This window comes from Anguilla anguilla, chromosome 17 (genome assembly GCF_013347855.1).
Source record: "Anguilla anguilla isolate fAngAng1 chromosome 17, fAngAng1.pri, whole genome shotgun sequence".
Lineage (NCBI taxonomy): Eukaryota > Metazoa > Chordata > Actinopteri > Anguilliformes > Anguillidae > Anguilla > Anguilla anguilla.
The window spans coordinates 1442073-1586251 of record NC_049217.1 but is presented as its reverse complement, the minus strand read 5'-3'; the positions used below and the strand labels follow the sequence as shown (position 1 = coordinate 1586251).

At 44.3% G+C, this 144179-nt stretch overlaps 2 protein-coding genes across 6 annotated transcripts in view; both read right to left on the bottom strand.

Moving 5' to 3' along the window:
- Window positions 1-37194: 37194 nt before the first annotated feature.
- On the bottom strand, window positions 37195-123028 carry LOC118216882 (C-type mannose receptor 2-like). The gene is made up of 28 exons (XM_035398470.1): window positions 121104-123028; window positions 104387-104755; window positions 89931-90104; window positions 88832-88996; window positions 88088-88201; window positions 87861-88004; window positions 87301-87492; window positions 84535-84689; window positions 83196-83300; window positions 61346-61461; window positions 59541-59689; window positions 58437-58666; window positions 57438-57580; window positions 56995-57091; window positions 56624-56759; window positions 56029-56061; window positions 55394-55563; window positions 54652-54820; window positions 54030-54172; window positions 52983-53097; window positions 52488-52648; window positions 50094-50202; window positions 46694-46932; window positions 45397-45562; window positions 44056-44205; window positions 41930-42049; window positions 41360-41548; window positions 37195-39589 (listed from the first exon to the last, which is right to left on the bottom strand). Exons 1-28 carry the CDS (start codon window positions 121219-121221, stop codon window positions 39336-39338), a joined length of 4425 nt encoding a protein of 1474 aa, XP_035254361.1. The 5' UTR covers window positions 121222-123028; the 3' UTR covers window positions 37195-39335.
- An 11995-nt stretch (window positions 123029-135023) lies between these two features.
- Window positions 135024-144179, bottom strand: part of LOC118216803 (serine/threonine-protein kinase tousled-like 2) — a 40224-nt gene continuing 31068 nt past the window's right edge. For all 5 annotated transcript variants that reach the window (XM_035398309.1, XM_035398310.1, XM_035398307.1 and 2 more), the window contains exons 16-21: window positions 142986-143075; window positions 141989-142158; window positions 139537-139675; window positions 136840-136951; window positions 136539-136646; window positions 135024-136004 (exon numbers count right to left, since the gene is read on the bottom strand). In XM_035398309.1, coding sequence (XP_035254200.1) covers window positions 135831-136004; window positions 136539-136646; window positions 136840-136951; window positions 139537-139675; window positions 141989-142158; window positions 142986-143075 — 793 coding nt within the window. In that variant the 3' untranslated portion in view covers window positions 135024-135830. The remainder of the gene's footprint in view (window positions 136005-136538; window positions 136647-136839; window positions 136952-139536; window positions 139676-141988; window positions 142159-142985; window positions 143076-144179) is intronic.

Here is a 144179-nt window from a genome sequence, read left to right as displayed (position 1 = left end):
GTGAGAGTTGACTCCTCTGTGCAGTCGATGGTGAGAGTTGGCTCCTCTGTGCATTTGATGGTAAGAGTTGGCTCCTCTGTGCAGTCGATGGTAAGAGTTGGCTCCTCTGTGCAGTCGATGTTAACAGCTGGCTCCTCTGTGCAGTCGATGGTAAGAGCTGGCTCCTCTGTGCAGTCGATGTTAACAGCTGGCTTCTCTGTGCAGTCGATGGTAAGAGTTAGCTCCTCTGCGCAGTTGATAGTAAGAGTTGGCTCCTCTGTGCAGTCGATGGTGAGAGTTGACTCCTCTGTGCAATCGATGGTGAGAGTTGGCTCCTCTGTGCATTTGATGGTAAGAGTTGGCTCCTCTGTGCAGTTGACAGTAACAGCTGGCTCCTCTGTGCAGTCGATGATAACATATCAATATCCTTCTATAGCCATGTACTCTGTCATTACAATCTGTGTTCATTATTTAATGCCGTATGTTAGTGAATTTAATTAAACAAAGCTAGAGAAGTTTTCCAGGCTGCAGCCTTAGAGTTGAACGTTGCTTGATTAAAAGGCACGAAGCTCACAAAGTGGTTTTTGTTGACTTGGTGACACAGGTGTTGGCTCAGTTTAGTGGTTATTTTTGTGGCTGTAGTTTTGGGGTGTTTATCAGCTAACAAGCTGTCAAGTATCTGTCTGGCCCTGTTGGTGAACTTTGATGTGTTTGACGTATGTCGTCATGTTTTTGTGTGTGTTCCCCTAGCCATGTTAGATCATTTAGCAGTTTTTGTGTCTGATGACTGATGCACCTTCAGACAGACTATTTTCCTTCTTTAGAACACTGTTAGTTGCCTCGTTGCTTTGGAAACTCATTTTTGAAACTGCTTATTGTCAGACCTCTTTTATAGCTGACACATACTCCCATTTGACATTCAACTAAGCATGACTCACCCGTGTAGCTACTTTTGTAGCAGTGTTTTAGTTACTTTAGGTCCTTTTCATGGGGTGTTTCTGTTATTGTGTCCACTCCCTGTATGCATTCATTAATAAACAGTGCTAGAAGCAGCTTGTTGAGCTGGGTTGTCAGAGACAATTCATAGTTAAAAGTGATTTTGATAAAAAGGAAAAGTTTCAAGTAAGGCTATAATAATGGGAGTAATCATTCTAATAAATTACTCAAATTTAAGAGTATTTCTGGAAAGGCCCCATTCCCAATGGTACTGAGGTTCTACTGTAGTACTGGGCTGGTCTGCTATGGAGACAAACACAACCAGAGGAAGGGAGATACTCTGCAAATCTTACTCTGCACAGCTTGGTTACACTGATCCAGTCCATTGCTACCAAATATTAAACCGGCTGGGTTTAAAAACTCTCCCCCACAAAGCAAACCAAGAGGTATGGAGAAAATATTTTTTTTAATAAAACATTTGAACAGATTTCACCCTGAATGCAAGATGTTTGATCTTATGCACAAAAATCTGCGCATAAATTGAGATGTATAAAATTTGAAATGAACATAAAAACCATTTTTCCCCGTATGCATGCAAGCTGTTCCCTGGGGCTGTGCAGTGGTACTGCCAGCTCAGCACATTTTGTTCAGGCCTGAGAATGGGCTGCCAGTCCCCTCACATATGTGGGTGCACACACAGTGGCGACTGCGGAGCTGAAAATCAACTTCCCTTCACCTGATTATGGGTCTCAACCTGTTTTCAATCATTTTTCTTAAGATGATTAATTAACTCATTTAATTAAAGTGGAGAGTGAACACCAGAGTGGCAATGCTTTCATTAACAGCCTCAAGATAACGAGAGTAGAAAGACCACAGATAAGAGTTTTAAGAGTAGTCAAACTTCTTAAACACAGTGTTTCTGTTATTTGTACCCTTTCTGCTGTTGATGTTTCTCGGAGACATTTTCATCTGTAAAAATGGATTGAAAACAGTTATCTTGACCGCGAGTGGTAATGACGTGACCATTAGTAATTTGAAATAAAGTATACAGTACAAGCAAAAAAAAATATTTGCATGAATATTGTATTATTTTATGTAGAAAAATACAGGACAAAGAAATAAATGTTCAGGCTGATTAAATAATTTCCAACAGACACGTTAGACTTCTCATTTAGGTGTGAACTAATACATATCGGAAGGTGTGATCATTATTGCTTGTATAACTCAAATGCTAATTATTTCTTCATTTTTGTTTTCTTGTAATAAATTACATTAAATGACACTTATTGTTAAATTACATTTATTACAAATTTATGTTTATAATGCCAAAAAGAGAAATTGTTGGAAAATATTGCATTTATTGTGAAACTCTAAATTCAGTATAAATTCAGTGTTTTCATAACTTGTACCAGTACTGTATATAGCTAGCTAACCAGCTATAAAATTTAGATAGGAAACGGATAACATTAGGTAGCTACTTAAAGATATTCAAAGTATGATTAATTAAGTTCATCATGGAAGAACATGTATCCTTTATCCAGTTTTGCTCATTTGTCTTGGAGTGTTTTTCCATCTGAGTTTATCTGAAATATGAACTTTGGGTAGGTGTGCGAGACATCTGCTGAAAAGCACCACATTTCACACACCCCCTCTACAACACATTGCAATCACTATCCTTGGTGGGTTTACACTTCACTTGCACAACTTTGTTTTTAAAATGGTGGCAAGAGAAAGTCTGAATACTTATGTTCACTTTTACCATGATGCAAATTATATTTTTCATTAATTATTATACAAGTAGTGAACCCAATTTAAAGATGAACATCTTAAAGTGACATTTTCAAAATATATATAAATGTAGTATGAAAATATAATTTTCCTATATACAGTATGGACAATTGCAGAGTCATATGAAACAGCAGAGGTGTAATTTTCAGTCCTTACTGTCTTCAGGTATCCTCAAATAATTAAACAGCGGATTTAGTTATTCCACGTGATACTTTTTTTTCCTGATTTCACACATATTTCACACCAAATTATTACGATTATGAAAGTAGCAGCTCCAGCTGTGATACTAGAGTGTGCATTTGGTGCTTTGGTAGAAAAAGACCTAAGATGTGATGACATCAGAGATTTTTGGTTCACCAGATGGCTTTCTCACGAGAGGAACTGTGATTTATGCAGTGCACTCAGGTTCCCTTTGATGTAGAGGGTAAGTATCTCTGCAGAAAGTGAATCTAAGGACATGTCAGTGCACTGTCAGAGTTAAACACAAAACGTCATATTTTAACTGCATGTTTTGTTTTTGCATTCAAAAACCTCAGTGTTCATGCACTGCTGCTGTTGTGAATATGTACGTGTGGATCTGTATCAGTGAATGTGCATTTTGTGTGATTGTGTGTGACAGAGAGCGATGGAGAGAGGAACAGTGTGTGCTTGCTTTGTGTGGGGTCATCTGAGAGAGAGGGAGTGTACGTATGTGTGCGTGCATGCATGTCAGCATGCATGCGTGTGTGTGTGTGTGAGTGTTTATGTGTTACACAGTGTGTTGACACCCACAGACGTAACCTCTGATCTTTATTCGGTTGGAGACATGAGAGCCAGTCCTCTGTGCAGGTCCAGTCGGTACAGAGAATGTCACTTCCGCGTGAAAGACCAGGGCAATGGATGCGCAAGCTACTCACGGTTTCCACACGTGCTGAGAGGCTGACGTACCAGGCAATCTAAGATTCAACCCTGCTGCACCAGGGCCAGCTCGGCTACAGCCCTCTGCTGAAAGGGCCTCCCAGGGTGGGCTCCACACCTGTCCGCTCCCTCCATCTCCCTGCCAGGGTATAACAGAGTGGGCTCTCCCTGTCGGGGTATAACAGTGGACTCTCCCTGTAGGGGTATAACAGAGTGGACTCTTCCTGTCGGGGTATAACAGTGGACTCTCCCTGTCAGGGTATAACAGAGTGGACTCTCCCTGTAGGGGTATAACAGAGTGGACTCTCCCTGTCGGGGTATAACAGTGGACTCTCCCTGTCAGGGTATAACAGAGTGGACTCTCCCTTTCAGGGTATAACAGAGTGGACTCTCCCTTTCAGGGTATAACAGAGTGGACTCTCCCCGTAAGGGTATAACAGAGTGGACTCTCCCTGTCCGAGTATAACAGTGGACGCTCCCTTTCAGGGTATAACAGAGTGGACTCTCCCTGTCGGGGTATAACAGTGGACTCTCCCTTTCAGGGTATAACAGTGAACTCTCCCTTTCAGGGTATAACAGAGTGGACTCTCCCTTTCAGGGTATAACAGAGTGGACTCTCCCTGTCGGGGTATGACAGAGTGGACTCTCCGTTTCAGGGTATAACAGAGTGGACTCTCCCTGTCGGGGTATAGCAGAGTGGAATCTCCCTGTAAGGGTATAACAGTGGACTCTCCCTTTCAGGGTATAAGAGAGTGGACTCTCCCTGTCGGGGTATAACAGAGTGGATTCTCCCTTTCAGATGTATTTTTAAGCCTGTTTTTGATTGTGAGCTGGGAAAGAGTCATCCTGGGAACTCATTAAAACCCAGCTGGAAAGAGGCACACTGATCCCTGAAATGATCACAGGAAAGGTGTGTGTTTTCATGTGCTTCTCTGCTTACCTCTGAGGTATTTTGGGGTGGGTGAGAGTGGAGGGGGAAGAGTATTTTTCTTCTGTCTGGCTGTCCCTGAGAGGAGAATTCAGAGCCCAGGCAGTCCAGAGAGGTGGACCATCTGCATGGAAAAGCAGAGTAGAGCGCAGACTCTTTTTCTTCCGCTCGACAGGGAGGCTGTGTTATTAGCAGCCAGGGCTGAATAGCACACGATTTTGGCTTGCTGCACAGGGTCCAGCCAGCTTGACCACACGCCTCGTGATGGTTTCCCTTTCCCCCGCTGTCCCGGCAGGGTGCTGGAGTCCTGCCTGAGGGGAAGTCAGAATGGTGCTTTGAAACAGCTGGCTTTCATCAGTGACCACCCTTTTTCCCAGCATGCCTCCTACCTCCTACCCCCTCTCCTGGCTCGGTGGCGAACAGGCTGCTGTTACCTGGCCAACCCTCCTCTTTCATCTGCGTGGTTAATGATGAGACACTGGCCCTTGCTCAGGTCTTTATCCCCATGCTGCGTGATAGTGTAGCGTCCTCTTCATCCCTATGCTACGTGATAGGGTAACGTCCTCTTCATCCCTATGCTGCGTGATAGTGTAGCGTCCTCTTCATCCCTATGCTGCGTGATAGGGTAACGTCCTCTTCATCCCTATGCTACGTGATAGCATAGCGTCCTCTTTATCCCCATGCTGCGTGATAGTGTAGCGTCCTCTTCATCCCTATGCTACGTGATAGGGTAGCGTCCTCTTTATCCCTATGCTGCGTGATAGTGTAGCGTCCTCTTCATCCCTATGCTACGTGATAGGGTAGCGTCCTCTTCATCCCTATGCTGCGTGATAGGGTAGCGTCCTCTTCATCCCTATGCTGCATGATAGGGTAGCGTCCTCTTCATCCCTATGCTGCGTGATAGGGTAGCGTCCTCTTCATCCCTATGCTGCGTGATAGGGTAGCGTCCTCTTCATCCCTATGCTGCGTGATAGGGTAGCGTCCTCTTCATCCCTATGCTGCGTGATAGGGTAGCGTCCTCTTCATCCCTATGCTGCATGATAGGGTAGCGTCCTCTTCATCCCTATGCTACGTGATAGCATAGCGTCCTCTTTATCCCTATGCTGCGTGATAGTGTAGCGTCCTCTTCATCCCTATGCTACGTGATAGGGTAGCGTCCTCTTCATCCCTATGCTACGTGATAGCATAGCGTCCTCTTTATCCCTATGCTGCATGATAGGGTAGCGTCCTCTTCATCCCTATGCTACGTGATAGCATAGCGTCCTCTTCATCCCTATGCTGCGTGATAGTGTAGCGTCCTCTTCATCCCTATGCTACGTGATAGGGTAGCGTCCTCTTCATCCCTATGCTGCGTGATAGGGTAGCGTCCTCTTCATCCCTATGCTACGTGATAGTGTAGCGTCCTCTTCATCCCTATGCTACGTGATAGGGTAGCGTCCTCTTCATCCCTATGCTGCGTGATAGGGTAGCGTCCTCTTCATCCCTATGCTACGTGATAGCATAGCGTCCTCTTTATCCCTATGCTGCGTGATAGTGTAGCGTCCTCTTCATCCCTATGCTACGTGATAGGGTAGCGTCCTCTTCATCCCTATGCTGCGTGATAGGGTAGCGTCCTCTTCATCCCTATGCTACGTGATAGTGTAGCGTCCTCTTCATCCCTATGCTACGTGATAGGGTAGCGTCCTCTTCATCCCTATGCTGCGTGATAGGGTAGCGTCCTCTTCATCCCTATGCTACGTGATAGTGTAGCGTCCTCTTCATCCCTATGCTACGTGATAGGGTAGCGTCCTCTTCATCCCTATGCTACGTGATAGGGTAGCGTCCTCTTCATCCCTATGCTGCGTGATAGGGTAACGTCCTCTTCATCCCTATGCTACGTGATAGCATAGCGTCCTCTTCATCCCTATGCTACGTGATAGGGTAGTGTCCTCTTCATCCCTATGCTACGTGATAGCATAGCGTCCTCTTCATCCCTATGCTGCGTGATAGTGTAGCGTCCTCTTCATCCCTATGCTACGTGATAGTGTAGCGTCCTCTTCATCCCTATGCTGCGTGATAGCATAGCGTCCTCTTCATCCCTATGCTGCGTGATAGTGTAGCGTCCTCTTCATCCCTATGCTACGTGATAGGGTAACGTCCTCTTCATCCCTATGCTACGTGATAGGGTAACGTCCTCTTCATCCCTATGCTACGTGATAGGGTAGCATCCTCTTCATCCCTATGCTACGTGATAGGGTAGCGTCCTCTTCATCCCTATGCTACGTGATAGCATAGCGTCCTCTTCATCCCTATGCTGCGTGATAGGGTAGCGTCCTCTTCATCCCTATGCTACGTGATACTTTCCTATGGCGACTGTGTTAGCTGCCCAGGTGGCTCGTGGAGACAACCCACAGCCAGTCTGTTATAGAAAACCCAAGGAGGAATATGTTCGCTGCTTAGTAGATTAGCCCTTTGGCTCATATTATGGGTATTATGAGGCAGAAGGTTAAAATGCTGTCATAAACGTTTTAACAGTTTGGGCTTGAAATGAATAAAGCGTCTTCATTAGGAGAGTTAACTTCAGATGCGTTGGTAAGTTTAAAAACAGGGATATGTTGCTTTCATAATGGTCTTCACTCTAGTGTGTTTTTCTGCGCCTCTGCACCTTGAACTAATGCACTTGTTGTACGTCGCTCTGGATAAGAGCGTCTGCTAAATGCCTGTAATGTAATGTAATGGTCAGTCTTTCCATGTGGCCTTTGTTAGAAAATAAACTCTCCTCAATTCATCTCCTGTTGCCTTCAGTGTGAGAGGGAGAAGGGTGAAGAGAATATATAAATGATTGGAAGGAAACCACAAAAACCTGCAAACAATAGGTCTGGATTTAAACCAGCAGACACTCACAATCCCATTTCATCTACTGTACGACCAAGCCACATCTGTACACACTGGCAGGGTGCCGTTCACCTGGCCTGGATCACACCTTCCTCACCTGTGATAGGGCATGCATTTCTGCTACACGTAGCTCTCCACAGCCATATGAAACGTGACTAGATATGGGACTGCACTGTAGCACAATAGTTATGGAACTCAACCTCTGCAGAGGTTCAAGGTTAAATTCCCCGGTAGGGCACTGCCAGTTTTATCCTTAATAAATTTGCTTAATTGCTTAGGTCATACTGAGCAAAATATGCATCATGATCTCCTGTGGAGAAACAGGCACAAGTGATTTGTATCTGAGGCACGGTGCTCAGACAGACCGCATTGGATCTGGGTCTGCAGTACTGTGTATGATGGGGCTTGCCCGCGCCAAGCAGCTCACTCCTGCAGTGCCTGTGTGAGTCTTCAGCACAAGGCCAGGCCAAACAGCCAAATGGACTCCTGGATAGGGGGACTTACTTTGAGAGCGCACTGAATGTGAAGTAACTGCTGGTTACTGTGCCAAAGCTGTAAGACATGGAGGCTCCACCAGGTATGTGTAATCGCAGTTCCGTTCTCCAATTCGTTCAGTCAGGGTGAGGCTTTGTTTTTAGTCACGCTCATTTTATTTGGCGTGAGATTTGTTTGGGTGGTGTGAGATTTGTTTGGGTGGCGTGAGATTTGTTTGGGTGGCGTGAGATTTGTTTGGGCGGCGTGAGATTTGTTTGGGCGGCGTGAGATTTGTTTGGGTGGCGGGAGATTTGTTTGGGTGGCGGGAGATTTGTTTGGGTGGCGGGAGATTTGTTTGGGTGGCGTGAGATTTGTTTGGGTGGCGTGAGATTTGTTTGGGTAGCGTGAGATTTGTTTGGGTAGCGTGAGATAGAGCCTGAAAGCCTCAGACGAGAGCTGGCAACCCTTCCATTCAGGACTGGATTTATTTACATTGTGCATCGCGGTACACAGGAAGCAAGTGGCGTTTTCTCTGTGGGACAGGCTTATTTTAGCAGAGCCTCTTGCTTCACAGAGAATCCGTTCCCTTTCCGCGTTGCGTTATGGTGCCGTTTCCCTGGATACCATTCCAACATGATGGCAGGAGTTAAATGCAAAAACGGGTCAAAGTTCCATCTTTAGGTGTCTGTTCTTCAATGTCCGACCTTCTTCCAAATAGCCATTTATTTTCTGGAGTGATCTATGGCGGCCCTCAGATGAGTGCCTCAGACTGTTCCCAAGCCTAAAATCGAGGGGGGGGAACGCGACTCTGAACAGGACATGTGCTCTGCATCTGCCGGGGAGAAAGCTGGCACATTTCCATAAATTAACATCCCCTTTGTTTTTTCCCTCGTGTCCGTTTTGAGATCTATGCTAATGAGCTGCGTGTAATCTCTTCCTGGGCACGGACAATCCCGTCGTTCATCGTACAGGTGTTAGCGGCTTTAGCGCCTCCGCGCTCTGAGGCGGAGTGCGTGGCGAGCGAACAACAGGCCGATTCAGGAAGCGGGAACCGCGGGGGGGATCAAAGGGACCATCAAACGAGCGGAGCGAACAGAGGGAGGCTGTGGAGAGCGAAGGGGTCTGCTGTGAGAGCGTGTGCATGCGAGCTCAGGGCGACCGTCAACAGTCCTCTTCAGAAAGCAAAGCGGAGTGCTTTAGCGGGCGAGGAAGATCGCCTCATCGTGACTGCGCTTGTATTTCAATTAAGTGTGTATGCACTGAATGACGGCTTGATCTTGAATCATTAACAGGATATTCAAACCTGAGTTTTAAATGTCATTTATATGCTAGGATGAATGAAGGATGCAGCAAGGTGTAGAGTTATTGTTAGCTGTGTGGTACCTCTGAGGGTTATGGATGTATTCAGATAAACGTGCATTTTATCATAATCCCGATTAAACTGGACATTCACATGATTCCTTCCTGGGATTTTGTAACATTACATTTTTATTTTTAACATTACAAGTTCAGCTATTGCTGCCATTAGTTTTTTTGTCATTGGTAAAATGATTTATCAGTTAATTCTGACGCTATAGTTTTTATCAGTGGGTTTTACACTGGGAGGCTCCGCCCTCAGAACCTCAGCTGTGGGAACGGGAGGCTCCGCCCACAGAACCTCAGCTGTGGGAACGGGAGGCTCCGCCCTCAGAACCTCAGCTGTGGGAACAGGAGGCTCCGCCCTCAGAACCTCAGCTGTGGGAACGGGAGGCTCCGCCCTCAGGACCTCAGCTGTGGGAACGGGAGGCTCCGCCCCCAGAACCTCAGCTGTGGGAATGGGAGGCTCCGCCCTCAGAACCTCAGCTGTGGGAACGGGAGGCTCTGCCCTCAGAACCTCAGCTGTGGGAACGGGAGGCTCAGCCCCCAGAACTTCAGCTGTGGGAATGGGAGGCTGATAACCCTTCACTCCCAACATGCCCTACAGCACAGTACTCCAACCACCTTCCCACCCAAAGTGTATTCAAATACCCAGTCTGCACTTCACAACTTCAGTGTTCCTACTTCTCCATTTAAAGTTTCAGAACCCAGTCAGTTGGGTGCAGCCTGAGAAAGCTAACCCTATTTTTTTTTAAAGAAAAAGAAACGCATCTTATGTTGGATGCTGTAGAGGTGAAAAATTGTGCATGCAATAAGGCGAATTTACAATGGAACTACCCCACCACATACCTTTTACTTTCAAGCTTGTTTGAATTTGAAATGCAACTCCATGTCTGGATCCAGTGGATCCACAAATGATTTAAACTGTTGTTGTTGTCAAGCAACAAGATCAAAGCTGCCATATCAGGAAAATCAAAGCAGGCCTCAGCGTGAGCCTTGGTTCTGGTTAGTTAAGGAACCACAGTGGAAACCTGGGCTTTGTTCTGCATAACCAGTGGATATCATGCTTTCCATAAAGGGTAAATCAGGGCTACCAGTCCTGGTATACCTAACATCTAAAAAAAAGTGTTTAGACAATTTAAATTTACAGAGAGGAACCAACATGCTCTGCTGAAAGGAACTATGGCTTTATTGTACCATCAGTGTTTTGGAGGCTGGTCTGAATCAAGGCACTGATCTGAAGCATCCAAAGCCAGCAGCATCTAACCTGGCAAGACCTTAAAGCCAGTCCAATAATGACAGACCATGGTGTGCGGTTATTAAAACATCACCTCAACAGGAACAAGACTTCAATACAACTTCATCTTTATGAGTATTTGTGCATTGCCAGTCTAGTCATAAGAAAGGCTACCCACCAGGGAGAGGACAACTACCACAAAAATATACCTTCTTCACTAGAATGAATCACCTATCCCCTTTTGCCTTGCTTTTGGGGGTTTGACAAAAACCCCCAAAATCCCATGTGGCTTCCATGTTGAAAAAGCACAATCGCCTTGTTATATTCTAGGTTCTGACCCTTGACCCGACTGTCAACAGATTCCTTTAGGGCAAAATACATGGTAATTTACCAGACAATTTTCATACATTTTCCATTCCTTAGAAATTACATGCCACTTAGTCTTGAATTATACACCCCTAGATTTGGTTTCCTGCAGCCTGATTGGTCCTACCAATTTTCAGCCAGAGTTATGGACAATGTCAGAGTTTGAATCTCTGTCTCCACCTACAAGCGATCTGGGCCTGGCTTTTCTCTATTTTAATGAATACAGGGTGGTAGAGAGTTAGCTGAATGGCGCATGTTGACATCCCTATTTTGGGTTTTCTGGGGAATTTATCTAAATTGTTTCACACATTGATTCACAGTCAGGGAACACAATGTTAGCTGGAGCAAAGGATTGTCCTAATTTATTGAAACTTGTGCCTTGACCTCTGGGAAACGCATATTATATTACAATGGCAGATATGCGCACGGTGTATGCCAGTAATACAAAATATTCAAATAATTTTATAGGACATTCTGCTTAAACTGGCTGTGAAATAATATTAATGATAAAAAAAGAACATATTTATTGTTCTAAATAAGTTCTGCCTAAATCACAGAAATTATTTTCAAGTATGTCAGGTATAACTTTATTGGCAACATCTGCTGATGGCTTGGTTATTGAATCATAAAAAACATCATGGCAGTTGTTACAAATACATTCAAAGAATATTCTGAGTAAAAGTACTGAGATGTCTGATCTGTCTAAAATGACTAACAGTCAAAATGAACTTAACACAAATGGCCATCCACAAATCAAATTAAAAATGTATTAACTTGAATGACAGAAGTGAATGGAATCCTAAGGCTGTTTCTGTCGTGTTTCTTGTAACTTAGATAAAGATAAAGTTCAAGGATCATCCAGGCAGCCTATTTGAAAATGTACATGCTGGACATGTTCCACAAATTTACCTTTCTTAATTTCTAGGAGGACTCAGGGAAATAACTTTAAAAAAAAAACTGAAATAACCCTTAAAAGACTTACAGATAATTTCCTGGGTATATTCCTGTATGCTTATCGACTGGGTGAAATATGAAGGGCAGTCAGACCGGTAGAATCTCAGGTCTCACAGCTGTGAACGTGTGTGTCTGCGTAACCCCGGCCTATCTCACCCAGAGTAAGGAACCATAACAGGCATGACATTGCAGCATGATTTAATTAGGGGCACATCAGAGCCCCTGAACCCGCAGACGTTTCAAACGGGGGGAGAGCATCCGCCTCGCGTTAGCTCCGCGGCGCTCAAGTGCACAGTTCACCGCTGGCCGCCTCCTCTCAGGCACGTCTCAGCACAGTTCACCGCTCGCCGCCTCCTCTCAGGCACGTCTCAGCACAGTTCACCGCTCGCCGTCTCCTCTCAGGCACGTCTCAGCACAGTTCACCGCTCGCCGCCTCCTCTCAGGCACGTCTCATCTCCACAGGAGTGAGTAAAGCTCGATTCATTCTCATTTTTACACATTCAGGTTCTTTCATTTTGTCACCCGTCCCTTGCCCCTGGGCTGGTCAGGGGGTCAGGGGTCAGGGCAGGGAGCAGAAGCAGGGGGCACAGGCAGTGGAAGCAGCCTAAGAGAATATAATGCCGTCAGGACCTAATGTTTTTAATTTCTCATTTATCCACAAGTGACTATAGCACGTTACAGCCTGTTTAGTTCTTCTCCTTACAGTTTGTCCTTGGCTGTGACTTATGAACTTAAGTATTCTCTCTGAAGTGCTCTTGTCTTGATTAGTTGTGCAATGTATATTTTGGAAACCTCTGCAACTGTGGTGATCAGTAATGTGGACGTTGTTGAAAAAGATTAGTGTTCTCTGAGTGTGCAAATTGCAAAGGCACAGAATTTAAGAGCCCTTTAGGATATAGCTGAGAGTCAACAGGGCTGATGAGTCAAAAAGGGCCATAAAAACGCTTCTCCTGGTTGTTTCTTACTCAGTTTCGCATGTTAGAAGTGTTGGCCACTCCTCTGATACAGCGGCACAGTCTGAACTAGAGGGACTGTCTTTCTATTGGGGAGTGTCTATGATAACTGTGATTCTTGGCCACAGGTAGTAAAAGGTTTGTCAAACGGGGGAGGTAGCTAATGTACTACAAGTTACACGCATAACAACGCAAAGAAATAATCAATGAGCAGGGCTTGCTTAACTAGTTTAATTATAAGACTAGGACAGATGACTCTGTGTTTTGAATGTGCCACTGCAGAAATATCTAATAAAAAATTGTGGAGTACAGAGCCAAATGTCTTTTTCTCAAACATTATGGAGCTCATTCTATATATATACTGCTTGTCCAAAGCACATTTAGTTGCTTTTTTCAATGCTCTATATAACTAAAATTTGATTTGTATGGGGGGAGATGTGCTGTATGGGGGAAGATTGGTTGTATGGGGGGAGATGTATTGTATGGGGGGAGATGTGTTGTATGGGGGAGATATGTTGTATAGGGGGAGATGTATTGTATGGGGATAGATGTGTTGTATGGGGGGAGAGGTATTGTATGGGGGGATGTGCTGTATGGGGAAAGATGTGTTGTATGGGGGGAGATGTATTGTATGGGGGGATGTGCTGTATGGGGAGAGATGTGTTGTATGGGGGAGATGTATTGTATGGGGGGATGTGCTGTATGGGGAGAGAAGTGTTTTATGGGGGGAGATGTGCTGTATGGGGGAAGATTGGTTGTATGGGGGGAGTTGTATTGTATGGGGGGATGTGCTGTATGGGGTGATGTGCTGTATGGGGAGAGAAGTGTTTTATGGGGGGAGATGTGCTGTATGGGGGAAGATTGGTTGTATGGGGGGAGTTGTATTGTATGGGGGGATGTGCTGTATGGGGTGATGTGCTGTATGGGGAGAGATGTGTTGTATGGGGGGAGATGTATTGTATGGGGGGATGTGCTGTATGGGGAAAGATGTGTTGTATGGGGGGAGATATGTTGTATAGGGGGAGATGTATTGTATGGGGATAGATGTGTTGTATGGGGGGAGAGGTATTGTATGGGGGGATGTGCTGTATGGGGAAAGATGTGTTGTATGGGGGGAGATGTATTGTATGGGGGGATGTGCTGTATGGGGAGAGATGTGTTGTATGGGGGAGATGTATTGTATGGGGGGATGTGCTGTATGGGGAGAGAAGTGTTTTATGGGGGGAGATGTGCTGTATGGAGGAAGATTGGTTGTATGGGGGGAGTTGTATTGTATGGGGGGATGTGCTGTATGGGGTGATGTGCTGTATGGGGAGAGATGTGTTGTATGGGGGGAGATGTATTGTATGGGGTGATGTGCTGTATGGGGGGAAATGTATTGTATGGGGGAGATGTGCTGTATGGGAAGAGATGTGTTGTATGGGGGAGATGTATTGTATGGGGGGATGTGCTGTATGGGAAGAGATGTGTTTTATGGGGGAGAGGTATTGTATGGGGGGGGTGTGCTGCATGGGGAGAGATGTATTGCATGGGGGGATGTGCTGTATGGGGGAGATGTATTGTATGGGGGGGATGTGCTGTATAGGGGGATGTATTGTATGGGGGGATGTGCTGTTTGGGGGGAGATGTGTTGTATGGGGGGGAGATGTATGGGGGGATGTGCTGTATGGTGGGTGATGTGCTGTATGGGGGAGATGTGCTGTATGGGGAGAGATGTGTTGTATGGGGGGATGTGCTGTATGAGGGGAGATGTGCTGTATATGGGGAGATGTGATGTATGGGGGGGAGATGTATTGTATGGGGGGATGTGCTGTATGGGGGGAGATGTGTTGTATGGGGGGAGACATGCTGTATGGGGGGAGATGGGTTGTATGTGGTGGAGGAGGCAAGATATTAATCAAAAATGGAGACTCCCTATAATGGAATGTTTCATTAATTCCTCATTCCAGTTGAAAGCTGCACAAGAAAGGCCCTATGTTTTGGATATGAATGAATTTTATAACATACTGTAAGATCAAATGAAGCAAATTTTTATCACAATGCTTGTGGATCGTAAAGACCAGGGTCTGCTATGGTAGTGTGCAGCTGCGATATCTGCAGCATGAATGCATTTGCTGTGATAGATTTGTTGTGACAGGGCTCATATGTGTACACATGCATGTCTGAGTATATGATCCCTCTTCCCTTCACAGATGCAGACCACTAGGCCTGCTTATCACGGACTTGTGCTGGAGAATGACCAGATTTATGACACGCCCCCTGCTCAACCTCATTCTTCCTTTTGTTTAAAGAGATAACCTCAACTTCTTCATTCTAAGTGTCAAAAAATAAATCTTTATGTTTAAGTATTTTTATATAGTGACTGTAATGTAATCCCATAAATACATGGGATAATGCATGATGTATGAACAGTTATAAATAGGTATTTATATAATATTTATGCCTCATTGAAGCTTGACGGACATTCTCATGCAATGTGGAAACATCAATGGCTCTCAGACGAGGTACTTGTTTTGGTTCGTCTTTATTGCATTCAGTCAGAAAGGAAAATTCTAATTAAATGGCACTAGCCCAGATGCTCTTTCTAAGTAGTGCCCTTACTTCACAAGGTGAATTAGCTGAACCGTGGTACATCGTGTCCTCAGGCTGAAGATGAGCTCTAACCCTAACTGTCTTCAAAGCAGTCAGACACTCTGTCCACTGACTGGAAGAAATGCCTTTTGTAACGGGTAAAAATTGAAACTGGATTTGTACATCCCAGCATTAATTTTAGACTATTCAACAATGTGACTTGAGGCTCAGGTGGAAATGAATCTGAAACTGAAACAGAAACGTAAACAAGGCCAAAAACATTGTCTCATAGCAACCTCATCAGCTTTAATAATTACATGTTCATGTTCAAATACACGTTCAAAGCCTCAGTTTTAAAGTTCAAACTTGCAGGCCTCTGAGAAATGCGACCTTTAAGGGAAGGTCATTTTGTAAGATTACAATGAAAAGTTACAGACTTAACCTTTAATGGTTTTGTTTGTATATTGCAAATTGAAAACGTGACTCAATCCATCGATCTTTGATTTGTCTGCTGCCATTTACAGTAGGGTGGCCACACAATATTTCACAGTGGATATTCTCCTGAGGGAATAGAAAAACATACAAAACTCATGTACGTCAACATGAGGAAAACTTGAGTATCTCCTAAAAGTGCTAGTGGGCTCTAGGGTTGCTTTATATTGTTCCAGCTGTATTGTATATTTTTATGTCAAATGAAAGATATTAGTGATCGCTACACAGCGAGCCGCCTTTACAGTGGTGAGTATAGGCCATTCAGGCATCTGAATGGCCTATACTCACAATTAAAAGAAAGAAAACAGCTCACAGGTAACTCAAATAAGTTGCTTTGGTGTTATTTGAAGTTTATTCTTTTGCTCTCTTGCTTTTAATGATTATCATTATGATGACAATGATAATGATGGTGATTATTATAATGATCATCATCATGAAGGTAGCATAGAGATATGTGTAATCTCTCAAGAAACAAAATGAGGATTCTTCAGTTTTGGTTTGAAAATATATTTTTAAAATGTTTATTTTAATTACTATTACTAATACTAATACTAATAAATTCATGTTCATGACTCAAGGAGAGCCCGATGACCTTTTCATCCAACCAAACTTTTTGTCTTTCATTTCACTGTCTACTACAAAAACAAAAAAGGTTTCCATAAAAAAAGCTAATTCATAATTTTTATGTACTCACACAAGGAGTGGATAACATAATTTGATTCAAAATGCATTATAATCAGAATATTTCATATTTATGTCAACATGTGTAACTTGGAGCCTCTCCAAAATGCACAGCTGTTCTCCAATATTTTAATAACCAGCGCCATCATGAGGGGAGGTACCCTGTGGGGGCATCTGCAGTGTCTACAGAAATTATTAATCCCCTAAAATCTTTTACATTTTTTTCCTGTTAGACCATAAAATTGTAATGCATTGAAATGTTTTCCTCCTCCATTTACTAACACAATTTCAACTCATTTATGATGCAAAAACTTTTCTTTCAACATTTATTAAAATGAAAGACATTTCTCATTTCCAAAGCTATTTGCACCTCTAAAGTACTTTGTACATAGGTCTTTGGCAGTAATTGCAGCTCTGAATCTTCTTCGGTCAGTATGAGCTTTGCACGTTGAAATTTCTGAATTTTTTCCCTCCATGCAAATTTGCTCCATCATAGACAAGATTGACAGCGAGCGCCAGTGGAATGCAATTTTCAGGCCATACCGCAGATGTCTGGACTTCGGATTGGCCATTCCAGAATAATCTTCCTGTTTCTAAGCCATTCTCGTTTTTTTTTTTTTTGGGTCATTGTGCTGTTGTAACAGGAATCTTTGCCCTAAATGCAGATCTCTTGCAGACTGAAACAGGTTCTCCTCTAGGCTTTGCCTGCATTTGTTTCCATCTATCTTGTCCCACAGTCTTCCGTGACTGTCCTTCTGAAAAGTAACCCCATAGCCTGATGCTGTCACCACCATGCTTGACAACAGGGATGGTCTTACCTGGATGATTTGCTGTTTTAGGTTTGCTCTCAAGACCACAAAATCTTCTTTCAGAAAGTCTCAGGATCTGTCATGTAACTTCTGACAAACTCCAGTGTTAATGTAATTTAGGAGTTTGTTGATCTCCTGACAGTTTCTCCTAGATCAGCAATTTTATTGACTAATGACAATATTTTTTTACCCACTGTTCAGACTATTTTCTTATAAACCTACTATATACTGTAATGAACAAACATGAGAAGGAATAGCCCAGTAATTATGTATGCAGTTTAACAGATATTGTCACAACTGTACCTTGGTATACATTCCAAGCTACACGTACACCTACACTTACACACGTACACGTCTTGTGGTGGCAGGTCGTGTCTAGATGGGATACAGGAGATTTCAGAAAGTGGTGTCCTATCCAATAGGTTCGCCGCAACAGAAAGGTCACCAAATAAAAGTCTGGGATACTATTAACGTTATGTAAGTAGCTAGCTACCTAGCGTTACTAGTTTCCCTGTCTTCTCTAGGTAGTTTTCCCATCTTTTATTTGGCTAATATTCTTGATTTAAGGTCAAATTTTACTCGATTTAATTGTATCATGGCAAACCTTTTGGATAAGACACCACTTTGTGAAATCTCATCTAGACACAACCGTGGTAATGTCGTTGTAGTCCTCACTGGAATAGCCTGCATTTGAGAGTAATAGTTTTGAACCAAGAGTTGAACTATGATCGATCATGCACAGATTTTAAAGAAGATGAAATACGCTCAAGTTCCTGGCACACAATTTGTATTAAGTTGGGTGTTAACAATCAATGTTGGGTGTTGCAAAGCAACTTGGAAAAATCTGTGCGAAGTTAATGAATGGCCGATTCAGTATGAGGCTGCAGAGCTGTTCCAATGAGATAATTGGCTGATTCGGTATGAGGCTGCAGAGCTGTTCCAGTGAGATAATTGGCTGATTTGATATGAGGCTGCAGAGCTGTTCCAATGAGATAATTGACTGATTCAGTATGAGACTTCAGAGCTGTTCCAGTGAGATAATTGGCTGATTCAGTATGAAGCTGCAGAGCTGTTCCAGTGAAATAATTGGCTGATTCAGTATGAGGCTGCAGAGCTGTTCCAGTGAGATAATTGGCTGATTCAGTATGAAGCTGCAGAGCTGTTCCAGTGAAATAATTGGCTGATTCAGTATGAGGCTGCAGAGCTGTTCCAGTGAGATAATTGGCTGATTCAGTATGAGGCTGCAAAGCTGTTCCAGTGAGATAATTGGCTGATTCAGTATGAGACTGCTGAGCTATTCCAGTGAGATAATTGGCTGATTCAGTATGAGGTTGCAGAGCTTTTCCAGTGAGATAATTGGCTGATCCAGTATAAGGCTGCAGAGCTGTTCCAGTGAGACAATTGGCTGATTCGGTATGAGGTTGCAGAGCTGTTCCAGTGAGATAATTGGCTGATTCGGTATGAGGCTGCAGAGCTGTTCCAGTGAGATAATTGGCTGATTCGGTATGAGGCTGCAGAGCTGTTCCAGTGAGATAATTGGCTGATTCGGTATGAGGCTACAGAGCTGTTCCAGTGAGATAATTGGCTGATTCGGTATGAGGCTGCAGAGCTGTTCCAATGAGATAATTGGCTGATTCGGTATGAGGCTGCAGAGCTGTTCCAGTGAGATAATTGGCTGATTTGGTATGAGGCTGCAGAGCTGTTCCAGTGAGATAATTGGCTGATTCGGTATGAGGCTGCAGAGCTGTTCCAGTGAGATAATTGGCTGATTCGGTATGAGGCTGCAGAGCTGTTCCAGTGAGATAATTGGCTGATTCGGTATGAGGCTGCAGAGCTGTTCCAGTGAGATAATTGGCTGATTCGATATGAGGCTGCAGAGCTGTTCCAGTGAGATAATTGGCTGATTCAGTATGAGGCTGCAGAGCTGTTCCAGTGAGATAATTGGCTGATTCGGTATGGAGCTGCAGAGCTGTTCCAGTGAGATAATTTGCTGATTCGGTATGAGGCTGCAGAGCTGTTCCAGTGAGATAATTGGCTGATTCAGTATGAGACTGCTGAGCTGTTCCAGTGAGATAATTGGCTGATTCAGTATGAGATTGCAGAGCTTTTCCAGTGAGATAATTGGCTGATCCAGTATAAGGCTGCAGAGCTGTTCCAGTGAGATAATTGACTGATTTGGTATGAGGCTGCAGAGCTGTTCCAGTGAGATAATTGACTGATTCGGTATGAGGCTGCAGAGCTGTTCCAGGCTTGAGTAGGGAGTGGGGATCCTGAATTACCTCCTGGGCCTACCAGCGCTGTCCAAGGCGCTGAGATTCTCTTCTGCTGGGGAAGGTGGCGGTGCTGCTGGGGAAGGTGGCATTAGGAGTCAGTGCTGCTGGGGAAGGTGGCGTTAGGAGTCAGTGCTGATGGGGAAGGTGGCGATAGGAGTCAGTGCTGATGGGGAAGGTGGCGTTAGGAGTCAGTGCTGATGGGGAAGGTGGCGTTAGGAGTCAGTGCTGATGGGGAAGGTGGCATTAGGAGTCAGTGCTGCTGGGGAAGGTGGCGTTAGGAGTCAGTGCTGCTGGGGAAGGTGGTGTTAGGAGTCAGTGCTGATGGGGAAGGTAGCGTTAGGAGTCAGTGCTGATGGGGAAGGTGGCGTTAGGAGTCAGTGCTGATGGGGAAGGTGGCGTTAGGAGTCAGTGCTGATGGGGAAGGTGGCGTTAGGAGTCAGTGCTGCTGGGGAAGGTGGCATTAGGAGTCAGTGCTGCTGGGGAAGGTGGCATTAGGAGTCAGTGCTGATGGGGAAGGTAGCGTTAGGAGTCAGTGCTGATGGGGAAGGTAGCGTTAGGAGTCAGTGCTGATGGGGAAGGTAGCGTTAGGAGTCAGTGCTGATGGGGAAGGTGGCGTTAGGAGTCAGAGCTGCCAGTATGCAGGTAGGGGTGGGGATTCCCATCCCACCACCACAATACATCGATAGATAGATTATAGAATTAAAACTGAGACTAATTGTGTTATGAACTGGTCATTCAGAAATCATATCTCTGGATCTCACTGCTTTTCCTGGTTTATCTGACCATCCTCAGTCTCTCCACCTGTTATATGAGTCTCAGTATTTAGAGTACGTCTGTGTACTGTGGTTACCAGCCCTCTCAGAGGTCTGCTAATCAGTCACATTATTAAAAATACCAGAGTTCTTCACTTATCATTTTTCTAAATTTTCACAAATGGTTTCCATCTCTTTAATAAATAACAGCCTTAATGTGTTTTGTGGGATTTAATTTACTGTGATCGATTCCAGTGTTTCTCAGAAGACTCTGAACCTGAGGGGCCTTCCTAATGAAGGCCAGCCGTGTGGCAGGACTATGCTGGGATATTGTCTGCCCTTGTTGATGGAGAGGCCAATGCAGTTAGATTAAATAGTAATTGGCCGCACAGAAATGTGAACATTATTGCCGTGACTGTCCCAGAATTTGTTTATTAATTATTTGGCAAAACCCATACGCACAGAATCACAAGGCTATTACACATTAAAAGAGCCTATTAATCACACCAACTGTACAGTATTCTATGACCCTGCGTTTCACGCACTGCCCTCGCAGACGGAGGACTGGCACAGCCATCTGAATACTATGTGTACAAAGACAACAGCAACTCCTCCCACCACTCTGGCCCCACCCCTTTGCCTCTGCAGAAAGATTGAGTGCACAAACTTAAACTTGCTCCCTGTAAAGGGATAGTTTGCTTTCTGGAGTTTTATTTTTATTTTTCATTTATAGTGTATGTTTTGATTGGCCCAAACAGTTTTTGTGTAGAATGAAGAATATTTTAGATAGTAGAACTTTCTCATGACCTACTGGCTTCACAATGACTATTGCCAGGATCATTGACAGGTTTGTGGTTTATAGAGTTTGCACGTTTGAGCTAGCTGGCATGAATGGGGGGCGACTGAGATTGCAGATAGGGGTGTGCCACTGAGGAGGGTTGGGGGTTGCTGAATTCTTGGATAATATCCGACCCCTCGGTATGACAGATCGATTCTCAACCCCTCTTCTAGTTTAGCTGCTTTGGAAAAGGTAAAAACATCAGCAATGTACGAACCAGTTTGTCTGAAGCATGTTGAAGCCTTTAGGCATGTGAGAATAGGCGAGCGGTATGGTACTGACGCGTTAGCCAGGCCGGCTGCGTCCAAACCAAGCCTCTTAGTACCCTTCGGCAGTACAGAGCTTGCACTGGGGGGGACAGAAACACCAGAACAAAATTTAGCCAGATATTTGTTTACAGTTGTGAATAAAAGCAAGAAATGCTTTTATATGTTCATATGTATAGCCTGGGAGCATAGCATCACTGTAAACCACAAACCCGTTGGTGCCAATACTAGCAAAGCTGTAAAGCTGGCAGGTCATCGGAAACTTATTGCACAATATCCAGAACTTGGCCTGAAATGATACTGTATATCCAGAAAGCCAGGTGCTGATTCGCTGGGTCTATATTTGCCACACACACACACACACAAATGCACAGATATATGCACACAATAATAAGAAAATTTTAAACACACACAAAAAATTTGCATTCTGAGAATTCCATTTAATTCTTGTTATTGGAAAATTCTATTCTAACCCTTCAGCAAAGTGTTCAGTTTGAGTTAACCATTAACCATATACAGTATTTTGTTTATACTTTTTGGAATTGAGATACAAAAAATATATTGAGTATTTTTCTATACATTTTATTTCTTAAAAATCCCATGTCCTGCGTATATTTGACCCAGGCTAACAGCTCCCCAGGTCCTAATAAGTAAACAGACCATGAGTGTTAAGCAGCTCCCAGACACTTCTGAGTATACATTATGATTTTGTGTAATGTAGCACTTTTATATGATTGCTAGTCTCCGTGAGAGTGGTCACATGATGCAAGCCAAACTTCTTGAGCTGAGTAATTTTCTAGCGCTGTAAACACAACGCTTTAAGGTAGCGTGATAAGCATAGCTTGTGTGCTAACTGTCTAACCCTCTATGGTACCGTGTTGCCTCTAGGTAACATACCCATTTTTGGCCTTTTACACTCACACATCCTCAATTATGATGCAATACTTTAAAAAAGAGGCAGGGCCCTAAGGAAACCAATAGCAGTGTTTTAATTTGTCACATGACTCTCTGGAGGCCATTTTGAATCCCTTTTTTGCTGCCTTTGCCACATGGTTCAGCTCCATCATCTCTCTCCACAAAATTCGTCTTAAAACATATTTTTGTGTCATTTTGCAATCTGGAAAAAGAAAGATTAATTTTTAATCGTTTAATGTACTTTATTTGATAATTAAGTAATGGAAAATTGTTAAAATGCAAATGTTGCCTTGAAGTAACACCGTACCATTATGCATTTCCACCATGACATTTTTTGGTATTGTGTATGTAGGTTTATATACTGTTCAAAAGCATAACAGTCATCATAATTTTTATCTCTACAAATTAACCTAGGTAAATCTGATAGTGTTAGTTGTAATAAAGTTCAGGCTATTACACTGTATTGTCTACTATAACAGTGCACTTTGTGAGTCCTCTCTGCAGAGCATAAGCTTATATTTTACACACATTTTTCTTCCATTTAGAGAATGAACACAACATTTTTCTATGGCTCTTCAAAGAAGAAGGTAGAATTAGCACTCCCAGTTGATGTTAGTGAGGATGAATTAGAATTTAGTGGTGAGGAAGACAACGAGCTGCTAGCAACCCTGCAAGGAGAAAGTGAGAGTGAGGGTGAGAGTGAGCCTGAGGATGAAGATGAGGACAGTGAGGGTGAAATTGCAGCGACAGGTATTACCAGTATAAGATAGGGTGTATAATGCATTGATAACCATTTTTCACCTATTCTTAATGTATTGCATTTTATTAATATTTTCATAGCATGCTTAGGATATTTGTTTGTTTTTTGGTTCCCCTTCAAGAAATACCAAAAAGGGCCAAGGGACTAGAGTGGAAAAACTGCAGGACCATTCTTCCTGTCCCACAATGGAAAGGCAGTCTCCCACAAGCCACAGAAGTGAAGCCTCCAATTGAATACTTCAGGGGCTTGTTAAGTAACACCTGCATTAAGAACATGGTGGAGCAATCTAACCTCTACGCTGTCCAATGTAATTTAGAAAAGCCACTAAATGTCACCTGTGATGAAATAGAGCAGTTTATTGGCATTAGCTTCTATATGTCCATTTATGGGCTGCCAGGATCCCGCATGTATTGGAACTCAACCACAAGGGTTGACTGTGTAGTGAATACCATGGCGATGCATTGTTGGGAGGCTATCAAACGCAACCTCCATTTCGCAGACAACATGCAGCAAATTCCTCCAGGCCAACCTGGCTATGACAAACTTTACAAAGTGCGTCCTCTACTGACATCACTCCAGCAACGCTTTCAAGTAATCCCAAAGGATGAGAGGTTCTGTGTTGATGAGCAAGTTGTGCCATTCAAGGGAAAAAGTGGCACAAAGCAGTAGAACAAACAAACAAACCAAAGCGCTGGGGTTACAGAATATTTGTCTTGACAGACAGCAATGGGATCGCCTACAACTTCGAAGTATACACTGGCTCAATCTCTCCAATGGATGGAATACCAGATATTGGAGCAAGTGGCAACATCGTTGCAACACCCAACGGTCTCCGTGCAAAGGTGGGATAAGAAAAGAAAGGAAGCAGTGGAGGTTACATGCCCAAGTATTGTTCAGACCTACAATAAAGGTATGGGAGGAGTGGATGTTCTAGATTCGCTGATTGCTCTTTACAGAACAAAGGTGAGGTCAAGGAAGTGGCATCACAGGATTGTGTTCCACATGATGGATTTCACTCTAGTTGAGGCGTGGCTCTTATACCGCAGGGACTGCAGGGACTGTGGCATCTCAAAGAAAGATGTGTGCAGCTTGCTAAAATTCAAGGCTGAAGTTGCAAGGTGCCTTTGCATGGAGAGGAAAGTCTTGAAGAGGAGGGGGAGACCATCATAGAATGTTGAGGAAGACCTGGCTGAGAAGAAGCGCAGAGGTCATGCTGCACCAGTGCCATCAACACCTGTGCGTCAGGACAACACTGATCATTGGCCTGTTTGGGTGGAGAATAGGGGCTGGTGCAAATACCCTGGCTGTAAGGGTATAGCGAAAGTTCAGTGCTCAAAGTGTGCCACTTACCTATGCTTCACAGCTGAGAAGAACTGCTTCATGAATTACCATAAGCAGCAACACAAGAAATGGTGGCAAAATATCTGAGGAAAGTCACACATCAGGAAACTGAAAACAAGCATTTAAATGTAGCACAAATGACCAAACACTGAAATGTGACTCACTATCTTGTTTTGAAGAGGGGTTTGATAGTTCGGTTTGATAGACTGTTGATATAAAGTTTGCTGAAATATGCTTACACTCTTTATTGCATTCATTCCTATAGGCTGTTCCACAATGGTACAGTGTTAGGGTAACGTTCAGACAAACAAACTTCTGAAAAAAGTCAATTTTTAATGTTTTTCAATTTCAAATGGCATGAGTTTTAAACTGTTGGGGCGATTGAATATTTTCCATGAGTTTTTGTAATAAATTTCATTCAAATTTTAAACAATAACTCTCTTTTTTCATTCCTTACCATTATGGTACTGTGTTGCTTTAGGGTAATGCACCCTAAAGTGTACCCCAGAAAAATTATTTCTTGAAAATTTATTTAAATTATGTTTACTTGGTCTATTTTATGACAAAAAAAACATTACAAACATTTTTTTACCAGCTGGCATCATAATGCGTACCATAGAGGGCTAAGGTAGCGTGATAAGCATAACCTGGCTCTGTGCTTACTGTTTAAGGTAGCGTGATAAGCATAGCCTGGCTCTGTGCTAACTGTTTAAGGTAGTGTGATAAGCATAGCCTGGCTCTGTGCTTACTGTTTAAGGTAGCGTGATAAGCATAGCCTGGCTCCGTGCTAACTCTTTAAGGTAGCGTGATAAGCATAGCCTGGCTCCGTGCTAACTCTTTAAGGTAGCGTGATAAGCATAGCCTGGCTCTGTGCTATCTCTTTAAGGTAGCGTGATAAGCATAGCCTGGCTCTGTGCTTACTGTTTAAGGTAGCGTGATAAGCATAGCCTGGCTCTGTGCTTACTGTTTAAGGTAGCGTGATAAGCATAGCCTGGCTCTGTGCTTACTGTTTAAGGTAGTGTGATAAGCATAGCCTGGCTCTGTGCTAACTCTTTAAGGTAGCGTGATAAGCATAGCCTGGCTCCGTGCTAACTCTTTAAGGTAGCGTGATAAGCATAGCCTGGCTCTGTTCTAACTGTTTAAGGTAGCGTGAAAAACATAGCCTGGCTCTGTACTAATGCTTCAAGGTAGCGTGATAAGCATAGCCTGGCTCTGTGCTAACTCTTTAAGGTAGCGTGATAAGCATAACCTGGCTCTATGCTAACTGTTTAAGGTAGTGTGATAAGCATAGCCTGGCTCTGTGCTTACTGTTTAAGGTAGCGTGATAAACATAGCCTGGCTCTGTGCTAACTCTTTAAGGTAGCGTGATAAGCATAGCCTGGCTCTGTGCTAACTGTTTAAGGTAGCGTGATAAGCATAACCTGGCTCTGTGCTAACTCTTTAAGGTAGCGTGATAAGCATAACCTGGCTCTATGCTAACTGTTTAAGGTAGCGTGATAAGCATAGCCTGGCTCTGTGCTAACTGTTTAAGGTAGCGTGATAAGCATAGCCTGGCTCTGTGCTAACTCTTTAAGGTAGCGTGATAAGCATAGCCTGGCTCTGTGCTTACTGTTTAAGGTAGCGTGATAAGCATAGCCTGGCTCTGTGCTTACTGTTTAAGGTAGCGTGATAAGCATAGCCTGGCTCTGTGCTTACTGTTTAAGGTAGTGTGATAAGCATAGCCTGGCTCTGTGCTAACTGTTTAAGGTAGCGTGATAAGCATAGCCTGGCTCTGTGCTAACTGTTTAAGGTAGCGTGATAAGCATAGCCTGGCTCTTTCAGCCCAACGGGGACATGCTGCTTTGTAGCTGCCCCCATATTCCTCTTATTCTAGCTGCTTCTGCAGTATGTATCTGTGGGTAATTCAGTGCTGGAGTCCCAAAACCGTGGCCCCAGATGGCCCCGTATCCTCTCCTGCTACAGGTGCTCCATGCCCTGGGTCACAGTGCTGGGTGGGTGCACCAGTGCTCAGAGAAAATATATACTTTCCTAGAAGCACTACCATCATTGCCATTGCTGCTGTTGTTGTTAATATTACTATTAGAAGTCTTTTTTTGTTACTATTATTATTAATTACTCAGATGCTCAACATGAATTTTATTTAATATATTTTGATATCTTGCTCTGTTTGCCATTTTTTTTAAAAGAAATAAAATGTAAAAATAATATGAGCCAGACAGGACATGGAGCCTCCTGCTGTTTTCTCTATAGCTGTTGCGTACACACGGACATTGGAGACACTGTCCGGAAGACCTGCCTGCCCTGGTGAAGTGGGTGTACCTGGGTATCCTGCATGCACACACTGCCCCCTGGTGGACATTTCCCTCTGCACAGGCAACAGCAGGGAATAAACCAGTCCTGGAGGGCCAGTGTGTGTATGCAGGTTTTCATTGCTACCAGTTACACTAGCTCAGTTAGCTGATGAGCTGAATACATCAACACTGGCTCAACACAGCATGGATTATACCAAAGTGAAACATTTCATATTGTGACACATGAGCTGTCAGTCTTCAGCTATCATTCATGAACTTATAAAGATGTGACAAACATGTCTAGAAATAAATGCAAACTAATGAAAATGCAAATTATGCAAATTAATTAAGAGCAGAAGTTGGCATGAAATCCAGGAACAGATAAGGCCCTCCTTTGCCACCCATGGCATACAGTGTGACAGCATGGAACAGACATCATAAATGTCCTTATTTTCACAGCAAATAGCAAGACACCTGAGTACACTCAAAATAAATGTACTCCAAGCTTAGTCTATAAGGATGTTCTCTAAGATAAGGTTGCACTGCATGGAACTGGGACAAACGTTTTTTTAAATCACACATTTGTAATTCAGTAAGTGAATATGGTAATAAATGAAAGAGCTCTGCTTCAGGTTGCTAAGCTGTAGGGTGGACTGAGAGACTTGTGCAAATGCAGAAATAGTCACCGGGCTTCCAGGAGGGGCACTGTTTGGATCTGAAAGCTTCTGGCTGGCTATGTGGCCTAGAGGCCCCTCAGTTAGCATCGCTGGGCCAGTCACACTGCCATGGTCGCAGGCCGCAGGAAGTTGGCCTAATTTTGGGCTGCCCCCCACCTCTTCTTTCAGCATGGCCCTGCAGGTACCCCCCCCCCCCCAGGACATAACTGGATGATTAAGTCTGAGCAGGGCATCAGAAAGGAATGAGATGACTGGAGAGAAAAGGTCCAGAGAGAGATTATCACAACAAAAGCTCATCTGTAGCCCTTCCACCGCAATGCCACATAAAACCCATGTAAAAATGGGGCTGAGCGAACCAGGACTGTAATTGCCAGTAATTTCTTGTCCTCTGGTACCTGTCTGCTGAATCAGAGGTTCCCAGTGCCAACCAGAACCCTTCCTCACCGCTGGAATCCACCAACGCGTTCTTGGGTTGCTGCCAGGACATGCACCGACCAGATTTTGACCACAGCTTCCAGAAGCCGCGTCCACAATCAAGGTTTTGAACAGGGTCCATTCAGACTCTGTGTCCCCAGCCTCCTCTTGTCCACTGTAGCAAACTCCAACTGAGCGGCCACCAGCCGGGGACTTGTGAGTATCCCCACTCTCACCCGGCTCCTCTCACCCAGAGAGTAAACTGCACATTGTAATTGTCTACCGCGAGTAAGGGGTCTGTTGGATCAGGTTCGTCTGGGTCCTCACCCCAGACCTGTTCGCCCTGGGAGAACCTGCCGGGGAACATATACGCCCCCAACAACATAGCACTGGGGATCATAAAACCTTGCAAGCCCTTCTGCCATGATCCAGGAAGAGATGATTAGAACATATGTATTAAAATTATACTTGGCACATTTTAAAAAGTATGCTGAAAGTATAATATTTTTTGCCTGATTAGTCATAACTGTATCTCACTAGTGCTAATTCACACAAACAAACAGATTTCCTGCTGGGCCACATCTGTTAGCAGCTGCTCAGAGCGTTCTGCCCTGCGGTTTCCTCCAGTGCAGTTTATTTAAATGTTGTCATTAGTGTTCCGTGTCATCTTCCATGCCAGAATTATAGCATATTACGGTAGTAAATCATTTGGAAGAGCATCCACAATAACAGCATATTTAAATGTGTTTTGGCAACCAAAAGAGATTTCTGTTTTATTCAACAAATGATTATATGAGGGCAAGACAACTTTGTTTCCATGATTTTGATTTTATGTGACTTAAAATCGATTCGTAGTGTTGTGTGACTAGAGGGAACTCATGTCGCTGTTAGACAAATTAGACAGGATTTAGGTTTTCGTGCTCACTATGCCTATGTGTCACCAATTAACATGACGTTGTTTGAAACATGCTGTGATGTGATGTGTGCTGCCTATACAATTACAAAGCATTCTTTCACAACTGGATGTAAATAGGTGATATTGAAATGTTTTTCTGAAATGACAGTATATATTCTAAGTAGGCTACACATTCACCCTTCTTAAGTTGATGGTTTTGGCTAACAGGATGCCCTCAGCCTTTTTAAAGCAGTGAGTGCTCTGGCATCTGTGGTCAGCCTGCGGTGAGTAAGATATGTTTGATTTTAGATTTTTTTTTGCAAGCACAATATAAAAAACAACCGTAATAATGGGAAGCACTGAATTATTCAGGATCACTGAAACTGCATTTTAAACATTTTGGATGAGCAAGCTGATGAAAGTGACAGCTTCTTTACAATTGATTTGGGTTAGCACTCCCTTTAGTGGTTACACACTCTCTCTCTCTCTCTCTCTCTCTCTCTCTCTCAGACACACACACACACACACACATCACAAACAAACATATTCACCTATACATGCATAAGCAAATACACACAGACACACCAGACCTGGGTAAAATACACGTTTTGGATTCAAATACTTTTCTACACTTTACTGATCTTGTCTGGTGTATTAGAACCAACTAAATACCATCAAAAAGTGCAAACCCTGCCTTCTGGTCATATTGGCAGGATCAATTATACCAGGCAAGATCAATAGAGCACAGAAAAGTATTTGAATCCAAAACGAATACGTGTTTGACCCAGGTCTGAAACACACACGCTTTCAAAAGGGTTCTAACTCAAATTACAGGAAATTCTTTGGCTTGTACCTGTAGGAGATTGCTGGTTCTAGGTGAGGGGAGTCCTGTTTTATCCAAAATGGGCTGGTGTTGGTGCAGATTTTTGTTTTAGGCCAACACTAAAACATCTAATTCTACTTATGAATGTCTTGATTAAAGACAGTTATTAGTCAGTTAATTAGTTGAACCAGGTGCCATAATGCTGTGCTGAAACAAAAGCCACACCTGCCCATCTTTGATAAGACTGGACACTCGTGTTCTAGGTGGACCCCTTTGTAAAGGTTATACCTAGAGAAGGTGCAATATAGGATCCTATGTTAAAGATTCTCTAGAATAGCAGAATCAGCTTCACTGAGAGGGCTGAGTGTAGAAGCAGCAAAATCAGCTTCACTGAGAGGGCTGAGCGTAGGAGCAGCAGAATCAGCTTCACTGAGAGGGCTGAGCGTAGGAGCAGCAGAATCAGCTTCACTGAGAGGGCTGAGCGTAGGAGCAGCAGAATCAGCTTCACTGAGAGGGCTGAGCGTAGGAGCAGCAGAATCAGCTTCACTGAGAGGGCTGAGCGTAGGAGCAGCAGAATCAGCTTCACTGAGAGGGCTGAGCGTAGGAGCAGCAGAATCAGCTTCACTGAGAGGGCTGAGCGTAGGAGCAGCAGAATCAGCTTCACTGAGAGGGCTGAGCGTAGGAGCAGCAGAATCAGCTTCACTGAAAGGGCTGAGCGTAGGAGCAGCAGAATCAGCTTCACTGAGAGGGCTGAGCGTAGGAGCAGCAGAATCAGCTTCACTGAAAGGGCTGAGCGTAGGAGCAGCAGAATCAGCTTCACTGAGAGGTCATAGCCAGGCGCAACATCAGGCAGTCCTCTGCAGGTGACATAAATCATGTGACCTCCTGCAATAGAGTCATGGCAGCGAGGGAAAGCGAGAGAGGGAAAAGATTGCTTGCAGCAGAAAGCCAACATCCTGTCCTGATGTACACTGTCAGGTGGTCTGATTAAGTGATAGAGAGTCCTATGGGACCAGGCAGGGGATGAGCATGTTATAGTAACGAGAGGGGTCTAGCCCGAATTGCACCAAAACACAGGAATCATGTGGTGTAAGTGTTTGAGACCATTAGATCAGGGGTGTCCAATCTTATCTGAAAAGGGCCAGAGCACGGGCAGGTTTTTGTTTTAGCCCCACACTACCGCACCTGTGCCTTAGGCCACCTGTGTCTTTGTGTTGGGCTAAAACAAAAACCTGCTCCCACACCGGCCCTTTTGTGAAGGAACTCATTTCCACAAAACAAAGAAACAAATGATAGCATTACATTACAAACCGTTCACCTTCTATACAACTCAAAAATAGACACAAGACACAAACATCAACAATTCCACATCTGACCTCACCTACCTTGAGCCTCTTCTGAGCCTCTCTGGAATTTTCTGAAAAGATGTAGGCTCACTGAAGCATGATGTTTTGATGTTTGATTTAGCTTACCTTGAGTCTATAGTGTTTCTTATCTTTGTTTTTTGTTTAGTCCATCCAGCCTCCGAGGCGATCTATGTATCAGTTATCTACTCTTATCAGGCCCATACAAAGACTTATCAGGCCCATACAAAGTGCTTTTGAATGCATGAGGAGCAGTAGCCAAGTTAATAATCAAGGGAAACTAATCAGAATGCAGTGACACCACAGTAATCACTGTTTCTATTCTACACCTGCTGAGTATGGTTAACGTGCCAACCTGAACACTGCCTTTGGACGTACTTTCTGTTTGGGTGGATCCTTAAAGTAGCAGTTAAAATGCACACCTGTGAATCTCCTCGTGGCATGCAGCCATGACCCAAATGTGAGTCACGCGTGATGCGTTTCTGAATCCAAATTCAAATGCTTTATTGGAATGACATATTTAAAAATACATATTGCCAAAGCGTAGTGATAACAGTAATCAACTACAGTAAGAATATAAAATTAAAAGAAAAAATAAGACAAGCAGCAACAACAATAACAGCATAAATGACAGGGACATAATACTTATTATCTATTAAGTTAACTGAATTAAATTAATTGAAAAAAAAAAGTATTGAATCCTCTTCTCTCTCTGGCATAATACTCTGCCCCACATGACAGAAGTGTCTGTTCTACGTACGTATCACGTAGGAAGAATGATTTGGATTGGCTTTTGAAAAGACAGTAAAAAAAAAAAAAAAAAAAAAAGTCAGTTAGTCTGTATATCATACATGTAAAAGTTTACAAAGCAGTGACAATAAAGCTGTAGCAATCCCATCCCATCCCATTCTGCAGCTGGGGTCACAGGCTTCATCCTCCAGCTGGTTCTGTGGTTGGACCCTTCAGCAGGTGCTCTGGATCCTCCAGCTGGTGCTCTGGTTTGATCCTCCAGCTGGTGCTGTGGTTGGACCCTCCAGCTGGTGATCTGGTTGGACCCTCCAGCTGGTGCTCTGGTTGGACCCTCCAGCTGGTGATCTGGTTGGGTCCTCCAGCTGGTGCTGTGGTTGGATCCTCCAGCTGGTGCTCTGGTTGGATCCTCCAGCTGGTGATCTGGTTGGGTCCTCCAGCTGGTGCTGTGGTTGGATCCTCCGGCTGGTGATCTGGTTGGACCCTCCAGCTGGTGATCTGGTTGGGTCCTCCAGCTGGTGCTGTGGTTGGATCCTCCGGCTGGTGATCTGGTTGGGTCCTCCAGCTGGTGCTGTGGTTGGACCCTCCAGCTGGTGATCTGGTTGGATCCTCCAGCTGGTGATCTGGTTTGATCCTCCAGCTGGTGCTCTGGTTGGACCCTCCAGCTGGTGATCTGGTTGGACCCTCCAGCTGGTGATCTGGTTGGATCCTCCAACTGGTGCTCTGGTTGGACCCTCCAGCTGGTGATCTGGTTGGACCCTCCAGCTGGTGCTCTGGTTGGACCCTCCAGCTGGTGCTGTGGTTGGATCCTCCAGCTGGTGTTCTGTTGGATCTTCCAGCTGGTGATCTGGTTGCATTGCAGGCCAGCAGCTCAGACTAATGAAAATGACTGTTCTCAGGGATGGGTGGGAACACTACTGAGTGACTATCCTTCTCCTCCTGTGCATTCTATCAAAAGAATATACACACATACACACACATGCATGCACGCACACAAGCACACACACTACTCTTGGGTAAAAGAGCACAAAACTATGTTGATAGATAGATAGCAATACCAGATAGATAGTAATGTCAGACCCCCCCCCCCAACATTGACCAGCAGCCAGGTACTGGGTGTCAGTCCCATCGATAAGAGTAGCCAGACATTTGAGAAAAGACATTTCTGTTTCATATTGCTGCAGACAGCTGCTTCAGAAAAGGTCCTTTAAGCCATCCAGCTGTCACTCTGTGATTCAGACCGACTCTGCAGAGTCCAGCTCTCACTTTGTGATTCAGACCGACTCTGCGGAGCCCAGCTCTCACTTTGTGATTCAGACCGACTCTGCGGAGCCCAGAGAGCAGTTTGTGATTCAGACCGACTCTGCGGAGCCCAGAGAGCAGTTTGTGATTCAGACTGACTCTGCGGAGTCCAGAGAGCAGCTTGTGATTCAGACCGAGTTTGCAGAGTCCAGAGAGCAGGTTGTGATTTTTCCACCTCTCTGCTGCAGCTGTTACTGTAATAAATGTGCATTTTTTCTGCTGTCATTGAGGAACCTGTAGTGCTGTGAATAAGGCAATTTGCACTCGTCTCCGAGCATGTTACGTTGCTTGGTAACAGTCGCTACTCACAGAGCGGTGGCTGACTTCGCAAGCGATGGAGGAGGCTGGTTCAGGCCTTTACCTCCCTTATTGGTGTGCATGTTGTGCGATACGGAGAAGACTTGAAGGGGGTTGAAAAAGAAATTGTACCAATATAATTGTGCCTATATATAGCTCCTATGATGAAGGAGCTTGTCTCCGGAACACGTCAGTCTCTCGCTTTCCCTTGATTATCTCCCAAGAAGAGTGCTGTCCTTTATTCAGTTAGCTTTGTTTATTTCCATGGACTAGGCATCTTCTTTGTATGTTATAATCTTTGTAATTTCCTGGTAGAACTGACGACATTGCCTTTTTTAGAATTTCCTTTTTGGTCCACAGGCTTAAGTTAGTGTTCCAAACAAGTGTGTAATAGAGTGCTTATAAGCGGTTCAAAGCCCTAGCATCACTGAGGGCAGTGGTTACAGTGCTTCTGCCTGGTTCAGAGCCCTAGCATCATTAAGGGCAGTGGTTACAGTGCTTCTGTCTGGTTCAGAGCCCTAGCATCACTAAGGGCAGTGGTCACAGTGCTTCTGTCTGGTCCAGAGCCCTAGCATCACTGAGGGCAGTGGTCACAGTGCTTCTGTCTGGTTCAGAGCCCTAGCATCACTGTGGGCAGTGGTCACAGTGCTTCTGTCTGGTTCAGAGCCCTAGCATCACTAAGGGCAATGGTCACAGTGCTTCTGTATGGTTCAGAGAACCCCTTTGCTTTCTATGGCTTCTTTAAACCTCCAAAGAATCTTCGAACTTTTTACTCCAAAAAACGTTCTTTGAAAAAACCAGGTTCTTGGTAGACCGTATCTTTTTTCTTGCAAGGAACCCTTAAGAAACCTTTTCTTCAAAAAATAGCTCTTCAGATGAAAACGGTGGAACCTCCAAGATTAACCCATTTTTAGCCCTTTTTTTTACCAAGAATGTAATGCGCATGCACTTGGACACCCAAAAATGCAAGTATGGTACAAGTTCTGGTCCAATTAAAAAATGAAGTTACTTTGTAACTTCAGATCTCAAGGTGTTAAAGTTTGACTATCTGAAGTATATTATATGGAGTATAGAGTCATGTTCTCATATCCATGAGTGTTCGGCACAGGAGTGGATCCCGAACAGGCACAGGCTTGAACAGAGCAAGGTGTCAGATAACACACTAGCATAAACTTCATCTGATGCAGACACGGATTTGAGGACGATAGAGTTGAACCCAGTTGAAAAATTGTCACATGATCAACAACAGATTGGTCAAAAGACAAACAGCCTTAGTGAAATCCCAGCAAGAGAACAGAAAGAGAACTGTTTAGGACAAGCATTATGGTGGAATCACGTGCGCCCAAGCATATGTACATGCACATGTATAAGCATATGTGTATGTACAGCCTGCACGAGACTGACTCAAAAAAAGAAATTGATTGCATAACATCACAAAACCACATATACATTCAATGATCATAGAGGTGCCACTGCTTTACAGAGCAAACATATACTTTATTCATTTCATTAAAAAACAAAAATAACAGGTGCTTATTTCAAATTCCTGCAACAGGGATGTAAAATTAACATCAAACCTTCTTCATCGGCCCAGACTGAGAAAACCGCAAATCTTGGCTCAGAACCGACTCACGAATGCTCTTCTCCACAGCTGGCTACGCTCAGGATCACTACACAGCTTGTACACCAGGGGGCAGTGCTGAAACCAATCCAGTCCTGTATTGTTCTTCTGCGTACTCCTCTCTTCCCATCATACTTTCTGTTTGCATTTTTAGGACGTCCTCCATCCCTGCTCTCCTTTAACTCTCCCCTCCTTTTGCTACGTCCCTCCACCGCTCGTTTCTCACACACAGTGCATGACTAACAGGCCATGTTGTCTGCACAGAAGCCTGTGCTTAATTCAGATAAAATGTCTGGCTTCTGAACCAGTCAATCAACTCAACAGATATCACAGCAAGGGAACTGCATGAGTCTGCCATGGCATGGGGACTGATGGAAAAATGAGACCACATCCTAAGGAACAGCACATTCAGTGGACGGGGTCTCCTAAACGAGTAGAAACAGAAACTCTTCTTTCAGGACATTAACCTATTTCACTCAAAGAACGGGCTCAGTTAAGGACTCTCCACAATCAAACAAGAAAGAAACAGATAAAAAGAAATAAAGGAGGTGAAGCTTTGGGATAAAATTTCTTAAAAATCAGAAACTTGGTAAATTAACAACCCCACCACCCCTCTACCCTGCCCAGAAAAATATTGCAGGCTGATGTATTTCCCATTGTAGGAGTGAGTGACTGACTGACCAATGGCAGACAGCGTGAGAGTATTTCTCATTGTAGGAGCAAGTGACTGACTGACCAATGGCAGACAGCGTGAGAGTATTTCTCATTGTAGGAGCTAACAGAGACTGTAAAAAATATGGACAAAGCTACTGTGACGTCACCCATTGCCTCTCCGTGGGTCTCTAAAACACGTTTTGGAGCTCAATGGTGGGCGCGGCCATGTTGTCGATTTGGAGCCAAAACCATAGAGTTAAGCGGTCTTGTGATTAATGTGATTGACAGTCCGGTGCGGAAAAGCCCATCAACCTGAATGAACGATTGCAGAACGAACTTGAGGCTAGCTGACTGTCTGCCGTTATGTTTTAAAATATATTATCAAATGTTTACGGAGTTTAATTTCCATCCGTGACTGTACTGTGTCATGTAATCACGTTATATGTATGCCATTAATAATACAATTATGTTCAGTTATCTTCAATTTATGTTTCTCAGCAAAACAAATATGCTTAGCTAGCATATCAGCTTGCCAGTGAGCTAGGTAGGCTATCCATGGTTAGCTCACGGATTAGCAATATGAACCACAGGGGAAGAACATCGACTACACTAATGGTCAATCAATCAGAGACGTGTAGGCTACTGGTGATTTGACTAGGCTAATTTTCATATAACTGTCTGGTAGACCTGCTGTTAACCGAGCAAGTTATCGTCGTAGGTTTTCGCCACAGTCAGTTAATGAGCCAGTAACTGCTACTAGCTACTCCATCGCCATTTGTGGTGTTCACTTGCTGGGTGACGCTAGCTGACCGATCGTTCGCAAGTCACTTTCTACCGAATAAAAACTAACACTATCAGCGATGATTAACAAATCTACCAAATATTTTAATAACTGATCTGCAGGCGTGTAAATATGACAACGCACTTTGTACAGCAAGTTTTCCACCTGGTGCATGAAGACACAAATAATGTACATTGAATTTCTAATTATTATTAGGCTATTTTTTTTTTCTTGTAAATTATCAAAATCAATGGAGAAAAGCCAATATACGCAAGGAGCCCCCAGGACCGATTCTGAGAACCACTGTCTTAAATGCTCTTGTCGGTCTCTTAAATGTTAAAAACATGTTCCTTTCTAAATGCCAGTCTTACAAAGATGGTTAATTTCGTTAAATTGTGTGTGTGTGATTTCATCGTGTGTTGTATGTTATTCAGCAAATAAACCTTAAGACTCTTAATTCGCTTCATGAAACTGAAAATTTTGCAATGTTTATCCCAAAATCGGGATTATAGTAGCTTTGTCACATGCGTGAAGCATGGCCCAAGTAGACATTTACGGAATGTACACGACTGACAAGCCGTCAAACACGTTTGACAGATTGAATATTTGCCGGTTAGGGTTAGCTAGTTAGTCAAATAGCTTGGTAGCCGAAGTTGCAAAGTTTTAGCATAGGCTACTGGACTACCAAATATAGCAAGCTGATTACGCTTTCTGCCAACTAATTATTTGGATAAGTAGGCTAAAGGAAATAGTAAAAATGACTCGGCTACCGAAAAACTTAAGAGGAGGATTATTTTATGGTCGTCTACTGCAGCTGTAAATAGCACACGCCATAATGAAATCACTACGAAATGGGATGCCTGCATTTTCTGACTTCGCACAGACTTACATGGAAACCGGATATGAAAACACCTATACTGGAGCCAATCGTAGTGGTGCTAGTGAGCAACCAGGAACAACAAGTCCAGGAAATGAGCTTCAAAAACGAAGTCTGGTTTTGGCCGCTTGGGAGCTAGTGACTGATTGACCAATGGTAGACAACGTGAGAGTATTTCTCATTGCAGGAGCAAGTGACTGACTGACCAATGGCAGACGGCGTGAGAGTCAGGTACAGAATTCATGCTCTTTCCTGGCTCAATAACCACCAGTGATTGGTGAATGTTCATGTATAACTCATGACAATTACCATTTTCAATTTATCTGATTACATTACATTTGCATTACATTTATTTGGCAGATGCTTTTATCCGAAGCAACATACAGTAAGTGCAGGTCTGATCATACAACCCACTCTAAGGCCAGTTTTTAATTTAAGAAATTTTAGTGATTCAGTGATTTTTTGTTTTTTGTTATGTATAATGTACTGTGTAGTAGCACTTGCCTGTAATTCTGAGTAATAACTAATCACTGCAGCTTCAAGTCGCAGCTGTTTAACATAAGAAGTCTGCTTTTTCAAATGGCAGGGCCGCTTACGGCATGAGCAAACATGGCGACCGGAGCGCTGTTACCATGGCTGCAGATAGGGCGACTACATGCAGCGTGACACCGATTCTTAATCACATCTCTCACTGTGGAGTCACACCGATTCTTAATCACATCTCTACCACAGAGTGACACCGATTCTTAACCACATCCCTCACTGTGGAGTCACACGGATTATTAATCACATCTCTCACCAGAGTGACACCGATTATTAATCACATCTCTCACCAGAGTGACACCGATTCTTAACCACATCCCTCACTGTGGAGTCACACGGATTATTAATCACATCTCTCACCAGAGTGACACCGATTATTAATCACATCTCTCACCAGAGTGACACCGATTCTTAATCACATCTCTCACTGTGGAGTCACACCGATTATGAATCACATATCTCACTGTGGCCTGTTTCTCCAGCACTCTCCTACCTGTTTGAAATCTGAAGGTCAGTCAGCAGCTCTACTCAAGCAATACCCAAAACGCAGGCCCCCCCTTTCACAAACGGAGAAGGAGTAGCAGAGACCAGGGCAGCCCCACCCAGAATTTACATTTCCCAACAATAATTCATTCACAATAGCTGCACTGCTCAAAAACTTCAGCTTCACTGCAGATATACTTGGATGTGTCATAATAGAGGGCTGGTATGTGTATAACAGGTATTCAGATCCAGGTTTGACATGGTGCTGGATGCTCTCTAGAGTCTACACTGTAGGTAAATGATGAGCATCGACTGTCTGAATGTCCTCCTCTCATCATTATATTCTAATGTTCTTAAGTACAGAGGGAAGCTGTCATAGCCCACAAAACATGGCAGCTCATCACCTGGAACAGCAGTGACTCAGCATTTAATGCAGCAGGGCACAATTCATGTGAGACAGCAAGAGCATTACAGCAGCTTCAAAAAGAAGGTGTTCCTTCAGGTATGCGCGTTTGAGTAGCAAAGCAGAGTAACAGACATGCTTCAGTACACTGCCGACTTCAGCACTGTTCGGGGGGGGCGGTAATGACCACCATATGGCATCGTTCATATGGGTGGGCCTGTGGGCTGACCAAGACAACAGAATCCGGTTGGGTGCATGTAGGAAAAGGGGCGCGTCTAAAATGGATCCGACTGGGTGCATGTAGGAAAAGGGGCGTGTCTAAAATGGATCCGACTGGGTGCATGTAGGAAAAGGGGCGTGTCTAAAATGGATCCGATTGGGTGCATGTAGGGAAAGGGGCGCGTCTAAAATGGATCCGACTGGGTGCATGTAGGGAAAGGGACGTGTCTAAAATGGATCCGACTGGGTGCATGTAGGGAAAGGGGCGGGTCTAAAATGGATCCAACTGGGTGCATGTAGGAAAAGGGGCGCGTCTAAAATGGACGTGTGGCTAGGGTCACGTTGCTGAGTGGGCTGAGGGGCGGGGTCTGTAATCCGGCTCCACCCACATTGCTCCGCAGGGCTCTCTCCTCCTCTCCAGTGGAGAGGCAAGCGATGACTGGGCGTCTCCGTGCGTCCGTCTGTCCGTCCCCTGCCCCTGCGCCCTGTCCGTCCGTCCCAGGGCTACTCGGCCTGCTCGTTCAGCTCCATGTCTGACACCAGGATGTTCTTCTCCAGCTGCCCCTCGGGTGAGGCCTTGGATCGGCTGTAGCGCGCCCCCTCGAAGGCGCCCCGGGACTGCCCCCGGCCGCGACGGTACAGGAACGCCACCACTGCCAGGAGCAGAACCAGAACCAGAACCAGAATCCCCACCAGCACCGGAACCAGAGCCGGGAACCCCTCCGAATTTGACACTACCGTCACAGAAGACTCCACACCTGCACAGAGCAAATAAAATCTGTTAAATACATAATTGGGATTTAAGTTGAGTTTAAATTTCAGTCTGTACCCAGTACCCACAGAATGTTTGTCTTCCTCCTGTGTGGCTGTTGCCTCAAGTCTGCCTACTCCCTCTGTCCCCTGCGTGGCTGTTCCCTCAGGTCTACCTACTCCCGCTGTCCCCTGCGTGGCTGTTCCCTGAAGTCTTCCTCTGTCCCCTGTGTGGCTGTTCCCTCAGGTCTACCTACTCCCTCTGTCCCCTGTGTGGCTGTTCCCTCAGGTCTACCTACTCCCGCTGTCCCCTGCGTGGCTGTTCCCTGAAGTCTTCCTCTGTCCCCTGTGTGGCTGTTCCCTCAGGTCTACCTACTCCCGCTGTCCCCTGCGTGGCTGTTCCCTGAAGTCTTCCTCTGTCCCCTGTGTGGCTGTTCCCTCAGGTCTACCTACTCCCTCTGTCCCCTGTGTGGCTGTTCCCTCAGGTCTACCTACTCCCTCTGTCCCCTGTGTGGCTGTTCCCTCAGGTCTGCCTACTCCCTCTGTCCCCTGTGTGGCTGTTCCCTCAGGCCTGCCTACTCCCTCTGTCCCCTGTGTGGCTGTTCCCTCAGGTTTTCCTACTCCCTCTGTCCCCTGTGTGGCTGTTCCCTTAGGTCTGTCTACTCCCTATGTCCCCTGTGTGGCTGTTCCCTCAGGTCTCCCTACTCCCTCTGTCCCCTGTGTGGCTGTTCCTGTGACAGATAATCATGTGGATTGTATGTGCTAGGGTGTACTGATTTTTTGAAGTTCGTGGTGTATTGAAGTTTGTGGTGTGGTTTGTATGTGTTCGTGCGTAATTGTGAGAGTTGGTGAGTGGTTTGTATGTGTTGGTGTGTAATTGTGTGAGTCGGTGAGTGGTTTGTATGTGTTGGTTTGTAATTGTGTGAGTCGGCGAGTGGTTTGTATGTGTTGGTGTGTAATTGTGTGAGTCGGTGAGTGGTTTGTATGTGTTGGTGTGTAATTGTGTGAGTCGGTGAGTGGTTTGTATGTGTTGGTTTGTAATTGTGTGAGTCGGTGAGTGGTTTGTATGTGTTGGTGTGTAATTGTGTGAGTCGGTGAGTGGTTTGTATGTGTTGGTGTGTAATTGTGTGAGTCGGTGAGTGGTTTGTATGTGTTGGTATGTAATTGTGTGAGTCGGTGAGTGGTTTGTATGTGTTGGTGTGTAATTGTGTGAGTCGGTGAGTGGTTTGTATGTGTTGGTGTGTAATTGTGTGAGTCGGTGAGTGGTTTGTATGTGTTGGTGTGTAATTGTGAGTCGGTGAGTGGTTTGTATGTGTTGGTTTGTAATTGTCTGAGTCGGTGAGTGGTTTGTATGTGTTAGTGTGTAATTGTGAGTTGGTGAGTGGTTTGTATGTGTTGGTGTGTAATTGTGTGAGTCGGTGCGGCTGGTGTGCGGTTGGTGTGCAGTTTGTGTGTGTCTGTATGAGTTAGTGTGCGGTTGGTGTGCGGTATGTGTGGTTTGTGCGTGCTGCTCACTCTGCAGGGTTTTGCAGACCACGGCCTGCGTGCAGTTGGTGTGTGTCTGTATGAGTTAGTGTGCGGTTGGTGTGCGATTGGTGTGTGTCTGTATGAGTTAGCGTGTGGTTGGTGTGCGGTATGTGTGTGGTTTGTGTGTGTCTGTATGAGTTAGTGTGCGGTTGGTGTGTGTCTGTATGAGTTAGTGTGCGGTTGGTGTGTGTCTGTATGAGTTAGCGTGCGGTTGGTGTGCGGTATGTGTGTGGTTTGTGCGTGCTGCTCACTCTGCAGGGTCTTGCAGACCACGGCCTGCGTGCGGTTGGTGCAGGGCCCAGGCATCCACAGCCCGCTGCTGCTCTGGACCCAGAAGCAGGTGTTGGCCGACAGCATGCTCAGATTGGTGTCCTGCACCTCCCAGTTGGTGAACCCCACCTCCTTCTTCCCCCAGGTGTCCGGCCAAGCCAGGCTGCCCCCTGCAGGCCACAGAAGGGACAGACACGTCACCGCTGAACTCTGAACGGTTTGGGCGCCACGGAAACTCACAGATCATTTCTGAAGGGCTGATGCCCACTTCTGTTCTTAATTAGAATTTAATTAGCCATTAATTAGAGTTTAATTAGCCCTATTATGACATGATCTGATATTTTAGTGCCATTTACTCACAAGCTCATAAAGGCTAGCTGAAGAGTTCTTTAGTCCCCTTGAGTTTTGGTCTCAACTATAGGTGAACTGGTGCTGGTATATACTGCTAAGTGAGTCAGGCTAATTGGGGGGGGAACGGATTAGGCCCTTGAGGAATGGGGGATACCAGGCCTGGCTCACAGTGTGCATGGCTACTTTTCGGGGGTTCTTACCCCTGCTGTTGACGGACAGACCCAGCCACACCCCCTGGGCCTGATCTTCATATCCCCGCAAGTGCTCCCACACAAACGTGTTCTCTGTCTCATCCAGGATGGACAGCAGCTCCGCACCCACTGAGAGAGAGAGAGAGAGGGAGCAAAGACACACATGAAAATTGCAATGATATAAGTGGATGCTGTGTGCAGTATCTCTGTGCAGTATCTGTGCTGTATCTGTGCAGCATGTGTGTGCAGTATCTCTGTGCAGTATCTGTGTGAAGTGTCTCTGTGTTGTATGTGCAGTATCCCTGTGCTGCATCTGTGTGCTGTATTTCTATTCCGTATCTCTGTGCTGTATGTGCCATATATATGTGCTGTATATGCTGTATCTCTGTGCAGTATCACTGTGCTGTACATGTAGTATCTCTGTGCTGTATCTGTGAGCAGTATCTCTGTGCTGTATCTGTGTGCCATATCTCTGTGCAGTATGTTCTGTATCTCTGTGCTGTATCTGTGTGCCATATCTCTGTGCAGTATGTTCTGTATCTCTGTGCTGTATGTCTGTATCTCTGTGCAGTATGTTCTGTATCTCTGGTGCTGTATATCTGTATCTCTGTGCAGTATGTGCTGTATCTCTGTGCAGTATGTTCAGTATCTCTGTGCAGTATGTGCTGTATCTCTGTGCTGTATGTCTGTATCTCTGTGCAGTATGTGCTGTATCTCTGTGCAGTATGTTCAGTATCTCTGTGCAGTATGTGCTGTATCTCTGTGCAATATGTGCTGTATCTCTGTGCAGTATGTTCTGTATCTCTGTGCTGTATATCTGTATCTCTGTGCAGTATGTGCTGTATCTCTGTGCAGTATGTTCTGGATCTCTGTACAGTATGTCTGTATCTCTGTGCAGTACGTCTGTATCTCTGTACAGTATGTGCTGTATCTCTGTGCAGTATGTCTGTATCTCTGTGCTGTATGTGCTGTATCTCTGTGCTGTATCTGTACAGTATGTGCTGTATCTCTGTGCAGTATGTGCTGTATCTCTGTGCAGTATGTTCAGTATCTCTGTGCAGTATGTGCTGTATCTCTGTGCTGTATGTCCGTATCTCTGTGCAGTATGTCTGTATCTCTGTGCTGTATGTGCTGTATCTCTGTGCAGTATGTGCTGTATCTCTGTGCTGTATGTCTGTATCTCTGTGCAGTATGTCTGTATCTCTGTGCTGTATGTGCTGTATCTCTGTGCAGTATGTGCTGTATCTCTGTGCTGTATGTGCTGTATCTCTGTGCAGTATGTGCTGTATCTCTGTGCTGTATGTGCTGTATCTCTGTGCAGTACGTGCTGTATCTCTGTGCTGTATCTGTACAGTATGTGCTGTATCTCTGTGCAGTATGTTCAGTATCTCTGTGCAGTATGTGCTGTATCTCTGTGCAGTATGTGCTGTATCTCTGTGCAGTATGTTCAGTATCTCTGTGCAGTATGTGCTGTATCTCTGTGCTGTATGTCCGTATCTCTGTGCAGTATGTCTGTATCTCTGTGCTGTATGTGCTGTATCTCTGTGCAGTATGTGCTGTATGTCTGTATTTCTGTGCAGTATGTCTGTATCTCTGTGCTGTATGTCTGTATCTCTGTGCTGTATCTCTGTGCTGTATCTGTACAGTATGTGCTGTATCTCTGTGCAGTATGTTCAGTATCTCTGTGCTGTATGTCCGTATCTCTGTGCAGTATGTCTGTATCTCTGTGCAATATGTGCTGTATCTCTGTGCAGTATGTGCTGTATCTCTGTGCTGTATGTCTGTATCTCTGTGCAGTATGTCTGTATCTCTGTGCTGTATGTGCTGTATCTCTGTGCAGTATGTGCTGTATCTCTGTGCTGTATCTGTACAGTATGTCTGTATCTCTGTGCAGTATGTGCTGTATCTCTGTGCTGTATGTCTGTATCTCTGTGCAGTATGTCTGTATCTCTGTGCTGTATGTGCTGTATCTCTGTGCAGTATGTCTGTATCTCTGTGCTGTATGTGCTGTATCTCTGTGCAGTGTGTGCTGTATCTCTGTGCAGTATGTGCTGTATCTCTGTGCTGTATCTGTACAGTATGTATAGTATCTCTGTGCTGTATCTGTGCAGTATGTGCTGTATCTCTGTGCTCACCACTGGCGCAGGTCTTGTTGGCCTCCCGGTGCTGTTGCAGCCGCTCCAGGTGGAAGGAGTAGCAGAAGTTGCGGAAGGGAACCCAGCTCCACCCGCCCAGCGGCCGGGGACAGAACCCAGAGAAACGCCAGGGATGATCACTGCCTGGCCCTGAGAGAGAGAGGCTCTTACAGCCCTAACAAGCATGCATGTAACTGCACACACACACTCTCACACACACATACACACACACACACACACATAGATACTCTCACACACATACACACACACATACACACAGACACACACACTCTCTCACACACACACACACACACACACACAGACACTCTCACACACAAACACACACACATACATACAGACACACACACTCTCACACACAAACACACATACACACACACACATAATTGCACACACACACACATACACACATAACTGCACACATACACACACACACACAAACATACACACACACATACATAAACACACACACATAACTGCGCGCACACACACACACACAAACACACACATACACACAGACACACAGACACACAAGAGCATGCACACACACATAACTGCACATAATCACATACAGATACTTACACACACACGTATACACACACACACACACACACACACATAACTGCACACACACACACACTCTCTCTCTCTCACACACACACACACACACACAGTATAATATCCCTCTCTATGTAGTTGTTGACGGACTGTTCTTGCTGGCACAGTCTGATTACTTCCTGCACTGACATTCTCAAACACTTGAGGAAGAGTTGCTCTTCTGTTTCTTCTTACATATCACACTAAGGCACAAGCATCATGGTCATTGCATGTGCACTTTCGACCACAATTTCCAACCCTATTTACTGATGTCTTTCCCATAGATCACTTTAATCATGATTGTTCCTACTGAAACACAAGCCAGTTGAGAAGTCTTTGTGACTGAAGCTCCTGATATCCGTGCCCCAATAATGAACCATCTTTCAAAGTCACTTAGATCTTTTTCTCTTGTCATCTTGATCCAAAATTGAGGTCAACTGGGCCTGCTCAGTATTTTTATACATGCCACAGAGCAGGATAGGATGTTAAATGCTTAATTGTATAACCTGTATGGAAGTGTCTGCATTTGTTATGTTTCTTTACTAATTTATTCAGGTTTTCCCCTTAAATTGTCACATACATGTACATACATAAACACAGACATACATAAATGCACACACACACACCGACACGCATGTACACCCATATAAACATGCACATAAAGAAAGTACACATGTACACACACACACACACACATACATACACACAAAGAAGCATGAACAGTACCTGTGTTCAGCTGACAGACTGAAAAGTCCAATTTATCCTCGCAGGGCCTCACACCCCATTGGCCGGTATGTACCATGTGACCACACCCCATTGTGTGGCTTGGCTTCCCATTGAACCAGTTGCTGTAGGTCACTGGCCCTGCCCCCTGCCAGGAGTAACTGCGGGCCTGAGCAAAACACAGGCAGGTCAAAGGTCAAGGGTCAACGTTCGGCTCCCTCCCTCCCTATTCTGTATACTCAGCCATGTGCATGTATACACATGAGGACACACATATACTCACAGTCACATGTCCAGCCAAAGACAAAAGCCCTGATATCAACAGATTTTCTTTCATTTTTAAATAGACGTGGTGCCCTTGCCACACAATGAATTTTCGGTTCTCACAGTATTCTCTCATAGACTTACATGCATGGATAATCTAACACTGTCAAAATCTGTTTATGATCACAGAGGCTTCTGTCTTGCAAGGCTGGGCAAAGCAGTCCTCTGACTCATACAGCTTAAAAAACTGTAGGGCTGTCGTACAACATAACAGTACAGTACCACAGTTTTTCCATTTCGTTCCTGGCATGCTTTCTGCTCATTGACCAGCAGGTGTCGCTGTAGCCCATGCAGTGAATTTCAGCACAGTTTCACCACATGAATAATCGATTAGCCGATGGGTAATTACAGTCATAATGGTTCTTTTGGTTCTGCTCCTAAACTACAATGCAGAAAACGAAATGAGTGACACCCTCTGCATATCTAAGAGTGACATCGTACCTGAGAAATAAACTATCAGAGGGAACTTTTTTAAAGACGGAACTCATTTATCTTACAAAACCTGCAAGAGCACTACACCTTGCAGATCACTACGATAACATTTCTGAGATTACGGACACATTTAAATTGCTGTGAATGAGAGAACTGAGGTAGAGACGGGGCAAACAGCTACTTTTTAGCAAACAGCAAATCCTGCCACCAGCTGACTTCACAAATATATATTTTTATCATGGGAATCATGATAAAAATAAATTTTTTGGTCTATTTGAATAACTCCCTGCTTTGTTGGCACATTAGGCACAGCTGTCCAAAAAGCTATTTGAAAAATGACTCCCTAGAGGGAAGGAGATAAGAACAGAAGAGAGATGACTGTACTTCTGAAAGAGACAGCTACCATATGTACGCAAAAAGATTCACACATTCAACTGAAAACATTTCATGATTATTAGCCAGACTGCCCTTTGTGTATGAGATAATGCTCTAACCGGAACATTCCCCAGGCAGCGCTCAGAACATGGCTGCCGCCGCCTCTCACCCCGTTGCCGTAGAGACCGATCCAGGCTGGCCACCGCAGGGTGCTTAAGAGCAGGGTGAGGTAGGCCTGCTGGAAGGGGTCCTGCACGGAGGCCAGCGTGGCGTTCAGCGAGTCGCACACGTGCACCGCCCCCGTCCAGTCCAGCGGCCGGCTCAGCACGCGGTACGTCACCCCCCCAAACTCCAGCGGTCCCGAGGCGGAGGGGGGGAAAGCGTCCACGCTCGGGGGCAGGGCTTGATCTGAGAGAAAACAGCACACACACACATTTACACAAGCACACACACACACACATACATTTACACACAGATTTACACATAGATTTACGCACGCATGCACACACACACACACACATTTATACATGCACGCACGCACACACACACACACATTTATACACGCACACACGCACACACATTTATACACGCACGCACGCACGCACACACACATTTATACATGCACGCACGCAGGCACACACACATTTATACACACACGCGCGCACGTGCACACACACATTTATACACGCATGCACGCACACACACACACACATTTATACACGCACGCACGCACGCACACACACACATTTATACATGCACGCACGCACAGGGTTTATACATGCACGCACGCACGCGCACACACACACACACACATTTATACATGCACGCATGCACGCACCCATTTACACCAGTAACCCTGCCAGCCCGGGCCTTTGGCAGGGCTAGCAGCCACAGCCATAGTTGGGTTGAACTTGGCCTAGCACTTAGATGGAAGACTTAGGGAAATAGCTTGCTGCTGGATGAGGTGTTGGTGGGTCAGCAGGGGGCACTCTTTCTTCTGCAGAAAGTAGAAACCAAAGGCCCAATCACAGTGACTGTGCTGCAGAGGGCCCCAACCACAGTGACTGTGCTGCAGAGGGCCCCAACACAGTGACTGTGCTGCAGAAGGCCCCAACCACAGTGACTGTGCTACACAGGGCCCCAACACAGTGACTGTGCTACAGAGGGCCCCAACACAGTGACTGTGCTACAGGGGCCCCAACCAGGCCCGGCGCCAGGATGACGTGACTGAGGGGGCAGTTCAAAATTGCGAGGGGGCAAATCTTTTTATATAGTAAAACAGTAGGTTATCATCCTGCTATGCCTATTTCAAAATTTTTTTCATTCTGCAGGTGGCAATATAGTGGCGTTTTGACTAGATGCGAACAATTCCATACCTTAACTTTTCCATGTGTTTGTGTGTCGTGGCCAGAAATAGGAATATTTGGGGGAGATTGCTAGGTCACCACCTAAAATTGGTCTGGTGGTAGGTTTCATGGAATTCATTGATTTAACCATGCAATAGCCTCTGAGAGGCTAAATAACAACAACACAAGACTACTGTTTCAAAATCAAATACATTTATTTCACAGCAGTGGTGAAGCCAGTATTAGACCTGTGTCCTCGCACAATTTAGGGAATCGGAGCACTCGGAAAGTAGGTCTACAAGACGCAGAATAATAGAATTTATGAACGATTCTAACCACTGACCTTGCTTGCCGCCGGGGTAACATCTTCTGCGGCTGGTGGAGCCAGCAGATTAAGTTCGGGCTCGGCGATATCATTGTTGCTGCTGGGGCTACTGGCCTCGGCTGGGGTCACTACGGTGTTTTTTCTCTTCTTACAGAGCCACATTCTGATATCCAACTTTATTCCTGAACTGCTTTTTGGCTAAGCAAACAAGCTACGTAACATGATGGCGAAAGTTGAACTAACTATTTAGCAAGTAAACTAGCTTGAGTGTTAAAGGTTCTAACTTTTCATTTTTATTTTTTTATCATTACATTACATTACAGGCATTTGGCAGACGCTCTTATCCAGAGTGACGTACAACAAAGTGTATAACCATAACCAGGAACAAGTGTGTTGAAAACCCTAGAGAGAAGTACCGTTTCCAAGCGCAGGGAACAACCGCATAGTTCAACTTGGACCCTGTAGGTTAAACTGATTAACACTAACACAAACAAGAACAGCAACAACGCAGTCTATGCAAAAAATGCAAGCAGTAGTTAAGACACGAGTGCATTAACTAAGTCAACTAAGAAACAGCTACCTAGTTACAACCCTAAGCTTACAGTCAATTTAGAGATTACAGGGAGGTAGGGAGGGATGGGGAGAGGTGCAGCCTGAAGAGGTGAATCACATCGCGTACAGCGTGCCGTGAGGTGCAAATCTAATAAATAAATCTCTTGACAACGCACAACAAACAGCGCAGACCGTGCTTCTAAAATAACAGCGCTATGTTTCAGAACAATGTTTGAATGCTGTTTGTGCAGTTGGAAAAGAGACTGGATCTGATAACAAGCTTCAAATATTTTATGGGGGAAAACTTCAAAGAAGGTGTTTCATTACTGTCGTCTCTATGACACTTGTATCTCAGCCAATATTTTTGTTGTTTTTGCTATTTTTCTATAGGGGGGGCAGAAAATACAACTGAGGGGGCAAAGCCCCCACTTGCCCCCTCGTGGCACCGGGCCTGGCTCCAACCCAGTGACTCTGCTGCAGAGGGCCCAAACACAGTGAGTGTGTGTGTGAAGGTGTGTGTGTGAATGTGTGTGTGTGTGAGTGTGTGTGTGAGTGTGAGTGTGCGAGTGTGTGTGTGAGTGTGTGTGTGAGTGTGTGTGTGAATGTGTGTGTGTGTGAGTGTGTGTGTGAGTGTGTGTGTGAGTGTGTGCGAGTGTGTGTGTGAATGTGTGTGTGAGTGTGAGTGTGCGTGTGTGTGCGAGTGTGTGTGTGAATGTGTGTGTGTGTGAGTGTGTGTGTGTGAGTGTGTGCGAGTGTGTGTGTGAATGTGTGTGTGAGTGTGAGTGTGCGTGTGTGTGCGAGTGTGTGTGTGAATGTGTGAGTGTGTGTGTGTGAGTGTGTGCGAGTGTGTGTGTGAAGGTGTGTGTGAGTGTGTGTGTGCGTGTTTGTGCGAGTGTGTGTGTGAATGTGTGTGTGTGTGAGTGTGTGTGTGTGAGTGTGTGCGAGTGTGTGTGTGAAGGTGTGTGTGAGTGTGTGTGTGCGTGTGTGTGCGAGTGTGTGTGTGAATGTGTGTGTGTGTGAGTGTGTGCGAGTGTGTGTGTGAATGTGTGTGTGAGTGTGTGTGCGTGTGTGTGCGAGTGTGTGTGTGAATGTGTGTGTGTGTGAGTGTGTGTGTGTGAGTGTGTGCGAGTGTGTGTGTGAATGTGTGTGTGAGTGTGAGTGTGCGTGTGTGTGCGAGTGTGTGTGCGAATGTGTGTGTGTGTGAGTGTGTGTGTGTGAGTGTGTGCGAGTGTGTGTGTGAATGTGTGTGTGAGTGTTAGTGTGCGTAAGTGCGTGTGTGTGAGTGTGTATGTGTGTGTGCGTAAGTGTGTGTGTGAGACGCTGCTGTCTCCGCCTCTCCTCAGTACCTTTACTCTTCTGACAGACGAAGCCGTGCCTCTCCACCTCGCATCTTCGGGACGCCCACATCCCAGCGTTCTTCTTTGGGTTCCCGTGAAGCACCACCACACAGTTCACCTGACACACATCGTCAGTAGGGGGCGTCATTACAACAGCCAGCATGGAATGAGCATTGGAGGGGCAAAAATAAAAACCTCTGTTTTACGTTTGGAACAATAAATCATTTTCATGGTTACATACTTTGCTATAACATGAGGCACAGAAGGTATTATTTGATCATGAAACAGGTGCACTTAAGAAGCGTTTGTACAAGTGAGGACCTTGAAACAGCAGGATTGCCAACAGCCTGAGACAGAGGCGCTTCCACTGGTTTTCCACAAAGAACACGGAACACTGCTGTATTAACAATTCAGCATGAACTGAGTGGGCATGCAGACTCGAGCTCTTATTCACAAATGACCCTAGAACAGTAGAGAACTTCGCTGGGCATGCATGTGTGAAGAGAGCTCCTGACCTGATTACTAGAGAACCATAAAAAAAAGTAGTCTGTTTATTAGCTGGCAAACAAACTTTAGCTGTAACTTTTCTAACTCTAGCCAAATTTGCCATCAACCCATAAGGAAAATACAAGGAATCTATTCCAGAATGCTATGACAAATCAATTTCACTAATAAACATGAAACAAGTTAGGACAGTGTGTGGATAGACAGATTAGAGGCAGTTAGGACAGTGTGTGTGAATAAACAGACAGATTAGAGGCAGTTAGGACAGTGTGTGAATAAACAGATTAGAGGCAGTTAGGACATGTGGGAATAAACAGATTAGAGGCAGTTAGGACAGTGTGTGAATAAACAGATTAGAGGCAGTTAGGACAGTGTGTGAATAAACAGATTAGAGGCAGTTAGGACAGTGTGTGAATAAACAGATTAGAGGCAGTTAGGACAGTGTGTGAATAAACAGATTAGAGGCAGTTAGGACATGTGGGAATAAACAGATTAGAGGCAGTTAGGACATGTGTGAATAAACAGATTAGAGGCAGTTAGGACAGTGTGTGAATAAACAGATTAGAGGCAGTTAGGACATGTGTGAATAAACAGATTAGAGGCAGTTAGGACAGTGTGTGAATAAACAGATTAGAGGCAGTTAGGACATGTGGGAATAAACAGATTAGAGGCAGTTAGGACATGTGGGAATAAACAGATTAGAGGCAGTTAGGACATGTGTGAATAAACAGATTAGAGGCAGTTAGGACAGTGTGTGAATAAACAGATTAGAGGCAGTTAGGACATGTGTGAATAAACAGATTAGAGGCAGTTAGGACAGTGTGTGAATAAACAGATTAGAGGCAGTTAGGACATGTGGGAATAAACAGATTAGAGGCAGTTAGGACAGCGTCTGAATAAACAGATTAGAGGCAGTTAGGACAGTGTGTGAATAAACAGATTAGAGGCAGTTAGGACAGTGTGTGAATAAACAGATTAGAGGCAGTTAGGACATGTGTGAATAAACAGATTAGAGGCAGTTAGGACAGTGTGTGAATAAACAGATTAGAGGCAGTTAGGACATGTGTGAATAAACAGATTAGAGGCAGTTAGGACAGCGTCTGAATAAACAGATTAGAGGCAGTTAGGACAGTGTGTGAATAAACAGATTAGAGGCAGTTAGGACAGTGTGTGAATAAACAGATTAGAGGCAGTTAGGACATGTGTGAATAAACAGATTAGAGGCAGTTAGGACATGTGTGAATAAACAGATTAGAAGCAGTTAGGACAGTGTGTGAATAAACAGATTAGAGGCAGTTAGGACAGTGTGTGAATAAACAGATTAGAGGCAGTTAGGACAGTGTGTGAATAAACAGATTAGAGGCAGTTAGGACATGTGTGAATAAACAGATTAGAGGCAGTTAGGACATGTGTGAATAAACAGATTAGAGGCAGTTAGGACATGTGTGAATAAACAGATTAGAAGCAGTTAGGACAGTGTGTGAATAAACAGATTAGAGGCAGTTAGGACAGTGTGTGAATAAACAGATTAGAAGCAGTTAGGACAGTGTGTGAATAAACAGATTAGAGGCAGTTAGGACATGTGTGAATAAACAGATTAGAAGCAGTTAGGACAGTGTGTGAATAAACAGATTAGAGGCAGTTAGGACAGTGTGTGAATAAACAGATTAGAGGCAGTTAGGACAGTGTCTGAATAAACAGATTAGAGGCAGTTAGGACAGTGTGTGAATAAACAGATTAGAGGCAGTTAGGACAGTGTCTGAATAAACAGATTAGAGGCAGTTAGGACAGTGTGTGAATAAACAGATTAGAGGCAGTTAGGACGTGTGAATAAACAGATTAGAGGCAGTTAGGACAAACTGGGCACACAGATGAGATAAGAGGCAGCGCCGACGTTACCGCCTTCGTGAGCACGGGGTCTCTGCGGCCCACAGGTTCTCCAGGGGCCCAGTTACTGTAGGTGAGCCGATCTTTATTAATCCACTGGAACTGCCTCTCTGCGTCCGAGAGCCCGATCCACAGGCTGAAGCTGATGTTGGGCAACAGAGTGGTGAGAAAAGCTGTTTGAGGAGAGGAGAAAAACAAGAGGAGAGGAGAGAAGGGGGAGGTGGCGGGAGGTAGAGAAGGGAGGTGGAGAAGAAAAAGATGAGGGGGAAGAGGAAAGAGAGGAGAGGAGGGGGGAAGGGTGAGGGCTGGCGAAGTATCATTGTCCACTCCACACATATAATTTTCACACAAGCAGTGAACTGAATGTCTGCTGGCAAGGCAATCATATTTCCATACAGCAGAAACTTTTCCACTGTAAATGATAAGTATTTATATTAATAAGACAGAACACAGTACAGAGAGGAAAAGCACAGTAACTGAGGGTGTAATAGCGAGGTGAGAGTGTACCCTGTTGCAGAGAATTGGTTAGCACCGCCAGACCAGCTCCCTGAGTCGCGCACAGGGTCTTGGCTCCTGACCATGTGACCCGCTTTGTATCCTGATGCCCGTACACCTTGTAACACTGCAGGGAGACAGGGATCACATGACCTGGGGTAAGAGACTGCAGCATGGTACAATACTGCAGGGAGACAGGGATCACATGACCTGGGGTAAGAGACTGAAGCATGGTACAATACTGCAGGGAGACAGGGATCACATGACCTGGGGTAAGAGACTGAAGCATGGTACAATACTGCAGGGAGACAGGGATCACATGACCTGGGGTAAGAGACTGAAGCATGGTACAATACTGCAGGGTGACAGGGATCACATGACCTGGGGTAAGAGACTGCAGCATGGCCCAACCCCATTACACCAAATACACATTACACCAGGCTCCCATTACAGCAGGTACCCATTACAGCAGGCTCCCATTACAGCAGGTACCCATTACACCAGGCTCCCATTACACCAGGTACCCATTACAGCAGGTACACATTACACCAGGCTCCCATTACAGCAGGCTCCCATTACACCAGGCTCCCATTACACCAGGTACCCATTACACCAGGTACACATTACACCAGGATCCCATTACAGCAGGTACACATTACACCAGGTTCCCATTACACCAGGCTCCCATTACAGCAGGTACCCATTACACCAGGCAGCCATTACAGCAGGTAAACATTATAGCAGGTACACATCACACCAGGCTCCCATTACAGCAGGTACCCATTACACCAGGCTCACATTACAGCAGGTAAACATTACAGCAGCTACACATTACACCGGGCTCCCATTACAACAGGTACACATTACACCGGGCTCCCATTACAACAGGTACACATTACACCAGGCTCCCATTACACCAGGTACACATTACACTGGGCTCCCATTACACCAGGTACACATTAAACCATTACAGCAGGTACCCAGCAGGTGGGGCGGAGTGGGGTGTGGTCAGGTGGGACAGGGTGGGGTGGGGTCAGGTGGGGCGGAGCGGGGCTGTACCTTGCGGTGAAAAGGGGCCCAGCCTTCTGGACAGCCCTCGGGCGGGGGTGGTGGGGGTCTGGTGGGCGGGTTGACAGAAGAGATGTGGACCCTCTTGCAGACGTAGGGCAGGTCAGAGAAGCACTTCTGGTCACCCCACTCCTCTGGGCCGGGGGGAGAGACAGACAGCACCCAGCCCCGTGGGGCCGTTAGCACACTGAGCAATGACAGCAGCCATCTCATTTTCATTTCCCCTCAGAAACAGACTGCGCCTGTCACAAACACACACCTGCAGCCACTCAGCTGTGTTAGCTGCCCTACACACAAACCTGTTCCTGCAGGCGCAGGTACACACACCTGCAGCCACTCAGCTGTGTTAGCTGCCCTACACACAAACCTGTTCCTGCAGGCGCAGGTACACACACCTGCAGCCACTCAGCTGTGTTAGCTGCCCTACACACAAACCTGTTCCTGCAGGCACAGGTACACACACCTGCAGCCACTCAGCTGTGTTAGCTGCCCTACACACAAACCTGTTCCTGCAGGCACAGGTACACACACCTGCAGCCACTCAGCTGTGTTAGCTGCCCTACACACAAACCTGTTCCTGCAGGCACAGGTACACACACCTGCAGCCGCTCACCTTTGTTGGCCGTCAAGTACACACACTTGCGGTCGCGGCTGATGGGGCGGGGCTTGCCGGCAGCCCAGGTGACGTAGTTGAGCACAGTGCCGTCGGCCCAGTAGAAGCGCCCATCATTCTCCTGGGTGTGCAGCCCGACCCACCACAGGTGCCCCTCCACTTTGGTCTCCTATGAGCCAGGCAGAAGCCACAGGTTCCACAGCGAGGAGACAGGCAAGAGGCCATCAAAGCATCCTTTTAGTACTGAATGTTTCAAGACGTACAAAGAGACCCGTTATGGGGTATCCACATCCAAAATGTCTACAGAACAGCTACACTGGTTCTGGGAGGCACTTTCACTATTACAAACCCTAAAAGTAGGGTGAACCATGTTGTACTGTGCTATACTAGTATGGTGAACTATACTCATAGGTGAGATTGACTCTGGCACAGTGAACTATACTTTAGTACAATGAGAATGACTGGTACAGAGAGCTGTATTCTGGTGCCGTGAACCATTTACTGGTTACCGCGAACTGTACTTTGGTGCAGTGAAGTGCATTCTGGTACAGCAAATTATACTTTGATGAAGACAGCTGAATTCTCGTTCAGAGAGCTGCAGTCTGGGACAGAGCTGTGTTCTGTTACAGTGAACCACATTTTGGTATGAAGAGCTGCATGCTGGCGCAGTGTGCTGTGTGCTGTCACAGTGAACTGCATTCTGGTACAGAGAGCTGCATTCTGGTGCAGTTAGCTGACTTACCTTCTGTAGGGTCTGCATTAGGAAGGCGTGCTCCTCAGGTGAATGCACAGAAACCAGGGAGGAGTGGAACCAGGTGCAGATCCGCTCGGCCTGGTTCCAGGTGGACCGATGGTCAAAGATCTTATACTCAGCATCCTGGAACTTCAACCACTGCTGACTACTGGACTCCTCTGTGGGGAGGGGGAGGGCGGGAGGGAGAGAGAGAGAGAGAGAGGTTATGCCTGCCATAACCTGAGGGACAGTGAGTGACCACCCACCCCATATAAACATTGTACATATTTATTTATTTACTTCTGTTGCTGTCAATGCTGTTATTTGTATATATTGTTACATTTACCATTATTATTTTAATATTATTATTATTTTACATATTATATATGTATGCTTTGGCAATAAGTATGTCTGTATTTCATGCCAATAAAGCAACTTAAATTGAAAAAAGAAAATTGAAAATTGAAATTGAGAGAGAGAGGAAGGAAGAAAGGGAGGGAGAGAGAGACACACACACATCACATACCAGGAAAAATGAAAAAGCAGCAATCAGTCGACTAGGCAAAGATAACTTTGACAAAGACAAGAATACAGAATAGAATAGAATAGCATAGAATAAACAGGACACTGCAGTTTAGACTTACCTTCAGTGACATCAGGTTCCGCCTTAACAGCTCCTGAGAAGAAAACACCACATTTATTCATAATATTATCATTTCTGTTGATGTGTTAAATGCTATAGTTGGTGAGGACTATGCACTGTAGCTGGATGTGGCATCTTACATGTGCAATGCAGTGTGCAGTATTGTACAGCAAAATGCAATGCACTGCTGGGTATACAGCAGTGTGTAGAATGCAGCGCTGTATTTCTGTGCTACAGTGTGCAGTGTGTGGAATGCAGTGCTGTACTGCTGTGCTACAGTGTGCAGTGTGTGGAATGCAGTGCTGTATTTCTGCGCTACAGTGTGCAGTGTGTAGAATGCAGTGCTGTACTGCTGTGCTACAGTGTGCAGTGCTGTATTTCTGTGCTACAGTGTGCAGTGTGTAGACTGCAGTGCTATATTTCTGTGCTACGCTGTGCAGTGTGTAGATCGCGGTGCTATATTTCTGTGCTACGCTGTGCAGTGTGTAGACTGCAGTGCTGTATTGCTGCAGTTTTCAGTGCTGCAGATTGCAGTTCTGTACTGCTGCAGTGTGTTGTACGGTGTACCGCAGTGCTGCAGGGATAAGTTGAGGCACCTTTGGGAATCTTGCAGATCCAGTCCAGCTCAGACTCGCACTGTATGGCCATCCACTGCATGGTCCCCAGGTCGGCCACGGCGCACTGGCGGATGTCGTACTCATGGAAGTAGCGGCCAAAGTTGTGGTAGGAATACTGTGCCGTAGGAGCAGGGTGTCAGACGACAGCACAGACAGCTCAGCAGACGAGAGATCCAACCGCTCTCATTAAACCTAATGCAACAGAGCTATTGTGTAATTGTAAATTGTGACTAAGTGTGAATGACTGTGCAGACTGGGCGATAGAGAGGCTAACTCAGGCTTTGGGTGTGAGGCGAGAAATCAGAGAGGGGTGAGGGGGTGTTTGGGAGGGGGAGGGAGCGATGACTCACCCCCAGCCCGTCACTCCACTTCCAGCTCCCCTTGTCATCCGGGTTCCTGCGATTCAGCCCAATCCAGAACCAGTGCTGCTCGTGATCCTCCGACTCCCTGTGAATCACACAATCACATTATTATTATTATTATTATTATTATTATTAATGGTTATTATTAAGTACATTTTATATTCCCAAAGTGCATTACAGATTACAAGGTGCTCAAAAATTAAGCAAAGACAGTCAGTCATCTCTAAATAAAAAACATCATAAAATAAAGGCTAAAAGTAAAAAGAACAGTTAAAGAGGGTTATCCAATAAAAACGAATGAATACAAGAGGACAAACACGGTTCCGTTGAGTCAAGATGTGTAACTCAAGTGCACACAGTGAGGACGGACTGCTCTGTGCCGAATTACAGAAAGGCACGGGGAGCAGCCGAGGGCACGAGGCCCCACCCACCCGAAAGCCTCATGGAGGACCTGCCAGACGAACTGCTCCTCCTCGAAGTCGGCGATGCTGAGCAGGTGAGCTCCGTGCTGCCGGCAGAACAGGTGAGCCCGCTGCCAGCTCTGCTTCTGGTCCTGCTGTGAGAAGTGGAAGACCTGCAGGCCAGTGGGGAGCAGCGGTGAGAGGAGAGCCAGGCGGGACCCTGAGAGCCTCCCGCCTGCGGTGCCGCACACCGGACACCCTGCTCACAAACGCACGCTGGAGCAACCGCTACGTCCCACTAAGAAACAGGAAAGTTTCAGCTGCGCTGCTGAACGCTGCTTATCTGAGCCCGAATTTACGAATGAGGAGTTGTGATAGATAGGGGCTGAGAGTTTGAAGAGGGAAGGTGAATTGGCATGCTGGTATTCCGTTTGAGGACAACTAGCCACATTTTCATTAGATCTGGATTGCCTAAATGTAGTTGGAGAATGTGACATGAAGACCATCTTAGTCATTTTTCCCCCTGAAAGTTGGATTTCCATAAACGGGACCCATTTTTAGTGTCTTTGAATTGATCTTGTTTAGAGATCTTCTTTCACATCGCAGTAATTTGCCTCTCTCCATGCGCGGTACTGCGAACATAAGAAGCCACACCACTTCTATTCTTGCATGTAGTGGTCTCAGGTTGCATGCACCATAAGAATAAGTTCCAACCAAAAATTAAATTAAACATAACTGCTTGAAAAATAACAAAGCATCCCTTTCAGGTGCCACAGGGTGTACTCTGTGTCAGGTACAGGGTTTAAGGGGACGCAGAGTGTACTCTGTGTCAGAGGTGCAGGGTTTAAGGGGACGCAGAGTGTACTCTGTGTCAGAGGTACAGAGTTTAAGGGGACGCAGAGTGTACTCTGTGTCATAGGTGCAGGGTTTAAGGGGACACAGTCTGCTCTGTGTCAGAGGTACAGAGTTTAAGGGGACACAGTCTGCTCTGTGTCAAAGGTACAGAGTTTAAGGGGACGCAGCGTGTACCTTATAGCAGTTGCGTAAGGTGCCGCTGCTTTTCCAGCCCTGGGGACAGGCTCCGGTGAGGCTGGGGGTAGGGGCGGGGCCGGGGGGTAGGGCAGGGGTCTCAGGGCTCAGAGATGTGTCCAGGTTCTGCCTGCAGATATACTTGGCTTTGTCAGAGCCACAGTCCCTGACCTCCCACAGGCCTGTGCTGACACCAGTCGCCAGGGTAACACAGCCACCCTTACCAAGGCCTGGAACAGAGACAGGTGATATTTCTCCTTGAATGCCACAGCCATTTGCAGACCCTCTGAGATACAAACACATTGAGAATGTAGACCATTCAGAACTGCTAAATGTTTGCAATGCAAGTGACATCACAATACACCAGTTTAAAGAATGTGAATCCTACGCTGACTGTGATTGTTACTTACATCAGTGTAACCTTATTTTCTATATTGGTTTTCTGAATGATAACTCTCCTTTTCAGTAACTGGCTACCTTTGCAATTATGCGGAGGCATGCCCCTTTGTCCAACTTTGATAGTATTTAGATTGTTTTATCAATGTTAAGTGTGACTTTTTTCAATGTAACTCTGGTCTTATCATCAATAAATAAGGAGCAGATCATAAAGAGCTCGATATTGACAAGGTGATATTTCATATGCCAATTTTGGGTTCATATGATACCATGTCCAGTTGACCAGGCCAGTCCATACATCCACATTTAGGCATTTAGCAGGTTTACAAGCCCAGCTACCAGAGTTAGCAGCTCTGAGGATCAGCAGTCAATATGAGGCTGGTTCAGATCAGGGGTTCCCAACCTTGGTCCTGGGGCCCCCTATGTATTCTCATTTTGGTTCTAACCACAGTTGCAATCCCAGAATTTTAACAAGCTGTTAATTTACTTTAGTAGTTTTCAGGCTTAGAGGGATTATTTACCAAAGCCGCATTATGTCTGCATAGTAAAATGAATGTTTAATGTTCACATTGTGCTTATTGTGCTATATTCAAAACAATCACATAGAAAGAGGCAACAACAGATCAAATGGAAGACTGAGGTGGGAACCACTGAGGCAGATCATATGTACAGGCAGACTAAGGCTCCTCCCACCGATGCTCAGCCTACCTGGCTGGTCCCTGTTCCAGTTGGTGTAGGAGACCTCATCTCCGCTGAGCCAGCGGAAGGTTCCGGTGCTGTTGAGGTCCTGAAGGGCAGTCCAGAAGGAATCACCCACCCGGCCCAGAATCAGGCTGCTGACGAAGGCCTGCTCAAACCTGCCATCACAGGGGCAGAGGGGTTAGCCAAGATTCACAGAAACAAGCCACACGTAATGGGCCTCTGAGCAGATACTGTTGTAGTCTGTGTTTCCGGTCACTTGTCTCCCCAGTACTGTCTCTGTGTCTGTGTTCCCTGAGCTGCTTCACTCCCCTGTACTTGTGTGATTTCACTATTCGGGTGGTTCCGGGTTTTCGTGGTTTCCCCCCTTCTTTCCAGTCTCGCTTTTCTTACTTCCTGCCTATTTCTAGTTTTACTAATTTCTACTAATCCCTACTAATTTATAGATTGTAAAGTACTAACCTCACTAATATACTAACATGTGAATATTACTAATGGACTAACACACACTAGTTTTGGGTTTTTGATAGTTTAGATCACTATACTAATACATTAACCAGTCTCCCCTTTTCCATGCTGCGCTGTAGCTCCGCCCCTTTTCTTTCTAGCCTGCTCTAACGCTGAGTTCTGCAATTGCCTGCACCTGTCTCTTGCTCTAACTGCACCTCTCTCTCTCTGCACTTGTTTTACCTGCTTCACCCAGGCCGTGTATTATCATTGTTGTCTATGTGATTCCAGTCCGCGTTTTGTCAGTCCCCTGTCATTGAACTAGTTTTCCTAATGTTCTTCACCTGGATGTTGTTTGTTACTCCTCCCTCACTCACTTAACCCCTCCTTGATTGTTACCTTCCCCAGTGTATAAATGTCAGTCTTTTCCACCAGCTCATGGTCAGAACGTTGATCATATTCATTGTGCCGATTATTTGTAAGCCTTTGTTTATTGAGATTCCTGCGACACCCCTTTGCCCGACTTCGAGTTTGCCTGCCCCTTTTGGTTTTGTTTGCTTCTGGTTCGACCTTCGCTTTTCTTTGACTTCTCTTTTGCCTGCCCCTTTGTACCTTCGCTATTTCTGATCTCCTGGTTTTTGACTTTTTGCCTGTCTTTTTACTATTCTTTTGGAAACTCGATTCGGCACCGCCCTCTCTCTGATCACCTGGCTTCGAACTTCGCACTGATTAAAGACAACGTTTTTTGGATTTCCCTGGTCTGCGTGTGGGTCCTTACACAGAACATCACAAGATACAGCATAATATCAGAAACTGTCTGTGGACCACTTTTCTTGCAGGGTTACCAGGCCCTTTACGGACATTTTAAATTTAAATAGAGAGAATGCATATACAGAAAAAATACAGAAAACTGAAAATGAAGCAATTTAATGAAGCGATAATGAAACACTGCTCTGCTTCAGAGGCTAGTAGACTTAAATGAGAAGCCACAGCCTCCTTTTGGATTTAAGTGTCCAGGTAAGGTCATATTTGAATAAGCTGTTAAATGAAACTATGTCAGAACTGTGAAAAACACACCATAATTCTGAATGGCAGTGACAACAGAATAAATGAAAGAGGATGCACTGTCAATGGCAATGCAATTATCAATAAACAAAGACTGAACTTCAACCTCTTCTTATCTGTGTGTGGAGGGGTTGGTGCATGTGGCTATTCAACAAATGTTCATTGTACTGGAACATTGTCATTTTTCTTCTTGCATATGTGTTTTTATGTCAATCTCAATGGGAGATTTTATCTCATAGATAAATACATAAATAAATGAATAAATAAAGGGAATCTGAGCATTTCAAGGGCTGTGATCTCACCTGTTTGTTATGGGGACTAGGCCTGCCTGCTGGCTAATGCACATCTTCCTGGCTTCCTCAAAGGTCACCTGATCCTCTGCCACCCAATAGCAGGACGGGCTGTGCCACCTCCAGCCCTAAGAGGAAGAGAGTGGCAAAGTGAGAAGATGCAGTCCATAAAGTCGACTGAAGAGAAGATAATGAAGAGAACTAGGTGGACAATTCAGTGAGTGAAGAAGAATCGGACATGAGGCATGGAATCCACACGGTGCCAGTGGTGAATTCCATACATAACATAATAAAACATAACATAACATAACTTAGCAAACATAATGACGAGAACAGGCCATTAAACCCAACAATACTTGCCATTTTCCTGACCGAACTAGTGCTCTGATTACCTACAGACTAGATACTATCTAACACCTTGTCAAGCCTCTACTACATGACCTGGTAGGCCATTCCACACACTGACTATTCTCTGGGTGAAAAAAATATTCCTAATGTCTGTATGGAATTGACCTTTTTCTAATTTCCATTTATGTCCCCTAATCCTAACAGATCTCAACCAGTAGAATTTTGTATTTCACTTTGTTGATCCCCTTTGTGAATTTAAAGGCCTCAATCAAATCACCCCCGAGTCTCCTTTTACTAAACTTGAAGAGGTTAAACATCTTAAGTCTTTCCTCATAGCTTTAATCTTTCATACCAGGAATCAATTTGGTTGCTCTTCTTTGAACCTTTTCCAGAGCCTCTATATCTTTCTTGTAGTGCGGTCCCCAGAACTGCACACAGTACTCCAAATGTGGTCTAACAAATATATTGCATAAGATAACTTCCTTGGATTTATACTCAATACTTTTGGCTGTATATCCCAGTATCCTGTTGGCTTTGCTTTTTACTGCTACAGCACAGTGCCTAGAACCTGAAAGGCTTTGAAAAACCATTATTCCCAAGTCTTTTTCAAATTGACCACATTCCAATTTTGTCCATCCCATAAAGTAATCCTGCCTAATGCTTTAATTTCCCACATGCAGAACTTTACATTTGGCTATATTATATTTAACTTGCCAGGTTTCCGCCCACTTCTGGATTTTATTAAAATCTTCTTGGATTACTTTAGTAGATTAGCAGGGCCTCCCAGTTTTGTGTCATCTGCAAATTTGACTAATGTACTTTCTGTGTCCCTGTCAAGGTCATTGATATAAATGAGGAAGAGTAGTGGTCCCAGCAGCAATCCTTGTGGGACTCCACTTCTAACAGTGCCCTGTGCTGATAATATCCCTCCTATTACTCTTTGTGTTCTACCCTGTAGACCCTGATTCTTCTTCACTCACTGAATGTGCATGAGAGAGAGAAAGTGGGTATATGTGTGCATGAGAGAAAGAGAGAGAGAGAGATGCATGTGAGGAGAGATAGAGAAACAGGAATCTTGACCTTACTTATTCTTTCTGTCCATTACTGATGACATCGTAGTGACATCACAACAGCAGAAGAGAAGGAGGCACTACCTTAGTCAGCTTTCATATTATCATCCTAAAATTTCCTTAGGATCACAAGCCTTGGTCACAACCGTGGCATGAATCAAGCACTGTGGTATTTTATTGTTAGCTTTTAAAGAATATTGGGGGTGACAGTGATCAAATTGCTTAAATTGCTAGACAGCAAGTGCTTCGAGAGCACTTGGTTGAGTAATCAAGAATCTGGATCGTTGACCAAAAACAGGACCAGGCAAACAGCCTGCAGCCTGTTTTCACTGACTGTTACATCAGAGTGAACTGAACCATCACCAAACTCTACAGTACTTAGAAAGGCAAGCTACAATTTGTGTCACTGGATCCCCGCGATCTGATCCAGCATTATGTTTTACGGTCAGTGGTTTTTCTAGCTTGAATCTCCACCTCCAAATGGAGACCAGCTTACACAAGATCACGATTCTTCACATGAAGGAACAGACCACTGGTTAATTTACGAGGCCGTTATCTGCAGGGTAGATCTCACACCATAGCCTCATGCTGGTCAGGCTCAGGGGCACCTTTCTGACTATATATCCTGTACATTCTATGTTAGCAATGTACTCTGTGACTGTCAGATCTATGCAGGTTCTATGATTGTTAAATCTGCCACACTGATTGTTCTGCTGGTACCTTTGGAGAATATATAATATATTCTCTATGGGGAGCGTCCCGTTAAGTGGAGGTCATGGTTCTGCAGTAGTTCTCTTCAGTCGCACATAGTCTAAAAGAGCTTCCACTAAATGTCACACGAGAGGCCTGTTTGAATTTCAGGGGATAGATAACTTTAGAAATAGTCTGACTCAAAATAAGATTATTGAAACGAACCAGTGAACTGCAATAATAATATTCTCAGGCCAGTCTATAGCATGTGGCGACAAATTAATCAACGAAACCACTGGGTTCTGCTAATATTGTCACAGCCTACTTCACAAACTGCCATTTGATTCACATTGGTTCTTCAATTCTGCTATTTTTGTGATTAGTTGTCCTTTGAGAGTTTCATAAAATTGGTATATTCTGTGGATGCAAGAAATTGTGTGAAAAGGAATGAGGTAAATAAACATGTGGCATGTAAACAAATGGCATGTACTATATGCTCAAATAAACACATGGCACATACTATACGTACAAATGAACACGTGGCACATACTGTCCGTACAGAGGCACACCAGTGAGCACGTTTATACAGTCCAGCTGGCTGCAGCCAAACTAACAGGAAACAGCGAGTTACGTTCTGGGCAAGCGAGGAAAAGAGAGAGAGACAGAGGCGATCAGAACAGACACCTGAAGGGAATGGAGAGCAGAAACGACAGAGGCTTGGGGAAAATGGTTTGATAAATAAAAGGATGAGAGAGGAGGACAGAAAAGCAGGGAAGGGAAAGGGGAAAGGACAGATGCATTTTCCAGATGGGCAGCGTGTGTGGGCGTGTCTGTGGGGGAGGTCAGTGTGAACTCCAGGGCTGTGGAGACACTGACTCACTCACCACAGAATGGGGGACGAGGGAGGCAGCGTATAAGGGGACGGGGGGGAGGGGGGGGGGTGGCCATAACAGTTGTGTTGACTGTACACAGCTGGACTGGGGCCTGGATGATGCTGAATGTTTGAATGGAGTTTTTGTGTGGAGAGAGGAAGAGAAAAGAGACAGACAGAGAGAGTGTGAAAGAGAGAGTGAGAGAGTGTGAAAGGGAGACACTGTGTGAAAGAGAGTGAGAGAGTGTGAAAGGGAGACACTGTGTGAAAGAGAGAGTGCGAGAGAGTGTGAAAGAGAAAAATAGTGTGTGAAAGAGTGCAGCCTTTGCCCCCACCCCCACCCCCACCCTCGCCCCCACCACCACTGAACTGTGAGAGATTAAGAACCTCCTCAGCCTCCTCTGCAGCAAACTGATGAGTTAAAACTTCACCAAAGTGGGTAACACAAATTTACAAATGTTAAATATTTTAGAAACAAAGTTTAAAAATTCTGCTGTTGGATACACATTTTGTTTCACTTTGAACTGTAAAAAAAAAAAAAAACACACACACACACACATATATATATATATATATATATATACATATATATATATGTGTGTGTGTGAAATCACTCTCTATTAGTTTGTGGAATGTTCAGTGTATGCGCTCCTCAACCTTTGGATTCCAGAGTGCAAACCCTGACTTTATTAATAATGTAAATAGTCACAATATAATTGTTTTGTTAGAAACATGGTGCCGTATACTGTAGACGCGCTGACTCACTGTCCCTCAGGTAACAAAGAAATAAGGGGGAATCATAATATGGCTGAAGGAAGACCTGGCACCCACATCACCCCAGTAAAACAAGGACCAACACACATATCACTAAAGATTAAAAAGGGAATAGTCATGTGTGATCCTGATGTTAACCTGTGTGCGGCCTACACTCCCCCTACTGAATCACCTTATTATGATGAAGATTTTTTCCGCACCTGCCACACAGAAATCCGCCATTTCCAGGCCCAGGGACATGTGCAACTGTGTGGAGATTTAAATGCAAGGACAGGAATAGAGCCTGATTGCATTACCATGATAATGGAAATAGACACATATTTGGACATACCCCTCTAAATATAATACCAACTCTAACACAGAGAAATAACCCTGAGCATGCTGTAAATAAAAATGGTAGGGAGTTAGTGCATCTCTGTTGAGCCTTAGGCCTGCACATTCATAATGGTAGGACCAGAGGGAACTCTTTAGGAAGGTTCACTTACTGCTCAGCTCTTGGGACTAGTGTAGTCGACTATGCCATCACTGACATGGACCCTTCTTTCATTAGTGCATTCACCACAAACCCCATTTTCAGACCACTGTCAAATCAATGCGTACCTGAAAACTGGACAACCCAGGAACACTGAAACACAGCCCTCTAAGCTGTATAATCTCAATCAAACATACAGATAGGCTGAAAACAGCATGGAAGAATTTACCACAGCAGTCAGTTCCACTGAAATAACTAACCTTTTAACAGTTTCATTTTAATATAATTTAAACCTGACCAAAGTGGCATAAATCTAGCAGGTAAAATGATAATTGAAATCTTCCATCAATCAGCACTTAAAACTCAAAAAACTAACAAGAGAATTAATCAGAAACAAAAACTTGAAGAAAAATGGTCGGATGATGAATGTAACTCTATAAGAAAAAAAACAATTAAAAAGACAATTATCAAATTTGAAATATCATCAGCCACAAAACCCTGACTTGCACCTCAAATATTGTGAAATCCTTTCATTATATAAACTAAAGTTAAAACAAAAGAAACAAAAACATTTGACACAATTCATGAAACTCTTAAAATGATGAAAGATTTAAAGATTCCATTAACCAAAATCAGTTCTGGGAAAAATGGAATAACTTAAGTAACAAATCACCTGAAGAATTAGCCATTCAAAATTGTGAAATTTGGAAAAAAAACATTTGAAAAACCTATATATGGAATTCTCTCAGGATGATCTCAATTCAGAACAAAAACTACTTTGAAGATACTTGGATCAACAATCAAGGACAACCAGAATCCAATGGACAACCAAATTACTCTAAAATAACTAAATGAAAAAATCCAAAAGATCAAACCTAGAAAAGCTTGTGGCCCTGACAGTATCAGGACAGAAATGTTTAAATACAGCACCCCTGAGCTACAGAAGGCCTTACTTAAGTTATTCAACCTAATATTACAAACAGGCTGCTTCCCTGAGATCTGGAGCCAAGGGCTTATACCCCCGATCTACAAGAGTGGAGATAAATTTGACCCCTATAACTACCGAGGCATTTGTGTGAGCAGTAATCTGGGGATGTTTTCTGCAGTATTCTTAACGCCCGAGTACAAGCCTTCCTTACTGAACACAATGTCTTGAGCAACAGTCAGATTGGCTTTCTTCCAAAACACCGCACAACTTACCATGTTTACACCTTACACACCCTAATCAATAAACATGTATCCCAAAAAATAAAGGAAAAGTCTTTGCATGCTTCATTGACTTCAAAATAGCATTCGATTCAATCTGGCACGAGGGTCTACATTATAAACCCCTACAAAGTGGTGTAGGGGGTAAAGTGAATGAGATAATTAAATCAATATATGTAAAAAAAAACCATTATGGAATAAAACTTGGCAAAAAAAGAACAGATTTCTTCACACGGGTGTGGGGTGAGGTAGGGCTGCAGTTTGAGTCCAACATTGTTCAATATCTATATCAATGAGTTAGCGGTGTTACTGGAACAATCTTCAGGTCCAGGCCTCACCCTAAACAACACAGAAGTTAAATTTCTGCTCTATGCAGATGACCTGTTCCTGCTCTCACCCACTGAACAAGGATTACAGTACAACCTGGATCTGCTGGAGCAATACTGTCAGAACTGGGCCCTGACAGTAAATCTGAAAAAGATGAAGATTATGGTCTTCCAAAAAAAGCCCAGATCTCAGAAAAGCAGACACCTCTTTACTCTAGGAACACACACTAATCAACAACCCTGGACTAAAAATCAGTGCATCAGGGAGCTTTGGCCTATAGTGAATGAATTAAAAGAAAAGGCCTGCAGGGTTTTCTACGAGATTAAAAGGAGATTCCATAAAATAAACAGTCCTATTAGAATCTGGTCAAATATCTTTGACAGTGTCATCCAGCTTATCATGCTATATGGAAGCAAAATATGGAGCCCGCTCAGTCAACAAGACTACACTAACTGGGAGAAGCATCCAGCTGAAACCCTGCATGCAGAATTCTGTAAAAACATACTGCAAGTACATATAAATGCCCCTAAGAATGCATGCAGGGCTGACTTAGGCAGATTTATGACTATCATTCAAATTCAAAAAGGGCATTACATTTAATTTAACATCTAAAAATGAGTCCAACAAACTCAATTCTTGGCACTCCAAACCCAAGAGCTCAGCCCAGGAAAGTATCCCCTCTGTCAGCTGGTTCTGAATCTCTCTGAACTAACATTAACACATACTAATACAAACCAGCTTCAGACGAGCACTGCTTCACAACAGCCCATTAGAGTCAAACAAATTATAAAACACATCAAAAACTCCTATCTGGACCATTGGAACAAAGAAACACAATCCTAAAATTGAATTGTTATCGGGCCCTTAATAGAAAATACACACAGGCAGAGTATCTCTTCTCTGTCAGAGATACAAAGCAGAGACAGATCCTGACCAAGTACAGGCTCAGTGACCCCACGCTTGCAATTGAAATAGGCAGATATAAAAACTCATGGGTACCAATAGTAGAGTGAATATGTGGTCACTGTAAGACAGGAGAGGTGAAAACAGAGACGCACTTCCTCCTTACTTGCACAAAATATTTACAAATTAGAAAAAAATATTTCCACAAATTATCCCAAATTATAAATAATTTTAATTTCATATGAAAAGAAGAAAAATGTGCAATTCTGGGGAAGGATCAACAGCCCCAATTGCGGCACTGTTCATTTCAGCCTGTCATAACCTGAGGGACAGTGAGTGACCACCCACCCCACATGTACATATTTATTGATTTACTTCTGTTGCTGTCAATGCTGTTATTGTTATATATTGTTACATTTATCATTATTATTTTAATATTATTATTATTTTACATATTATATATGTATGCTTTGGCAATAATTACATTAGAGAGATTAAAGAGAGAGGAAAACACCTACAAATGCATGTAGGGCAGAATTAGGCCGATTCCCATTGGTAATAAATATACAAAAAAGAGCTCTAAAATTCTTGATACACCTTCAATCAACTCCCAATGACACGCTCTCGCTCTAAAGCACTAGAATCCCAAGAACTGAACCCAGAAAAGAATCCCCTCAGTCAGCTGGTACTGAAGCTTACTAATTCTGTAACCCAAACTAACCTGCACCATGCTCAGACCAGCACTGCTTACCAGCTGCAAATCAGTGTAGCCCAAAATATGCAACAAACAAAAAATTTGTATTTGGAACATTGGGATAAAGAAAGCAAACACAAAGTCGACTAAATTGAGATCAAACCCTAAAAATACTCCAGCATAGTATCTCTTCTCTGTCAGAAAAAAGAAATAAATCCTGACCAGATACAGACTCAGTGACCACATCCTTGCAATTGAAAAAGGCAGACACAAAAACTCATGGTTAACAAAAGAAGAACGAATATGTGGTCACCACTGAACTGTATAAGAACTAGAAGGGAAATGTGGTCACGTGGTTCCATTCAATTCTATTCAATTGGATACTTCCGCATGTGGCACTATCACAACAAATTTCATCCCCCCATTCCCTTCTGGGGTTCCGTTTCCGGTTACGTTCCTTGATGCGTAAGTTAGCATCAACATGACCACCTTGCCTGTGTGGTTGCCAAGTGTTCTCTGCTGGATGCTAATGACCATGAGAGATCGCTAGCTAGCTGGCTAGCTAGGAAGAGAAGCTATTATATAAGTCTAAGAGAAGCTCTTCCAGCTAGTGAGCTAGTGAGTTGTATATCCGACTGTCTTGCTGGCTATCTATTTATTTCTCTTGCTAGCTAACTATCGATCGAATCTTATGAGAGAGAGAGATATTTTTTATTAATTATTGTATTCACTGTTTCACCTAATTTACACGTGACATTACACAAGCTAACATACACAAATACCACACACACACATTTTATTCTGTTCATATGTTTATTGTACTCAATTTTTTGCAATATATACACTCACCGGCCACTTCATTAGGTGACAGGAGTAGCACCCGGTGTGGTCTTCTGCTGCTGTAGCCCATTTGCTTCAAGGTTCGAGGTGTTGAGCATTCAGAAATGCTCTTCTGCATACCTCGGTTGTAACGAGTGGTTATTTGAGTTTCTGTTGGCTTTCTATCAGCTCGAACCAGTCTGGCCATTCTCCTCTGACCTCTGCCATCAACAAGGCATTTTCGCCCAGAGAACTGCCGCTCACTGGATATTTTCTCTATTTCGGGCCATTCTCTGTAAACCCTAGAGATGGTTGTGCGTGAAAATCCCAGTAGATCAGCAGTTTCTGAAATACTCAAACCAACCCGTCTGGCACCAACAACCATTCAAAGTCACTTAAATCACCTTTCTTCCCCATTCTGATGCTTGGTTTGAATTTCAGCAGATCGTCTTGACCATGTCTACATGACTAAATGCATTGAGTTGCTGCCACGTGATTGGCTGATTAGATATTTGCGTTAATGGGTGCAGTTTGCAGTTGAAAAGGTGTACCTAATGAAGTGGCCGGTGAGTGTATACACACACACACACACACACACACAACAAAAATATAAATGCAACACTTATCAATTTCGAAGATTTTATTGAGTTCAAAGGTAATAGATGTAAATCAGCCAACTGAAATAGATTCATTATGAACTTATCTGCAGATATGCATTTGTTAGTCACAGAAGATACCATGAAATGAACAGAATATCGATCAGTATCTTGTGGGAGCACCATTTGCCTCATGCAACGCAACGCATCTCCTTCGCATTGAGTTGATCAAATTGTTGATTGTAGCCTGTGGAATATTGTCCCACTCCTCTTCAATAGCTGTACGAAGTTGTTGGATATTGGTGGGAACTGGAACATACTGTCGTATGCCCCGTCCAGAGCATCCCAAACATGATCAATGGGTGACAGGTCTGGTGAGTATGCAGGCCATGGAAGAACTTGGAGAACATGGAAGTGGCCATCGAAGGTGAGCTCTTGCCCACTCATGTCGATTGTGACTGTGAACTGCAGACAAATCAAGACCCCGGTGAGGACGTTGAGCACGCAGATGAGCTTCCCTGAGGGGATTTCTGACAGTCTGTGCAGAAATTCTATGGTTGTGTAAACCAACTGTTTCATCAGCTGTTCGTGTGGCTGACCTCAGAAGAAGGTGAAGAAGTTGGATGTGGTGGTCCTGGGCTGGGGTGGTTACACGTGGTCTGCGGTTGTGAGGCCTGTTGGACGAACTTCAAAATCTCTGGAACGACGCTGGACGCTTAAGTGACCATCGTACAGACACAGGAGTTTTATTATAGGCCTCAGAAGTCGTGTCGGTTCGTTAGCATTTGCGAGAGTTCCGGTTCAAAAAAATAGATGCCCCCATGGGACAAATGAATGGCGATTTCCGAATTCCTTTAAAATAAATTATGACATTTGGACGTTTTTTTATGAAAAAATAATGCTTTTTACCAATTTTTTATAATCTAAAAAAATTCTGTCATTTTAAAAAGCCAATTGCTAACGGCTAAGTGGTTAGCCACCCAAGATGACCCGTTGCACAATTACATCACACACAGAGCTGTTTCGATTCACTCGTGAAAACCATTTTCTTCCCGTTGTTTCCCATTAGTGTAATAAATTATACATTTTTCTATTTTTTACAGTTGTATATATCGTTGTAAACATCTTAATTGTTGCTATTGTTGTTATCGTTGGTATTCTCGTTAGTGAGAGCAAGAGCTGTGATGTAAATAACATGCGCAGCAGTGTTAGCTTTTTGTTAGCAAAATAATTGTTTCGGTTGAAAAACGACATTGGAATTCAGCGGATCCAGTGCCATTTCAGAGAGAAATCTGTCCGGATAAAATCGTCCAAGTTTTAAACGCCAGCTTAAAGCAGACTGTGACAAGGACCGGTTATGTGAAAATACATTCATTTTTTCCACAAAGAAATTTCCCTTTGAACTGGTTTTTGCTCTGCGTTACGTCAGACTTCTGAGGCCTATTATTATTATTATTATTACTAATAATAATAATAATAATAATAATGTATTTATTTATGTTTTTTTTTTTTTTAATTCCTGAGTTGATTTAACATTAACCCCTTAGCGTATGCCAAATCTGGCCAATCCTTGCCCATTTAACACCAGATGTGAACACCACACAGACTTGAAAAATGGCTTAAACGAAGCACGACTTTTATACCATTTACAATACAATAATTTAGATTACTTTATATTCATAATTTTGGAAGAAATAAAGTGCCTCAAATGCAATTGTTTAGTCAAAAAATCTAAAACGAATTTGCTCTTTTTTAGTACTGAGAGATTGCATATATATAGCAGGTTAATATAAAATACATACTAACCTATTTAAAGACACTCAATTTCAAAGGTAACTCATATGACCGAAATATTTTGAGCAGTAATACTTACATAGCAATGATGAAATCTTATCTGTTTTCAGTAGATAGAGACAGAGACAGTAAATCAATGCTACAGTTCTATGCGCTTCTGTCTTACACCAGAAAACGATGTCAAGTCTATCAGCAAACATATGGCTTAGCTATGCCCGTAAGTCCTCAATAATAATAGTATTTTCCAAGAAATTACAAAAAATCATTGACAAGGTTTTGTTAGGTGCAACGTCTTTTACTGCTCCCACAGAGTGAATGCGTAAGTAAATGCGATGATAAGAACATTTTCGGTTACGCTGACCTATAAAATTCTTTTCCAAAAGCAAAATTAGACATGTTATACATCGTTAGAAAGCTTATACTCTCACCTACTGAATAAATGAACTGTCAGTCAAACCAGACTGTACTAAAAAGGGCGACCATGCCGTAAACAACACGTGTGGTATTAAGCACAGTTACTTTGGAAGGTACCCAGGCGTCAGAAATGCGCGTATATTTCACCAACGGATTGTCCAAGACAATATATGACCACACAGTCTCAAAAGGGGCATCTCTACGTGCAAAACCAATGGTAAGGTTGCATATTTATTCAATATTTAGTCCCAGATATTGACTGTAGAATGACATGGTATCATTTTTTAAAACTTTGCCTCGTTTATTTCGTTATTCAGTGAGCAGCGTTTTCACTGCTGTATTAGCATATCTTAGGGATATTGTCGGGTTCATCTTGTTGCTATGACGGAATATGATTTTTGAGTGGTGAAAGAATATTTTTATGAATGCCCAGATAGACAATATTGTCCATTATGTCATGGGTGGGGGGTGTAGTTGCAGATGAGTGGTGCTGCGAAACTCCGTATGCGGCATTGTTGTCGTGATATGGGGGGTTGGGGGGGTTTAGGAGGAGGAGGAGGTATCGTCTACTAATGAAACAAAAACAACACTTTCTGTTTTTAACTCCATACCATACTTTGGTTGCAGTAGCACTGAATGTCTGAGTTCTGTAATCTCGACACGCAGGCGTGCCAACCACTGGGGGCTTTGCGCTAAAAGGTTAATATTGTTATAGTTTATGTGTACAGAATGTTATTAGTATACTGTACATATGTATTTCAATTGATTTATGATGCTTTGGAAATATTTACATATGTAAATAATAATAATCTGAGAAAAAACAACTGTTAACTGCTAATTTAAATTTCAACTGCATTAAATTGATTGCCAGTCAACCAACTAACTAAAGATGGGAAAGAAAAATGATGCAGTAAGTACATCTTTTTTTAAATTAATGGACTATTAATATAAAAACAAACAGCAAACCAGCTAACTTTCTGCTTTCAAGAAAAAGTGGCAGTTAGAAGAAAAGTGGCAGTTAGAACAGAAGTGACAGTTGAGCTGCAGCTACATGGATACATTGCTAAGCACTAGGTGGGCCGCAGGCCCTCCCCCTCTGCATTTGCAATAGCTGGATAGTACAAATCTGTGAAGCCGATGATCCTGACAGTGTCAAACAAACAATTAACATCTATACAAATGGCACTGTAGTGGCATTTTTATAGATGTTATTATTATTTTTTTAAGATTTTGAAAAAGATTTCTCACCATAAAAGAGGTAACCAAGAAAGACAAACCCACTCCTCAACACATAGCAATGATTCCACATTAACCAGTCCTACAGAGGAAGGCCTGACCCCTGAGGAGCGTGACACCCCAGCTCAGACCCTGCTCAGGCCCTCCAGCTCCACAGCACTGTGACTCTGATGAAGGACAATGTCACTCAGATAGACACAGAGATGGTGCAGCTAAGGTGCGCTAAAGACAGTACACAGCACTTACAGGAACAAATAATCAAAATAACAAAAGAACAGGAGAGCACCCGGGCAACTCTCTTAAAGGAGCTTCAGAGAGACAGGAACATGTTTATGGGGGAATACACAGCACTGACAGAGGAGGTTAGACAGCTACAGCAGGACAGAGAAACACACAGGAGGGGCTTAGCGGCAGTGACTGAGGAACTGCGGGACAGAGACAGGACAGGGCAGAACCTGAGGGAGCAGCTGCACTCACTCTCCATCCACAGCCCCCACCCCACAGCGAACCCCACCCAGAACAACCAGGACCCCCCAGTCCAGCTGGAGGCTCCCACCACCCCCTTAATCACTGAGGACCCCCCTATCTTAAGCCGCGTTTCCACCCAAAGTACCTGGAACTTTTAGTCCCTACTTTTTTTTTTTTAGGAACTACTTTTCAAGGAACTAAAAGGTTTCTTCAGCCCATTGTTGTCTGCGCTTCCACCGCGGTCTAAAGACTCGCGAAGATTAGGCTAATTAGTCCGCTGACGTACTAAAAAGCGACGGCTGTTTTACACGTCATTTTTATTATTGTGGTCCTTAATTTTCTTGTAATCTTGTTTTAATTTTTTAAGCTTCACTGTTTCCCGGTGTGAACAATTTTCAGCTCGCTTAACTTGCAGGAGATTTTCGCGTACACTGTATCATTTTGGGTCACCGTTTCCAATTCCCGCTGGATTTCATCCTCAGCATAAATGCTCAATTAAGGCCTGGACTTCGTCGTCGGTCCATCTGTCCTATGATTTCTTCTGTAACTCCATGTTGATGTGTCGAAGCACAATGAACAAAAAACAAACTGGTTTGCGGCTGCAGATTTTTTTAACTGGCGGGTGAAATAAAATGCTGCTCGACCAATCAGAAATGTTCAGCGCTGCAAACCCCACCACCAAAGTTTCTGTACTTTTGGCAAGTACTACCCCCCGAGCAGGGACTTTTTTGGGGGTAAAATAACGTCCCCGGAACTTAATTTAGACCCTGGTCCCTGCTCACAGCATCAGAAACCCACACAGTCTGCTTTTCCTGCAGCAAACCCAGAGGGGCTGAAACAGTGCTCCTCATTGACTCCAATGGGAACGTTATCGATGAAAAACAGCCTTTAACCAAGTCAGAGTGAGTAAAATCTGGTGTACGAACACTAAAACACTTTCAGTGTCCAGGCTTGGCTCCCCTAGTCATGTCCTGATACACTCGGGCAGAGAGAGAGAGAGACAGAGTGTGTGTGTGTGTGTGTGTGTGTGAGAGAGAGAGAGAGAGAGACCTTTCCCCCAGTGAACAGGGGTTACAGAAAAGCCTAGACCTGCTAGAACAATACTGCCAGACCTGGGCCCTGGCAGTAAACCTTAACAAAACTAAAATTATGACATTCCAAAAAAGATCCAGATCTCAGGGAACAAAACACAAATTCATGTTAGGAACACACTACATTGAACATTCCTCAAATTACAATTATTTAGGGCTAAAAATCAGTTCTACAGGAAACTTCAACATTGCAGTGAATGAACTAAGGGAGAAAGCACGCAGGGCCTTCTACGCCATAAAACGACAAATTTGTGTAGAGATTCCAATTAGAATTTGGCTTAAAATCTTTGGAGCTGTAATCGAACCAATTGCTCTTTATGGCAGTGAAGTGTGGGGTCCACTCATCAGTCAAGAATTTGGCAAATGGGACAAACATCCAATTGAAACCCTGCATGCAGAATTCTGTAAACATATCCTGAAATTACATAGAAACACAACAAACAATGCATGCAGGGCAGAATTAGGCCAATACCCATTACTTATCAAAATACAAAAAAGGTCAATCAAATTTTGGAAGCACCTAAAACAAAGTGACCCCCACTCATATCAATACAAAGCCCTGCAATACCAAGAGTTGAGCAAAGCAAACAATCCCCTCACTCAGCTGGTCCTGAGCCTTAGTTCCCCACATACACTAACACACACTAACACCTCACCTGCTCAGGATCAGAACCAAACTACAAACATAATTAGAATAAACCAAATTGCAACACAGCTGAAACAGAATTATATAACCTACTGGGAAACTAAAACAAAATTGCAAAGTAAAATGAAATGTTATTTGGCCCTAAAAAGACAGTATGCTGTAGCGAACTACCTGACCACAGTTACTGACAAAAAACTGAGAACCACCTTGACGAGGTACAGACTCAGCGAGCACCACTTAGCCATAGAAACTGGCAGACACAGACAATCATGGTTGCCAGAAGAAAATAGATTGTGCCAACAATGCAAAGGCAACCAAATTGAAACGGAAAAACACTTCCTAATGGAATGCACAAAATTTGACCAAATTCGCCAAAAATTCTACCAAAAAATAATCCAGAAATGTCCCCAATTCAATGATATACCCAATGACGATAGATTACCCTACCTATTAGGAGAAGAAAAAGGCTGCTGCATATTAGCAGCACAATTTGTGTTCTCTTGCCATACTCTGAGGGACAATGTGTGACCACCGCATGCACTCATGCACACATTTACACACAGCATACACACGTACAAGCAGACACATAATATTCACTCATGCACATAACACACAGATAGTCAGACACACACACACACACACCTAACATCACTTACTGATATTTTTGTATATATTTTTTTATTTTTATTTTATTTTATTTTTTTAATATAACGGATTAACTGTATATAGTTGTATGTTATAACCACTGCTTTGGCAACACAAGTGCCTATATTTGTCATGCCAATAAAGCACTTTGAAATTGAAATTGAAATTGAGAGAGAGAGAGTGTGTGTGTGTGAGAGAGAGAGAGAGAGCGCTGTGGGGCAGACTGGAGAGAGAGAGAGAGGGCGCTGTGGGGCAGGCTGGAGAGAGAGAGAGCGAGAGAGAGCGAGAGGGCGCTGTGGGGCAGGCTGGAGAGAGAGAGAGCGAGAGAGAGCGAGAGGGCGCTGTGGGGCAGGCTGGAGAGAGAGAGAGAGAGAGAGCGAGAGGGCGCTGTGGGGCAGGCTGGAGAGAGAGAGAGCGAGAGAGAGCGAGAGGGCGCTGTGGGGCAGGCTGGAGAGAGAGAGAGAGAGAGAGGGCGCTGTGGGGCAGGCTGGAGAGAGAGAGAGCGAGAGAGAGCGAGAGAGCGCTGTGGGGCAGGCTGGAGAGAGAGAGAGAGAGAGAGAGAGCGAGAGGGCGCTGTGGGGCAGGCTGGAGAGAGAGAGAGAGAGAAAGAGCGAGAGGGCGCTGTGGGGCAGGCTGGAGAGAGAGAGAGCGAGAGGGCGCTGTGGGGCAGGCTGGAGAGAGAGAAAGAGAGAGAGAGAGAGAGAGAGAGAGAGAGAGGGCGCTGTGGGGCAGGCTGGAGAGTGAGAAAGAGAGAGAGAGAGACCTGTGGAGCAGGCTGGAGAGAGAGAGAGAGAGAGAGAGCGAGAGGGCGAGAGACCTGTGGAGCAGGCTGGAGAGAGAGAGAGAGAGAGCGAGCGAGAGGGCGCTGTGGAGCAGGCTGGAGAGAGAAAGAGAGAGAGAGAGCGAGAGGGCGCTGTGGGGCAGGCTGGAGAGAGAGAGAGAGAGAGAGCGAGAGGGCGCTGTGGGGCAGGCTGGAGAGAGAGAGAGAGAGAGAGAGAGAGAGAGAGGGCGCTGTGGGGCAGGCTGGAGAGAGAGAGAGCGCTGTGGGGCAGGCTGGAGAGAGAGAGAGAGAGAGAGCGAGAGGGCGCTGTGGGGCAGGCTGGAGAGAGAGAGAGAGAGAGAGAGAGAGCGAGAGGGTGCTGTGGGGCAGGCTGGAGAGAGAGAGCGAGAGGGCGCTGTGGGGCAGGCTGGAGAGAGAGAAAGAGCGAGAGAGAGAGAGAGAGAGAATTCAGAGAGCACACCCTGTCCAGGCTGTCTGAAACCAGCTCAGTCCAGCTCCTGAGAGATGATGTCACCCAGATGCGGAGTGAATGCCGCCTTGCCATTAAGGAGCTGAGTGCAGAGATGGCTGAGCTGCGGCAAGACAACCAGGCCCTGAGAGCTCAGCTGGCCAAAGTAAAGGAAGACGCGCTGCACAGGGAGAGGGCCTTCTCCAGAGAGCTGCAGGACCTGAAGGAGCACCTCCGGGGACACGCTGCAACCCCCTGCCCAACCCACACCTGCTCCACAGACACAGACACACACTGCTCTCCCCCCAAAAACACAGTCCTTCCCCCTGGCACTGACACACAGCTGCCGTCAGCCATACCTGAACACTCTGGCACTACCACACTACCTGTCACACAGGAGAGTCACACACACCCGACAGACAGCCCTGCTGTTCCCAACACACAGCATCACCCAGAGAACCAGCCACCCTCAGACACACAACCTCCTTCCAGCAACAAGACTGAAAAGCCCCAGGCACAGGTAGTCCTGCTCATGGACTCAAATGGAAAATTCCTGGAAGCAAAGAGGCTATTCTCTGGTCAAGAAGTCCAGGCAATCCGCTGCAGCAACACGGGAAGGGCCATGGACCTGCTGAAGTAAGACAAACTGGGAAAGCCTTCCTGCATTGTGGTGCACACTGGCACCAACGACCTGCCCAACATGCACCACAAAACTGCCAGAGCAGTGTGGAAGGTGGCAGAAAGAGCAGCACAAGAGTTTCCCCACTCACGAGTTGTCATGTCCACACTGCTGCCCAGAACAGATACACCTCCACACATCCTGCAGGAGATAAACTCAGAGATCGCCCGGGGCTGTGCTACACTACCAAATGTGCACCTGGCACACCACTCCACCATCCGCTCCTGGCATCTCTATGATGGACTCCATTTAAACCAGGAGGGGGTCAAAATTTTCGCTAAAACCCTAAAAGATGCAGCCCTGGGACGCAACCCAACAGTCCTGCCTTACATCTCTGCCCACAGAGGACGCCAGAGAATGCAGCCGCACCCTCCTACCCACACACCCCGAGCTCCACAGAGACCACACTATTCTGCTCATCGTCCTTTCCCCCCACACCACTCCAGCACCCCACACCCTGAGCACCAGCCCCGCCCCACCAGCAGAGCCCCTGTACAGCAGCAGCCCCAAAGCTATGCTGCAGCCCTGTCAAAACCCCCTGTTCCACCCATCCCACCTACCCCGTCAGAACTTGGAGAAATTAAACACCTGCTGGGGATCCTCTGCAGCAGACTGCTGAACTAACCCTGCAGTTTCAGGATACCACCAACACGGGGGCGCCAAAGAATGCAACTGCACCCCCCTACCCACAGACCCCGAGCTCCACAGAGACCACACTATTCGGCTCGTCCTCCTTTCCCCCCTCACCACCCCAGCACCCCACACCCTGAGCACCAGGGTGCTATGCTGCAACCCTGTCATAACCCCCGAAGGAAGGAAGGACACACATATGGTTAAAAATAAGTAAATCTATTGGCATCTGTGACAAAAACATATATTTGTGTGCAGCCTACACTCCTCCATCAGAGTCTCCCTACTTCACTGAGGAGTTCTTCAACACCCTCCACACAGAAATTGTCCATTTCCAGGCCCAGGGAAATGTGATGGTCTGTGGAGACTTTAATGCCCGCATAGGCACATAAAATGACTGCATAGAGTCAAAAGGAAATAATCATGTGTTTGGACAGACCCCTCTGCACCTCACACCCACACAAATAAAAAGAAACAACTCAGACAAAATAGTAAACAAGAATGGAAGAGAGTTAGTGCATCTCTGTCAAGCCTTAGGTCTGTATATCCTTAATGGCAGGATCAGAGGGGACTCCTTAGGGCGGTTCACGTATTCTTCAGCTCTTGGGAGTAGTGTAGTTGATTATGCAATCACTGACATGGACCCCTCCTCTAACAGTGCATTTACTGTCAGGCAGCAAACTCCCCTCTCAGACCACAATCAAATAAATGTGTTCCTGAAAAAAACTGTACATATGAAAAAATCTGAAAAACAGCCCAGTAAGCTTTACAATCTCACCCAACCATACAGATGGGCACAAGACAGCAAAGATAAATATATCAAAGCAATCAGTTCAAATGAGTTAACTAACACTATTAACATTTTTAACAATACACATTACCAGAATAACAATGAAGGAATTAATCTGGCAGTTAATGACATTAATTGTATTTTTCAGAAAGCAGCAATTGATGCCAGCCTTCTAAAAACAAGGCATAAAAATGTGAAACAAAAACCTACTGAAAAATGGTTTGATTCAGAATGCAAAGATATAAGAAAACAACTGAGACAAATATCAAACCAAAAACATAAACAGCAGGAAAACCAAGATTTACACCTCAAGTATTGTGAAATACTTAAACAATACAAACAAACCCTGAAAATAAAGAAACAAAGCTACATCAATAAACAACTAATCGAAATTGAAGAATCAATCAATCAAAATCAGTTCTGGGATATGTGGAATAACTTGAGCACAACAGCACCACAAGAATTGGCTGTACAAGATGGACCCATTTGGAAAGACTATTTTGAGAATCTATACAAAGATATCCCGCAAAAAGATTTAAAATATAATCAGAATATAATTAAAGACAAACTAAACCACCTTGAATCAACAATTAAAAACAATCAAAATCCATTAGATAACCCAATCTCATTGCTAGAACTGACTGAAAAACTCCAGTCTCTAAAACCAAAAAAGGCTTGTGGTCCTGACAGCATCAGAAATGAGATGCTAAAACACAGCACTACTGAGCTGCAGAAGGCTGTGCTGAAGTTATTCAACCTGGTACTGAGCTCCGGCTGCTTTCCTGACATCTGGAACCAGGGGCTTATATCCCCGATTCACAAAAGTGGAGACAAATTGGACCCTAATAATTACTGAGGCATTTGTGTAAGCAGTAATCTGGGGAAGTTATTTTGCAGCATCCTTAATACAAGACTTCTAAACTTCCTTAACGAGCACAATGTCTTGAGTAAGAGTCAGATTGGCTTTCTACCGAACCACCGTACAACTGACCATATGTACACCCTACACACCCTAATAAATAAACATGTCCACCAAACAAAAAATGGAAAAATCTTTGCATGTTTCATTGACTTCAAAAAAGCCTTTGATTCTATTTGGCACCATGGCCTATTCTATAAAATTATTCAAAGTGGTGTAGGGGGTAAAGTTTATGACATATTTAAATCTATGTATACAGGAAACAAGTGTGCGGTACGAATTGGCAATAAAAGAACAGAGTTCTTCACGCAAGGTCGTGGTGTGAGACAGGGCTGTAACCTCAGTCCAGCATTGTTCAATATATACATTAATGAGTTAGCGGTGTTGTTGGAACAGTCTGCAGCTCCTGGTCTCACACTGTGTGACAAAGAAATCAAATGTTTGCTTTATGCAGATGATCTGGTCCTGCTGTCACCCACAGAAAAAGGGTTACAGCAACACCTAGATCTTCTTCAGAAATACTGCCAGAACTGGGCCCAGGCAGTAAATTTTAAAAAGACAAAAATCATGATTTTTCAAAAGAAGCCCAGATGTCAGGAAAACAGATACAAATTAACTCTAGGTAACACCGCCCTAGAGCACACTATGAATTATACCTACCTTGGTCTGACTATCACTGCATCAGGAAGTTTCCGCATGGCAGTAAATGCATTAAAAGAAAAAGCTCGAAGAGCAATATATGCAATAAAAAGACAACTTTTCAAACTAAATATCCCAATTAGAATCTGGTCCAAATTATTTGACAGTGTAATTCAGCCTATTGCGCTTTATGGAAGTGAGGTCTGGGGTCCACTCAGTCAGCAAGACTACACTGCATAGGACAAGAATCCAGTTGAATCTCTACATACTGAATTCTGCAGAAATATCTTGCAAATACAAAGGAAAACACCTAACAATGCATGTAGGGCAGAATTAGGCCGATTCCCATTGGTAATAAATATACAAAAAAGAGCTCTAAAATTCTGGATACATCTCAAATCAAGTCCCAATAACACGCTACAATCTAAAGCGCTAAAATCCCAAGAACTGAACCCAGAAAAGAGTCCCCTCAGTCAGCTGGTACTGAAGCTTACTAATTCTATAACCCAAACTAACCTGCATCACGCTCAGACCAGCACTGCTTACCAGTCGCAAACCAGAATAACCCAAATTATGCAACAAACAAAAAATTTGTATTTGGAACATTGGGATAAAGAAACCAAAACACAAAGTCGACTAAATTGCTATCGAACCCTGAAAAAAGACTATACTCCAGCAGAGTATCTCTTCTCTGTCAGAGATACAAAGCAGAGACGGATCCTGACCAAATACAGACTCAGTGACCACACCCTTGAAATTGAAAAGGGCAGACACAGAAATTCATGGTTACCAAAAGAAAAACGAATATGTGGTCACTGTAAGACAGGAGAGGTTGAGACAGAGATGCACTTCCTCCTAAATTGTACAAAATATACAAATATTAGAAAAATATATTACCAAAAATTTTCAGAAATTATACAAAACTTCCATTCTTTATCAAAGAATGAAAAATGTGCAGTCCTATTAGGACAAGGACCAACAGCCCCAATTGCGGCTCAATATGTCTCAGCTTGCCATAACCTGAGGGACACTGAGTGACCATCGTACATAATTATAATTATCTATTTATTTATTTTATTATTATTATTATTATTATTTTATTTAAAAAAAAATGTATTTTATTATTTTATTTTATTTTATTTTATTTTATTTATTTATTTATTTATTTTTTAAATAGAATGTTCATTATTAGTATTCCACTGTAAATATGTATTTTGAATTGATTTATGATGCTTTGGCAATATGTACCTATGTATTTCCTGCCAATAAAGCAATTTGAATTTGAATTTGAGAGAGAGAGAGAGCTGTGGGGCAGGCTGGAGAGAGAGAGAGAGAGAGAGAGCGCTGTGGGGCAGGCTGGAGAGAGAGAGAGAGAGAGAGAGAGAGAGAGAGAGGAGAGAGAGGGCGCTGTGGGGCAGGCTGGAGAGAGAGAGAGTGTGTGTGTGTGAGAGAGAGAGAGAGGGCGCTGTGGGGCAGGCTGGAGAGAGAGAGAGAGAGAGAGAGAGAGCGCTGTGGGGCAGGCTGGAGAGAGAGAGAGAGAGAGAGAGAGAGAGAGAGAGGGCGCTGTGGGGCAGGCTGGAGAGAGAGAGAGAGAGAGGGCGCTGTGGGGCAGGCTGGAGAGAGAGAGCACTGTGGGGCAGGCTGGAGAGAGAGAGAGAGAGAGAGAGGGCGCTGTGGGGCAGGCTGGAGAGAGAGAGAGAGAGAGAGAGCTGTGGGGCAGGCTGGAGAGAGAGAGAGAGAGAGGGCGCTGTGGGGCAGGCTGGAGAGAGAGAGAGAGAGAGAGAGCTGTGGGGCAGGCTGGAGAGAGAGAGAGAGAGAGAGAGGGCGCTGTGGGGCAGGCTGGAGAGAGAGAGAGAGAGAGAGGGCGCTGTGGGGCAGGCTGGAGAGAGAGAGAGTGAGAGGGCGCTGGTACCGGTTGACAGCCGTGGTCCTGTGTGCGTGCCTCAGTCCGCTGCGCCTGCTTCTTGCAGATGGAGGGCAGCATGACGTTACACGGGCTGTCATCCCACCGGCCGTCCTGCACAGCAGAACGCACAGTCACATGACCACCATCGCGTACATCACCTCAACCCACCTGTTCTTCATCCACCGCCCCTCCTGCACAGAACGCACAGTCACATGACCACCATCGCGTACATCACCTCAACCCAACTGTTCTTCCCACAGCCATGTTTCTCATGCTTGTAATGGTGCAGACAATGCACACATTGGATTATAATAAGCAGCACTCTACATATTTCATCAACTGTGCTTTCAATTAACCAACAAAAACAAGATAATACAAAGCCTGATAAATGCCTCCACCAATGTTTCTGGTTGTCGTTTTGGCTGAAAACTTTTAGCTTGTACAGTGATCCAAATTTTCCACATGGTATCCCAAGACAGACATTTCTGACTTCCACAGTAGCTGGATTGATGCAAAGAAACACTGAACACAGGCCATCCTAATTCTCAGATACGAAAGTGTAGTAAAATGGGTGAAAGAGTTCTGTCTGACTGGAGCCTCAGGCTGCAAAGTGCCCTTTTAAAACATTTTAATGGCGTAGGGAAGTAAGTATGTTTTGGTGCTCTAACTTAATAGTTCCGCTGCTATTTTGCTTTGAAAATTCCTATGTATTTATGTACCCCCAAAAAAATTGGAAATAAAAATAAACAAATTAGCTGACAAAGTGATAAAAAGAAGAGGAACAGCAAGAGCGAGGCTGTACTGTGCCGTGTGTGGCTTTACTCCAGAAAGCTCTTATTCACTTAAAACATGTTTGTCTGAATTATGCCAATATAGTCAGCCCATTGCATCCTGAAGGAGCTTGGCCCCTCCCCTGACACACAGAAAGCAGAATCATTGGGTCCTGCAGGAGCTTGACCCCTCCCCTCACACACAGAAAGCATAATCATTGGGTCCTGCAGGAACTTGACCCCTCCCCTCACACACAGAAAGCAGAATTATTGGGTCCTGCAGGAGCTTGACCCCTCCCCTCACACACAGAAAGCAGAATCATTGGGTCCTGCAGGAGCTTGACCCCTCCCTTTCACACACAGAAAGCAGAATTATTGGGTCCTGCAGGAGCATGACCCCTCCCCTCACACACAGAAAGCAGAATCATTGGGTCCTGCAGGAGCTTGGCTCCTCCCCTCACACACAGAAAGCAGAATCATTGGGTCCTGCAGGAGCATGACCCCTCCCCTCACACACAGAAAGCAGAGTGCACAGCTGCCCTGTGGAGGCATGCTGGGAAGCGGAGTCCACTCACAGGTCCCCAGAGGGTGACGCAGTCCTCTGGAGTGTTGCGGAAGTTGTTGGGCTCAAAGGGGTGCCAGTGGGTGAAGATGACGGGCGTGTGGTCTGACCACTCAAAGCTCATGTCCACCTTGGTGTCATGAAGCCCGATCCACAGCTGCTCCACGTCTGCATGTGAGAGTGAGAGAGACATGAGGAGAAAGCAGACTGCCCATGTCACGTACCAATAATTAAACACGCTAGCCATTCCATTAGCCTGAAATACAGTACATGACAAATTAACTGTTGAGAAATCATTTAAAGATGCATCAGTACCCAAGTTTTTCCATCATAATTACATTACATTCATTTGGCAGACGCTTTTATCCAAAGCGACGTACAAAACAAAGTGCATTTCATGGTCGTAGACAACTGCTGAACACGGGTTCAGTAAGGTACAATACTTATTTTGTACAGCTATTTCTAGCCGAGAACAGTGAACACTATTCTGGCCTAACATCTGCAAAGCCAACTAGGCAGAAGAATAAGCTACAGTATTAGGACAAATACAAATTACCAAGAAGTGCAGGGATGGGGCAACATGTAACAAGTGACAGGAAAAAGGTTTTTTTTTAATTTTTTAAATTTTTAAAAATTTTTAAATTATTATTATAAAAGAGTGAAATATACACCGTGGTGGTGGTTAGTCTAGGTATAGTCTGAAGAGATGAGTCTTCAGGCCACGGCGGAAGATGGGTAGTGAGGGGGAGGTTCGGAGAGGGACGGGGAGTTCGTTCCACCACTGGGGAGCTAGGGTGGAGAAGCTCTGCGATCCCTTTGGGCGGGTGGGAGGGGTTACAAGGCGCCCTGCTGCCGCAGAGCGGAGTGGTCGAGCAGGCACATAAAATTGAGTCATGTCCTGCAAGTAGATGGGGGCTGTCCTGTTGGCAGCAGTGTAGGCAAGGATCAGGGCTTTGAACCGGATCCTGGCGGCGACCGGTAGCCAGTGAACTGATCGCAGCAGAGGAGTGACGTGGGAGAATTTGGGGAGGTTGTAGATGAGTCGGGCAGCAGCATTCTGAATAATCTGTAGTGGCTGTATGGCACAAGCTGGCAGGCTTGCAAGGAGAGAGTTGCAGTAATCAAGGCGAGATGTCTTAATGATGTCTCCATAATGATGTCTTAATGCTTATCTTCTCGTGCCAATAAACAATGATACAAATAATTTTATTGACTGTAATTGAAGCTAGAGTTTCAGTTTTAATGGCACAAATGGACATGTCAATATTTTAATTTTACAAGCAGCTTATGACCACCACCGTCCTTGCTTGCCAGTGCTGGTGTATCAGTAGCTAGACCGGTAGCTGTATAAGTATTTAAAGTTAGCTTTGGTTAGGATATAGCCACTGCCGGCTGATTTTTGATACTTCTCCAGCGCATACACCTTGCTATTGTATTAACAAAACTAGTTTAATTTAAAGTGTTATTTAAACTAGCTTGATTTAGATCCTCTCTGTCAATTTGACCGTTAGTGGTGCCGCTGATTTAAGCTGGCTTCTGTTTTTCAATCATAGTCTCTCACACACACTACTATTCTCTCACACATACAATCATACTCTCACACACTACTGTTCTCTCTCACACATACAATCACACTCTCTCACACACACTACTATTATCTCTCACACTTACAATCACACTCTCTCACACACACTACTATTCTCTCTCACACTTACAATCATACTCTCTTACACACACTACTGTTCTCTCTCACACATACAATCATACTCTCTCACACACACTACTATTCTCTCTCACACATAAAAACATACGCTCTCACACACACACTACTATTCTCTCATACATACAATCATACTCTCTCACACACTACTATTCTCTCTCACACATACAATCATACTCTCTCACACACACTACTATTCTCTCTCACACATACTACTCTTCTCTATGATGGTCTGTGTGAGAGAGTATAATGGTGTGTGTGAGAGGGTATGATGGTATATGTGAGAGGGCATATCTTGTTTCTCCTTGTTTCTCCTTAATGTATGCTACCATAGTAAAGGCTTTTTATCTGCATTTTGTTCAATGGACTTAAGTGGACTTGATCCTGAGTTTGGTTACACTGTTGTAAGTCGCTCTGGATAAGAGCGTCAGCTAAATGCCTATAATGTAATGTAATGTAATGTAATGGCATAGTGGTGTGTGTGAAAGAGAATGATGCTGTGTGTGAGAGAGTATGATGTTATGTGTGAGAGAATAGTAGTGTGTGTGAGAGGAAGTATGATTTATGGCCTAAACGGCCTGTCATACCACATGCACGCACACACACACACACACACACACATTTATACCTCTAATAGCTACGCGCCCAGTTCCTACTTTTATCTCCAGGCCCTGCTGGCCCTTTGAAGTTTTCTAGCGCCCAGAACAGGCCCAATAGTGATTCAGAAGTCCGACAAGCTACTAAATGCTCACTCAGGTGCAGTCAGTTTCAGGTGAACTGTAGAGCAGTAAATGCAGGTTTAAGTGGGATACCTGCATACCTGGGGTGAGTGCTATTACAGGGCCCAGGGGGCGACATAGCTCAGGAGGTAAGACCGATTGTCTGGCAGTCGGAGGGTTGCCGGTTCAAACCCCGCCCTGGGCGTGTCGAAGTGTCCTTGAGCAAGACACCTAACCCCTAATCCCTAACTGCTCTGGCGAATGAGAGGCATCAATTGTAAAGCGCTTTGGATAAAAGCGCTATATAAATGCAGTCCATTTACCATTTACCCATTCTCACCTCTCTTCAGGTTGTTGATAATGAACTCCAGCTCTGGCAGGGTGTGGATGCTGACCAGGTTGGCCTCCATCTTCTGGCAGATTCTCTGTGCCTCAGCCCAGTCCTTCTTCTCCTCCGTCAGCCTGTAGCAGCCGGCCTGGAAGGAGAGCCACCCCGCCCCACAGTCTCTCTGCTCCTCATCCACCCAGGAGTCTGTCAGATACACACACACACACATAAACAAACGCGCCCACACACATACACACGCACGCACACGCACGCACACACACACACACACATATACACGCACGCGCACACACATGCATACACACACACACACGCATACACACACACACACACACACACACAAATGTACAGGCACACACGTAAGTAATTAGCACACACATCAACAACAGTTGATAGCAGCAGAATGTTCAGCAATAAAGCCTGAGAGACATGTTATGTCTAAAAATGAGGAAGAATGACATGTGTGAGGATGGAAGCTGACTGAGGGGTCGGGGGGTCAGGAGGTTGGGAGGCGGGGGGCGGGGGGGGTGGGGTTGGGCAGGGGGGAGGCTGACCAGTGCTGAAGGGGTCCAGAGTGGCATTGGGCCTCCTCTTGCAGACGTAGGGCAGGGCCATGGAGCAGTCCCGGTTCTGCCAGCGGCCCGTGGACTCGGTGCGGATCACCGCGCAGTTCTCCTCATCCACGTGATTGGGCTGCTCTGCAGGGGGAGGGGTAAGAGGGGTCAGAGCGCAGAACCGCGGTCCTGGGCGCAGCCTGTAGGGGGCAGTGTTGCTCACTCACCGGGCTCCCAGTACAGGAACTTGACGGGGGCGGAGTCGGCCCACTGCCAGCCGCCGTTGAGGTCCAGGTCATTGAGGCCGATCCACAGGGTGGAGCTGTACCCCGTTAGCAGGCCTGCGAGCAGAGAGGTCACATGATCAGGAGAGCCCCACCCACCCACTTGCACTGACAGATTTCTGGGGCAGGGCAGACTGCAAACAGACAGAACTGTGTGTGGCTACACTCTCAGAAGAAAACTTATACAAGTTCCTATAAAGGTACAAATGCTTTGTCACTGGGGTGGTACCCTCCAGGTACATAAGATTTTACCCCTAGCCAGCAATACATAATTAATTTGTCCCTTCTTTGCTCATAAAAGGTACTTATTAGTACCCAAAGAGAACATTATTGTACTTTCGGGGTACATTTGGCAAAGTTGTCGTGTGTGTATGTGTGTGTACGTGCGTGTGTGTGTGTGCATGTGTGTGTGTGTGTGTGTGTGTGTGTACGTGCGTGTGTGAGTGTGTGTGTGAGTCTGTGCATCTCCCCCTCAGCATTGATGTAGCTCTACTCATGCAGCTTAGTGATGTGTGTGTGTGTGTGTGTGCGTGTGTATGTGTGTGTGTGTGCGTGTGTGTGTATGTGTGAGTGTGCGTGTGTATGTGTGTGAGTGTGCGTGTGTATGTGTGTGTGTGTGCGTGTGTGTGTGTGTGTGCGTGTGCGTGTGTAGTGTGTGTGTATGTGTGAGTGTGGAGCTCCCCTCACCATTGATGTAGCTCTGCTCGTGCAGCTCGGTGATGCTGAGCAGGTCTGCCCCCTGCTGGCGGCAGCTGATACGCGCCTCGTTCCAGGAGAGAGTGGACTGGAAGTTGAATTGATAGCAGCTGCCGGTTAGCGTGTCGATGTCCCAGAACGTCTCACAGTCTTTGGCTGGGAAGGTGGGTGGGGGGTGGGGGGTGGGGGGTGGGGGGTGGAATGAGAGATGGAAGTAGAGAGAGTGGGAGGAGAAAATGACAAAGAGAGGGAGAGAAGGAAAGAGAGTGAGCGAGAAAGAGAAAGAATGGGAAGAGAGAATGAGAAAGAGAAGGAGAGGGAGAGAGAAAACAAAGACGAATGAAAGTTGGAGAATACTGCATGTCATAGTAGTCAAGAAGGTTAAGAAAGTGTGATTCAACAGAAGACAATTTCTACGAAAGAAAGTAAATGGCATAAACTGCCTATGTGTGCCTGTGCTCCCCTGGTATTCACTCGACCCCTGGAGAGTAGCAGAGTCCGCTGGTTGCTGTTGTCAGTCGGAACGTAATCCATCAAATGAGGCCGTTTTTATGACACATTAACTCACCTCACTTGGTTTCTTGGGTCTGACCTGGTTGCTGGTTTGAGGTGAAAATAGAAACCAGAACACCCTGTGGCTCTCCTGGATTAAGGCTGAGCAACACTGTTCTGCTATGCCAAGACCCGCGAGGTGAGGAGGGGTCAGGTTAGGATAGAGTGAGGGTGTGAGAGCAGGGCGGGGGTGTTAGGGTGGAGTAGATTAATAAAGCCAGAATAAATGCTCAGAACTCACAGTTAATTCCATGCTGAATCTGCTACATTTAACTGAGCACTCAAATGCATTTGCTACTTAAAGCATGGTAGCCTCAATCTTACTTTTATGCTACTATGGCAACGTTATGCTGCAGGTATAACTCCTAGTACTGGTCATAATCAGGCCATAACATTGTGTCTCAACTTTTTGAATGCACTTCTGTAAATTGCTCTGGATAAATTAATATAAGCAATGTAATATACTGATAATGTAATATTATTTCATGTGAAGTAATGAAATCAAATGCAATATAATGTAATGCAGTGGGGTGCTCACTGTGGACTGGGCAGAAGCCCCAGCGCTCGTCCTTGCCGTAGTCCAGGGTGGTGGCGCACCAGAGGTGCCCGTCCTCACGGGCGACGCCGGTGCAGCTGTGGAACCACTGCTCGTCGTACAGGAAGGGGAAGTGGCAGGGCTGCCCATTAGCGTTCCCCTGAATGGTGTACGTCTCTGTGGAGAGAAACAGGGTTACTCCCCTGAATGGTGTATGTCTCAGAGAGACAGGGTTACTCCCCTGAATGGTGTACGTCTCTATGGAGAGAAACAGGGTTACTCCCCTGAATGGTGTACGTCTCAGAGAGACAGGATTACTCCCCTGAATGGTGTACGTCTCAGAGAGACAGGGTTACTTCCCTGAATGGTGTACGTCTCTGTGGAGAGAAACAGGGTTACTCCCCTGAATGGTGTACGTCTCAGAGAGACAGGATTACTCCCCTGAATGGTGTACGTCTCAGAGAGACAGGGTTACTCCCCTGAATGGTGTACGTCTCTGTGGAGAGAAACAGGGTTACTCCCCTGAATGGTGTACGTCTCAGAGAGACAGGATTACTCCCCTGAATGGTGTACGTCTCTGTGGAGAGAAACAGGGTTACTCCCCTGAATGGTGTACGTCTCAGAGAGACAGGATTACTCCCCTGAATGGTGTACGTCTCTGTGGAGAGAAACAGGGTTACTCCCCTGAATGGTGTATGTCTCTGTGGAGAGAAACAGGGTTACTCCCCTGAATGGTGTACGTCTCAGAGAGACAGGATTACTCCCCTGAATGATGTACGTCTCTGTGGAGAGAAACAGGGTTACTCCCCTGAATGGTGTACGTCTCTGTGGAGAGAAACAGGGTTACTCCCCTGAATGGTGTACGTCTCAGAGAGACAGGATTACTCCCCTGAATGATGTACATCTCAGAGAGACAGGATTACTCCCCTGAATGATGTACGTTTCAGAGAGACAGAGTTACTCCCCTGAATGGTGTACGTTTCAGAGAGACAGAGTTACTCCCCTGAATGGTGTATGTCTCTGTGGAGAGAAACAGGGTTACTCCCCTGAATGGTGTACGTCTCAGAGAGACAGGATTACTCCCCTGAATGGTGTACGTCTCAGAGAGACAGGATTACTCCCCTGAATGGTGTACGTCTCTGTGGAGAGAAACAGGGTTACTCCCCTTAATGGTGTACGTCTCTGTGGAGAGAAACAGGGTTACTCCCCTGAATGATGTACGTCTCAGAGAAACAGGATTACTCCCCTGAATGGTGTACGTCTCAGAGAGACAGGATTACTCCCCTGAATGGTGTACGTCTCTGTGGAGAGAAACAGGGTTACTCCCCTGAATGGTGTACGTCTCAGAGAGACAGGTTTACTCCCCTGAATGGTGTACGTCTCAGAGAGACAGGATTACTCCCCTGAATGGTGTACGTCTCAGAGAGACAGGATTACTCCCCTGAATGGTGTACGTCTCTGTGGAGAGAAACAGGGTTACTACCCTGAATGGTGTACGTCTCTGTGGAGAGAAACAGGGTTTCTCCCCTGAATGGTGTACGTCTCAGAGAGACAGGGTTACTCCCCTGAATGGTGTACGTCTCTGTGGAGAGAAACAGGGTTACTCCCCTGAATGGTGTACGTCTCTGTGGAGAGAAACAGGGTTTCTCCCCTGAATGGTGTACGTCTCAGAGAGACAGAGTTACTCCCCTGAATGGTGTACGTCTCAGAGAGACAGAGTTACTCCCCTGAATGGTGTACGTCTCTGTGAAGAGAAACAGGGTTACTCCCCTGAATGGTGTACGTCTCAGAGAGACAGAGTTACTCCCCTGAATGGTGTACGTCTCAGAGAGACAGAGTTACTCCCCTGAATGATGTACATCTCAGAGAGACAGAGTTACTCTCCTGAATGGTGTACGTCTCTGTGGAGAGAAACAGGGTTACTCCCCTGAATGGTGTACGTCTCAGAGAGACAGGATTACTCCCCTGAATGATGTACGTCTCAGAGAGACAGGATTACTCCCCTGAATGGTGTACGTCTCAGAGAGACAGGATTACTCCCCTAAATGGTGTACGTCTCAGAGAGACAGGATTACTCCCCTGAATGGTGTACGTCTCAGAGAGGCAGGATTACTCCCCTGAATGGTGTACGTCTCTGTGGAGAGAAACAGGGTTACTCCCCTGAATGGTGTACGTCTCTGTGGAGAGAAACAGGGTTACTCCCCTGAATGGTGTATGTCTCTGTGGAGAGAAACAGGGTTACTCCCCTGAATGGTGTACGTCTCAGAGAGACAGGATTACTCCCCTGAATGATGTACGTCTCTGTGGAGAGAAACAGGGTTACTCCCCTGAATGGTGTACGTCTCTGTGGAGAGAAACAGGGTTACTCCCCTGAATGGTGTACGTCTCAGAGAGACAGGATTACTCCCCTGAATGATGTACGTTTCAGAGAGACATAGTTACTCCCCTGAATGGTGTACGTCTCAGAGAGACAGGATTACTCCCCTGAATGGTGTACGTCTCTTTGGAGAGAAACAGGGTTACTCCCCTGAATGGTGTACGTCTCTGTGGAGAGAAACAGGGTTACTCCCCTGAATGGTGTACGTCTCTGTGGAGAGAAACAGGGTTACTCCCCTGAATGATGTACGTTTCAGAGAGACAGAGTTACTCCCCTGAATGGTGTACGGCTCAGAGAGACAGGATTACTCCCTTGAATGATGTACGTTTCAGAGAGACAGAGTTACTCCCCTGAATGGTGTACGTCTCTGTGGAGAGAAACAGGGTTACTCCCCTGAATGGTGTACGTCTCAGAGAGACAGGATTACTCCCCTGAATGATGTACGTCTCAGAGAGACAGGATTACTCCCCTGAATGGTGTACGTCTCAGAGAGACAGGATTACTCCCCTGAATGATGTACGTTTCAGAGAGACAGAGTTACTCCCCTGAATGGTGTACGTCTCTGTGGAGAGAAACAGGGTTACTCCCCTGAATGGTGTACGTCTCTGTGGAGAGAAACAGGGTTACTCCCCTGAATGATGTACGTCTCAGAGAGACAGGATTACTCCCCTGAATGGTGTACGTCTCAGAGAGACAGGATTACTCCCCTGAATGGTGTACGTCTCAGAGAGACAGGATTACTCCCCTGAATGGTGTACGTCTCTGTGGAGAGAAACAGGGTTACTCCCCTGAATGGTGTACGTCTCAGAGAGACAGGATTACTCCCCTGAATGGTGTACGTCTCAGAGAGACAGGATTACTCCCCTGAATGGTGTACGTCTCAGAGAGACAGGATTACTCCCCTGAATGGTGTACATCTCAGAGAGACAGGGTTACTCCCCTGAATGGTGTACGTCTCTGTGGAGAGAAACAGGGTTACTCCCCTGAATGGTGTACGTCTCAGAGAGACAGGGTTACTCCCCTGAATGGTGTACGTCTCAGAGAGACAGGGTCACTCCCCTGAATGGTGTACGTCTCAGAGAGACAGAATTACTCCCCTGAATGGTGTATATCTCTGTGGAGAGAAACAGGGTTACTCCCCTGAATGGTGTATGTCTCTGTGGAGAGAAAGAGGGTTACTCCCCTGAATGGTGTACGTCTCAGAGAGACAGGATTACTCCCCTGAATGGTGTGCGTCTCAGAGAGGCAGGGTTACTCCCCTGAATGGTGTACGTCTCAGAGAGACAGGGTTACTCCCCTGAATGGTGTACGTCTCTGCGGAGAGAAACAGGGTTATGCCCACTAAGCCCTGAGAGTACCTGGTTTTTACATCTAAAAGATAAGAAATTAACTCCCCTATTTAAATTGTTTTATGCTTGTGAAGGAAGGAACTCACATAGCCTTGTCCCATTATTTATTGAAACATAAATGGAGCATCGCGTAGTTCTGGCAGGTCACGAGAGTCAAGCGCTCCGGCCGAATCAGCTGAGGGCTCAGCTGAGTGATGTTAGCCTATCACAGTACATTCACTAACAGGGCGGTCTACTTAAACAGCCTCCCTCTACTCATTCGGCTGCTCCTCCTGCATGCAAGCGCTGCACGTTGCTTCGTAAATCGGCGCTTCTTCCTGCAATGCAGCTAGCCTACGGCACGTTGCCAGTCTAAACCAAGTCTACTTGCTACATGTTAGCTGCTAGTCTAAGCTCACAGCCTAGGCACTATGAAGAAGTCTCGCTATTCATTTGCATTGCTCCTTACCTCCAAGCTCTAGCTGCAGCAGGCAGGCGATCCATTTCGGGGCCAGCCACGCAAAGCGTTGTCTAAAGCGGCTTATTCCAAATATTGAGGATACCGGTGCACTGTCCTCACTGCTAACTGGCCAGGGAGCTTCATTCAAGGAGCGCTGCTTTGCGGCGACGCCGCCCCTCCGTGGAGGACGCCATGTTCAAGCCTGGAAGCTGCTGCCACGTCCATATCTGCTAGCTGCAGATTTTTGCCGGGTAATGTCATCAACCTTATTTAAATTCTGCTGAGCTCTGAGTCTAGCGTAAGTGCATAATATACAGTGTTGCCAAATATTTCTATAGAAAGTAGCTATGGCCTCCTCTAAAAGTCGCTAAATTAACAACACCGAATATACACGTTCGATTGCGGGGGCGTCTCACAGAGGGGCTGGTTCCACGAATATCGCAAGTCTTTCGCTAAAAGCGGAAACGTTCCAACATATGCGGGCACAAGTTAATTGCATGCTTATTGTCGAGTTTCTCACCACCAGAGTCAAAGCTAGATGCGTCACTGCTAAAGAATTCCTGGCGTGAATGTTTCCGGCTACCTTCCTGAACGCAGTAGAATTGGGTCGTACGCTACATCCTCTACTTGATCAGAGCAGGGTCTTCCAATCAACCGTTTTACGCGAATTTGGGGTTCGTGCACGTAAATCTAAGCGGAAATGTCTGAATTGAGAACGCCAAAGTTCTCACGCTTGGCTGAGATGGGAAAAGTAGGCGTATCGATAAAGAATCTTTTGTTCATTACGAACGGCTGACGGATTAAGGACAGTCGCTAACACGCAGCTACTAGATAGCCCCATGCCTACTTCCTGGTGTAAACAGTTATTCCGGAAAAATTGGGCTGCGAGATCGCAGTTAAACTCTGGCTGTTATAGGTTTGGCAGATTGAACATGGGCGGCAGGGCGTGTTGCAAAGAGCCGAGATGTCTAAATTGTTCAAAGCTGCATTCTACCCTTCGCTGAATCGCTACACTACAAGGAGTGTTGGACTGTTACCGGCAAGTAGGCTACAGCCAATGTTGTAAATGCAAACCAGCTTCGGCTTCAACTTTCGGTTTCTGAAAGTTGTTCTCCACTGATTCACGATTCGCGCTTAAAAAGCCGGTTCCCTATCAGGACCCAATCATCGCGACAGAAAAAATAAAAACATTAAATTCATATTGGTGTTAAATCTGCGAGGATACAATTTGGTTGGCTATCTAATTTAGCTGTCAGATCACGCTGCTGAATGTTTAGGGATTGGTAATGTTTATTGTAATGAGACAAAATAGGCTAACGTTGTCTTATCCAACTGGTTCTCTCAATATTGTGCTGTTGCAAGACGCGAATGCGTACGTTCCGCATTCATAAGTGTATCGTTGTATTCCATAACACCTAAACGGGCGTTTAGGCTTATCACAGCGGAGAAGGGATTTTATGTAGCCTTCTCCGCGTCACTGCTCTGACCTCTTCACCGTGCATGTGATCAGGCATGTGACCACACGACTGAGCACACATGTTGAGGAAAAAATCATACCTCCTGCTACGGACATGCTCCACATAGCCTAGGTATTGGCTTCGCCGTCTCTACACGCGAATGGCGTGGCGCGTCATCCTTGGACCTGCTGCCGGTATGGCTGGTTCCAGGCAGATTTGTAGCATGTGCTTTAGCAACTTGTCATAGTTTCTTTAATCGTACATTGCATTTTCGTCTAAATAGAGTGCAATACGATGGCTAATAAAATAAATAAATACGTGAATTATAAATAAATAAATAAATAAATAAATTAATTAATAATAATAATAAATAAATAAAAAATAAAAAAAAACAAAAAAAAAAACTGCTTCCAATTCCTCTCCTAATATACTCATTCGGTAAGCATATTAGTAATGCATTGTGGCCCTTTAAAGCAGCCCACTGTGCCCAACTGTTAAATAATATTTAAATAACGACGTATTGAGAAATAATTCTTCGAACCTTATTGCTTCGATGCCTGCCCTCGCCCGGAGTGGCCCTTATGTCAGCGAATTAAGCGTTGTTGCCGTTATCGTTGTTAGTGTTAATCAGTTTAACCTTCAGGGTCCAAGTTGAACTATGCGGTTGTTCCCTGCACTTGGACCGGTACTTCTCTCTAGGGGTTTCGTCATACTTGTTCCTGGTTATGATTATACACTTTGTTGTACGTCGCTCCGGATAAGAGCGTCTGCCAAATGCCTGTAATGTAATGTAAGCGAAACTCAAAAACACGATCGCCAATCGTCTCGGCTTTCGGGACCAGGCTATGCATCTTTTCCAGCGTATCCGTTTGGTAGGAGTCGCTTCCGATAGCGCAACGCAAGATTAGCCTCATCGTGACGCCTGATGGGCAGAAACAGTAATATGTTCATCCAATCTCTGCATAAGGCATTTCCCCACAATTAAAAAAAATAAAATAAAAAAAGATTCATAGACTATTCATCCTCATAACTGCGTTCACAACTGGTCTCTCTTAAGGCAAGTGTTTCAACCCCGGAGTACCCACTGTTGGAAACTGCATTTCCTTATGCTTCATGGTTCTTTATATGATCTCACCATGGCAAATATGCTTAAATTAGCTATATATCATATACACCTCAAGCTTTTCATCTAAGAAAATGAAGAAACTTGTGTCATTATTGCATACTAGCACTGTTTTCCGTCCTCTCCTCCATGACCCGGTACCTGTGGTGGCGCCCCCACGCGAGCCCTGAGGAGCCTTCATTGGGAAATGCCATGACGAAATCTGGTTGCCGTCCGCCTCGGTCTCATTGGCAATGTGGTCCCCATTCCGGAGTTCTACACCACCACTCCTGCTCCAGTGTGGCAACGGCAGCAGTGATGGTTCCCAGCATCCTCAGTGAAGCTACGGGGCTTTGGACATGTACTTCATCCGTTGGCATTGACAATTTCCGTTCAAAAGCTATGAGCTTGCAGCATAGGAGCACGGCTGCTACTGTCTACTGGCAAGTACCGGCATCGCAGCCGCCAATGTTTCCTCTGTAATCAGTTTCCTGCTACTGCTACTGCTACTACTGCTGCTGCTACTGCTGCTGCTGCCGGGTGCTACTGCTACTGAAGCTGCTGCTGCTGGTACTGCTTCTGCTGCTGCTGCTGCTGTTACTGCTGCTGGGTGCTACTGCTGCTGCTGCGTACTGCTGCCACTACTGCTGATGTTGCTGTTGCTGATGCTACTGCTCCTGCTGTTTATTGCTGCTGCTGCTGCTGCACTACTACTGAACGAGGATTCATTACACTAATATGAGTAGTATATTTCCCTCTAATTGGTTTAAATCTCTGTGCTGGGGGGAAATACGAACAAGCTGCGGTACACATAGCCTAATGATATTTGGTGATTAGTTTGAATGGCCTTGGACTTACGAGGTAGCTGAGCCACTGACTGACATGCTTGTCACAATCGACAACCTGAGCCGACCAGAGTAGGATGGGTTTCCCCCTTGAGCCTGGTTCCTTCCGAGGTTTCTTCCTATCTGCACAGGGAGTTTTTCCTTGCCACTGTCGCCTTAGGCTTGCTCCTGTGGGGGTTCAGGTCAGGGTTGTCCGTAAAATGCATTGTGACAACTGCCGTAAAATACACTATACAAATAAATTTGATTGATAGAAGCCAAGGCCATACACGTAGGCATAGCCTTTAACATTACAAATAGTATAAAATAAAAAATAAAAAATAAATAAATAAATAAATATATAAAAAAAAAAAAAAAAAAAAAAAAACCCTTGGTACACATAGCCACTGACCCACAATGTTAGAACAGCCTCGAGCTGACCGGATGAAGGGCCTTTCCGGTAGCCGAATGGCATTTCACATAGTCATCACCTCAGCCGGAGACTAAATGGACTGCATTATATAGCGCTTTTATCCAAAGCGCTTTACGATTGATGCCTCTCATTCGCCAGAGCAGTTAGGGATTGGGTGTCTTGCTCGGAGACGCTTCGGCACGCCCAGGGCGGGGTTTGGGCCGGCGGCCCTCCGACTGCCAGACGGTCGGTCTTGCCTCCTGAGCTATGTCGCCCTATGTCAGAGACTAAGTACTAACAACATGTCGGCGTATGTTTGCTTTGGGGGGTTTTGCTGCTGCCCCCTCCTGGTCTTGTCCATGCATGCTTGTATGGATGGCAATGAGCGAGGATTCATTTACACTGATGCAGGTAGTAGTATATTTCCCCCGGTTAATTCAAATCGTGGCGCTCGAGGGGAAATACCGACAGCGTCGGTACACATAGCCTAATATTACATCTCACATAGTATGTTCCCCTGGTTTATTAATTAATAATTCATCTAACTAGTGGCCTCAGGGGAACGTCCAACATGCGTTGGTACACATAACCACTGATCCATTATAAAAAAAAATAAAAAAAATAGACGACCTCAAACCGAAGGGCTTGACTGGACGAAGGGCTTCCTCCAGGTGGTCGTACACATAGTCATCACGTCATCGTTGAACACGTGCTTCACATCACTGCTCTTACTGCTGCTGCACTATGGCTCCTACGCTGCTGCGTTACTGCCACCACGCTCCTGCTGCTGCTACTACTGGCCTATGCAACGAGTGAGGATTCATTTACACTGACGTAGTCGGTAGTATATTTCCCCCGGTTAATTCAAATCGTGGCGCTCGAGGGGAAATACCGACAGCGTCGGTACACATAGCCTAATATCATACCACATAGTATGTTCCTTGGGGTTATTAATTAATATTACATCTAAGTATTGGCCTCAAGGGAATGTCCAACATGCGTTGGTACACATAACCACTGATCCATGTAAAAACATAGACGGCCTCAAGCCGAAAGGCTCGACTGGACGAAGGGCTTCCTCCAGGTGGTCGTACACATAGTCATCACATCGGCCGGAGACACTTATTGATAGCATATCGGCATATGGTTGTTTTGGGGTTTGGCTGCTGGCCTCCCGGCCTTATCCACGCGGGCTGCGTGGTTGGCGGGAGAGCTCCAGAACAGAGCCATACCGCCAAACATAACTGTATTGCCTTTATTGTCAAGTTCTACTTGATGACAGTGGCCCTGACAGAAATGGAGCATCGCGTAGTTCTGGCAGGTCACGAGAGTCAAGCGCTCCGGCCGAATCAGCTGAGGGCTCAGCTGAGTGATGTTAGCCTATCACAGTACATTCACTAACAGGGCGGTCTACTTAAACAGCCTCCCTCTACTCATTCGGCTGCTCCTCCTGCATGCAAGCGCTGCACGTTGCTTCGTAAATCCCCTCCACCACCCCAGCTCCTTCCCCATGCGTCAAGAATTTGCATTCTCCATCCTTATGTGTTAAGAAATTGCATTTGCTCCATTCATATGTGTTAAAAACTGCTTTGCTGCTGGATCTGTTCTGTGTGTACCCCTCTAGGGGGGGTTTGGCTGCTGGCCTCCCGGCCTTATCCACGCGGGCTGCGTGGTTGGCGGGAGAGCTCCAGAACAGAGCCATACCGCCAAACATAACTGTATTGCCTTTATTGTCAATAAAGTTCTACTTGATGACAGTGGCCCTGACAGAAATTATTATTATTAGTACATTTAGACTAATTGAACAATTAGAAGAATCGTGTACAATCCAAGGACTGAAGACACAATGCAATCAGTATGCAATAAACTGTTCAGTCACAAAATGAAGATAGAATTTCCTTTTGATGCAAAGCAACCTATTTAATTCATAAACAGGAGAGTGGGAGGACTGTGTTTATTCCGTATGGATATTCATTTCAAGTTCACTTTTGATCGGCAGCCCTCTAAATGGGTGCACAGCTGATTGGTTAAAATGCAATTGCGATAATGCTTATTTAAGCATTCCGGTCTCCAAAAAGCAAATACCAAAACAGTACAAGAACCCTCAGGATAAAATAATCTGAAATCTCAAGTGAATTAAACAGGCTTGATGTCATAGCATCTCTTTTCTTCGGCCCTTTGTGTAATATGTGTAATATAACTAATAATATAACTCTTAAAAATGACTGAACAATAATATCTTTAATATCCAAGGTTGCAGTTTTTTCTGCAATGCTTTTACGAACGCTTTTGATTCAACAACTGATTCAATAATCCAGAATCCTGAGTATGAGCGCTTTTGATTCAACACCTGATTCAATAATCCAGAATCCTGAGTATGAGCGCTTTTGATTCAACACCTGATTCATTCATCAGGAAATCTACTGCACTTTCTCTGGCAGCCGCCCTGCATTTGGAGACATCCAGAGAAACGAGTCCCTGAAAATGGCCTGTTGTTTTCACTGAGCGGGTTTCGAGGCTGGACTGGAAAATGGCTAAGGCCTCGCATAAGCGCCGACTACATTCCTCCCAACCAGAGAGGGGGAAGCAAACGCTAATGAGGAAGAGAATAACTTGGCTGGCCAGGACACAAGGGGCAAGACTCTAAGTGGGAACACAGAAGAATACAAACATGCAACGCAAGAGGAAGTTATTATTACAAAATGAGCCTTTCAGAGTTCCTTCTCTGAGAGAAACAAATAGTCTGGAATAGTCCAGAGTCTGGAAGGTAGAACACATGACTAATATCATTGGTATTTCTTTTTCTCAGTCAGTGTTGACTTGGGAAACTGAGTTTGGCACAGAGAGGGGAAAATGAATGCTCAGACAGCAGAAGAGTACTGCGAAGAGGTCCTGCCATGTGGCATGTCCCATTTATAACTGACATACAAGGCAGCCAATAGCAAAGCTGATGCTGTCCTCTAAGACTGAGTGAATGTGTCATGCGCAGTATGAATGCAGAGGTATGCAATGATAAAAAAACACATTCTCTTTGTTAATGAATGCAGGAGGAGTCTGCATGTTCTCCCCATGTCTGCGTGGGTTTCCCCTGGGTACTCTGCTTTCCTCATGCAGTCCAAAGACATGCAGGTCAAGTCAATTCAAGAGTCTAAATTCTAGGTCTGAGTGAACGGTGTGTGTGCCCTACAATGTACTGCTGACTGGTCCCAGGGTGTGTTCCTCCCCCAATGCATGCTGGGAAAGGTTCCAGCACCTCCCACGACCAGGTATGTATCATCAATGGGTGGATGAATGCAAGTGGATGTCTTTGTCTTTAGCCAGCACCAAAAAGTAAATAATGAAAAGATGAACTAGCATGTTTAAATAGTAACTTAAAACTATGCCCTAGAAAATATCCACTCTATTTGTCTCACTAGACACCAACTTTGATTAACACAATATTCACCTGCTGCTAAAAATGGTTTTTACATGAACACATTCAGGTGGCATAGTCTAATCATGTACTGTTTGGCTTGAAGTATATAGAGCTAATTACCTGGGACTCAATGGACAGTCCAGCTCCTCAGGCAGGCAATCAGAGCATCAAACCAGAAGAATTTATACTGTGTAAAATGGAAATAGATCTTGCTTTTCTGAATCCGCAGTCCGCAGAAGGTTTGGATTCTTGGTGAACCAGCAGGCTTAAAGTCCCCCTCCAGCAGAGTATATTTTTCCTTTTAAAAACTGAAATACGAGGCGTGGGTGTATAGTGTCTGCTTTCACACGAGTCTCCCGCATTAATATTCATAGAAACACATCTGCATACAGGCACAGAAACTGTCACATCATATCATGTGACTATTTGTTTCAGCTACACCCTGTCGTTATATCAAAAGAATGTTTGCTTAAAAAACTGACTGCAAGCTATACATCTTTGTGTTTTGCAATTTTCATAAATCACAGCCAAAAAACACCCACAAAATATTCACCGGAGTGAGTCTTTGGAAATATGGCGGGAGTCTGGCCCAGCACTGCCTCGAGGGCTGCAGGTCTTCTGCTCGGTGCGCTTGATGGTGTGGGAGCCCACTACTTCTGTTTCTTTTTTCTTGGTGACTAACGTAGGGCTGAACAAATCCAATTCCTACCCTAATTTGGAATGTCCAATTATCTCAAACAGCAGCCGCATTCATGTGCAAACGCCACTGCCGATTCGGGAGGGCGGGCATCCATGGTTCTCCGACGAAACATGTGGTATCACCAGCTTCTTCCTTTCACACCGCAGACTACAGCCAAGCTTGCATAAAGTGGAGTCTGAGGAAGACCTTTCACATACAGCTTTTTGGCCTCCGATCGACCAGTGGGGGTGGCTGAAAAGAAATGAAATGTGGACCCAAACCAACAGAACTCTCCCATACCCTGGGTGGCAGAACAGGCACCTGCGTGTTACCCGAAGGGTCTACCGGCCACGGTTGGCACTGGCATGGTCCGGATTCAAACCGAGACTGTGTGATTGCTTAGCTACCCAGCAGCAGGAACCCATTGCTAGCCTAGCTGTCAATCCCACAGAACCACCCAAAATGGCCGAAATCACAGCTATCATAAATGAACTGCTCTGGACGAGCTTTAGTTTGACGTCCGAGTTTCAAAGATTTACACATGGGGAAAATACTGCTACAGGCTTGTATGTGCCTGACCTATTGTGATTGGTTCACTGGTAGAAAAAAATGTCCAATCAGGTGTGTTGTGGCCATAGACCGTATAAAAATATGGACAAAGTGATCATGACGTCACCCACTGATTTTCTATGGTTAGTGCTCACTGGCGCATGAAGCCCAAACTAGGGCGCAGCCATTGCCCGTTGCAACCAACGCAAGCACAGTGGAGCAAAAGAGAGGAGTCCAGGACTACAGGAAAATCCACCCAAACCACCTTACATGGTAATTAGACATGCCCACTTCTGGACAACAAGTGTGTCCGTGCAACCACAGAACCGTACTGTCATAATATTTCAAAAAAGTTAATTGTGCAAGATACGTTTAGGGTTGAGATATTTATATAGAAAAATAGATCAAATAGATCACCAGCTAGCTAGCTTACTAGCTAGCTAGTTATATGGACAGATAGATAACAGATCTTTAGATAGCTAGACAGCAAGTTAGCTAGATACAGATAGATCGATAGCAAGACGGTAAGCTTTAAAATCCCCCTAGCTTGTCTTCTTAAAGAAGCTTCAAAACTTCTTACAAATCTGATTTCACCAACAACATATACAAATTATTAAAGGCGAGACTTTATGAGAATCAACTGAAATCCCGAAATGGTCAAAAATCGCGTTTTGAATCTTGTTTATCTGAAAATGTCTTAAATGTACTGACAGAAAGAACGGGAGAGAAGAATCCTCAGAATAGCGGTGAGTACAATTGAACCCTATTTTTTATACAGTCTATGAGTTGAACGCAGCACACAACATTTTTGAACCTTGGAATTAAATTGGTGAGATCATATGTCATCTAGCTAATAAGAATAAAACGACACAGCATCACACCTGCTGCTGAAGCACTCTGCCTGGCTGCGAGGATGGTGAAATCCTTATATGGTCATATGGTAGTAGGACAAGCCACATTGCATGCACTGAAATTAAATTTCCAAATTTGGGAATTTTGGCAGAATTATTTTAAAAAATCAGACCCATGGGAGACATTACAGGAGATGGGATTAACTAGTTAAACCATAATTTCTTGTGTAACTAGAAATACCGCCTCGCAGTTGTATGCCTCCGCCAACCAGTAGCCAGTTTGGATATAAAATGTCATCACTTCATCAAGGCTTCATGCATGTGATAATTCACTCCTTCCCTGGTTCCTTTTCCTGGCTAGATCAATGACTCTTCACATATTATAATTTCTAGTCACCCAGGGTTGCTTTCCAATGGCTCTCGGCACCTAAGTCTTGGGGGAGAGCTTACATTTGAAAGGGCACAGCTTAAGTACAATCTCTAAACAATGGGGTCTAGCCAGGAGGAAAGGCTTCATGCATGTGATAATTCACTCCTTTCCTGGTTCCTTTTCCTGGCTAGATTGACCACTTGGATATAAAATGTCATCACCTCATCATTTTATCCTATTAGACACTTGTGTGAACTTTGTCATAATTAGCGTATGAATTCTTGAGTTATGGCCAAAAACATGTTTTGTGAGGTCACAGTGACCTTGACCTTTGACCTTTGATCTAATCAGTTCATCCTTGAGTCCAAGTAGACTTTTGTGCCAAATTTGAAGAAATTCCCTCAAGGCGTTCCTGAGATATCGCGTTCACGAGAATCGGGACAGACGGACGGACAACCTGAAAACATAATGCCTCTGGCCACGGCTGTGCCGTCGCGGAGGCATAAAAACATTGACATTGGGTGGGCAGGGTTTCAAGTTCTTTTTGCAACCAGGCGGTGCAGTTCACTCTTTAGCCACTGGGGAGAAAGGCTTCACTCATAGAGGCGAGTTGCTGGCGCTTGGCTGTGGCTTACCGTGATAGGCCATGGTGCACAGGTCCTGCTGGTCACCGTAGAGCCTCCAGCCGGTGCGGTTGGTGGGGAAAAAGCCGTGGGGCGCGTGGGCGCTCAGGCTCTCCAGCACCAGCTTGCAGTGCCAGCGCGAGCGGGCGGGCTCCTGGTCACAGCCGAACATCCTCAAGCCGGGCTTCCCGCTCTCCTCCTCAGGCACCAGCCCCAGGCAGAGGGAGGAGCCCAGGTTGAACAGCCGCCCGTGGGACCCAAACGTCCACTGCTGGGCGCTCTGATCACATTGCCCCGGCAACCGCAGGATAGAGCCTTCCACCCCCAGGCAGCCCTGCGCCTCCTCACTATAGAACGCAAACACACCTGGGTCTGCGGGCTCTGCGGGGGGAGAGGGAGAGAGAGAGAGGGGAGGACGGAAGAGAGAGGGGGGAAAGAGGGGGAAAGCGGAGAGAGAGAGAGAGGGGGGAGAGGGGGAGAGGGAGGGGGAGAAAGTAGGAGGGGGGGAGGAGAAGGGGGGGAGAGAGAGAGGGGGAGTGAGGGAGAGAGAGACAGGGGAGAGAGAGAGAAAGAAGATGAGAGAGAGGGGGAGGGGGGCGAAAGAGGGAGAGGGATTATAATGATGTAATTATTACTATTTATTAATGTAATATGTAATAATGTAAGTTAGCACAATTATTTTTGTACATACGTTCCACAATATGACATAGATATACATTCTGTGACCAGAAAATCGTTATATATTCTATGACCAGCAAAAACTTAATGAGAATAACATCCTTAGTTCATGAAATATTCAGGGTTCACATTTTTCTGTATTGTAATTGTATTTTAATACTGACACTAAGAACAAAAAAAAAAAAACTGAGCCCTGCAAATATTTAATCGAAACAGTAAAATCAGGCCTCTTGATAGTCATGTTAAAGTTATGGCAGCGATTTAAAAAAGCATTAATTTAAATAGATAACAACTACCTCTCAGAAACATTTAACCCAAACAAACCTGGCTTAAACATTTCTGTAACCAAAATATGTGAAATGTATGATAAATCAGCCCGTAAAAAAAGGTCTCAAAAAGTACAAAAATCAAATCACATCAACGTCCTAAAAGTGAAAAGTGGTTTGATGAGGGTTGTAGAAGTGTAAGAAAAAAATGAAGACACTGGGTCAAGCAGAAACACCAGAAACCAAGTAATACAGACCTAAGCCATGCTGAAATACTAAGACAGTGGTCCTGGAGGGCCAATGTGTATGCAGTTTTTTTTTACATCAATCACCCTGGTTAAATGAGCTAACTGGCTGCATACATCAGCCCTGGTTTAGCTACTATCTTATTAACGACACCGTTATAATCCTATAAGAGACACAGTTATTAGCCTATAAGTGACATTTATTAACCTAGAAGAGACACAGCTATTAACCTATAAAAGACACCGTTATTAGCCTATGAGAGACAAATCTATTAACCTATAAAGACAGTTTCTAGCCTATAAAAGACACAGTTATTAACCTATAAGAGACACAGGCTGTGTTCGAAACTGCATACTACTGTATCTGTACTTAGAATATTGACTGGCAAGTAAAATCAGTATGCAGTATGATTCTATTGCATAATATGTTTATTTTTAGTATGTAAAATGTACCCAGTGGTATAGTACATTCGCAAAAGATTTTGAGTATATAATCGAGCTTAATCAACAGTCAAGAGACCCATAATACATTACGGCTGCATGTTCATCATCTGAACAACCAATCATATGGTGGATTGCAACGAATAATAATGTCTGATGAAACAAGTACGACAGCAGCATCACCTAGCTTTTAAAGGGATAGTTAGGCATGTTTTATATCTAGCCTGATTCCTGACTCACCCATGATATTGCTGATTGATACAGTCCAGCCCTGACATCATACCGAGCGTAGCTCCTGCTAGTGAGCCACGGGTTAGAATAGAAGTGAAGAGTTGACACCTTCATGCTGCTCCAAAACCACTTACACATACTCCACAGTTCACCTTCAGAAAACATCTCTATGCTGTTATGTCATAATGTTGAAGTCAAATTATTGCTAAATCTGTTAATGTATAGCTTTCTATAGAAGTTTAGTATAGAAGTATAGAAGAGTGTGCAGCACAAGTGATACTTGGCCATATAATAAAACGCCCCCGCACACAAACTGATGATGGGTTGCAACTTGCAAACTTCAGACGAGTTAGCTAACTGAAGCATCTGCTCTTCTGCTGCATTTGTGCACACACAAACACTTGGTAGCTAGTGTTGTGATCAAACGTTAGATAGGTACCACAAAAGCCAGGGATTTGCACCATAGACTGTGGTTTGCACTGAGGTCTAATACCCTGCAGTGGGGTTGCTCCATGAACGGGGTTGGGAGACAATCAGCCATTCCAAGTTAGAGGTGGAAATCGTACATACACAGCCTTGTGTTGGGCACCAAATTATTATTTGAAAAAATAGAAAACTAGCACTGAAGATTATAGCTAGGTAAAGACAATCCAGCTAATGGCATTGGTCAACCAGCTTCAGGGCTAACGCTAGCTCACGACTGCGATGCTGCCTGATAGCCAAGGCTGTTAACCTGGTGTAGAACCTTTTCCTCTATAGGGTTTACAAACCATACCCTGTCAGATATGATCAGGTTAATTGTGAAAGAGTGACAGAGTGCTCTGAGCACACTTCACTGTGTTCTGCAGGCAAATCCCATTCATCCTGGCTCGTGCTGTGCCCTAGTGGTCTGTGCTCACCGTTCCTCCATCTCCCTTCCGCCCTGTTTTTCTCCCTTTTTTATATTATGGCGATCTGCTTCAGAGGCTGCCAAACTGCTCCCTGGCCTCTCTCTTGGGTTGATCTCTACACATGTCTATAACTGGGATGCTGTAAACATATTCTTGCTTTGGATCCACCCCAACTGCGTTACACACGTACGCCTATTACTGCCATACGCCACATGGGCTACCAGTGTAACGCACTCGCAGTACATTATTCAGAGCTAAATATTAAGAGGAAAGGAAGCCTGGCTGGCTCTATGGTGAGCAGGGCTGGGTACAGCTTGGCTGGCTCTATGGTGAGCAGGGCTGGGTACAGCTTGGCTGGCTCTATGGTGAGCAGGGCTGGGTGCAGCTTGGCTCTATAGTGAGCAGGGCTGGGTACAGCGTGGCTCTATGGTGAGCAGGGCTGGGTACAGCTTGGCTCTATGGTGAGCAGGGCTGGGTACAGCGTGGCTCTATGGTGAGCAGGGCTGGGTACAGCTTGGCTCTACGGTGAGCAGGGCTGGATACAGCTTGGCTCTATGGTGAGCAGGGCTGGGTACGGCTTGGCTCTATGGTGAGCAGGGCTGGATACAGCTTGGCTCTATGGTGAGCAGGGCTGGGTATGGCTTGGCTCTATGGTGAGCAGGGCTGGGAGCTGTTCTACTCGGCAGCCCCACAGACACGCTGGCCCCCAGCCACAGACAGAGGGCTGCTGGAGGAACTTAACACCCTTCCCTCAACCAGCATGGCTCTGTCGACTGCATTCCTGATTTTCTTTCTCGGTTTTCCCTCTCTCCCATTCCTGCCTTTTCTTCCTCTTTTTTCCCTTTTAACCATTTTGCTTTTTCCTCTGTTTTCCCTGTCTCCCATCCTCATCCTTGGGTCTTTGCTTGTATTATCTCACCCTTCTGTGGCTCCTGAATATTCCCCTCCCTTAGAGGAATGTTTAAAGAGAGGGAGGGGTTGGGTAAGAGTGGAGATAGAGTATCAGAGTGAGAAAAAGGACAGACAGTCATAATTATCTTATATCATTTTAAATCAGAATGAGAGAGAGAGCACAGCTGCAATCTGAAGTGACATAAAACAAACAAAAAAAAAACCTCAGATACACAAGATATTCCCATCAGGCGTGGGATCTGAGAGCAGAAAAAAGGTCCTTCACATTCCTTCTGGCCCCTTTGAGGAAACAGGAAGTGGTAAGGTGGGAGATTACTGGCAATTCAGCTGCAGAAAAGCCTGGAACTCTCGGCCCCTGACCGAAAAGTGCCGACAGACACAAACGCGTCCCTGTGGCCTCTGGTCATGGAAAATAATTTATCTCTTCAGTCTCTTCAGATGCAGTGAGGAAATAAGAGAAGTCTTTATTTCAGCAAGTCACTGGGAGTTACACCCGAGTCAGGTTAGACATGAGCAGCTTGATTCTCCTACATATCAGCAGCCTTAATAGGAAACTATCCGGCATCTTCTCCTTTGTTATAACGACCTCTTTGCAAATAATCTTGAGTTTACCCAGCAGCTGTCACATAATTCTTATATTAATTTCTGTTCCCGACATATATTTTAAATCATCCAACGGCATAGAGAACACCGGTGTTTCCTGAACCTTCACCTTGTTCATGAAATTATCAATCTAATGTCCATTTTAGGCAGTCCATATTGCAAAATCATGGTCTGGTAATTGTTACAGTTCCCTTTCTTTCTAGAAAAAGTCTTTTTGTAGCAGCAAGCAGTGGAGACCGGGGCACACCCGAACAGTTGGTTTTCGCTCATTTAAAATATGTGCACGCATATTAGAGTACATATTTGTCACCCGCAAACAAGATACAAGTCTTTGCTATGACTACAGACCCTCAATACAGTTCAGACATTTCTTTCCATTACAGTTCAGTAGAAAGTAGCAGAAGTGCAATGTTACAACTTGCTCTGTAGTCGGGGAAACTTGTAACAGCTCCGGGCCATGTAACAGCTCCAGGCCATGTAACAGCTCTGGGGAAGTTTTAACAGCTCCGGGCCATGTAACAGCTCCAGGGCATGTAACAGCTCTGGGGAAGTTGTAACAGCTCCAGGGCATGTAACAGCTCTGCGGCAAGTTGTAACAGCTCCAGGGCATGTAACAGCTCTGGGGCAAGTTGTAACAGTTTTGGGGAAGTTGTAACAGCTCCAGGGCATGTAACAGCTCTGGGGCAAGTTGTAACAGCTCTGGGGCATGTAACAGCATCTAAAAAATAATTTTGCCCGGAATTCCAAAGTAGGTGAATCCAACATTTGTTAAATTTATATTTTTCATTTTTGATACTTGTAGTGTAGAAAATGGCCTATATTTTGTCTAACAATCCGCACATGACACCTGTTGTTAGTATGAGATGAATGTCTCCAAAGACATGGATAAGAGCAAGTGCTCCCCACTGACTATGATGGCCTATATAGGACAGAACAGGATGGCATGGTACAGATGGAATACATACCATCACAAGAAAAGTTATTGAGGATTTTGTATAAGCAGACCATGCTGTAACACAGCGTTACAAAGTGCCTCACGCTGTGCTCGTTGCTCTCCTGCGTGGCTCAGTTTCTGATTACTAGTGTCATGTGTTAAAACTCTCATAACACACATGACAGTGATTTAAATGACAGATCTGTCAGTGTCTGTGGCATACACACACCATTTATCAATGGAAAAACACCGCTGAAAAAAATGCATTGCAAGGTGCTAAAAAATACTTTTTTTTTTTGATAACTCTTGATGAAAAAATCTCCACTTTAGAGGTGAAGAACAGAATGACTGATCCACCCCCTCCCCCTCATGCTTCACAGAGGCTCCTCCCCTTTCTGCTTCACAGAGGCTCCTCCCCCTCATGCTTCACAGAGGCTCCTCCCCTTTCTGCTTCACAGAGGCTCCCTCCCCTTTCTGCTTCACAGAGGCTCCTCCCCCTCATGCTTCACAGAGGCTCCTCCCCTTTCTGCTTCACAGAGGCTCCTCCCCTTTCTGCTTCACAGAGGCTCCCTCCCCCTCATGCTTCACAGAGGCTCCCTGTCTCTCTCTCCTCTCCTTTCCCTCTGTAATCCCGATTGTCTGTCTGTGACATTGGTTTCTGCTGCTAGCAGGTTTTCTCATTACTGAAATGTAGTTACACGTCTGCGGGCCAAGTAAGCCTACAGAGCTCTACACTGACTGGGCCGTGCAGTGCATAATCAGATGTAATTACCACCTACAAAGGAGCAAACTTCACTGTTGTACCCTGTGGTTGAGAGAGAGCAAGCTATATAAAGACCCGGGGACAGGCTCCAGAGGCATGTTTACTGTCAAAAATACTCATGTGTGAAGCAATGAAAAGAGACTCAAACGTTTGTTTTCTTGGCAGCAGTCCATCCTCTGCAAACTCCTTACCACACAGAAGAGGGCAGACATACTTAGGACAGCCATTTAAGAAGAGCGCAGAATTCTGGGAAAAGCTTTGTTCATAATCATTTCCATTGCATCCTTCTCCTCTGATACGCGAGCAGAGCACGCTGGAGGAAATTTCAGAGCAGGAGTGGATGTTACAATATTATAACTGCAGAGTCTTCCTGTCCATCCTCCAGGTTACACTGAGTGACCATTTTTCCTCCTATCTCAGCTTTGACTCTAACTGACCAAGGCAGCTATAATCACTTCTGTCTGGATCCCACAGTATGAATGCAATAATGGTGATTCAATCTGCAGCTAGTCTAAGGACATGTAGGCTTACACATTCTTTACAAATGTTAATTCCATGTCAGCAAGATTCCAGACTTAAAACACATTAGTTTGGCATTGGAAAGTTTCTCTTACACAGATCAGGTCATTGTAAAATGGCTGAATGGTTGTGAGAGTATATACAGGTATGGCTGCACTAAAGGTTAGCGCATTAGCTGGGTGTCACTGTAAAATGGCTGGATGGTTGTGAGTGTATATACAGGTATGACTGCACTAAAGGTTAGTGCATTAGCTGGGTGCATAGCCAAGAAGTCTGACCAATCACCATGGCTAACTGCACGCCACAAGTAACTGCTATACCACAAACACCTGCAGTAGTTTTAGATACCCAAAGGATAAACACGTGTACCAACATTTCTAAAGTACTACTTAACTACCAAACAAATTTCAGAGAGTGGCTGAAACAAAAAGTCCAGAGATGCAAATGAGACAGCTTCCATGTGTGGCTGCTTCTCTCTGAGTGGGCTGGGTTATCCCATTCGTGGCTGCTTCTCTCTGAGTGGGCTGGGTTATCCCATGCGTGGCTGCTTCTCCCTGAGTGGGCTGGGTTATCCATGCGTGGATGCTTCTCTCTGAGTGGGCTGGGTTATCCCATGCATGGCTGCTTCTCTCAGTGGGCTATGTTATCCATGCGTGGCTGTTTCTCTCTGAGTGGACTGGGTCTCTCTGAGTGGGCTGGGTTATCCCATGCATGGCTGCTTCTCTCTCAGTGGGCTGGATTATCCATGCGTGGCTGGGTATCTCTGAGTGGGCTGGGTTATCCCATGCGTGGCTGCTTTTCTCTGAGTGGACTGGGTCTCTCTGAGTGGGCTGGGTTATCCCATGCATGGCTGGGTATCTCTGAGTGGGCTGGGTTATCCCATGCGTGGCTGCTTCTCTCTGAGTGGACTGGGTTATCCCATGCGTGGCTGCTTCTCTCTGAGTGGACTGGGTCTCTCTGAGTGGGCTGGGTCTCACTGAATGGGCTGGGTTATCCCATGCGTGGGTGCTTCTCTCTGAGTGGACTGGGTCTCTTTGAGTGGGCTGGGTTATCCCATGCGTGGGTGCTTCTGTCTGAGTGGACTGGGTCTCTCTGAGTGGGCTGGGTTATCCCATGCGTGGCTGGGTATCTCTGAGTGGGCTGGGTTATCCCATGCGTGGCTGCTTCTCTCTGAGTGGGCTGGGTCTCTCTGAATGGGCTGGGTTATCCCATGCATGGGTGCTTCTCTCTGAGTGGACTGGGTCTCTTTGAGTGGGCTGGGTTATCCCATGCGTGGCTGCTTTTCTCTGAGTGGACTGGGTCTCTCTGAGTGGACTAGGTTATCCCATGCGTGGCTGCTTTTCTCTGCGTGGACTGGGTCTCTCTGAATGGGCTCGGTTATCCCATGCGTGGCTGCTTCTCTCTGAGTGGACTGGGTCTCTTTGAGTGGGCTGGGTTATCCCATGTGTGGCTGCTTCTCTCTGAGTGGACTGGGTCTCTCTGAATGGGCTGGGTTATCCCATGCGTGGCTGCTTCTCTCTGAGTGGGCTGGGTCTCTCTGAATGGGCTGGGTTATCCCATGCATGGGTGCTTCTCTCTGAGTGGACTGGGTCTCTTTGAGTGGGCTGGGTTATCCCATGCGTGGCTGCTTTTCTCTGAGTGGACTGGGTCTCTCTGAGTGGACTAGGTTATCCCATGCGTGGCTGCTTTTCTCTGCGTGGACTGGGTCTCTCTGAATGGGCTCGGTTATCCCATGCGTGGCTGCTTCTCTCTGAGTGGACTGGGTCTCTTTGAGTGGGCTGGGTTATCCCATGTGTGGCTGCTTCTCTCTGAGTGGACTGGGTCTCTCTGAATGGGCTGGGTTATCCCATGCATGGCTGCTTCTCTCTGAGTGGACTGGGTCTCTCTGAATGGGCTCGGTTATCCCATGTGTGACTGCTTCTCTCTGAGTGGACTGGGTCTCTCTGAATGGGCTCGGTTATCCCATGCGTGGCTGCTTCTCTCTGAGTGCACTCGGTGAGCCCCTCAAGGTGGGAGGAGCCTCATCTACATGTAAGTAGCTGTGTATCGGTTCTCCAATGCTGTTCATGATGCCTGCATGCAAACGTGTTTTGATGAATATTTATACAGGAGACTCATGTGAAAGCAGCCACTATACACCCACGCCTCGTATTTCAGTATTTTAAAGAAAAAACTGAACGCACAGAGTAGATACTTCGCTGTTGGGGGACTTTAAGCCTCCCGAGACTGAGCGAGCAGAGTTGGAAGTTTGGCCGAGCACATGGTTGCGTTTAACGATTTCTCATCTGCTCGTCCCCTCTGAGACGCTCCTGCCCTCACACCCCTGGCTGAGGCTCCAGCTCCACGAGTCAGCTGAGGACACACACCAAGCCCGAGCTCTGCCAGATATCAGAGCCACTCTTAAAACCCTGCTTTCTAAAAAAGAAAAAAAACGGAAAAAAACTGCCAGCACTGCAAGTCCACCATGACACAGCAATCATTTGCAGAACAAACTGAACACAGCCTAATGGCTCGACTTCATACTAAGTCTGAGTCAAATGCTTTTTAATAGCACGGCTTCATAACTCTGAATCAAATGCTTTTTAATAACATGGCTTCATAACTGTGAAACAAACACTTTTTAATAGCATGGCTTCATAACTGTGAATCAAATGCTTTTTAATAGCACGGCTTCATAACTCTGAATCAAATGCTTTTTAATAGCATGGCTTCATAACTCTGAATCAAATGCTTTTTAATAACATGGCTTCATAACTGTGAAACAAACACTTTTTAATAGCATGGCTTCATAACTGTGAATCAAATGCTTTTTAATAGCATGGCTTCAAAACTCTGAATCAAATACTTTTTATTAGCATGGCTTCATAACTCTGAATCAAATGCTTTTTAATTGCATGGCTTCATAACTGTGAATCAAATGCTTTTTAATAGCATGGCTTCATAACTGTGAATCAAATGCTTTTTAATAGTATGGCTTCAAAACTCTGAATCAAATGCTTTTTAATAGCATGGCTTCATAACTCTGAATCAAATGCAGTATAACAAAACTGCTCCATACTAAGTACTACCTGATTTGAATCCCGTTAAATTGAATGATTTCATATTAACTCAGAATTTAATGCAGTTTAATGACACCTTCATGCTGATCTGAATCTATTTAAAAGACATGGCTTCAACTCTGAAAGGAACTGTTCTGAATGGAAAAGAACAAGAACTCACTGACATTCTACTGTAGACCTGCACTCGGCAAAGAGAACAGGACTGGAGTCAGGAGTGAATTACTGAACACCATAGAGGGTAATAGCAGGAATGTCTATGGTAGAATGATTATCCAAACGTCATTCAAATAACAAATAATCACGATTGTCTATTATAGCAGAATCCCATAGACCTTTCCATAGTGTCTTTTTACCAGCCAGCTAGAAGGCCTGCAGCGGCCCACCATTGGCACAGCAGTCAGTCTGCACCCTACACAGCACTAGTCCACCAGCAAGTCAAGGTGAGGCAATCAAGGTGAGGATCAGTTGTGAGGAAAAAGCAAAAATAGTTGGTGAATGGCCCCGCTGCAAGAGATCCATGGTAATTTGCTAAACGCTGTATGGCCTATAGATGTTTGAATTGGCAGTCTGATAGGCCCTTTCAATGTAAATATTTAGATGACAGTAAATATGACTAATCTTGAGTACTTCAGAAACTCAGCCACAGACTGAAATGTTGGTCTTGACTGACTGGGAACGAAACCAAAATCTTTGACCCACCAAAATAAAATTGCATACCAACTGGTGTTTTTAAGTTGTAAGCAAGCTGTTGGTTTGACCCCAAACTGAACTTGCTATAAATTTCTACACCGAATTTCTGATTAGTGGGTGGGTTGAAAATGTGCTTAATCTGGCCCAGGAGTTTCAGCAAGTTTCAGATAGCCCAAGTCCCAGCTGGCCTTGGGGAAAAACACGAGAAACCCTCAAACAGCTCGGACCCGCTTCCCCTGCCAGAGAGAGAGAAAGCGGCTTAATTCTGCAGCCAAAAGCACCGGGCACCCAAAGCCAGAATACACCGGAACTTTCCAGAACCTGCTCTTTTGACACGGTGCTGCTGGAGAGACATGAGACGTGAGACTACAGAGGAGAGAGGGAGAGAAAGAGGGGAGGTGATGAGAGGAGAGAGGGAGAGAAAGAGGGGAGGTGACTAGAGAGGAGAGAGGGAGAGAAAGAGGGGAGGTGACTAGAGAGGAGAGAGGGAGAGAAAGAGGGGAGGTGACTAGAGAGAAGCGGAGGGCAGGAATGGCGGTTGGGGGTGGGGAGTGGGGGGGGAGGTGGTTGGGGGTGGGGAGTGGGGGGGTAGGCGGTTGGGGGTGGGGAGTGGGGGGGTAGGCGGTTGGGGGTGGGGAGTGCGACGGGGACGGGGACAGCGACGGGGACACTTTCACAGATGTTTCAGAAAGGCCAGTTGGGTTAAACTAAAGGCCTGTGTCCGATGTAATGGCAACCAGCAAAGAGCCCAGGAACTTCCGTCAGCACTGCGCTTGTTTCCCCAACCTGTACCATACGCTGTGCTGCCACAGGGCACCTGTGCGGAGGGGTCAGCACTCCTCCCAGCCTCCACTCCTCTCCCTACTGGCTCCCAGTGAGCTGCCCACCTCCGTCAGGACAGCACAGTCCCTCCCTACTTTAAGGCATAACCTGAAGCACAGTCCAGCCTCCTGCCATAACCTGAAGCACAGTCCAGCCTCCTGCCATAACCTGAAGCACAGTCCCTCCTCCTGCCATAACCTGAAGCACAGTCCCACCTCACCTCGTGCCATAACCTGAAGCACAGTCCCTCCTCCTGCCATAACCTGAAGCACAGTCCAGCCTCCTGCCATAACCTGAAGCACAGTCCCTCCTCCTGCCATAACCTGAAGCACAGTCCAGCCTCCTGCCATAACCTGAAGCACAGTCCCTCCTCCTGCCATAACCTGAAGCACAGTCCCTCCTCCTGCCATAACCTGAAGCACAGTCCAGCCTCCTGCCATAACCTGAAGCACAGTCCCTCCTCCTGCCATAACCTGAAGACCCATCTCTTCAGACTGTATCTGGATTATCACTACTCTGCAGGACACTCCCAATCTAGAATCACTCCTATCACTTGAATCCTTTTAATTTGTTCCTGTAGCACTTTCATGTTACATGTACCTCCATCCAGCACTTATTTTGCACTGATCTTGATGATGTTGTAGCCTGTTGTCATGCCTCATAGTTTGACATAACATCACTTTCTGACTTAGCCTATGCTTACTGTGTGAAATGGACTAAATGTGTTCAACTGTTATATCATGAGTATTATACCTTATCGGACCTGTGTTTTGTAGTTGTCCAATGACCTTCGGTAAGCACTTATTGTATCTGTACATTATATCTGAGGAGTTTTCATGTATATATATATATAACCAGATTATTCTCCATAATTGTTATTCTCCATGGCACATTCAATCTAAAAAAGTATGGCCATGGTATAAAAACAGATATAAATGTTTCCCATTGTAAATAAACAATGTAATGTTAATTTGTTTATAGGTACAGCCTCTGGAAATTGTACAAGCTGTTTTTGGAGTGGCATTATTTTCTGACTATAGACCACAAACCCACAAACGCCCCTGCACCAGTCACTGCACAATCTTCTGTATGTATCTCAAATATCCTTCATTGCGCTCAAAACCTGTTTGGACCAGTTTAAAACATAAATTAAATCTGAAATAATATTTTAACCCTTGTGTTCTGTTTACTTATTACTCCTCACCTATGAAACTGTGATGACATTATTGTGATTTTAAAGCAATACAGAACTAAAAGTGGTGAAAAAATACTTAATATATATTATCTTTGTCACAAGTCCAAACAATAATAACAATATATATGCTAATGGTTGTCATTTACCTCTGCTAGATTACATTTAAGAATGAAAATGTAATTCATTTTAAGATAAAGACGTGATTCATATAAAAAAATCCACCATAATGACGGCATGTGGGCATAAATCATGTTAGTCTGAATTTTTTATCTGTGAATTAAATTGAAACAAGGGTCTCATGCAGTATATTACTGGTGTTTATTGTTTTGAATATATATCTAACAGAATTCCATATTATACATTTTCACAGGAATTGTGACCATGTTTTATCTCTCTTCTGGGCCCTCTACCTTCTCTCAGAGGGGCCTTCACAGCTGTGCCAGGCCCTTTCAGTTCTCTCAGAGGGGCCTTCACAGCTGTGCCAGGCCCTTTCAGTTCTCTTAGTGGGGCCTTCACAGCTGTGTCAGGCTCTGGGATTCAGTTCTCTCAGAGGGGCCTTCACAGCTGTGTCAGGCTCTGGGATTCAGTTCTCTCAGAGGGGCCTTCACAGCTGTGCCAGACCCTTTCAGTTCTCTCAGTGGGGCCTTCACAGCTGTGCCAGGCCCTTTCAGTTCTCTCAGTGGGGCCTTCACAGCTGTGCCAGGCCCTTTCAGTTCTTTCAGAGGGGCCTTCACAGCTGGGTCAGGCTCTGGGATTCAGTTCTCTCAGAGGGGCCTTCACAGCTGTGTCAGGCTCTGGGATTCAGTTCTCTCAGAGGGGCCTTCACAGCTGTGTCAGGCTCTGGGACAGCTCTACCACAACGGTCACAAATCCAGTTTGGTTACACTCTCAGAAAAAAAGGGTTCTTTGGCTCAGAAGCTTTGTTGGTAGGCGCACTTTAAAAAATGTCCATAAATTTTACAGTAAAAGTCGGTAAAATAGTGAAGATACGCAATCGCAAACAGCTGAAAGTAAATTATTGTATTAATTACAGTGAAACACCATAATGCATTTAACATTAGTTAGATACACAGCCAGCTACCGTATGTTTAACATATTGTTACCTTTGGGATGGCAGGTATGTCATCCCTCCAAGTTACACCTTGGTGGGGCAGCATGCCCCATAACTATACAGCATTTTATATATATACGGCACTTTTCAGGGTTCCCTACAGAAATAACCTCAATCACCAGACTCTCAGCCCTTAAAAACATTAATTTCTGTACCTTCTGACCCAATTTAAACAGACAAAATTTACAAACAACTTCACACGTCCACACAATAAGCCCCCAAACTTAGGGGATTTTGTGTTGTTTTCTTCTTTTTCCTGCCTGATTACATCATCACAAATGCTCCAGGCCCACAAATAATGTCTCCCCATTGGACATTTAGGTACATCAGTCAATAAAAATATTGGATGCACAACCACAATGACATATATAAAAGTCCACTCTTTTAAAACAGCAAAACTTTGAAGTTCCTGTATCTCCTTCGCTAGTAGCTCACCGGGTAGCGCGTTTACCGACAACACTTTTGGATGTGTGACAGGCCGGGTTCAAATTCCCCCTCAGACTCAGACTAAAAACCTCTCACTCATTACACTGCCTTGCTGGGTAACCCAAAATAAAACATTTAAACTATTGCTTTTGCATCTGCATAATTGTTGCGGGAAACTCATTTATATTTCTGTATTTATATAACTACAAATAATATACACCCACACTTTACATAGTTCCACATCTGACCAAGTTTAACGTTTGCTACTTTGCTAACAACACGACAGACCGAGTGTATAGCCTTAGAACAGACGGCTGTGAAATTAAACTCTAAAATCAGCGTTGCACTTTGGGCCGGAAGATAACGTTACCAGTCGTAGAGAAACGGGAGAAAGATAATGACTTCTTCATGGCATGTATAATGATTTTCTTAAAAAGAGACTGTCAAGTGCACTGCTCTGCCGTTTCTACTGTTCAATACTTTTGAACTAGGCATGGCTATACCCTGCAATGCCACGTTTCTAAATTTCAACATTAGCTAGCCCTATATATCCTCTACCAACATACAAACACTTTGTAGGTCCGTTGTGTACAATAGCCTGTTCCATTTAAAAATATGAAATACACTTTCCTTTACTTGCCCTTCATGGTAAAGGAAAAATGACTGAATCCATGCCTATGTGCTACTTTCAGCTAGAATGTGTGTTTGCATGCATGTATGTGTATGCATGTCTCTCAGCCTACATTCATATGAATTACTAATATCACTAACTCATAACAAACACAGTGCAAAAGTAATTCGTATCTGATGAAAAACATGTTGTCAATGTACAAAAATGCCAAGTTACTCACACATACAAAGCACTGTCATTCATTCAAATCTAGGCCTGCCATTAAAAGTATTCATATCAAAATTGCACCAAGTTACATGAAACAGTAATGGCTATCATAGCTCACACAAATTAAACACGCTGTATTCCAAAGCAATGCAACTCAATGTTTCCTAAATTGTTTCAACTAACTTGGCCCTGTGTTTTTAATCTTACCATCTGAAGACAATTCCGTCATTCAAACTGTGTGTCACGTCAAAGTGTCTAATTACAAAAATTGCTTCATGCAAGACATTTAAATGAATGTATGAAACTGCTTGTCAACACATAAAGAAAAGACATTCCTCCAGAAAGGATGTGTTTATACTTTGTTGTCAAGTTCATTTTACAAAAAGTTTGAAGTCTTTGTATATTTACAACTTAAAATAAATACTGATTGTAAAATACATACTGTACATACATACACACACACATACATTATATGCAATACTTAATTATCCACAAGGCGACATTTCCCTAGCAGCATGTAACATTCACATTCATAAACAGACATTTATACCAAGAAACATACAATCATTCAGACTACAGAAAGAGGCTGGGGGTTGGGGGTAGGGTGAATACATACATACAGATAAAATTTTGACATAATGAGGCCTATCCACAATCCATTAATTTATTGTATGCTTGTATACACACGGGGCATTAGACACTTTGACGTGACACACAGTTTGAATGACGGAATTGTCTTCAGATGGTAAGATTAAAAACACAGGGCCAAGTTACTTGAAACAATTTAGGAAACATTGGGTAGCATTGCTTTGGAAGCTTGTTTAATTTGTGTGAGCAAAGATAGCCATTACTGTTTCATGTAACTTGGTGCAATTTTGATATGAATACTTTTAATGACAGGCCTAGATTTGAATGAATGACTAATAGACAGTACTTTGTATGTGTGAATAACTTGCTATTTTTTGTACGTTTAAAATATGTTTTTCATCAGATTACTTACAGTAAAGCTCTGGCAACCCAGTTTATAGTTGTAAAATTTACTAATTTTTTGGGACAGTGTGTGAAAAATATGAAACCATTTTGCCCCACGAAGAACCCTTAAACTAGATAGCAAATATGATACATATGTGTGTTGCTGGTCTTGGTGCAGAGAAGTGGTGAACTGTGTAACCCAATCTTGGGTTTGACCCCGTTGTCACTTCGGTCAGAGGTCCCCAAAGATCTCAGTATTTCATCACTCACTCCGAACGGCAGGTCTCTTCAGTCCAGGCAACAATTCACCAGATTACCCTCCTTAAATTCATGTCAAGGGAACGCATAGCAACGCTCACAGCAAACTAAGATTCCGTTCCTTGTCGGTACTAATGCTCTGCACACCCCAAAACGAGAGTAAGGTGTTGATTTGCCAAATTCACCACATCATCCCAAACTGATTAAAACCCAGGACACAGGAATATGCACTTCCACATTAAATAATTCCTGTGTATTATTTATTATAGCGGGCTACTGCTCAGTTGCTATATCAACACTCATCAAGCAAAACATGTAAATACCTAAAGTTGTTCACATTACCGAATAAGTACTGTATGAAACAGCAGGGTAGAAATAAAACAAATCAGGGGATACAAGAAATACAAAACTGATGCGCATCCGACAGGACCTCAGCTCTGCACTGATGTCACGTCCTTTTACAGAATGCCAAATGGCGCTCAATGCAACACGTATGCAACTTCTACGGTGAGAGGCTATTAGACGCGCTAACCCTGGACCGGGAGAAGATCATTGCACTTCAAAAGGGGAAAACGTTACAATGCTTCTAAACACGGGAAGAGCTTTGTACAACCGCCTTTTCGCCCAAACACACAGGACACACGCACACACACACAAGTTTACTACTCCACATCTGGTTCCACTCAGTTTTTGGACTTTCGTGGCATTCCAGCTCATGTGTTCATGCAGATCCAAAATCTACAAAAAAAAATCAACGCTCAAGAAAAGCATTAGTAACTTTAACACACTTGAACTCCAACCGTCGTGACGGCTTTTCTGTGTGTCAACTCTAGAGAAAGGAGCACGTTATTCAAAGTACCAACAGTTTTTTCTTACCTGATACGGTTGTCAGTAGTTCCAAACTTAAGATAAATACATATAAAGTGCATCGGTAAAAGTTTAAGTATCCTGTCCATGTTTCCCCCGACAGACTGTAACGATAGCCACGTTTCATATCCACAGCTTGTTTTAGTTGGTGAGTAACGAACGAAATGCTTTTCGTTCAGAGTGGATGGATAAAGTGCAGATAGAGAGCGAGGCAGAGCGGACTGCGTGGATGGTGGATCGCGTCAGTAAAGGAGGCTGATATGAGTGAGAGATGCAGACGCTGCGTCATCATCATACGAGTGCCCCGAGTTTGAACGACTTCCCTAGCAGTAAATTTGCAACCAATTTTACGCACCAACACACCAAAACAACAATATAAAAGAAACAGAATTTCTCGCGCAAAAAAGCTGAAGTGTTTCTTAAGAATACTAAATGCGTACGATAAAGCATATTAGAAACAAGTGATGTCACAATGATGGGAATATTGTAGTCACACCGAATTGAAGTCAATTACTATATTATTTAACAGATTGAATAATCAATATTATTATAAACATTTTGACGTATATAATACAGGGGAATCTTCTAAAAAATTAAACAAGATACAGAACAAAGGACATTATTGGGCCTCATTCGCGAAACGTGTACGATCACGATTGTAAACCGTGTGTAAGATAGTATCTTATTCTTTTTCTTTCTTGACTTATTTGTTCACGGCCGTTATTTAATGCTAATCACATGAACGGGATTGCACATAAAACTTATAAATAGGCAGTATTCATCATCCCATACACCTGCGATATGCACAAACACGAAGGTCAGCACGTGCCATGAATCCCATATTGTTTTTTTTTTTTTTTTGTGGGAACATTTTTATTAACAAAAGTAAGAATAATTTAAGAAATGTTTTGTGAATGAAGCCCAATGTCGTTTTGGGCAAATTAAATATTCTTCAATTTATTCAACAAGTTAATGTTATTTGTTTTCACTTTTTAGAGAATGCAGTGTCCCCCAATAAAAAAGGGATTTTAAGATACATTTTTTACCTGACCCTCTTAAATACAATGCAAATGTGAACATGGGACTTTTATTCTTTGTGGCATGCATAGCCATTTTTGCCATAGAATTCCTTAAAAGGGCAAATAAACCCTCTAAATATGTAGATTAAGAAACATTTAAGAAACATTAACAGCTTGTTGCATTTCTGAGATTGAAATTGTGGTTGGAGCGAAAACCAGCATCCACAAAAGGGCCCCAGGACCAAACACTGCTGCAGTGTCACATGTGCTAACGTCTCCTTTTTCTATCCAAAATCAAAACTTCATATGAAGGCTTGGCAAACTCTTGAGAAGGGAAGAAAATGTGGGAAACAAATTCGCCAAGCTTTCATATGGAGTTTTGATTTTGGATATCTTTTTTATAAAAACATAAGCCTTTTTAACTTATGATGGGAGTCCCCTGGATGCCTTTGAGCCTGGATGGGGGTCCTTGGATCAGGAAAGGTTGAAAACCCCTGCTTTAGGGGTTCCTGAGAGGATGGCTTTTCATCTTAGGAACCCTTTCACGCCAGTGACCTTCCTATGGATGTCCCTCAAAGCTCCATCATTAGATTCCTCCTATTTTCCTCTTTACCCAATCTCTTGGGTCTCTCACCGCCCTCCTATGGTTCCTCACACCTCTTCTATGCTGATGATACTCAGCTTTCCCTACCCTTTTCTCCTTTCCACACACTGGTCACATTACAAAGCTCAGCTTGCCTAAATGGCATCTTCTGCCGGGTGGCAGACTGTCACCTGAAGCTCAACCTGGCTAAAACGGAAATACTTTTTACTCCCTGGAAGTCAGGACACTACTAATTAGCAACAGAGATATCTAGCAATGAGATCTCTAGAATGAGGTGTGCTTTGATAGTGTTGGAGTGAAAACCTACAGGATGGTAGATTTCTAGCTGTTGAATGAGGTGCTTTATTAGAGATTGTGTGAAGATTGTGGTAGATTAAGGTTGGAAACCACTGTCCAAGATATTCAACTTTGATCCTCCCATACAGCGGCAGTGAGTTGGCCATGCAGATAGTTCCATTGCAACGTCCACTGAATCAATCTCTTCCTCATCATCTACACTATATATAGCTCTTAATCCAGGTCCTGGTAATATGACCCCTGGTCTATTGTAATTGTTGCTGGTCTCCCTGCCTGGGCCGAAAATCCCCTGCAGCTAATACAGAATGCAGACTTGTCTACAGTCTTCCCAAGCATGCTTGTATCACACATCTCCCCATCTCATTGGCTGCCTGTAACTGCTCACAAGTTTAAAACCTTGGTACTAGCATACAAGATAGCGAGTGTAACAGCTCCACCAGACCTCCAGTCAATCCTCAGACAGCACAATTGTCTGCTTCAGATGAACTCTGTAAACTGAAGACCCACCTCTTTAGAATGCTTCTTGGTTCACCTCCCATGCCCAACCATAATATTCCTATATCATGTACTAGTTCAGGTTATGATATTTTTTAATGGTTTTCGGTTTTTATTTTTTAATTCTTAATTCTTGTTTAGCTTAGTTAATTAGCATTACTGCTTCAGTGATATTAAATGTGTATGACTCTCTGGTCTGGGAGTGCTGTTAGCCCGGTCTGGCACTATTACCCATATAAATCAGGTGATCACACGTATTTTCTTCTACATTGAAAGTTACTCTGGATCAAATATGTATTTGTTTTGGATTCAAATACTTTTCTACACATTATTGATCTTGTCTGGCGTATTGGAACCAATTAAATACTCTCAAAAAGTACAAACCCCCGCCTTCTGGTCATATTGGCAGGATCAATTACACCAGGCAAGATCAATAGAGCACAGAAAAGCATTTGAATCCAAAACAAATATGTATTTAGCCGCGTTTCCACCAAAATTACCCGGAACTTTCAGTCCCAGGAACTACTTTACCAGGAACTAAAAGGTTCCTGCAGCCAATGGTTGTCTGCGTTTCCACCGGGGTCTAAAGTACCGCGAAGATTAGGCAAATTAGCCCACTGACGTTGTCGTCGGTCCATCTGTCATATAACCGGGACAGCCCGGAGGGGTTTATTTCACTTATATACAACGGGTTACCAACAATGACTATATATGGTTACTTTTGTATTTATTGATTTTCATATATCCTCTCAAACACATTCATTATGTTTTTATGCGAACATTCGCTTTCATGTCTTGACATCCGAAGCGACAGAATGCATTCACATTTATATGTATAACTGGCAACAACAGCAGAAAACATGCACACGTTGTAAACAATTTGCTGTTTGATTACTTTCTCGTCGTCAATTCCATATAGGCTAATGGCAAAATGACAAGAATAGAACGAAAACTCGGACTTGCGTGAAAATGTAAATCGGTAGTGGTACAGCCACCGTTTGCTTTCCTTCGAAGTTACTGCTAGCCGAGCAGCGAAGTGTGCCCTCCAGATGCGAACTATGCACCATAAATTAGTCCATAGTCTTCCTGGTCTTTTCGTGGAATTGAAAAATGGCAGTAAAAATGAGTAAAATTACGGCAGTCTGAAAAAGCTAAAGGGAAGATTACTAGAATTAACCTGTTATTTTACCCGGACAAAAAGTGCGGAAGGCGATTTCCAGTTTGCTTGTACTGTATCACCAATGTTAATTACGCGGAACTACCGCATACCTCACATAAATGTATCAAACGTTTTGAGTCAATTACAACGGGCTAACAAAGAAAATCCGGAAGAAAATATTCAGCAACCGAATTAATCCGTTTGAATGTTTTGGTAGCCTACGTAATATGCTGTCCCAGCACGAATGCTTAGCATTTTATAAAACGAATACTAAAGCAAGAAAAGAACAGAAGAGCACACGTTATAATTCCAAGACGTTGACAGGCTATAACCAAAAGTAGGCTACTGCGCCGCATAACATACAAGTTTGATTTGAAGTTATTATGAAAATAAATTGGTTTGCCGCTGAATATTTTCAAACATGGCGGGTAATGGCGGAAAATAAATACAACACAAATGTTGCGAGTACTCGACCAATCAGAAATGTTCAGCGCTGCAAGCTCCACCCAAAAGGTTCCTGTACTTTCGGAAAGTACTACCCCTCGAGCAGGAACGTTTTGGGGGGTAAAACAAAGCCCCCAGAACTAAATTTAGACCCTAGTTCCTGCGGTGGAAACGCACAGAGTTCCTCAAAAGGTTCCTAGTTCCGGGGTATAGTTCCTGCGGTGGAAACGCGGCTTTTGACCTAGGTTTGCTCTGGATAAATGTGTCTGCTAAACCACTGTAATGCAATTTAATGCAAAAGAGAATTGAGTTCTCGTTTGACCTTCCTTGTTAAATAAAGGTAAAATAAAAGAAATATTTAGCACAATCATCATACAATCCCCCTTTTCATAAGCCGCGTTTCCACCAAAATTACCCGGAACTTTCAGTCCCAGGAACTACTTTACCAGGAACTAAAAGGTTCCTTCAGCCAATGGTTGTCTGCGTTTCCACCGGGGTCTAAAGTACCGCGAAGATTAGGCAAATTAGCCCACTGACGTTGTCGTCGGTCCATCTGTCATATGATTTCTTCTGTAACCCCATACTACCGAAGTAGCCTACATTATTTTCTAATAACCGGGACAGCCCGGAGGGGTTTATTCCACTTATATACAACGGGTTACCAACAATGACTATATATGGTTACTTTTGTATTTATTGATTTTCATATATCCTCTCAAACACATTCATTAACAGCAGAAAACATGCACACGTTGTAAACAATTTGCTGTTTTATTACTTTCTCGTCCTCAATTCCATATAGGCTAATCGCAAAATGACAAGAATAGAACGAAAACTCGGACTTGCGTGAAAATGTAAATTAGTAGTGGTACAGCCACCGTTTGCTTTCCTTCGAAGTTACTGCTAGCCGAGCAGCGAAGTGTGCCCTCCAGATGCGAACCATGAATGAGTCCATAGTCTTCCTGGTCTTTTCGTGGAATTGAAAAATGGCAGTAAAATTGAGTAAAATTACGGCAATTGAAAAAGCTAAAGGGAAGATTACTAGAATTAACCTGTTATTTTACCCGGATAAAAGGTGCGGAAGGTGATTTCCAGTTTGCTTGTACTGTATCACCAATGTTAATTACGCAGAACTACCGCATACCTCACATAACTGTATCAAACGTTTTGAGTCAATTACAACGGGCTAACAAAGAAAATCCGGAAGAAAATATTCAGCAACCGAATTAATCCGTTTGAATGTTTTGGTAGCCTACGTAATATGCTGTCCCAGCACGAATGCTTAGCATTTTATAAAACGAATACTAAAGCAAGAAAAGAACAGAAGAGCACACGTTATAATTCCAAGACGTTGACAGGCTATAACCAAAAGTAGGCAACTGCGCCGCATAACATACAAGTTTGATTTGAAGTTATTATGAAAATAAATTGGTTTGCCGCTGCATATTTTCAAACATGGCGGGTAATGGCGGAAAATAAATACAACACAAATGCTACGAGTACTCGACCAATCAGAAATGTTCAGCGCTGCAAGCTCCACCCAAAAGGTTCCTGTACTTTCGGAAAGTACTACCCCCCGAGCAGGAACGTTTTGGGGGGTAAAACAAAGCCCCCAGAACTAAATTTAGACCCTAGTTCCTGCGGTGGAAACGCACCGAGTTCCTCAAAAGGTTCCTAGTTCCGGGGTATAGTTCCTGCGGTGGAAACGCGGCTATAGTTAGTCAAACTGGACATTTTCAGGGTAGATGGACACCAGACTGCCTATTGGTAGTGGTTTGGCTTATTTATGTTTCAGTTCATAAGTAGAACTGAGTAGTTTACATTTCTTTAAATTGCAGGAAGCCAGAGTTTAACTTCCTGTTTCTGAACATGTAATCCAAAGCCAGCGAACCAGCCAGGAAGTGCTGAGTGGTGTCTTTTTGGTCTGGGCAGACAAATGCCCTTTGGAAAGCCTAAGGATTGACTTCTGTGAAATTGAGTACAGACCTTTTTTTTTTTTCCTCAAGATCACTTGAACGCTTTCCCTGCTGTCATTTATTTGAAATAAATACCTCACATAGGGATTTCGTTTTTGAAATAAATACCTTACTTACACAGGGATTTCTTTTGGTCCTTCGGTTGCAAGTTTCATTGGGTTTGTAAGCTAAGCTTTCTATGTAAGAGAAATTAGCAGTTTCCAGGTGATGGACCGTAACTGCGTGAGATTTCCTGTCCCAGCTAGCAGAGCCAGCACACATTTTATCTGAATGCAGTATTCAGATGCAAGTACTCCACATGATGCACTATGTGCTTTTACCTTTCAACATGTAGATGATTGGCTTCCCATAAAAACTGAGCCCAAACTCTGGAGCACTTGAGGACGGGAGAGAGATGCTGAGTTCTGAACAGCCTGAGATCCTGAACCCAGATCTCAAACCTAGTCAGAAGTGGGACTCATTACTTTTTTCTGACATCAAAATGAGGGTCATTCACTGTAAAGTGTAAAGCAGTGAATTGGTTATAAAAGATGGTAAATGGAACATGCTTCCTTCGAACAAAACAAAATGAAATAAAATAAGATAAAATAAGATAAGATAAAATAAAATAAAACAAAGGCTGGATTGGAAAGGAGAAGCTCTGAGCTGTCCATACATGATCATTGACTTCAGGTTCCGTATGTTCCTTTGTTCCCATAGGGAAACATGGATGTGGACACAGCATCCTTTTGGGGTCCCCTCTCTACACTTCTGTAGCCTGCATGCAGGCACCATACATGAAGAAAACCAGCTGGAGATGTTACCCGAGTCTGCAGAGTTGCAAGCTCCATTAAAGTTGATGTTCAAGGGCATAGCAAACCCCAAAGCCCTCACTGAAAACTTGATCTCAGGTAAACAGTAAGGTCAAGGGGGAGGATCTAGGGGTGTAGCACAAAAATGTCCCAAAATCTATACCCTGAACCTCCCCATCCCCATTGCCCCCAAGTGAAAGAAAATTTTTTTCTGATAGCAGCCATTTTTACAGCTACATAGCAAAATGTTCCGCCCCCTGGACCAACAAGCAGTGACTAAATAATCCTTGTCCATGAGCAGCCATTGAAGCCGTACTCTGTACTCCGTTCACAGATCAGTAAAAATGCTCAGCACTGGACAAGAGAAACAAACTTAACCACATGCAACATGCCTGTATAAACTTAACCATATACAACATGCCTGTATAAACTTAACCACATACAACATGCCTGTATAAACTTAACCACATGCAACATGCCTGTATAAACTTAACCATATACAACATGCCTGTATAAACTTAACCACATACAACATGCCTGTATAAACTTAACCATATACAACATGCCTGTATAAACTTAACCACATACAACATGCCTGTATAAACTTAACCACATGCAACATGCCTGTATAAACTTAACCACATACAACATGCCTGTATAAACTTAACCACATACATAACTGGAGATGATGCCCTACACGTGTGACAGAAGTGCCTGTGGACATTTAAAGTAGGAAGCATAAAATGTTACACTAATTATTGCACTAATCACAGTATTATCTTTTTAGTGTGTCAGTCATGCATATACTATGTGAAAAGATCATTTTTGTCTGTTCTATCACGTCTTTCCCTATCGCCCCTTAATTGGTTGGGCCATCCTTTACTGTGCTCTCTTTTTGTTTTTGGTGCTGAGGGAACATGGAGTAGCCTAACTGATGATCAGGACTGTGCGATTACTTTGCTGGTGAACTGATTTTCTGATTAATAAGAGGGCAATCTGAGGCCACGTTTAAATTTAGCAAAGCTGATCAATGTTACCACATCAGATTTTAATGAGGTTGATGAAGCAGTTCCCCACTGCAAATCAATACTGTTGTTATCATTATTATTGTCACTGTTATTGTTGTATCAATGACCATCAATGACCTACTCCTGCTCCTTAAACACACTCGCATATGCACGCATGCACAACACACACACACCTAGATTATCCAACTAGATCATAGACCCACACGCATATATAAAAAGACAAGCCTCACTGCCAAAATACCTCTATTGTACTATTCAACACTATACACACCTCCTTTTCAGTTATTTTTTTTTCTTTGCAAAACAGCAGGAATTATATTAATTTTTCTTTCTTCTCTCAGTTTTTATGTGTTTTTAATGTTTCATCTTGATTTTTTTTGTTCACTCTGTTGTTTTTCACTCTTAAATAAAAAATAATTTTGGATGAAAACTATTTTTCAGTGTAACATCTGAAAAATACAAAAGAGTACATCTGTCTGTCCAAAATGTGGGGGAAAAATGCTACAATATTTGTGCTTTTTCCATGCAGGAGGATCACACATTTGACTTTATTTTTCTGTAATTAACAGCCACGGTTAAATGGATGAAAGTGCTCATGAAACAAAGAGACACAGCAGCTAGTACCTGTGTGGTCAATGGTTCAGCAATAACATCTTTGCATGTCTTTAATTATTTTCCCATATTATGGGTTTAAACACGCTGTGAAGCTTAGCTCTCGACTGCATGAGGTCCCAAGTCACAGGTCTGTGGCGCCACTTCTAATTCTGTGCTTTTCCTGTGGTGATCTTGCAAAAGCTTTCTGTAATGATATATTGTAGTCCATCTTAATGCACTCTCATTGCAACTTCGCTTTGTTTCTGTTGGTATTGTCGCTACTCTGTCTATCTTTAGCCTCACAGCGTGGCCTGCTTTTAAAACTTTTCCCTTTTTCTGTGGTTATCAAACACACTGCTATACCCCCACCCCCACTGTGCTAGGATCTAGCTGATGTTATTGGCAGATAAATAGGGGCTCGGTGGAAAATGTGCGGCTTTGCTCCAAGGACACATTTCACATTCAGCTCTATAGCACTTCATCCCTACGCACAGAGCTGAAACAAAAAACTTATGCTCGTCTTTTTCACTTTTGATTTTAAATATATAAGCCCTGAACAACTGTGCACCATTGCGGATGCTATTCCACGGACAAACACAGTACAGACATACGGTAACAGACTATGACCTGTACATTCTGCATCCCACATGTGGAGACTGACCCAGATGGATCTGGTCTGTGGCCCTCCGGGGCTTCTATGAGACCTATGTGGAACAGCATTGATCTCTGAAACGCTTTCCGAGGCCATGCTGACATGCGGACACACATTTCAGACAGCGAACTTGCAGGCCCCCTCCTCCAGCTACCATTTCCACTTGTTGTCTCTCAATGGCTGGTGGAATGAAAAGCTGACATCTAAACTGCATGCTACTGGTGTAGCACGGCATCATTGATAAAATCACTGCAATGGTGCCAAGTTTGCTAACGCTACTGCATTTTCTGCTGGCTGAGTAAACTGATGTTGGGAAATTTATACGACTATAGTGCACTATTAATATGGCTGTGTTTGGTATCATGCACTCCACCAGCCAGTACTCATTGGGTCATCCTTGCTGTCCGGAGGTAGTCACAATACACAACCATGTTGACCTTACTCCCAAAATGCACTGCACAGTCAAGCCATTCCACTTTGCATGGGCTGTTTTGAATAATCATAATAATCATGCTAATCAAAATATAACCGATTGCTTTCTGCACTTTATAACTTTCTTAAAAACTCAGATATTCACATGTATGTAATATATTCTATACCACTCAAAAGAATAAAGACAGAAAGCCCCTGTGACTTCTCTGAGAATATACTTTCAAAAATCATTGGACTGCATAAAAGTTCCCCACATTTTCTCATTCTGTCATTTCAAATTCCTTCATGTAAAAGTGAAAGGACCCTAGCCATGATATCATAAAAGTAAAGTTATGGAGATCTCAACCTCACTGCTGCAGTTCCTGAGCACCCCAGGAGACTGCCAGTATGAACACTGCCAGCTTCTTTCGGAAAAAAGGAAAAACAAACCAAAATGGCTGCCAATTTTTTCCCCATTCCCATAATTCAATGCAAATTCACTAAAAAACCAGGCTGATTTACTTTGGAATATGGCTCTTAATCACTGTTCTTATAATCCTTTCTCTCTCTCTCTCTCTCTCTCTCTCTCTTTTTCTCACTCACTCACTCACTCACTCACACACACACACAGAAGTAAGATTTGCATGCACTGAAACTAAGGGGCCTAGCCAAAATGGCAAATGCATGGCTTTTTTTGGGGCAATATTAAAAATATAAATTTTACAAAGCATTTAAACTTTTTTATTTTTCATTCTTGTGGCCGTCTGGGGGCCCTCTGCTCCTCGGGGCCCTGTTTAATTTGAAAATGCCCAGCACACCCCTGCCTGATACCTGAGGCCATGGATTTTTAGCCCGTCTTTCAGTCCTCCAGCAGCTAGATGGCAATACAGCCTCCACGAAGACACCTTATTTGGAGATCATTAAATATAACTTCATTCTAGTTTCCCTGTCAACACCCCTCTCAGTTCGCCTAACCTGCTGTGTTTGGATTGTGGGAAGAGACCGAATTACCCAGCAGAAACCCACACAGACACAGGGAGAACATGCAGAATCCGGAGTACTATAGAAATTAAATGAATCATTCTAAGGCGAAGGCCAACATTAAATGTTCTTTTTTGGGGTTGGAGTTCCTGCTTATAATCTCCATTGATGTTCCTAACTGTAAACACCTAACTGTAAACATTTCCAGATTGATCAGAACTTTTGTTAGTGAGATTTCATGTTGTTTGTTACTTGGACCTGCATTCTTAATAGATTCTTGCAATGGTGTACTAAATCTTGCAGGTCTACAGCACTATGCTCACTCTGGTAAATTAGTAAATTCTATGTGAGGACCAACACATTATATAATGATTTTTTGGCTGGAACTCCTCTTTAATGGGATTTAAATACCTGTTTAAAATGATATTGTGGGATCATGGCATTCGCATAGAGATGACAGGCATGCAGTCCTACGAGAGGCATGACATCACTACATTGGAGTAATTTAATCACCTTTGTATCAACAATCAAATTTAGATAAATCCATCATGTCTCCTAGCCCTCCTGATGGGGCAGTTCAGGTGCCTTTTACCCATTTAAGGCCTGGGTTCAGTGGACCATTCAGCTAGTCTGGAAGCAAGCATTTATGAACAATTTGGAACAGCTTAAATTGCATGTGTTCAATGTTACCTGAATTGCAACTGAAATGAAACCAACAGACAAGGGCATTCAGGTACTAGTTTAAAGGCATCCCCCTGGCGAAAAGTTCTGTTCTGTTCTGTTAGCATCAAACCTGATGTTTGTTTCTCTTAAGAACATGAACAATCCTTCCGCTGAATTAAAAATATATTTTGGTGCAAGGCACCACTGGCATGTGGTTAGAAATGACAGCAGTTAAGACCCACTGTGCACACCTGGCTGCTCCTGACACACAGTCTTACGGGTACGGGGTGCGTAAATTAAGATTTTACACTACAAATTATGTTGTGTAGTCTTGATTGACAGTTTTCCTGGATTCAAAACATCATGCTCTTCTCCTGGAAGCCTCAAGAAATAAACACAGTCTGGGGGTCTGGAAACATATCAAATGTATCCCGCTTATTAAATAACTACATAAACTGTGCCACTGTGAAATCATGGAGAAAACGCACAGTACGCGGCAGGCCCAATTTTCTTATGAACTTCCAGACGTATTCCAGGAAAGTACCAATAGACTCCAGTTTAGATCAGAACGACTTTCAGACCCCTTTCATCACAAATGTGCTTTCAGTTCCGAAAAAAAGAGTAAAATCCTGGCTTTCATGCACATGAATAGCAGCATCATGTTTTCACTGGTATAAAAATCGGGCTCCTGAAAGTTTAGTAAATGGCAGTCTGTCTGGCCACACACAGACAAACGGACAAAGACACACACACAAACACACACACACACACACAGCAACAAACTTGAATTCACTGGTAGGCACATCTACTAACTGTATTTAACTGACAGACACTATACTCAAAAGAAGCCTGCAGTATGGATGTAAAACTTTCAATGCAGCCACAGAAACAGTTCTACAATTGAGCCATCCTGTGGACTAACCCAGCCATTACAATGCTGGATTTTCCTTCTACCAATTCTGTTTTAATTCCAAGTTAATTCTCAATGCCAGTTCATGAATTCATTAGTACATATGACTATATACAATGGCTTTAGAAAGCAGTCACCCCCACTTCACTAACAAAATTAATTCAACAATTTTTTGAAGCAAAAGTTTTTTTTCATAAATGAAACTTCAATTTCCCATTTCCAGAAATATTTTTGGGCAGCTTTTAACAGCTCTTGAGTCTTCTCAGGTATGTCTGCATAAGCTTTGCACATTCAGATTTCTAATTTCTCTGTGCAAATTTGCTCCACCTCTGCCAAGTCAGACAGAGAGCATTGGACAGATTTTCAAAAGGATTGTCTGGGCTTTGGCTGAGCCATTCTAGAAAATTGGCCTCCATTATAAGCCATGCCTTTGTAGATTTTGCTGTGTGCTTTGGGTCATTGTCCTGTTGCAACATGAATCCTGGGCCTAGACACAGATCTGTGACAGTCTGAGACAGCTTTTCTTCCAGTGTTCACCTCTGTTTGGCACCATCCTTCTTGCCCTTGAAGGCAACAAGCTTCCCTGTCTACCTCAATGAAAAGCAACCCCATAGTATAATGCTGCCACGCCATGCTTAAAGATAGGGATGGTGTTACCTGGGTGATGGGCTGTTTGGTTTGTGCCAAACATTGCGCTTTGCTTTCAGGTTAAAGACACCTTTTAATCAAAATTCAAGATGACTGAACGTTCGTGCCAAACTAAGTAATCGGCAAACAGGTACTGCTGAACGATTTTACATGAACATTCCATTTAGTTCGCCACTTCCATTCATGCACTTCTAATAAAAATGTATGCGACTAAACGGAAGGTCATTTTCGCAGTGGCTTCCGCGATATTAGAGGACTTCAACTGATAGTGGTCCTGACATGAAGTCCCTAATGAAGAGGTCTGCAGAATTGAGCGATATGCCCAGGAAGTCATCCCTCGATATGATTTTACTTCCTGCTCACATTTCAGGATGAAACAGGCAACCTCTGTTCTCTCGGCATCTTTCCTGTCAACAGTCATTTTTGTTCGCGGCACTCTACCTTTTCCGACTGTTAGGTAATGTTAGCTAACGTTTAAATAGCTGACGTTTAAAAGTTTAAATATGTTTGCGAATGTTAGCTGACGCTTGAACGCCCCTCTGGTTCTCCTTATTTTGCCTGTGTCTGCCTTCCTGTGGACATAACACGCATAAGAGCAAGCGCCCAATAGTATTTCATGGCAATTCATAAATAATGCAACTTCGACTGTAAATTTAGCAATAAATATAAAATAAAAAAATATATTATATAAAAATATAAAAATAAATATTTGAATCTCTGTTGTTTAATTAGAATATTCAGATAATTTTTTTTGGTTCAAATGACAGGAAAAAATCAGTGTTTTTTTGCCATTTTTCTCCCATTTTCTCCCCAATTCAGTTGTTATACCAATTCCCTGTGTGTATCACGGTCCTGGTCGATGCGCCATCCTCTGTCGGTCTGGGGAGGATGTAGACTACCACATGCCTCCTCCAATACATGTGGAGTCGCCAGCCGCTTCTTTTCACCTGACAGTGAGGAGTTTCACTGGGAGAGCATAACGCGTGCGTAGGTTCACACTATCTCCCCTCCCTGCTGAACAGGCGCCCCGACCAACCAATAGGAGTCGCGAATGCAACGATCAGGACTCACACCCTCACCGGCTTCCCACCCCCAATTGTGTTCGGAAAGTCTGACCAAGCCAGAGGTACCGCTGCCGGGGATTGAACCTGGGTCTCTGCAGTGGTAGGCGAGTGCTTATACCTCTACACTATACCTTCTGCCACACTTTTAACCTGTGAGGTCAAAAGAAACATATTTGAGTGAAACTCAGACCACAACATTTTAAACAATAGTATTTAATGGTTTATATGCAATTCTCTGCTAAGGCCCTGCCCCCCCTCACAGCACACACTGATATTCCGGCCCCTTGAATTAATCAAAAAATTAAAAATAGAACTAAATAAATATGTGTGGGGGCGGGACGGGGCGGGGCAGGGAGGTATGAAAAACTGAACTATCAAATATTCCAGTTTGATGTTGGTTAGAACAATTTTTTTTTTTTTTTTAAAAAGAGGACATATGCAACCCAGAGAAATTTCAACGTTCCTTCTCATTGCTTAAAAATGTAAAAAAAAAAATTTAAAAAAAACCGAAGAGCTTCACCAACAGGTAGTCTTGAACTTTGGTCGTCCGAGAGAAACAAAAGTGTGCCCAGCAAGACATGGAGGGAGGGGGGTGAGGGTCTTCGACTCTGGAACTCAAGGCGCTTTCAGTCCATCCTGGTGTCGGGTCAAGAAGGGCAATTCGACAAGAGGTCGAGGAGACACCCAACCACCAAACCAACTGGGGGGGGGGGGTGGGGCTGGGAGGGTGCTACAACACAGACTCTGTCCGTCTGTCTTAGCGGCTGTACCCCAACCGCTTTCCATTCCGTGGTGAAAAACGAGTGAGTGGGTTAAAGTTAAGCGCCTCTCTTCCCTTTGGGGGAGGGGATGAGCTCTGACCTCTGAACCCACAGAGGAGAAGAGGATAATGGGGCTGGCAAGGTTCTGGCTTGGTCAAGGTTTTAGGCGTCTCCGTCCCCCAGACCCTGTGGCGGCCAGGTTTCCCCAGCAGCGGCGAGGGAGGGGTGGAGCGCGGAGCTTAGTTTGAAGCGCTGCTATTGGAGGAGCTGGAGGTGGAGGGCAGGGCAGTCCCAGACACGCCTGTGGTGGACACCGACTTGCGGATGTGGGGCATGAGGAAGGGGTCACTGGCCAGCTGGAGCACGTCAATGCGATCCTCTTTTCGGTACACCAGGCAGCGACGGATAAAGGCCTGGAGAGAGAGAGGAGAGGGCTGGAGTTAATGGGGGATATGGGTCCTCACAAACCCCACTGGAGACAGAGGAGATGGCTGGAGTTAATGGGGGATATGGGTCCTCACAAACCCCACTGGAGACAGAGGAGAGGGCTGGAGTTAATGGGGGATATGGGTCCTCACAAACCCCACTGGAGACAGAGGAGAGGGCTGGAGTTAATGGGGGATATGGGTCCTCACAAACCCCACTGGAGACAGAGGAGAGGGCTGGAGTTAATGGGGGATATGGGTCCTCACAAACCCCACACTCACCAACTTCAGACCACTTTAGCCACTTTATTTAAAAAAGAGCCTAGTGACAAATCTAGTGACATATACAGCCCTGTATATGTCTACTGTACTTCAAACAGCATGAACTCATTTTGAGGAAAAGTTTGATTTCTGTTTGCCCAAAGTCACTAGTTTACAAACCCAGCAAATCCAGCAATTAGAAATGTCTTGGGCTTAAACAGAGATAAGAGAAACTGAATTTGTGAAAGAGGAGGGGCTTACCTTGGCTTCGGGCGAAACGACGGGTTTGGGGGGGAACTGCACCTCGGTGGCCTTCAGGATGGTGTTCTCCTGCAGAATGTCCTGCTGGGACTGGTTGTGTCCGAACGGCTGGGGGAGGAAGAAGAGGAGGATGCAGGGAGACTCCCGTTCAATTTCACCTGCACCATCCACCCTCTTAAAACGTCTCTAGAAAAATCCCCTGCATATGGAATGCATACAGGTACATATGCATATTTCTGATACATATATTTGAAATGCTGGGCATTCCTGGGACATTCTCGCCAAGCTGTCCTGCGCTTACCTTACGACCGTAGAGACACTGGTAGAAGATCACCCCCACTGACCACACGTCAACCTTGTTGGAGATTTTGGGGGGCTCCTTGCCTACCACAAAGCACTCTGGGGGGAGGTACCTGGAGAGGACACGGGGAAATCAACTTGAACTTTGACCTTTTTTGGTGTTAATTAAAATAATTTTATTGAGTAAAATAACAGTGTACATCTGTTTGTGTTGTTGACTACTATTCGCGGTGTTTCAGATCAGAGTATCTTTTCTTAATTTTGTTTCAGCTGTTTGTTAGAGAACATAGTTGTATGTCATCACTTGGTACTGATTTAAAGTAATAATCTCGAAGAATTTCATTAAAATAAATGTCTGTTAAGTCACTATCTATCGCCAAATTAGGTACAATGGTGATTGAGCCTATTATTATATAAATTTATATTATTATTATTGTAATAATTTATGATTAAAGAACTGGGTGTCTGTGGCGACATTCCCGGGAAAAAATCACAAGCGGCGCACAGTTAGTGACCCATCAGTGGTTGGTCCGCCAGAGAGGGTAGGCGGAGCTAACGTAACAGACTCGCTCTTCAACTCACTTGTGTGTGAGCGGCGTACTGTTTTTTCCGGTGTCTGCTACAATAACAGAGAAAGTTATGGAACTCTAAAAAGTTCTTGTGTAACATGAGACGTCATATTATTTGTTAATGTAGATTTCGTATTACATTTGATGACAATGTAACGTTACTAAATTACATAGCCTAGCTAATTGCACAGCTAACGCTAGCTACCGGACCATGTCAAGAAAGGCAACATTCATTTTGACAACGTTGCGCACAGTATCCATCTCTCATATCAGGTAACGCTGCGTTAGCTAGCTAGCTAATGTAATTAACACAAGCTAATGTCAGCTAACGATTAGAAAACAACTACCTAACACTACTGTCCGGTACCGACCTCGCAAACCGTCTCTTGAACGCAAGGCTACCTTGTTGCAACGTTGCAATGTAGCTAACTAAAGGCCAGTTCAGATCAATGATTTGCAACGAGACTGGATCGACTAGATGCAACTTGCAAAATTCCAAGACGTCTGATCGTAAACGTTCTAAAACTGCAGTTGGCGATTTGACAAGGTGGGTCTTTTGAGACCCCAGGCAACGGCTTCAGACACTGCAACTAACCAGTTCACACCGCTACAATTTTCTCTGCAACATTCTAAAACCATTTCATCTCGTTGCGAATCATTGATCTGAACTGGCCTTAATGTTACCGTTATTTACATTGCCATCAAGTTCATCAATATATTATAATGATCAGAATAAAGCTGGTGTATAGGTGGAGCAGAGCCGGGTCTGATTTCTGTGTAAAGATGTCAAGCCAGAGAAAATGAAATAAAAGAATACGGCAGTATGGATTAGCGTTGTTATTATTTTATTACGCTTCCTCATATGTTCCTTCAGCCTTGATGCCCTTTTTTGATGAAATATCCTTTGTTTTCGTTTTATTCTTCTTGTTCTGATTGTTAATTTAACATCCAGCTCAGCTTTATCCTCGAACAGTTTAGCTAGCAAAACCAGAAACACCAGGGGTAACATTTTGCAAGGCAGTTGTTTCAAAAATATCACACAACAATCATTCACGAAAAACACTGTTTATTGTGCACGAGATATATAATTGCACGAGCCACAGTGAATCCCGCGAATTCTTCTCTGTAGTGTAAAGATGTTCATACCGGGCAAAAGGTGGATAAAGAACGTTTGTGGAAATTGATTATCACTAATTCTACCCAAGGTCTGCTACAGCATTTTAACCTGGCTCGGCAGTGTAAAGACAGCTTAAGTTAGCCTAATGTCAGACAATGAATGAATATGTACATAATGTTACTTTTATAACAACCATTTTTTATTCAGTAAATAGTAAGTCTTATAGTTGGCGTGGTCCAGGCGCCAACTGACTGACACACAGGTGACACTGGTTGGATCCGGTTGGATCTATGGGAAGTGAGGTCCAAAAACACACCTGCAATTACTGCTTCTCGCCATTGGTACCGCCAAAGAGAACGAAACGGAAATCTTTGAGATTGTAACTTTAAATAGTCATGTACTGTTTTGATAATGTCCTTCTCGCATGAGCATTTGCTTTAAAACTTTACTTTAGTCAAAGAACTTATAGCTTCCAGGTCAGAGGTCAACTGCTTCTTGCTGAAGGCCAGATTCTTTTTTTAAGAACAGTGCTTCTAGCTAATGTTTTCCGTGTACTATTTTGTTTTCCATAGCACATTTTCGTCTTTTAAAAAATATTCTTTCAGCTTTAAGTCTGTGTTTATGATATGTCCAGACAGTTCTTCTGTGTAATAAAGGATATTTTACATACGGGAGTTTCAGATAACACGCCAGCTATACAACGGTAAGGGCCTAAGGAGGATTAGGCAGTTAAAGAAAGAACAAAAACAGTTTGTACAGTGACAGTATGACATTAAACCCAGAGGTTATACACGTGTATATTACCTGATCATTCTGTAAAAAATTATCTTTAATCTTATTTTCAGTAGGAATTATATTCTATGGCGCGAATAAATGCTACAGCTTTGATCTGTTCAAATGTACAGCTTCTGGAAACACACCATCACTGCACAAGCTGTTTTGGGGTTACTTGAAGTGTGTTTCTTTGCTTTAGACCACAGAGCACTGTTCAGAGGGGGGTTGCCATGGTTACCAGTAGGTCCCTGCACCCTGAGACGTCAGCTCCATGCCGTCCACAGAGTTGTAGCTGTCGTCGTCCATGATCTTGGAGAGGCCGAAGTCAGTGATCTTGATCTCTCCACAGGCAGTACCGTTCACAAGAAGGATGTTCCCTGGACAGGGAGATAGGAAGTGATGTCATCATTTCCTTTAGAACTTACGGGTTGTTTTTCTGCGATTTACTCACAAGGCATGAAGTTATTTAATCCAGGAATTTATTTTTATTCTTTATTCTGGTTCGGATCAAAGAGTCATCAGCCAATGCTTTGGTTTCAGAATATTCAGGAGAAACCTTGTTCAGTTTAGTTCAGAATGCATAGGCTATTTCTCTGCAATTTCGCCACAAAGTCATGTGGAGACAACCATTTTCAACTGATCGTGACCAAACACAACCGTTTTTACATGGTATTCAAAGGCCCAAAAGGCAACCCCTTGAATACAGTGCTCCACTTTTAATTTTAACTGGCTTTTGATTAAAAATCGCCAATGACTCAAATTCACAAAGCTCCTTGAGTCAGCGTTACAGCACTTGCAAATACACTGAGACCCATGAAGCTCTGTGTATGGATCTGGATTTTACAGAAGCGGATTCAGGTGAAGTGCCTTACCCAAGATAAGATAAGATGTACTTTTATTGAACCCCATGGGGTAATTTGTCCTCTGCATTTGACCCATCCTAAGCCGCGTTTCCACCAAAAGTACCCGGAACTTTTAGTCCCAGGAACTACTTTTCAAGGAACTAAAAGGTTCCTTCAGCCCACTGTTGTCTGCGTTTCCACAGTGGTCTAAAGTCCTGCGATGATTAGGCAAATTAGTCCGCTGACGTATGAAAAAGCGACGTTGTTGTCGGTCCATCCGTCCTATGATTTCTTCTGTAACTCCATACTGCCATCGAAGTACATTATTTTCCAATAACCGGGACAGCCCGAGGGGTTTATTCCACTTATACAACTGGTTACCAATAATGACTATATATGGTTACTTTAGTAGGCTATTTATTGATTTTTATCGACTTCATCACCTGAAATTGAAATATTTTTCCGCGGCCGTTTGTGCATATTATTTTACCGTTGTCAAGCAAAACTCTGGTGGTTCGACTTGGACCGTTGTTATGAAACAAACAGGATATAACAGGCTAATATACAGATTGTAACTGTTTTATATATCCTCTCAAACACATTCATTATGTTTTTATGCGAACATTCACTTTCATGTCTTGACATCCGAGACGACAGAATGCATTCACATTCTACAAATAACTGGTAACAACAGCAGAAAACATGCACACGTTGGAAACAATTTGCTGTTGAATTGATTAATTCGACTCTTATCGTCATTTCCAATATAGGCTAATCGCAAAATGACAAGAATAAATAGAATGACAACTCAGACTTGCGTGCAAATTTAAATGAATATTGCAGTGGTACAGCCACCGTTTGCTTTTCTTGAAAGTTACTGCTAGCGGAGCAGCGAAGTGTGCCCTCCAGATGCGAACCATGCACCATAAATAGAGTCCATGTCTAGTCTTCCTGGTCTTTTTGTGGAATTGAAATTATGGCAGTTTGAAAAAGCAAAAGGGACGATTACTAGAATTTACCTGTTATTTTACCCTGACAAAAAGTGTGGAAGGTGATTTTTTCCAGTTTGCATTTACTGTATCCCCAATGTAAATTACGCAGAACTACCGCATACCTCACATAACTGTGTCAAGCGTTTTGAGTCAACTATAACGGGCTAACAAAAATAAATCAGGATGACAATATTCAGCAACCGAATTAAATCGTTTGAATGTTTTGGTACGTAATATGCTGTCCCAACACGAATGCTTAATATTTTATAAAACAGACTTAATGCTAAAGCAAGAAAGGAACAGAAGAGCACACGAAATAATCCTCAATCTTAATTTCTTATCTGTAGACGTTGGCAGGCTATAACCAAAAGTAGGCTACTGTGCCGCATAACATAACGTCTGAATTCAAGTTATTTGCGGCTGCAGATTTTTAAAAATGGCGATTGAAATAAAATGCTGCGAGTAATCGACCAATCAGAAATGTTCAGCGCTTGCGCCCCACCCCAAAAGTTCCGGTACTTTTGGAAAGTACTACCCCCCGAGCAGGGACTTTTTTGGGGGTAAAATAAAGCCCCCAGAACTAAATTTAGACCCTGGTTCCTGCGGTGGAAACGCGGCTCTAGTTACTTAGGAGCAGTGGGCAGCTGCCTCTCTGTGCTGCGCATGGGGACCAACTCCAGTTCCTTGGTCGAGGGCAACTGCAGGAGCGCACCTAACATGCATGTCTTTGAGTGAGCAGGGTGGCTGTGCTTTGCTGTGAAAACTGGGGGAAACCACTCAAGCTCCATAGGGCCAGCGTGTGTGTGTGTGTGGGTGTGTGCACACACACGCGTGTGTGTGCGTGAGGCTGCCTCACCGGGCTTGAGGTCGTAGTGGATGATTGGCGGCCGGATCTCGTTGAGGTACTTGAGCGCGTTGACGATCTGCATGATGATGGAGCGACCCTCCTTCTCTGACATCAGCTTGTGCTGCTTCAGGTAGAAGTCCAGATCGTTCCCCTCGCAGTACTCCAGAACCGTGCAGAACCTGGGGGGGGGGGGAGCAGGACGCACTGACCCTCCACGTTCCCCGTGGTTACAGTGAGGTCACTGCTGTGCAAGACTACCAAACCAATAACACTACCAAACCAATAACACTGCCCATGTAAACTCAGCCATGCCATTTTTACCTGATGCTCTTCATTATCCAGGAAATACTGAAATACCACATATCTCTGGGGCCACTAATACTTTTTATTATGTTTCTCTCCTGCTCTCAGCTGTGAGGGAGCAGAAGGTCTGGATGTGTGTGCCTGTGACATACCCAAGTCCTCTTTGCTCTGAAAGTCAGTATTTCCTCATTACAGCTCACGCCCCAGGCTGAAATGTGCGGTCGCTCGCTCACTCGCTCGTTCTGCTTTGCTCTTCGCATTAATGCGCGGACCCCGCGATCCTGGAGCGTGCTCTTCCACCCACTGCGGCCCTTTTCTGACGAGGCCGCTCCCTCAGAGTCCCACGCCAAAGATACCCCCGGCGCCGCCGTTCGCGAAACGGCGAAGCGTCGAGCCTTCTTGGTCACTGAAGCTCCCGCCACACGCGCCCCCAACCAACAACCCCTCTTTTAAAAGTCGCCGAGGTCTCCTCTTGCAGCCATCGCTAGCCGTATTTATGGGCACCGTGGACAAATGCATGCTGGGATGTTATTTGCTTAATTAACGAGCGGAGCGCACCTGCGGTGGCTCCCGCTTTGCACACGGCCCACATTTACCCAGGCGTGTCCCATTTCATTCTTCACTACCCGTACACGGGACACTAATCCACTGACAGACAGCCCCACGGGTGTCCTGAACGGGTGTGGCCAGCAGAGGCACTCACGAGTCTGTGTCGAGCGAAAAGTAGTCGTAGAGTTTGACTATTCTGGGATGGTCCAGCTCCTTGTGGATTCTGTATTCCCTGCAGGCGTGTCTGAAAGACAGAAGAGACCGTTTTACTGACCACCTCAACACGTGCACATAACGCAGATACAGGCACAGGGAGAGTTAAGCCAGTCACTCTTTCCACTCGAGGCATAATGGGTACTGCAGAAGATGAATGGGTGGGGCTGGAAAACACTCCCCCTGTCTTTAGGCCAGCGGTATGGCATGACAAAATAATGTTCATGTCGTTGACAAAACAACTAGCTTGCCAACAACAGTTTGCCAACTGTGCCTATGGCAAGCCGTTTTAGCTTTAATTAATTTCTGGAGGATATCGCAAATTCAAATTCTAACTAGTTAGAATGCAAATTCTTGATATCAGAAATTCAATTGTAACTAGTTATAAAATAATTTCTGATATCAGAAGTTCGATTTTAACTAGTTAAAATGCATATTATTGATATCAGAAATTTAATTTTAACTAGTTAAAATGCCAATTCTTGATATCGGAAATTCTATTTTAACTAGTCAGATTTAAAACATTTTTCTTATTCATTTCAATGGGAATTGGAATTTTACCTAGCTAAAATGCCAATTTCTGATATCATAAAATCAATTACTGATATCAACAATATAATTTCAACTATTTAAAATACCTATTTCGGATATCATGAATTCAATTTTAACTAGTTAAAATTGGAATTCTTGATATCAGGAATTCAGTTTTAACTAGTTAAAATTGGAATTTTGATATCAATAATAGAATTTTAACTAGTTTTAATTAGAATGTCTAATTTTAACTAGTTAAAATACAATTCTTGATATCAAGAATTGCTATTTTAACTAGTTAAAATTTAATTCTTGATATCAAAAATGAAAGGTCCCATTGAAATGAATGGGGGAAATGCTTATATTATAACTAGTTACAATTGAATTTCTGATGAAGAATTTGCATTCTAACTAGTTAGAATTGTATTTGTGATATCCTCTAGAAATGAATTAAAGCTAAAACGGCTTGCCATACTGTGCCACACGTGTCATATAATTTGAAAATGATGTTAAGACCAAGTTCCACTGTCTAAAAATGTTATAAATAAAACAGTTTTTTGAGAAATACAGTGAGCTCCATAATGTCTGGGACAAAGCCATATAT

Excerpts from the sequence above, each read along its gene's own strand:
- LOC118216882 (XM_035398470.1), bottom strand. The coding sequence starts at position 121,221 with ATGAAACGTGGCTATCGTTACAGTCTGTCGGGGGAAACATGGACAGGA. Across the intron at positions 88,005-88,087 it reads GTTCCTGTACTGGGAGCCCG|AGCAGCCCAATCACGTGGAT; the intron begins GTGAGTGAGCAA and ends CTCCCCCTGCAG. Across the intron at positions 57,092-57,437 it reads GTCCTCCATGAGGCTTTCGG|GGAGTCGGAGGATCACGAGC; the intron begins GTGGGTGGGGCC and ends TGTGATTCACAG.